General features: G+C 37.6%; 1 protein-coding gene across 4 annotated transcripts; it reads left to right on the top strand.

Annotated features, from left to right (window-relative positions):
• The first annotated feature begins 93,919 nt into the window (after positions 1-93,919).
• Positions 93,920-131,466, top strand: ADRA1A (adrenoceptor alpha 1A). Of its 4 annotated transcripts, none has more exons than XM_087969949.1 (4): positions 93,920-94,109; positions 94,194-94,280; positions 99,489-101,153; positions 128,949-131,466. In XM_087969949.1, exons 3-4 carry the CDS (start codon positions 100,271-100,273, stop codon positions 129,464-129,466), a joined length of 1,401 nt encoding a protein of 466 aa, XP_087826075.1. In that variant the 5' UTR covers positions 93,920-94,109; positions 94,194-94,280; positions 99,489-100,270; the 3' UTR covers positions 129,467-131,466. The 4 variants fall into 4 exon arrangements, with proteins under 4 accessions (XP_087826075.1, XP_087826076.1, XP_087826074.1 ...); XM_087969950.1 differs by having other exon boundaries at positions 93,925-94,109; positions 94,243-94,280; XM_087969948.1 differs by having other exon boundaries at positions 93,956-94,109; positions 94,189-94,280.
• Positions 131,467-144,179: the final 12,713 nt, after the last annotated feature.

Raw genomic sequence — 144,179 nt, 5'->3', positions numbered from 1 at the left:
TGTAAATGTTGCATTTAAGAGCCGTGGAGGTGCAGTGGTTAGAATGCAGTACTATAAGCTAATTCTGCTAACTGCTGGCTGCCAGCAATTTGGCAGTTCGCTTCTGACCAGCTCAAAGTTTACTCAGCCTTCTATCCTTCTGAGGACAGTAAAATGAGGACCCAGATTGTCGGGGGCAATATGCTGACTCTGTAACCACCTACAGAAGGCTGTAAAGCATTGTAAAGCAGCATATAAGTCTAAGTGCAATTGCTATTTAATAACTTGTAAAGTGCAATAATACTTTAACTTGTAAAGTGCAATAATTTCACAAGTTTGCTTTCCCTGCTGCCAATAGCAACAAAACCAGCAGCCACCCTGGTCTTAAAGAATTCTATAGATTTATCCTTAAATTCCTGTAAACTTTTATTTAGGCATCAGAACTCACCAGAAAAACCACAATAATACTTCTCGATCGCTCTGCAACTAAGGCATGTATAAGAATTTAGTGCCCTACCTATGAGAAGTGTATTTTTTTTTCCTTCAAAAGCAGCAGTTTCCTTATCTATCTGGGGAAGGACTCAAAAAAAGGAAAAAGCAATTTTTAGCACAGCACTGTTTTTATTTGCATTGTTACTGCATTAAAAAGATTCCCAGAGCTTTTACTTCCCTCATAGGCAAAGCATATAGTTATTATTTTGCTGCTCCTCAGGGGAAATTAGAATCTTCGGGAAAAGGGATTTCGGTGGGAAAGTTCAGCATACAAAAGAGGGAATGGGTTAAAAGTTTGTTCCTTAGCTCTGCTGTCATGTTCTGAGTTATGGTTCCAGGTGACTTTCTACAAACAGTACAAGCAAGCAGATTGAGATGAGATATATTATTTAAGCTGTCTCTTGCGGGAGTGCAGTTTGACTCTTTCGCATGTCTCAAATCAAAACAAGCTTATTAAAAAATAGTAATAAAGCTGAAAGGATATGATTAAAACCATGTTTAAATGATACCAGAACTCTGGTCCTGCTAAGGTTGGAAAGAAAATTACTTTGGACAGGAGATAAGGGTATAGGCAGACCATTGTAAACAGCAGAGAAATACAAGAGACTGAATCTATAGGTTGAATTGGTTAATAGCACAATTTCCAAGAGGTCCATTTCCCAGGAGACCCGTTTTAGTAGTATGGATGGTAGTCTAAATTTGACTAGAACATTTTATTTACTAACATTTTTCGGCCCTAGATAGAAATATAAAAATATCCTGCTTGATTAATCTCAGACCCCTGGGACCACAGTGGCTCAAATGATTAAGACGCTGAGTCAGAGGACTATTAAGATCAACAGCTCAGAAGTTCGAGGCCCGAGAATGAGAGCCACATGATGGAGTGAGCTCCCATTACTTGACCCAGCTTCCGCCCACTTAGCAGTGCATGCAAATGCAAGTAGATAAATAGATATCTCTTCAATGGCAAAAATCAGGGGCGTGAAATCAGGGGCCATCTGAAAATTGTATTCTTGGCAATCAGGTGTCCTCTGAGCATCCATGTCATCACTGGTCAGTCCTTTCAACCCAGAAGCACCTTGCTGCTTCTGACACACTTACACACAAAAATCCAAGATCCATCTTAACTCAGCATTTTGTTTCTCACAGCAATCAACCAGAATGTGTTTGAGCATCCCCTAGAGACTCACATGGCCCTATCTTGTTGCCTGTTAGAAGAGCATTGAACACATGACTCTTTCTCCATGCCTCGAATTAGGTGATGGGGGAGCCTTTTGCTTGTGGAAAAAGGGCAGAGTTGGCTGAAGCTTCCTCCAGATGACACTATTACAATAAATAAAGGAGAATATTTGTAGCTCAGGGTTGAAATAAGGGGTCCTTGGTGCTCTCTGAATTTGCTTGTTTTCTTGCAGATGTTTCATTATCCAATCTAGGTAACATCTTCAGCATTGGAACTTTTAAATTGTTTAACATTTTCAGTTGTTCAGAGATTTTGCAGTTGGGTGGCCTCATCATTTGAAATATAAGCAAAATCATAAAAGTTCATAAGAAAGAATTTGGCTCAGATCATATTTTCCCAGCAACTGGCATTTGGAGACATGCTGCCTTCAATGCAAATGTTGAAATTTCAAGATGAATGTCCTCAAGAGCCTGCATGAATTTATCTAAACCAATCTTTAAAGCTCTACAACTATCACCACCTATTTTATTAGCCAGTCGCCAAGTTTAAAGACATCTTTCTAGATTTCCACTTCAGTCACCATGAAGCTCAATAGTGAATTTCCAAACACTAAAGAAACCTTCCCAAAGCAGCAGAATGTGCCTTTTTTTTTTTTTTTTTAGTTTTAAATCTAAAAAGAAGAATTTAGCTAAAGCTAGGTGGCAGCACCTAGCTAACTTTTGCTGACTACAAAAAGGCTAAATCAAGATCAGGTCTGGTTAGTGGTCATGTAGGGCATGAGCAGAAAAAGCAAAGTCTGAAATTTACTTAATCCATCCTAGACCATGCTTTGCATAGCAGAAAAGTTGGTGGTAGGATAGGAATAAAGTTTCCATTTAACATTTTGTAGCTGGAAAAGTTTCGAATTTTGCCTAAGCCTGAAGCTGCATTCTTGTTCCCTGTCTTTGTAATGCTTCATTTTAAAAACATATATTTTCCAAAGTATTTTTTAACGAAGTGGACAAGAGCTAGCTGTCTCTTGTCAAATGTTCTAATTAATTTCTTAGAGCTTCTTTATTATCACTATTAATAATATGAATGTGACATAAATAATTGTGAATTTCATGAAGCAAAAGCATATTTTGCACTGCTTGCTCTGATCTAGCTTTCTTTCTTTCTTTCTTTCTTTTTTTCATTCATTCATTAGCTTTAAAATACTTTATAGCAAAAGCTTTTATCACAAGACACCTTGCAGAGAATATATAAGTATACAAATCATTGTTTCTTTATAAATAAATTGCTCTATACAGAATTAACATTTTAGAATCTTTATTATAAACAATATTGTTAAGGTCTTTATGAACTTTAAAAAAAATAAAATAAATTTGTGGAAGCAAAACACCAATGATATAAACAGAATGGGATTTAAATGCCAACCATGGAATGAAATTTCAGCCTAGGTAGAGTTAAATGTCAAACTGAACATTTATCAGCAACTGAATTACTTTGGTATTACTTGAGGGATATGTTTCCAAGCCTAGATCTCTCTTTCTGTGTGTATTTGTGATATAGTAAGATTTATTCCCATGTACACCGTTATATTACATTTATATTATAGGTACCTGGGTTCTCAATCCAATATAGTTTTCAAATAAGATGGAAACTCAATATGTGATTAGGTTTCTGAGTTAAGGTTTTCATGATGTTATTCTACCATCTAAATGGACTAATAAAAGCATACAAAAAGAGCAATAATATTTCTGTTGTTTTTTTTAAAGGACAAGGCACTATACAAGAATATAACTGTATCAAGGAGGGAGGGAGGGAGGGAGGGAGGGAGGAAGGAAGGAAGGAAGGAAGGAAGGAAGGAAGGAAGGAAGGAAGGAAGGAAGGAAGGAAGGAAGGAAGGAAGGAAGGAAGGAAGGAAGGAAGGAAATTTCAAGACTAAATTCTTCCTCAAAGTACAGAAGCATACAGAGCTGCAAAAGAAATTTGTTCTATAGAGCAGAGTCAAAATAATGCACTATAGTAAATATTCACAGAGATTCCCATTTTTTGGTTAAATGAGTGAGTGATCTTCATATAGACTGAAGACTTAACACACTATAAGGACTATTAGAGAGCTAGGAAGCTACCTCAGATAATTGATGGGCTGTAAAATGACATACCACTGGAATGTTTCTTTTGAAGAAAAGGATAGGAAAAAGTAGGAGGGTCAGAAAAAGAAAAAAAATACATATATTTCTACCAGGTTTCACATCAGTAATGTCTACTCACAGATGAGCCATTGTGCTGACATTTGTAGCAAGAGTATATCTAGAAGTAATTAGAAACAGGGCAGTAAGAAGTAATTTTAAGGTTATAGTATGTGTACTTTGACTTTGTACATAGACGATTGGTTTAATTTTGTGCATGTACATTTGTATGTATGTACATTTACACACAGAGCCTATAGAAATGAAATCTTGGTAATTCCTTTCCTGAGATTAAAAAAGTGAACACTCAGGAAGCAAAAATAATTGTCCAGTGAGAAAATCTAGCAGCCTGCAGCCCCAAAGTGGAATACTTTGTAAACTGCTACCAGAAATTTTCAGTCCAGACTAGATTTTTCTAAGATTGCTTTTGTCAGGCTAGTAGGCATGAGAAGTTTAAACAGTCAATGAGGATATGCCCCAAATCTGCACAGATGCTTCCATTTCTCAAATAAACATACAAAGACAAACATATTATTTGCAAAGGGTTGCATCAAACTACGGAACAGTGAAGCCACCATCAGTTCCTAGAAGTATCAGTGTCACTGGCAACAATTGTGTCTTGCATCTAGAGGTGGGTAATTGATTTCTGCAGCCATCTCATTCATGCCCTGTGGACACAGGTTCTCCACATTCAAAAAGCCTAGGAAATTAGAACTGCCAAGTAAATGGACTCATCACCGTCTCTGCATTTTGTAATTATCAGGGTTGGGGAAGTGTGACAAGGGTGGGGGAGTTGATTATTGGAAGCAATGTGTTCTAATTCTCTACTGAAATTCTGGGTTTTTTTTCTCCCTTCCCCTTTAGGGCATGAGAGAGAAGTGTTCAGCTGTTGCAAAGTAGACTAAGGAAATTCCAGCAGAGAAATGCTTTTCTACTTACATCTCCTTTATTTCTTGAGGCACTAGGACCATATTACACATCGTAACATTTTCTAGTAAAACGATTATTTCTCACTGCTGTTAATTTTAGGTTGTTTTCACAGTTCAGCAGGACAAGGTGACCGATTAGGAAATGCCTCTTAAATGTGCTTGTTTTTGCTGCAAATCAGATGGGGAATTTAAAGAGATACACACATTGTTTTATTCCACGGGTAAATTGCTTCCATGAATTAATTTCCAGATAGATATTTATGACTTTAGGACTAGTTCTTTAGGAATAATTCAAAATATCAATATCCAGCTGTTAGACCCCAACTATAAACAATGAAAAGTACAGAAGGACAATATTTAACTTTTAAATGTTGATTAATTTAGTTTTTTCAGTTCTGAGCAGTGTTTTCACTTTCCACATTTGCACACCAAAAGAACCTTCATTGCCGCATCAAAAAATTTTTTGCTTGTTTGCTTTTTATATTTTTCTAAGTTTTTATTGGTCTTCCATGTCTGAGAGCACTAATAAAATTATTGCCAAACCCCCACCCCCACTTTGCTTGTTTTAAACTATTAGTCCTTTGTTATCTGTATCTGCTAAAGATAAATAAACAGCTTATTTATTTGTTGCAATTAGATTGTGCATATCTTCCTAGGTGCTGCAACTAAAGTCACTGAGTGAACTTTTTAACCCCTCTGCCTTGTAAGGAAGGGAAATGACATCGAGTATGGAGAAGATAATACTGCAAGGAGGCATGATAGCAGTCTAAAACTTTCTGAAAGGTTGTTATGAAGATGCCAGGGCAAAGTTTCTCAATATTGTTTTAGAACAGAGGTGTCAAACTTGATTTCATCGAGGACAACATCAGGGTTGTATTTGACCTTGGGGAGCTGGGATAGGTGGGGCCAGGGTAGGCATGGCCAGCATGACATCACTTGTGTCGAGGGGCCACCTGTGGTGTCCCAAGTGCTCTGCCAGTGAAAATGGGTTCCCGGCAGTGGTGGGATTCAAAAAATGAACTACCAGTTCTGTGGGCATGGCTTAGTGGGTGTGGTGTGGCTTGGTGGGTGTGGCAGCAGGATACTGTAAAATCTTTATTCCCACCCCACTCCAGGGAAGGTTACTACAAAATCCCCATTCCCTCCCCACCCCACTAACCTGCTTTCCAGTTCCGTTCTCCTGTGCAGGGCAACAAAAGAAGACCCAGTGATCAGCTGGGACTCAGGAGGCAGATAATATATTGAGGCCGGGCCAGTCAGAGGTGGTATTTGCTGGTTCTCCGAATTACTCAAAATTTCTGCTACTGGTTCTCCAGAACTGGTCAGAACCGGCTGAATACCACCTCTGGTTCCCGGGCTCTGTTTTGGCTGTGATGGCCTCCTGCAGCCCTCTGCCAGCAAAAACAGAGCTTGAGTGGGCCATACATAGCCCTCCCGAGCTCCATTTTCACTATCAGAGGTACTATTTCCAGAGCGGCCCCGCAAACCAGATCTAAGCACCCCATGGGCAGATCTTGCCCATGGGCCTTGAGTTTGACACCCGTGTTTTAGAAGAGATATCAAAAACAGTATGTGTTAATTACAAGGAAGCAAATTTCAGTGGACATGGGGACAAAGTTATCAACAATAACATCTGTTCTCTGAGGAAACAGACCACAAGTGGCTGGTGATCCTGCATCCATGAAACATATTGTAGTTTTAACAAACTGAAATTGCTTAGGCTTAAAAATTGAATTTTATGACTTTAGATTTTTTTAAACGAAAGAGTTGAAAATGTTTCTTAACTCTCTAAACAAGTGGCTACCAGTTTCTTCCCCTCAAATGGTTAAATACATCAGGTTACGGAAATTCCAGGTACCATGGTTCTAGCAGAAGTGCTTAAACCAACTGTGCTGGTGAAGACAGCCTACTTGAATTTCTCTTCATTCATATTGATTGATCAGAAAGCTCAAACTGCCCAAGGAGCTCTGATACAATTCTACAGAGGAATTATTGAGTCTGTCATCTGAACTTCTATAACTATCTGGTTTGGTTCTGCAACCCAACAGGACAGACACAGAGGATAATTAGGACTGCAGAAAAAACAATTGCTACCAACCTGCCTTCCATCAAGGACCTGTATACTGCAGGAGTCAAAAAGAGGGCTGTGAAAATATTTACAGACTCCTCACATCCCGGACATAAACTGTTTCAACTCCTTCCCTCAAAATAACACTATAGAGCACTGCACACCAGAACAACTAGACACAAGGACAATTTTTTCCCGAATGCCATTACTCTGCTAAACAAATGATTCCCTCAACACTGTCCAACTATTTACAAAGTCTGCTATTACTATTAATCTTTTCATCACTCCTAATCACCCATCCCTTCCCACTGTAACTTTGTTGCTGTATCCTAACAGTTTTTATTGACTGTTTTCTAGTATGATTAGATTGCTTATTGTACCCTATGACTATTATTAAGTGTTGTACCTTATAATTCCTGACTCTTGACAAATGTATCTTTTCTTTTATGTACACTGAGAGCATTTGCACCAAGACAAATTCCTTGTATGTCCAATCACACTTGGCCAATAAAGAATTAAGAATTCTATTGATCAGGACTTGAGGGCAGCAACAGCAGGCCTAATAGATACAAAAGAAACAGAGCATTGCTAGCCAACTACAGACCTATCCATCTTTTGAATATAATAAATAAGCACCCAAACCAGAAACTTTTAGATTAATGGATTACTGAGGGCAGAATTAGAACAAGCTAGAGAAACATAGATCACATAGTGGTACTACATTAATATATACTGGTTCTCCATCAACATATACTGGTACTCCATCAACTTATGCTAAACATAAACATTTGCAAAATTAAAATCTTTATGGGTTCTTTCTCAACTTCAAGATTGCAGTTGACTTTATCTCATGAAGAATCCTGCAGGAAAATCTTCAATATACAAACACCCACTTTTCTAAAACTAGAAACTGTCTTCATATACACTCTCAGAGGGAGATGTGTTCCACATGGGAGGTTCTTTTGATCTACGTGGGAGGGCTATATACGAGCTCCAGAGCCCTGTTCAACCCACAAAAATCCCACAGCTTTTTGCTTAATTGCCTAAATGACCCTGACTTCTATGTTCCCAAAATTGTTGGGTGCAGAATCTCTTCCTTTAGCACAGATAATGCAACAGTCCAATGAATTCCCATTGGACTTAAAAGCCATCATTAAATTCAGGAATATGAATAAGCCAACTATAAATTGCTAAAAAATCAATACTCTTTTGATTTACAAGAAAAACAAATGGTACATTTGGATAATAAATGGAATTAAAGTTGAACAGGTCCTTACCTTTAAATATTTGAGAGTGGTGTTCCATGGTCAAGGAAGCTGGAGAGCCTACTAGGAACTCATTGCCCAAATAGCTTCAAAATCTTCCATTGCTACTAGAAGGTGCTTTTATACAAAATCAAGGGAATTAATAATTGTGGCCATTTGAGGCTAAAACCTTGCTCAACTTTTACATGGAGACCTGGCAGAGCTTTATAATAGATGAACAAATATATTCTGAAATCATTTGCAGAATAATGGGAAAATGATGAGGTCCCAACAGATGAAAGTGTATTAAAAAAAATATTGGAATATGCTGAGATGGATAGATTGACATTTAAGATAAAAGAAAAGGAAGAAACAGAATATTTTTTAACATGTGATTTATTTTACCAATGGTTAACTAATAGAAACAGAGGTTAGAAACTAAAAAGAACTTTAAAAGATAATAAAAATTTGTATTGAAAATTTTGCAAGATGAACAAATTAATTTTATTATTATTGTGTGGTTAATATTGATATGTTTATTAAGACTACTAGTATGATTATGGGTATTGTTATATCTATACTTAAAATTAATTGAGCCCTGAGAACACGCTGTTCAGATAGACATGGAATTTTTTTTATGTTTTTAAAGAAAAAAATGTACCAGTAAAACATATATTCAAAAAAAAAATATTCTGAAATCATACAATGTTTTTAAGGTCCATGTCTGGGGGTCCAAGGTGTGTCCTTAATTCAGCAATTAGGCATGTGATGGGAATGCCCAAAATGGAAGTAAGGACATGGCAATTAGTTTAACGTATTAGTTGAAGATAACATTCTTTCTTTTCTTTTTTTAAATAAACTTTATTCAGTTTTCAAGTTTTAAAAACATAAAATAAAATTATATACATCATTATGTCAACGTCAAAACATCATTTACATTTCCTTATCATGTTTCTATATATACTTTCTTATTACATTACTATTGCATATTTCTTTCCTTATTCTTATTACAAAATAATATATTTTCATCATATATTTCCATTTTCTCCACAGTAGATATATACATAATTTCCTATTCTTTACCTAATTATGATTTTAATTTCTTTTTATTCTTAAACCATTTGTACCAGGCATCCCAGACCATACAATACATCGAATCCTCTTTATCTCTTAGTTTCAAAGTCAGCCTGTCCATCTCTGCACCGTGTAATATTTTTTTATAACAACACCCTCCAGTGGTACATTTTCCTGCTTCCAAAATTGTGCGTAAGAGATCCTAGCAGCTGTTAAAATATGTAACATAATATATCTGTAAGATAACATTCTTTCTTAAAGGCCTGTTTCCAGTTCGAAAGGATACCATCTCTCAGCATGGATATTAACAATGAATCAGAGACTAAGATGCTATGAGCTCACCATAGGTTCACTTCTATCATCCAGTTTTGTTTAGGCAAAAAAGAAACCCTGAATAATATTGAATGTCAGACTGAGGCTAGTAACCTGGAAGAGCGGAGCCTTGATAATGAAAGGAAGTTGGCAACCTGCTAGCTACAGGTAGTTCTCAGCTTACAACCATTTGTTTAGGAGTGTTTTAAGTTACAGACAGTCCTTTCGTTTATGACCATAGCAGCATCCTCAAAGTCACATGATCAAGATTTGGTTGCTTGGCAACTAGCATGCATTTATGATGATTGCAGCATCTCAGGTCACATGATCACCATTTGTGACCTTTCTAGTCAACCTCTGAGAAACAAAGTCAATGGGGGAATCTGGGTTTGCTTAAGGACTTCATGATTCACTTAACAACTGTGCCAAAACTGTGCCAAAAGAGCTGTGCCATTAAATTGGGCACGGCTCCCTGAACTAATTTGCTTAGCAATTGAAATTCTGATCCAAATTGTGTTCATAAGTCAAAGACTACCTGTATTTACACACATTAATTTTCCCAAGATTAAGGAAATATTTTTATAATTAGGCACAATGTGTTTCATCAGCTTCATTACAAGGTGGATTTACCAAAAACCTGATTAAGAGATCACACTTAGGCACATAGAAACTATACAATATGTACAGCTTCATTTTTTACCAGGGTCTGCTTAGAGACTGTGCAAAATCTTGGAAAGACAGAAACATATTACACTCATCATCTTCTTTCAGACTCCAATCCTGCTTCCATCAACACTGTATCCAATGTTTTTGTGGCTGCAGTGAAAACTGACCACAGCCATTATAAATGTGACAAACCTGTTAGTTTGGACTGATCTCTGATTCAGCAGTGGAACGGCAGAGAGAGATAGAGAGAATCAGCTCACTGATCCTACTTTATTACTCTTATCTTTGGGTTTTATCTACACTTTGAGCTGCTGATCTTTACCATAAAAATTCAATTTGAACATTTGTCTGCTTGAGTTAACAGGGGTGGAATTTTGGCCTTCTTTGGATGTCTCTCCCCTCCCCTATGCATTGGATAGACCTCCTTAGCTTCCCACCCTTCCCTGGAAAATATTGGAAAATAACATTCCTTATAATTCCAGCAAGTACTTGTTTAAATTTTGGCAGTATCAAAGTTTGGGGGTGGTAAGGAAATTTGTAGCACTCACCAAAAGGGCAGAAAGCAATCATGCTTTATTTTAAATTTTGAGGTTTTATTTTAAATGTTGGAGCTAAGGGATTTGTAGCATAGCCCCTTCTCTCTTTTACTTTTGCTAACCCTCTCTCCCTACATGTCCATGGAGGTTCTCAGTTATTCAGGTTATGGTTGTCCCAAAGGTGCTTTTTCAAGAAGCAACTGGACTTCCTTTGTTTTGCTTGAAGACATTTCACTTCTTGTCCAAGAAGCTTCTTCAGTTCTGACTGATTAGGGTTCAGTCAGAACTGAAGAAGCTTCTTGGATAAGAAGCAAAACAAAAAAGGAAAAACAAGTCTTGAAAAGGGACCTTTGGGGTCTCCCTTCCTACAACATTTTACATATTAATTATACAAGCTTTATGTCAAGACAATGCAAACAGTGGAGAAGAAATTATAGAAACAGTAAGAGAGGCAACATCCAGATGTGATATAGCTTTCAAGAGGCTGAGCTAGTAACATCAGATAAGAACAGGACTAAATAAACTGATTCACGGTACTTATTGCAATCTAAGCACTTAACAAAAATCCTGCAGAGTGTAAACCAGAAGAATTCTAAACAAGCTACAACTTGGGTTTAAGAAAAGATCAATCTTAGTAAGAATGGAAAAGCAGAGATGAAAATGCAAGCATAGAGGATCAGAAGGAAAGAAACCTTGAAGTAGATTAATACTTTCACTATTGTGTCTTTTTTGTAAAGCGGAAAACAGTATGCTTCAAAAAGAAAATCTAGATGGTGGCCATAACCATGTAATCATGCAATCAAAACACCCTTTTTATGTGTGACAAATGTAGAAAGGAGCAGGGATACAATTATGCAGTTGCAGCTGTTTTCTTGGCCTTTCCTATGAATGTTCTGTTAAGTGCATTAGCTGAAAGTCCATAACCACTAAGTAGCCTCTAAGAATCTCAAGTGGGCTCCCCAAAACTTTCCTCAAAATTATAATTTTAGTGGGACAGAAGAGATTGAAGACTTGTGCTAAGGATACTTATGAGCCCTGGTGGTGCAGCAGTTAGTATGGCAGCATTGCAGACCAACTCTGCCCACAATTTGGAGTTCGATCCTCAACAGACGTAGCCTTCCATCCTTCCGAGGTTGGTAATATGAGGACCTATCCGTTGGGGGCAAGATGCTCACAGAGTAATCTGCTTAGAGAGGACTGTAAAGCACTATGAAGTGGTATATAAGTCTAAATGCTATTGCTACTTAATTTTTAATGAAGTCCAAATGCAATGAAATAGAACTTCATTTTCCTCCTGGCCTCATCCACCCAACACCTTGAAATAGGGTCTGTGGAACATCATGTCGTGAAGTCCATTTTTAAAAAATTAATTTTACTTTTTGAAAATGTTGAACACAGCTGATGTCAAGTTGAACGATTCAATGTATTGCTAAATTGGTGCCTTTCTGTGCTGTCCCTGCTCCTCTCTTGCATAAATGTTCTTCAGAAGTTTGGCAAAAGTTTCCAGCAGCTTAACATCCCTATCAAGAAGGTACACAGTGTGTAATTAGAGCAAGCATAACTATTAAGGGATTCTTATTCTAACTTGGAATCACAAAGAGCAAACAAGATTAGGAAGCTTAAAGCTGTAATTAGAGCTAGTAGATTGTTGCATTTTCAACCATGTTGAACATGGAGAATTTCAGGTGACAGGAACTGTCTTTATTTTCATAAGAAACGTGGGAAATAATTTTAGGTGACTGCAACAGAACTATGATTACAAGGATCTTCCTGTACAGTTACAAAGATTTTCTTGCCAAATTTAGCCTTTGTTAAGGCCATCCATTCCATCTGCAATATATAACTTACATTGAAACAAAAGTAGATTTGAAGGGCTTTTTTTGCCCTACCTTTTAAAGAAATGATAGCTAAGGATATGATCATATCCTGCTGGGGGAAACTAGAACTTCCTTCATCCCAATTTTTGGGTATTTGTGGATATTTTTAATATATATCCACCCATTAAATAAATAACTCATTCATCCAATAGATAGAACATTGCTCTTCTCATTTTTCTGCCACAAAAAGTTGAACTGAATGAGAAAAAAAATCACTCCATGAATATTTCAACCACTATAACAATATACATTATTTAAGTGGTGGGCATTATATTTAGCTCTGAATATTTAACATACTTGATTCCCATCCAAATGTGGACAGAAGTTTCACCAATATTACTTGAAAGGTGGCTACTGAATTTTTGTGGCACAAATCTGTGCTCCATGGACTAACCTCCCAAAAAAAGGGTGCCTGGGGGCTTCTTCTCAATCATGGGTTTTCTATGGCTAAAAAAAGTTAGGGAAAGGGTCAGTTCCACACTGGCTTATGCAGTTCTTTATGCTAAAGTTCAAAACTGGGTTGCAAGGAGATAGAGCATGAATCACACAGGAAAATGATCAAGGGAAGAAATTTTGTTTTGTTTTGATTTGATTAAATCCTATGGTAGTAACATTTTTTTAGAAAGAACATGAGAAAATAAAGAGTAGTTATCTGAGTTTTCTGTGGGATCTGTCCTTGTATCTATATTGTGTAGACTATTGTTGGATATTTTAGTCTAGGGCATAAATTTTAATATCTCAGAATTCAAGGAAGAATGTTATAGAGAATTATAATGCATTCCAATGATGCATAAAATTGAGTGAAGCCAAACTGAAAGAACATAGCATAGCAGGAATTGAGGGAAGCTTGAGATTTAAGTTGATTTTATCATTTGTTGCATTAAATAGTATCCTGTCTCTCCCTCTTGGTGAATAATAATTTAAACATAGGGTAGAAAAGCTTGCCCCAAAATTCCATGTACCTACAATTTTGCATTATACCTTAAAAACATTTCAAAGGGGAGGAAAAGTAATTTTCAATTGCGTTTCTAAACCCCCATGATTAGATATTGGGAAACAATGATACAAGCATTTTTTATTTAAAAAAAATAATCTTGACTGTAAATTACAGCTCCCAACGTCCTCTCATATTAAATCCGCATGAGAATAAGAATAACAAATATATGGGCTATAATTTACTATTCAGCAGAAAAAACTACATTAAGACTTGCTGTCTTTCCAGTAACATTTTACGAAGCTTTAAGCCATTGTACCATTTTTACAAGTCTATCAAATACAAGGCAGTTTTGCAAGCTGAAAAAGCTAGGAGAATGGGCAGATGGGGAAGCATGCAGTCATGTCACAAGAAAACTCCTTCCTTTCTTTTGGAACAGCAGTAAGAGATTTCACAAATTCCCCATTGGTTCTATATCTTATTATGGACATTCTGGTAGATATTAGATATTTCGGCTGTGGCTTCTGAGTGAAGCTAATTGTATCCTACTTTATAGGATAAGTTATGGATTTCATGGATTAGAATCGGGAAATTTTGTCTTTCCTACAATCCTGATTTTTACAATGCAGCTGATATAAAATCACTGGAAGGGCTTGTCTCCAGAATTTGTGGGTCTCCATCACTGGAGGTTTTCAAACCATTTGTCCAGAACAGTATAGGGCAGGCATGGGAAATTAATGTAGAATAATTTATTTGGTGCAGGTTAATACAAAAAGGAGCATGGATTTATTTTATTTATTTTATTTATTTGTTTTGTCAAGCAATTATAAGATATCAAGTATAAGTATAACATAGTTATGAATACATGAAATGGATATATATAAGAAAAATAAAAAGAAACAATAGGACAGGGATGGTAGGCACATTGGTGCGCTTATGCACGCCCCTACAGACCTCTTAGGAAAGGGGTGAGGAAAGGTTAAAGTTTTTGGGGTTTGGGGAAGAAACCACAGAGTCAGGTAGAGTATTCCAGACATTGACCACTCTGTTGCTGAAGCTGTATTTCCTGCAATCAAGTTTGGTTCGGTTTACTATTGTTTGCTCTTGTATTGTTATGGTTGAAACTGAAGTATTCACTGACAGGTAGGACATTGCAATATATAATTTTATATACTATACCTAGATCGGACCAAAGGCGACGTAGTTCTAGGTTTTCTAGGTCTAGAGTTTAGAATTTAGGTCTAGAATTAATATGGACATCTCAATCAATTAATCAGAATAGAATTGGAAGGGACCTTGAAGGTCTATTAACCCAATCCACCGCTCAAGCAGGAGAACCTTTCAGATAGGTGGCTGTTCCAGTTTTTTTCTTAGAAACCCGCCCGGGATGAAATTGGTTGTCCACTCTCTTCTTGAAAATCTCCAGTGATGAAGCACCAAGATGTCTGGTGGCAAGATGTTTCACTGGTTAATTGTCTTCACTGTTAGGAATTTTCTCCTTAATTTCAGGTTGCTTCTCTCCTTGATTGGTTTCCATCCATTGCTTCTTCTCCTGCTTTCTGGCATCTCTCCCTATACATCAGCTCTGCCTCTCGCTGCTCCGCTGCAGCTCCCTCCATTGCAAAGGGACATGGAGAGCAGGAGGAGGGGTCAGCTAGTCGCCAAAAGAGACACACAAAGGCCGGCAGATTCAGGATGGCCTGGAATTTACATCAAGTCAGATGATAGACAAGTCTAGCTCAGTAAACTTACACCCGAGCTGACAATGGTTCAGCAGATTTTGAAGGAGTAATTTTGGCAATTTTAGAATTCCTTCAAATTGAGACAGGATCATCATGCAAAACATGTCTTCTATTTAATCCAGACCCTCTCCTAAATTCAATTCATCCTTATCCATTACAAGAAGAAATGAGAGAAAATCTTCATTCTGTTGTTTTTCCCTGTCTGTCACTATTTTGGGAATTCCAAGTAACTAGGAGAGTTTCAATCATAAATTCTAATGCTGATGGAAGGGGGGGAGGTTGTTTGCTTGTTTTTTTGCTATAACTTTCAGCTCCTTTCATTAACTGCCCTCTAGGCCAACTAATCACCACCTCTTTATTATAGCATTCTGGCTCTCTGTAGCATGTAAAAATGCTTTCTGAATTCAGTACGTTTCTTCGGATACTTTTCAGGATCACCAGTTTATCTTAACCACAGAGATGTCTCTGAGTCTTCTCATGATTTGCCCATAAGATGCTAGTATGGGTTATAAAAGAACACATCAGTCAAATCTTTATTACTACCATAGTTCCAATAGTATGTATGTATGTATGTATGTATGTATGTATGTATGTATGTATGTATGTATGTATGTATGTATAGATGTATAGATGTAGAGGTAAAGAGAGAGAGGAGGAGGAAGAGGAAGAGGAGGGGGAGGAGGAGGTGGTGGTAGAGGTAGAAAGAGAGACAAAGATATACATACACACAAAACTCTAAAAAATAAAACATGGAGGATGTGTGTGTCAGGAATCCTACTGCGACCACAAGGGAAGAAATAACAGTGTAATATTGTAGAACAATAAATAATATAGTGTGGAGCATGCTGTACATGGATTCCAAATTTATCCCTAGGCAACTAATTAAAACAATGAGGTAGGGCAAAATATCTTTGGATTTCACCGAGGCAGTAGCTGCATGAAATTGAAAAATAGCCAAATAAAACAACAGAAAACAGCTAACATGTTGATTCCCGTTTTGGGAGCACGGCCAGCTGAATTAAATATGGAGGAGAAATTTCAATGCTGACAAATTTGACAGCACATTTCATTGCACCACTGACAATTTGTTAACCCAAGAATCTTTATTTATCACACTCTTTTGGCCTATTCTTCAACTAAAACTAAAAAGGTAAAAGTAAAGGTTGAAAAATAGGCCTCTCACTTAAATTAGCCTCACAGAGAAATAGACAGCAAAGAAATTTAACAAATAACAAATAAGAGTCCCGGGTTTAAAAAACTCGATGAATAGATGGCCCTTATCTAGGAAATACTACAAAGGGAACTGATGGATGAAACTGGGTACTTTCAGGACTGGTTGTATTCAAATTTGCACTAGGTTCATTCTCACGTCAGGTCTGTTCTTCTTGCCATTGCTTTCAGCAGGGCTGTTGCTGGCATACAAGGTGTCCTTGGAAGAATTTCAATTCTCCATTCCCATCAACAATGTTTTAATATCCAGTACCTCTTCTTTTTTCAGATAATCTGTTTTCTATGTTGCCATACCATGTGCCTCTTGATTTTTTTAAACTTGCAACTGCATCACCTACCCTCCATCTTAAGAGAATGCTTGATCTATTTCTTTTCTTCAGTTAGACAGTTAGAACAATTAACTAGTCAAATGACTTTTCAAAGTTTTCAAGAAGAGATTGGACAGCCATTTGTGCAGAAAGGTATAGGGTCTCCTGTTTGAACAGGGGGTTGACCAGAAGATGACCAAGGTCCCTTCCAACTCTCTTATTCTGGTATGCTTCTGTCTTCAGAGTAGTTGTTTGAGAAGGAAAGACCACTGTTCGAAGCTGAATGATAACAGCTCATCAAAAGTCTGCACACCTTTTTCCTCATTCCTTAAGATGGTACTTCAGAAACACTTTAGGGTTAGTGTGGGTTATCTAGGTCCCTTTTGTAAAACAATGGAACCCAGAAAACATGTCTTGTCTATTACAGTGTTTGCCCTATTGAACTCATCTTATCCCCACCCCACTTTTTCCTTGAGTTCTGTATAGCTTGATCACTTTTAGCTTTTAGGAAAAAAAGAGAGTTTTCCCTCCAGCATTGGGGCCAGGCTGTTAGTGGAGTCTAGTTTGTATGGGATTTTGGTTATGAGAGGGGTTTTTTAGAGGACTTGAGTCAAAGGTGATATTCAGTAGGTTCTGACCAGTTCTGGAGAACCGGTAGCCGAAATTTTGAGTAGTTCAGAGAACTGCCAAATACCACCTCTGACTGGCCCTGTCCCATCTCTTCTCTGCCTCCTGAGTCCCAGCTAATCAGTTGGGTCTTCTTTTGTTGCCCTACACAGGAGCACGGAGCTGGAAAGCAGGTTAGTGGGATGGGAAGGGAATGGGGATTTTGCAGTAACCTTCCCCTTGGAGTGGGGTGGGAATGGAGATTTTACAGTATTCTTCCCCTGCCACCACTGACTTGAGTACATCGGGATGTGTATTTATAATATCCTAAGTTTTCATGTGCTGTACATTGTGAGTTTCTTAGATTCACAATGTTAAGTTGATGACTATATAAATTTGACAGTGAGAGAGAGGAGGGCCACCAAGAACTGAAGTAACTTATTCCCTATAAAAGAGTTTTAGAAGGGTTCATCAGAACAGTTCTCCCAACCACAGAATGACTGAAGGAGTCTAGATTCCTTTTCCTATAACTGATAATGGTTTTTGAACCAGTCACAGTTCTCATCATGTTGACCCATGGTCACTATGTCTACATAAACTAAATTTCATTAACCTTCAGAATTTACCATTTTAACTTTCTAGACAATCATAAGCTTGGTGGTATTATGGGAAGACACAAAATTGTGTCTGGACCAAGCCTTACTTCCCTTACTTACAATGTTTTAAAAGTCACTAAAGAGTTTCCTTCTCATGAGAACTTTTCATCATCATATGCACATGATCATCTTCATAAATAATTATTCTTCTGAACCCCTCACCCATAACTATTCCCAAATCCTTTCCCCAAAGATGATACCAATTCAGAGAAGAGACAAAAAAAATCCCTCATGTGGAGTCTCAAAATATGAATCATTTTATCATCAACCTAGTTATGGTCTCACGGAAAATTAGCTCCCACAAAGCTAGGGAAGTGAAGGAAAAAAATGATCTCATGTTTTGTCCATCTATATGGACATTTGAAAAATGACTTTGGTGAACATCTAAAATCAGCACAGCACCAATAGAAGACATAAACTAGTTTTACAATTATTATTGGGAAGTCAATTTCAGCATACAGCAAAACTCATTTGGAGAAAAATACATGCACGGCATTATCCTTAAAATATTAATGGAATATCAAATGTTGAGTAAAAGGACTGAAACCACCCAACTGTTTTATTTGCTTCAAAGCACAACTTTAGTCCACTTTTAGAAAAACAAAAAGTTAGAAATAGAAATGAAATTCACCAGAGTGTGTAACCATTTGTGGGAACTCTTGTACCTCATCACTACTCTTCTGAATCACACAGCCTCTTGACACTTAACAATAATTTCCTTTTGTTGGATGACAGTTTTTGAAATGTTGATTTGTTCCAGATGCTTAGTCTCAGAAAGGAAGGAGGCCAACCAGTAAAGCTGCAACAACAACAAAAAAAAAATAGAGAGAAAACAAGTTTGCAAGGAGCAGCTGCTAGATGAAAATTGTATTCAATCCATTCTCTGAAAATATGGTCTTTTTCCCCCTCTTCCAGTTTTAGCATTCACAGTATCAAGCTGAGGTCATCATTCACAGATTAGAACTCAGATTTTTGAAATAGAAGATCCTATTTACAGCTGGAGAAACTTAGAACAAGTTAAAAAATGAGAGAGACAAAAGCAGAGACATGCCAGATGTATATTCAATGGATGCTGTTTGAGAACCATGTGGGGGGGGGGGACCTCTATTTCATGAAATGTAAAAATTTCTGGGTAAAGTATTCAAATCTAATTATCCCAAATACACTCCTATATTTCTACATCAGGAACTGGCCACCCTTAAAAGACATCTGTTGTTAATGAAGCATGAAAAGGTTAATATGGTTTTTCAACAGCCAAGCAACTCTAAAGATTTAACCATGACAACTGGACCAAACTTTGTTAAAATGAGATGTTTTGTTGCTCATCCAAGCAACTTCATCAACATTTTGTTGTTGAATGAGCAATGAAATGTCTCAGATTAACAAAGTTTGGTCCAGTTGCCATGATTCAACCTTTAGCTGGGTGATTGAGTCTTCACTGACATAACCAAGCAAGTTTAATAATCTGACTTTTAAAAATAATTAAATTTGAATGTTTTAAATAAAAATATAATAAAAATATTTCCTTGCAATAAGCATACCACAAGATCACCAGCCCAGTAACTGATATTCATTAATATATTATATCTCTCCAACTATAGCATCACAATGTAGTGTAAGCTCCAAACTAGGTTTGAAGTAGGTTTTATGGATAAAAAAACCAAACTAATAAAAACTAAATTATCTGCCCCCAAATTATGGATAATGACAAAAAAAAAAAAAACCAGTCCTGCTATGTATGTGGCATGGCCTTTGAGTTTCCAATTTTCATTTAAAAATGTTAACTGAGGTCTTCTGTCATCAAGAAGGATCTAATGAACACTTGAAACTTCATATCACTGCACTAATATACCATTTTGAGTAAACACTTTTCATTTTTACATTTATTTAGGATATTGTATATTTCTAAGTGTTTTCCCCAATCAGCTCCAACTAAGTATGGACAGCACTCCAAAAGCCAGAGGATTAAATCTGCTTTCCTCACTAGGAAACTCTATCCTGCCACAGACATCAGGGTGACAGGTGACATTATTTTCACTTAATGTGCAATTACATGCATATTACATGTTACATAATTCCAGAACAGGAATTATTAAATTCTTCTAGCATACTTCCCCCTTGTCCCACCAAAACATCTACCAATCATTCTCCTTAAGTTGGATGGCTGAGGGTTAGGCTGAGTTGGGGGAGGGGGGCATATCTTTGACCAGTGGCTAGAAAAGCAAGTTGGACCATCTACCAAACTTAGCTTGGTCTTCTCCAATATTAATTATTTCTTGGTTTGTTTCTGCAGTTTGCCCCACACCTATCCACTCTTTGCATATATTCTAAATGAACACTGAACCCGAATTTAGAAGTATCCCAAAAATATTGGAAAGATATAGGAAGAGTAGTATATCAGGATGTAAAGAGACAGATGACTTCAGAGGACTTCAATGTGCACTGTTCTGCTATGCTCAAACAGTTAGATGTTGCTGATAGCTAATTTCAGTCTCCAAACCAGAATCATTGCAGGTATGGAGGAAGGGGAAAACCAAACTGAAAGAATCAAGTTTGTCCCTGCCCAAATCAAACCATCTCTGGAAGATGGTGTTTCTCATAGGGAAACCAAGAGTTGGTCAGCTGTTCCCATCCCCTGGTTAGTCATTGACTGCACCACCAAATGAAGAATCAATTAAAAGGAGATCGTATCCATGGCAAAATTAAGCCAGGATAAAGAGGAAAATCATACTTTAATGTTAGTATAACCAAGGATGACTTCAGGCTGCCTCAGAGTAACAAAGAAGTTCATAAGGCACGTTTATGATACAGTCTATGCTACAAGGGAGGAAAGGCACATATGTGCCCGAATCAGAATAAAAGAAAGAGACTTCATATCACCATAGCAATGGCTGGATCATCCTATGTGGCTTTGTGAATTGTTTCTATGAAAAAAATGCCATAATCAAAAGATCTGAAATATAGCAATCGGAATAAAAAGAGACCTTGTATCAACATAGCAATGACTGGGTCGCCCTACAATTGCTTGCATATAAAATGTTATAATATGAACATTACAAAAATCATGAATAAGTTCAATGGTTCCGCAAAATCTGCTGTATGACTCCATCTGGAAACTTTTCCGCCCTAAATAAAAGTATGGGAGGGAAAAACAAATTCTCAAGATACAAGGCAAGATTAATTAGAAACTGCAATATATGGTAGTCTGAGAGTTGTTTAGTTTTCAACTTTAAAAATAAAACTGTGCTATTTGGCTGAATTCTTTCCAGAAACATGACTACTACACCATTTCTATGTTGTAAAGGAGAAGGAGGATATTCTTCATACCAACTGAATTTGAACAGAAAATGGTTGGTGAAAGTAAGTAAACACAGGATGACCAATCTTGTCTAATCTTTAGTAATGTATAAAATGTTGATGTGACTGAAATCCAGGCTTTTCTAAAAAAAAAAAAAAAAAACATGCACAATTGGCCTTTATAGGGGAGGGGGGAATAAGAAAGTCATGTTAATGTGTTAAAGTCCATTAAGCACTTTATCAATGGAATTCCCTTCATCTGCCATCATACTGTCCAACACATTACAGTAATATACTGTATATCCAGAGTCATTCTGGATAACAAGATGGGCAGCGTATGAATTTAATAAATATAATATAATACACACATATTAAGTATAATGTTGATCCTGGTAATATCCTCAGATAATGTACTGTAGCATATGTCCTGCCATATGCTAATAGTGGATTGGAAGTTTTGTATTATGCTAAATAAAGTCTTTTTTCACTTGCCATAAAATATGATTCCCCATTTGGGAAGCAATTAAATGTTATTGAATGAGTATTCAAACCTTTGTAAAGATCAATACAAACTAAAGTGAAGCAATGCAAGATCCTGTCATAATAAGCCAAAAAAATCAGTTAGGCAATAAATTGAGATTGGCCAAATTGAGATATCTCGCTTATAGTCACATATTTATTTTGGTGACTCAAATATGGTCTTTTTGGCCACAGCATCCTTTATTACAGAATTCTCTCAATGGGGTGAATGTCAATGAACCCATGTTTTCCAATGTTGAGCAAAAGATTTAAAAGTTCTTAGTTCAGCCGGATACCTCTGAAGTAAAATCCTCCTTTAAATAAAATATGGTACTATTACCAGTATATTTAGATTTAGATTCATTTACATTTCTTAAATGTTACTGTTTCAATTGCTTTACCCTGATAACAGTATATTTATTGTTCTGTACACTGATTTTGCCTCTTTGAAGAAGGGCTGTGTTGAAGTTATATAAGTATGCTACAAAATATTGCATCCAATTCCCAAGTCAGGGTCAGTCAAGTTGTTTCAAAGTCTAAGATGGAATAACTTGCAAGAACTATCCCTTTTCACACATGGTAAAATAATTATTTATTATAATAATGGTAAATTCCATATCTAAGAGTGCTATTTCGAAAAATATAAAATTGTTCACCCAAATATAAGGCTGGCCCTAATTTTACCTTTTTCTCTCAATTTTGATGTGTTTATATTACAATGCACTGCAATCCATTTAAATCCTCTTATTTTAATAGGAAATTGCTAGATCTTTCCATCATCTTTTAATTCCTCTCTTGTTTGCTTTTCCTGTCTCTCTCTTACATCCACACTAAATATGTAAGGACAAGTTAAGAACAAATGATAAATGTCTTTGGGGAATGTTCCTTTATCAACAAATACATTCTCATTACACATTTAATCTGTCTGCTGAATTTTGCCTGTTCTGAATTCAAACAATCCCTTAAACCACATAATAAGAAAATGGGTTTGGCCTAGAATACACACTAGGCTACAGAAAATGTAACTGACATGAATTCATTAGCATTGCCTTGTGCGTACATCTGCTATATCCTGGCCAGACCCGACTAAGCCTTTTAAACAATAGCAATAACAATAACAAAGTATCGGGACTTACACATTGAAGTTGAGCGACTTTGGAAAAAGAAATCATGTTTTATCCCAATTGTAATTGGAGCCCTTGGAGCAATACCTAAAGGGCTTCCTCGCTATTTGGAAATTCTGAATTTATCACACTTGAATACCCTAACTCTACCAAAAAAATCACCTTACTTATGTCCTCCAATGCTACCGGAACAGTTCCTAGGTCCTTGGTTAGGACTCGAGCTGTTGAGCTGTCAACCAGCCCCAGAGGCTGTGAATCTCATTAAAGATTAACTAATAATAATAATAACAACAACAGAATAACAGAATTGGAAGGAACCTTGGAGGTCTTCTAGTCCAACACCCTGCTCAAGCAGGAGACTTATACCATTCCAAACAAGTGGCTGCCCAGCCTCTACTTAAATGCCTCCAGAAATTGGAGCAGCCACAACTTCTGAAGGCAAGCTGTTCCTCTGGTTAATTGTTCTCCTATTAGAAAATTGCTCCTTAGTTCTAGGTTGCTTCTCTCCTTGATTAGTTTCCATCCATTATTTCTTGTCTTCTGGTGCTTTGGAAAGTAGACTGACTGCCTCTTCTTTGTGGCAGCCCCTCATATATTGGAACACTGCTATAATGTTGCCCCTAGTCCCAGTTTTTTCACTAGACTAGACATACCCAATTCCTGCAGCTGTTCTTCATATGGTTTAGCCTCCCTCTAATAATGTTTTTTTGCTGTTTTCTTTACTCTTTCCAGAGTCTCAACTTCTTTTTTATAATATGGCGACCCAAAACTGAATGCAATATTCCAACTGTGGTCTTATGATGGCATTATAAAGTGGTACTAACACTTATTGTGATCTTGATTCTATCCCTCTGTTAATGCAGTTTAAGATGGCATTGGGCTTTTTGGCTCCTGGTTATATTTAAATGATTGTCCACCAGGACTCCAAGATACCTCTCAGAGTTACTGCAGTTTTCACCTAATCTGTACCTGTACCAGAGGTGGTATTCAGTAGGTTCTGACCAGTTCTGGAGAACCGGTAGCCGAAATTTTGAGTAGTTCAGAGAACTGCCAAATACCACCTCTGACTGGCCCTGTCCCCCATCTATTCTCTGCCTCCTGAGTCCCAGCTAATCAGTTGGGTCTTCTTTTGTTGCCCTACACAGGAGCACGGAGCTGGAAAGCAGGTTAGTGGGATGGGAAGGGAATGGGGATTTTGCAGTAACCTTCCCCTTGGAGTGGGGTGGGAATGGAGATTTTACAGTATTCTTCCCCTGCCACCACTGACTTGAGTACATCGGGATGTGTATTTATAATATCCTAAGTTTTTATGTGCTGTACATTGTGAGTTTCTTAGATTCACAATGTTAAGTTGATGACTATATAAATTTGACAGTGAGAGAGAGGAGGGCCACCAAGAACTGAAGTAACTTATTCCCTATAAAAGAGTTTTAGAAGGGTTCATCAGAACAGTTCTCCCGACCACAGAATGACTGAAGGAGTCTAGATTCCTTTTCCTATAACTGATAATGGTTTTTGAACCAGTCACAGTTCTCATCATGTTGACCCATGGTCACTATGTCTACATAAACTAAATTTCATTAACCTTCAGAATTTACCATTTTAACTTTCTAGACAATCATAAGCTTGGTGGTATTATGGGAAGACACAAAATTGGCTGCATATTCTGATCCCTTGTGTGTGGACCAAGCCTTACTTCCCTTACTTACAATGTTTTAAAAGTCACTAAAGAGTTTCCTTCTCATGAGAACTTTTCATCATCATATGCACATGATCATCTTCATAAATAATTATTCTTCTGAACCTCTCACCCATAACTATTCCCAAATCCTTTCCCCAAAGATGATACCAATTCAGAGAAGAGAGAGAGAAAATCCCTCATGTGGAGTCTCAAAATATGAATCATTTTATCATCAACCTAGTTATGGTCTCACGGAAAATTAGCTCCCACAAAGCTAGGGAAGTGAAGGAAAAAAATGATCTCATGTTTTGTCCATCTATATGGACATTTGAAAAACGACTTTGGTGAACATCTAAAATCAGCACAGCATCAATAGAAGACATAAACTAGTTTTACAATGGGTTTTTGCAGTAACCTTCCCCCAGGAGTGTGGAGGGAATGGGGATTTTGCAGTATCCTTTCCCTGCCATGCCCACCAAGCCAAACCCACAGAACCTGTAGTAAAAAGTTTTGAATCCCACCACTGACCTATACCTTTGTCTTTTCTTGCCTAAGTGTACAACCTTACTTTTCTCTACATTGAATTTCATCTTATAAACACAGCCAATCATTATTGATATCACTAAAATTATAACTGAAGAGTTACCAAACAGAATATTGATCAGTTCTACAGAGTCACAGTAAACTTACTTCCCATTTAAGGTTTTATCAACATATATAAGTCACCTACAGCAGAAAAACTGTTTGTGAGCTAAAAACAGAGGGCCAGCTTCACATCTAAAAATCTACCATTTAAGGAGAAGGAAACACAAGAGCATCCAGACAGAAATAAAAGAACAAAAAAGAGGAATGTCATTTCAATGCTAGTTGTAAATAACATATGCATTCCCTTTGGCTATTTACAAGTTGAAATCACAGGAGATGTTATCATAATTGTAATAATATGTTTTTAATATCTCCAGCCTTCTTTTGTGCCAAAATCCATTCTCCTGGCAGCTAACAATGGAGCTAAAATATTAAAAACCAAATTCATGAAAAACATAATTAAAAATGAAATTAAAACTCCAATACAGAAACAGCAGTAGTCCAACTCAGCTGCCAAAGCCCTTTTTAAAAACCCTCTTGAACGCTACCTCTCTACCCATCCGCAAAAGGATTGCAGAAATGGGGAAAAGGTGGATTGTTCTGGTGAGAAAGAAATACTGTTTGGTGATATTAAATGACACAAAGCGACTCCACAGATATCTCTTCCTCGTCTAAATCTGACAGCCTGTCTATCACTAGGATCATATTTTTTAAATCGGTAATAAATGACTCACACAGGTGTATATTTTTTTTTTAAAAAAAGAGTCTCTTGCCAATATATTGCAGTTCTCCATTGTGTACCTCTCCAAGTAAGACAAATATGACAAAGGCAATTACAACCAAAATATTCCTGAGTTGGGTCAAATGCTAATTTTCTCAGCCCAGAATCCATACCGGCAGGCAGAAATTGATAGCTATCGGCCATGGAAATGTGCCGTTTTAATCTCCTTTAAAAATATGTTCTAACTGTTCTGAAAAGAGAAGAACTTTTTAAACAAGCCCTAATAAAGAACCTAACACATTTCTATGGACGTCAGTCTCTTGGTTTTAAAGAATTGCTTTTGGTGAGATGGAAGAGAGGAGAGGGAAAAGGAGATGGGGAGGGAGGGAGGGAGGGAGAAGCAAGGAAGGAAAGAAGGAAGGAAGGAAGGAAGGCTGGTGCTACTACTTCCTTATTACACGCTTTGCTAAAGAGAAAAGGGATATTTGCCCATTTGCAAGGATGAATTTTTATGGAGATGAGCAGAATATAAAGCACACTAGCATGAAAAGCAACCAAGGGAGTCTTCAAAGGAAGGAGTGAAGGCCGCCTTTAATTCCCCCACCTTCATCTGGCTCTGCTTATGAAGCAGCTATGATGGAGCCCAGTTGCTACAAAACATCTTTGCAAGCTGCAGGGGCCCTTGAGGATTTGTGCCAAACTAGAATCCTTTGGATGCCCTTGGGCAGAAAAGGGGGATATTTTCCAGCATGTCTAGTGTTTTAATGGGAAGAAGCATGCAGGAGTTGGCACAAACAGAGAGAACTAACAATCAAGCCCATCTGCTTGGAATCAGTTTACAAGTTTCTGCAGCCTGCTGGATAGTGTATTTGTCCCTATGAAAAGCACAGTATGGCATACAGAAAATGAGAGCAGGGCAAAATGACTGCATAAATTGGAACCCTGGAAGATTTTTTTCCCTCTCTCTAGAAGATATAGTTTCTTGGCCAGGGTCAATGTGCACCATTCAAATTGGAAAGCAAATTCAAGTTATGGCTGCAAGTCTATACACGTTTATACCAAATTTAAGACTTTGGAACATAAGAGAGCTGAGTGAATATGAAGAGAACTACAACGTAGGTATAACAACATCAGTAATTGCAGGTTTTGTCATTTTAGACAGGTATCAATTGCAAGCTTGATCGCAGCTCCCAGCTTTTTAAAACATAATAAAGAGTCATGGTGGTGCAGGGTTAGAGTGCAGTACTGCAGGCTACTTCTGCTGACTGCCAACTGCCAGTAGTTCTGCAGTTCGAGTCTCACCAGGCTCAAGGTTGACTCAGCCTTTCATACTTCTGGGGTCGGTAAAATGACATACTTCTGGGGACTCTGTAAACCATTTAGAAAGGGCCGTAAAGCACTATAAAGCGGCACATAAATGTAAGTGCTATTGCTAACTGCTATAATCATTGTGGTTTCTTCCTGAATACATGATCCTCAAGTTTTTTATTGCAAGTCAAGACACTGCACATATCAGAGGTGGTATTCAGCAGGTTCTGACCAGTTCTGGGGAATTGGTAGCGGAAATTTTGAGTAGTTCGGAATATCACCTCTGACTGGCCCCACCCCCACTCTATTCTCTGCCTCCTGAGTCCCAGCTGATCAGCTGGTCTTCTTTGGTTGCCCTGCACAGGAGAATGGAGCTAGAAAGCAGGTTAGCAGGGTGGGGAGGGAATGGGGATTTTTCAGTAACCTTCCCCAGGTGTGGGGAGGGAATGGAAATGTTACAGTACCCTTCCCCTGCCACACCCACCAATCCATGCCCACTAATCCATGCCACGCCCACCAATCCACACCCATAGTAAAAAAATTGAATCCCTCCACTGGCACGTATGATTCCAGTTTGGTATCTGACCCACATAAAAGTTAGGGGTAGCTTCAGTATAAGCTTCAGAAACCAGTATGATATTTATCATAACACCTTCAAAATATCGAAGTCTAGTCCCTCTAAGAGCATCAATCACACAAGGGTAAGATGCCTAATATAGCCAATCACCAACACCACTGTGAAGAGAAGGAAGTAGAACTATAATGTTAAAAGCAGTTTGCAAAATGAAAATCTACCATGACTGTCTAATTTTATGATTATGTGGCATCACATAACCACTCTTGGCTGACTGTTCTAAAACTAAGCAGTATCAGACAGGGAAAAACACAAGAATAGGTACCTTAGCACTGTTTCAAACTAAATTATTAGGGTATTTGTATATGAAAAATTACTTCACTGCCTAACGATTAAACTAGAGAAAATACCATGATCTTGAATATCAAGTTCCTAAGGATCAGATCTATTTGTACTGAATGGAGGTATGACATCGATCTAAAACATGCCTGCCAGGTCATAAATATATCAAATTTTAGAGAACGATCATAAAAGTTACCAAGAGCCTCAAAGATAATATATACAGGTAGGTTTTATTTTACTTTCAGCCCTAAAAAGAACACAAACTATTTCTGAAAATATTGGTAAGAAAATACAGGTAGTCCTCGACTTACGACCACATCTGAGCCCAAAATTTCTGTTGCTAAGTGAGACATTTGCCCTATCTTATGACATTTCTTGCCACAGTTGTTAAGTGAATCACTGCAGGTGTTAAGTTAGTAACATGGTTGTTAAGTGAATCTGGCTTCTCCACTGCCTTTGCTTGTCAGAAAGGTGCAAAAGGGGGTCACGTGACCTTGGGACATGGCAACCGTCATAAATATGAGTCCATTGTCAAGTTTCTGAATTTTGATCATATAACCCATGGGAATGCTGCAACAGTTGTAAGTATGAAAAACGGTCACGAGCCACTTTTTTCAGTACCATTGTAAATTTGAGCAGTCACTAAATGAACTGTTGTAAACTGAGGATTACCTGTATTCTCTTCCCATCAAGATTTCTTCATGAACATCATTTATTCATCAACATATTCAGGTTTCATCTATCCATGTAGTAGATCGATATGCTAAGTGACACATTAGAATCAGTGGTGGTATTCAATTTTTTTTACTACTGGTTCTGTGGGTGTGGCTTGGTGGGCGTCTTGTTGCTTGGTGGGCGTGGCTTAGTGGACATGGCAAGGGAAAGATACTGCAAAATCCCCATTCCCTCCCCACCCCACTAACCTGCTTTCCAGCTCCGTTCTCCTGTGCAGGGCAACCAAAGAAGACCCAGCTGATCAGCTGGGACTCGGGAGGCAGAGAATAGATGGGGGCTTGGCCAGTCAGAGGTGGGATTTGCTGGTTCTCCGAACTACTCAAAATTTCCGCTACCAGTTCTTCAGAACTGGTCAGAACCAGCTGAACACCACCTCTGATTAGAATGTACTTATTTCATTTGTGTTTTATATTCCCTTTACTGAGTTCAAGATTCCACAAAGAAGGAATAACCGACCCAGTTGTTCTAAATGCAGGTAGTCCTCGACTTACAACAGTTTGCTTAATGACCGTTCGAAGTTACAACAGCACTGAAAACAGTGGCTTGTGACCATTTTTCACACTTATAACCATTTCAGAATCCCCGTGGTCATGTGATTTGCGTTCAGATGCTTGACAACTGACTCACATTGATGACAGTTGCAGTGTCCCAGGGGTCGTGTGATCCCCTTTTGCAATTTTCTAAAAAGCCAAGTCAATGGGAAAGCCAGAGTCATTTAACAACTGTGTGACTAAAGAGGGCACAGCTTGTGTCGCGGCGGTTGGATGGGCGATCTTGATCCTCCAAGATCACCGTCGATATCTCAGCTGCTGGTCGGTCCCCACGGACCTAAACCATCCCGTAGAGACAGTGATTGACAAGGGCACGTCCTGTTGATCCCAGGGACATCACAAAGTCCCTGGTTGATCCAGGGAAAGCCCTTTTTGCCGGCGGCGGAGAGGCAGCCTTCCAAGCTGCTGAAGCTGGGACAGCTCCGGAACGGAAGAGATTGGAAAAAAGTGTGTCAGTTTGGTGAGATGAACTTTTACTTATTATTTCTTGGAGAGAACACCTTGAAAAAATCAAAGTGGACTGAAAGTGAAGAGGAAAGAGTTTAAGCGGCATGATTAATTGTCAAAGTGAAAGGTTTTTTTCTTTTTTTTCCCTTTTTATTGGAATTTTGAACTTGGCAAAGCTGTTTAACTTTAAGCTGGACTGGTACTTTTTAATCTTTTTATTTCTGTTTGTATTTCTTTCTCCTTTTTTAACAATCCTTTCAAAAATTCTTTTTTGATTAAGACTCTTCTGCTTGATTTAAGATTTATTTTTTTACCTTTAAAAAAAAGGGGGGGGAGTTTTTACTTTTTTTTTTTAGTTCCTGGCTGTAGATTGAGGAGGGGGAAGTGAAGTCTTTTTTCCCCTCTCTCTTTCTTTACAGATAAGCATTATAAGATGAGTAGAAAGACAACATCTCCAGCTTCTTCGATACCAACCCCCTCACCATCTGGAGGACAATAATCTATGCAGGCAATATTACAACAGGAAAAAGATAAAGAGAAGGGAGTGACATTACAGATGATTATGCAAGGAATCCAGAAGATTGAGCAAAAAATAGAAAAGACAGATGAGAAAATACTCAATAGATGATGATGAAATATGAAGACAGATTTTTTAAAAATGAAGATATACAAAGAGATAAGAAAATTGGAGACATTGATATTCGATTGAGCGATGTTGAGAAGGGCAGATGTGAACCATTAGGATGGGAAATAGATAAATCAGAATTTTATCTAAGATTCCAAAATATAGAAGAAGGAAAAGGTGAAAACCTTGCTGAAATAATGGCACAAATATTAGCAGAAGCACTGGAAATAACCAAAGAAAGATGATGGATGGGATGGATGAAGTGTTTCGTGTCTATACAAGATATGTAACAAGGAACAGACTACCAAGAGAAGTTCACATTAGATTTACTAAGAAGATTATTAAGATACTCCAGGTGGTGAGAGAGAAAACACTAAAATATAAAGACAAAGAAATTGTGGTGCTGAGAATAGAATATTTATTCTTGACTAAAGAGTTATTTAAAAGAGGAGTAAACTACAGATGGTTGATGCCAGAAGGCCTCTTGTTCATTTGGCAGGAACAAAGACACAGAATTGACACAGTTGAAAAAGCTGAGCTATTCTACTTAGAATGCTTTAGAGAAAAGGAGGAAGAAGAAAGAACGGAAGAGTCACTGACTGAATTTCAAGAGGAGTGTATAGCAATAATTGAAAAAGAAAAAGAAGAAAGTGCAGTAGGCGGTGAACCCAGAGAACAACGAGAATTGAGATCTACTAGAGCAATAAAACCCTCTTATAAAGCTTAACATGGATGAAAGAAAATTCATTTCGATTAACATAAATGGACTTAATTTGGCTACTAAAAGAAGGAAAGTATTTCACAAATTAGATAAATTAGAATTTGATATAATCTGCTTACAAGAGGTACGTATTAAAAAACAACATGAATATATACTAAAACAAGGAAAACCAGGGAAATTATTTACGTCGCTGGCACAATCCAAAAAAAGAGGTGTGGTATTATATATTAAAGAAACAATTTTGGCAGTACTAATCAACACAGATGATGATGGAAGGATTCTGATGGTGGAAATAATGGATAACAGCATTAAAACACTTCTAATTGCAATTTATGCCCCGAATGATAAACAAGAAGAATTCTACAGAAAATTACACACGAAAATAATTGAAATGGACTATGTTAATATTTGTATGATGGGAGATTTAAAAGAAGTTAGAAAGATACTACCAAAATCCTTCCTTCAAATAATAGAAGAATTTAACTTAAAAGATGCATGGAGAGAGAGAAATGTGGAAAGTAAGCAATATACATTTTATTCAAACAGGCATACATCCTGGTCTAGAATAGATATGATATGGATGTCAGCAGAATTATTGACTAATGTACGACAGATTGAAATAGAAACAAGCACTTGGGCAGATCATAATCCGGTGTCAGTTATTTGGAAAGGATACAAGAGGAGATCTAGATGGAATTTAAATAATATGATATTAAAAGAAAAAGATTTTAAACAGAAAATAGAGAAAGAATTTATTTTCTTCTTCAAAGAAAATAGAAAAGAGGATACATCTTTACAGAATCTCTGGGACACAATGAAGGCCTCCACAAGAGGCTTGATAATAGATTATACTAGGAGAAGAAACATAAAACAGCAAAAGACATTTAAGACATTAGAGGATGACTATAAAAGATTGGAAAAAGACTTACAGAAGTCCTCACAAAAAAAGATATTAAAAATAAAATGGATATAATTAAACATAAAATGGGACTAATGGAAAAAGAAGAATTAGCACAAAAAATTAAAAATGCCAAACAGAATTACTTTGAAGATGCAAACAAACCAGGCAGATGGCTAGCTTATAAACTGAGAAATGAAAGAGAAGCAAGAAGGATTAGTCAATTAATAAATAAAGAAGAGCAGGTTTGCTATGGAAATGAGAAGAAAAAAAATATACAAGACTACTATGGAAAATTGTATTTTCAAGAGAATATTCAAGAAGAAAAAAATAAGTAATATCTACAGAAAGCAAACCTACCTCAGATACCTAAAAATATTGAAACAATGTTAGAAGGTAATATAACAATGATGGAATTAACAGAAGCCTTAAAAAAAACAGAATGTTGGGAAAGCACCAGGTTCACATGGTTTGCCAGCAGAATTTTACAAGACTTTTCAGGAAATATTGAATCTTCATCTTTTAGAAGTTATGAAGTTATGTTGAAGAAAAGAATACCAAAAACATGGTCAGAAGCATATATTACATTTATACCGAAGGAAGGTACAGACCTGCAGCAAGTTAAAAATTATAGACCTATATCTCTATTGAACTCAGACTATAAAATATTTGCTTCAATTTTGTCAGAAAGACTAAAAAGATACTTAAATAATTTTATTCATACTGATCAAAATGGATTTCTGCCAAAGAGACAAATCAAAGACAATGTGATAATTATTTTGGATACTCTGGAATATTATGAAGCACACCCTGAGAAGCAAATGGCCTTGATGTTTCTAGATGCACAAAAAGCCTTTGACAATGTGAGTTGGCGATTTATTTTACTGCAATTGATACAAATGGGCTTTGGTAAAAAAATTATCCAAGCCATTGAAACAGTGTACCATGAACAAACTACAAAGGTGATGTTGAATGGAGAATTAACAGAATCTATAGATATAAGAAAAGGGACAAGGCAAGGCTGTCCATTGTCACCTCTGCTGTTTGTGTTAACACTGGAAGTGTTGAACAGGAATATTAGAGAAGAAAGAAAAATAAAAGGAATGAAAATTAAAAAGGAGGAATATAAATTGCTAACTTTTGCAGACTACCTGGTATTTATATTAGAAGACCCATTGGAAACAGCACCCAAATTAATAGAAAAAATAGAAGAATATGGAAAGGTAGCAGGTTTGAGAATAAATAAAGACAAAACAAAGATATTAACAAAGAATATGTTAGCAAGACAAAAGAAAGAGTTGGAAGAAGTTTTAAAAATACAGGTCACGAACAAGATTAAATATTTAGGGATATATATTACACCAAGATGTAGTACACTGAAGGAAGATAACTATGTTAAACTCAAACAGCAGATTGTGACAGATTTGATAAAATGGGGAAAACTGCAACTATCATTGATTGGGAGAATATCTACAATTAAGATGAATATATTGCCTGGAGTTTTATATTTATTCCAGACAATTCCTATTCGAGTAGGGAAAGAGTTTTTTGAAGATTTAAATAGAATTGTGTTGAAATATATTTGGTAGGGTAAAAAAGCAAGAATAAAATTAAAACTGTTACAAGATGCAAGAATAAGAGGAGGGTTTGCCTTGCCCAATTGGGAGCTATATTACCGGCATCAAGTTTGATGTGGGTAAAGGAATGCATAACACTAAGGAAGAGTAGATTACTGACTTTAGAAGGCCATGACTTGCTGTTGGGATGGCATGCCTTTCTCTGGTATAAGGGAACTAAAACACAGGGGTATTTTAGAAGACATTATATTCGAGAGGCATTGTTTTTGAACTGGGAGAAGATAAAAAGACAATATTATTAAAAAAATTCCAACATGGATATCAACTATTGAAGCTTTTTCTTATCCAATAACATATAAAAAGAAACAAACAGTTAGATATGGTAAGATATTGAATGAAAAGAGTGAACTTAAATATATGCAAGCGTTGGAAGAACAAGGTGTAAAAATGAATTGGTTTTCATATTTGCAAATACAATTCTAAGTTTGATAAAGACTCTAAAGCAGAAGGTATTTATGATAAGTTGACTGATTTAGGTAAAATTTTGATGGGTACTGATGAAAAGGTAATTTAAAAACTTTATGGACATCTATTAGAATTTAAATTGGAGGAGGAACAAGTTAAAGAAACAATGATTGCTTGGGGGGGAAATTTTAGATATGGGATTGATTTAGAAAAATGGCAAAAATCGTGGTCTCAAAATTATAAAATGACAATGTCAACTGCATATAAAGAAAATTTGCATAAAATGTTTTACAGGTGGCACCTACCCCCAACGAGACTTGTGAGTATGTTTAAGAATACATCGGATAAATGCTGGAAATGTCATCAGATACCTGGTTCATATTACCATATGTAGTGGACATGTTCGGACGCAAAGAAATATTGGACTAAAATCCACACATGGTTGGAAAAAATAATAAAACAACATATAGACTTTAAACCAGAGATCTTTTTACTAGGAGTCATACCGGACATATACAATAAAGAATTGAAATATTTGATTGTAAATGTTTTAACAGCAGCTAGAATTGTATTTGCGAAGAACTGAAAAATGACAAAATACCTATGCAGGAGGAAGTTATTAAAAAAAATTATGGACTGTGCTCAAATGAGTAAACTGACATTTGAAATTAGAGAACAAGAAGACAAGCAATTTTCTATGATATGGGGCTTGTTTTATTAATGGTTGGATAAAAAGACATGGTAAGGTAACAGAATAGATAATTTTGTTATAGAAGTTTAATAGACTGATATAAAATATAATGTAGACATATATAACCATTGGATGACAACATAATATAATATTGATGGAATAAATAGCAGGATAATTAATAATTGATAAATAGATAAGCATATGTTAGCTTGACAATGTGAGACTGATATAAATTGTGAACAATGATTATGAAAGGATCGCACAAAAGATTCTAAACCAACTGACGCACTGTATGTACAAAATGGAAGATGGTTTTATGTTTTTTTATGTATTGTCTGTGTATGTTTGTCTTAAAATTAAAAAAAATATAAAAAAACAAATGTGTGACTAATTGAACAACTACAGTGATTCACTTAACAAATGTGGCAAGAAAGTTTGTAAAATGGGGCAAGACTCGCTTAACAAATTTCTGTATCCTTATGATCTATAGTGACTGTTTCCTAGTATGGTTTGATTGCTTATTGTACCTTATGACTATCATTAAGTGTTGTACCTTAAGATTCTTGACTCTTGATCAATGTATCTTTTCTTTTATGTACATTTTGAGCATTTGCACCAAGACAAATTCCTTGTGTGTCCAATCACACTTGGCCAAATAAAGAATTCAGTTCAGTTCTTACTTAGCAACATACATTTCAGTTGCTCAATTGTGTTCATAAATTGAGGGCTACTTGTAAATCTTATTCCGTACATTATAATAGTAGTTATTCCACATTTTTTTTTTAAAAAAAAAAGCCTAGTTAAGTTTTAATCCAGCACTTAACTATAATATCCATATCCACTTAACTATATTATCCAAATCCATACAGATTTTAGGCGTTGCTTCCAAAGATATTCATGCATCTTGTATCATGCTGTATAAAATTGCCAGAACAACTAAGCCCCAAAATTGGGTAATTAAATCACAGCAGGAGTAAAAAAAGAAGATACTAAGAACTTTCTTTTTGATTCTTAAAAAAATTAACACACATATCAAGAACAGAACAATCAGTTATGTACTATTTAATTATTGTTAATGCCACCCAGAGTGATGTTTTGGGAGATGGATAGCTATACAAATTTGATTTTAAAAAATGAAATTATTAGAAGCAATTCAGAACAATTAAAGTACTTTAACAAGTTCAGAATAAAACAGTAGGTTAATACACTGATATCAAAGCACATTTCTGATCACTTTTTCACTTAGTGTCCTCAATATGGAGAAAGAGATAATGGATGGGAAAGATGACAATCAAGATTGGTACTGAAAAAAACCAAATAAGCCCAACAACCTTGTACCACAATGCGACTTACAATTCTATTGGTAATAGTCTGCCAAAACAGATCAGAACAAAAAAGTTCTCCTGAAATTGTGTCACTGCTAGTAATTGATGGGATTTTTATATGGAAGATTGCGTCTTCAAATAAAACATTTCATGTAAAAATATTTCTAGCATCTGTTGGATGTATGCAGCTGTATCACTGAAGAGCGTTCTTTCATCTAATACCCCATTACTTATGCTGCTAAAAATCTTGATCAGAAATATTTCCCATTAAATGGAAAGCCAATAGAAAATGGCCATTATTTTAAGTGGAACTTGTAACCCACAAATAGGAATTCCATCTCTCAACCATGGTCTTTTCTCATGCTACCATGATATATATGTATGGAAATGTTTGGTTCTCTGATGCAGTCCTATATTCCATAATATCTAAGGGATTTTGTACAATTGATACAACACACAAGAAGCAGAAGGGTGTTCTGCATCCTAATTCCATATAAAGATAACATTTTCTGAATGTGACTTAATGACTTAAACTTAATTAATATTAAATTCAGCACATGGCTTATAGCTGAAAATACACAAATCAACAATTTAATCCATCAACTTGGATCCAGGACATAGGCAGCAAATCTCTTTTTCAGTCTAAATGCAAACTGCAATTATTTTCTTGATTAAATTCATATCTGATCCCTTATTGTTGAACCAAAAAGGACTACGTTTTATAAAAAGCTACAGCTTAGTAATTAATTTTAGGGTTTCGTCTCTGAAAGTCACAGCTCGGGATACTAAATAGTTTCAGTTACTGGGTCTTAAACTTTAAAAAAGCAAATGTATATATCGGGGGTTGGAAAAGTGATGTAATGGAGCCACTGGTGTGTTTTTTGTGGCTTTTTTTTTGCAAATATTTAACTAATTCTTTGGGCTTATTATGTTGTGCATATGCAATTATTAGTTAGCAGTTAATTACAAAGGGTTAATTTTAGTCCATAATGACCCAAAGTTAAACATCTCATCCTACTGCTAACAGAAATGTTGAGTTATTGGAGCAACTATACAAAATTATCTTAGAAATTCCATTTTAATTTTCATTTTACTGTCAACTTGGTGATGGGCAGATCCAACTTTAATTCAGTAGCCAGAAATGAAATTATTTTGTCAGAATAACAAAGTTGGAAGGGACCTTCTAGCCCAACCCTGCTCAGGCAGGAAACCCTATGCCATTTTAGACAAAATGGTTGTCCAATCTCTTCTTCAAAACTTCCAGTGTTGGAACATCCACAACTTCTGGAGGCAATCATTCTCATTGTCAGGAAATTTCTCCTTAGTTCTAGGTTGCTTCTCTCCTTGATGAGTTTCCATCCATTGCTTCTTGTCCTGCCTTGAGGTGCTTTGGAGAATAGCTTGACTGCCTCTGCTTTGTGGCAACCCCAGAGATATTGGAACACTGCTATAATGTCACCCCTGGTCCTTCTTTTCATTAAAGTAGAAATACCCAATTCCAGCAACTGTTCTTTACATGTTTTATCCTCAAATCCCCTAATCATCTTTGTTGTTCTTCTCTGTATTCTTTCCAGAGTCTCAACATCTTTTTTACATCATGGTGACCATGATCATACTTTGTTGCCAATTGTTTGCTGTCAAACAACTCTTAGCAATTACATGGGCTGTTTTCAAGTTTACCTGTTCCCATAAAAACAGTGTTTAAATCCATCCACCTTGATGCTAATTGTTTTCTTTTTTTCCCTTCCTCTTTTCTTAGCACTATGTTCTTTCTCAGGGAAACTGGATCTTTGAATGAGTTCTAGAATATATTCAACTCTATGGAAAAAATAGGGTTTTTATTTTCAAATCAGAAGGGAAATCCAGGAAACTATGATATGCTTGAAATCATATAGTTACAAAGTGTTCAGATGCTCTGTCTTACATTGGACAAATCCTTCCTGTGATCTACAGCTTCTAATTTCCCCAAATTTATTCAATCTTCCCCTAGTTCCTAAAATGTTGTCTGCCCACAAATCAAAAAAAGCCATTTAAAAGGTCATCCATACCCTGTTCTAATTTTAATTATTTTTCAAGTGTTGTGTGCTAATAGTAAGTATTCTTCTGATAACTGATTCTTCAAAATAACTTTTATTCTGCCAGTGGTGGACTTAAGAACAGATATATCATTTGGCATTTGAAACTCAAATCCCAGTTCTGCTTTAAACTTGATCTCTTAGCCAGAAGTGGTATTCAGCAGGTCTGGACCAGTTCTGGAGAACCGGTAGCAGAAATTTTGAGTAGTTCAGAGAATCAGCAAATCCCACCTCTGACTGGCCCCGCCCCCATCTCTTCTCTGCCTCCCGAGTCTCAGCTGATTGGCTGGGTCTTCTTTGGTTGCCCTGCACAGGAGAACAGAGCTGGAAAGCAGGTTAGTGAGGTGGGGAGGGAAGGGAATGGGGATTTTGCAGTAACTTTCCCCTGCCACGCCCACCAAGCCATGCCCACCAAGCAACACCATGCCCACCAAGCCACGCCCACAGAACTGGTAGTAAAAAAATTTGAATCCCACCACTGCTCTTAGCCATGTCTTTTACCTTTACGATCTACCAGTTGTCTGCTGAAAATTGGTGTTACAGCAAAGAGCAGTGAGCTTGGTGATGCCTGTTTAAAAATCAAATTGAACCTGGTTTTCTTTAGTCTGTTCTCAGGATTTGATTATCTACAGGTGGCCCTCAACTTATAATAGTTCATTTAGTGACCGTTCAATGTTACAATGGTGCTGAGAAAAAGTGACTTATAACCCTTTTTTACACTAACAACTGTTCCAGCATCCCCATGGTTATGTGATCGAAATTCGGATGCTTGGCAATGGGTTCGTACTTATGACCATTGCTGTGTCCCAGAGTCATGTGATCCCCTTTTACAACCTTCTGACATTAATCTGACAAGCAAAATCAATAGAGAAGCCAGATTCACTTAATAACCATCTTACTAACTTAACAATTGCAGTGATTCACTTAACAACAGTGGCAAGAAAGTTCATAAAATGGGGCAAATATTCACTTAACAAATATTTTGCTTAACAATAGAAATGTTGGGCAAAATTAAGTTCAGGGGTCCAAGGCTACCTGTATTAGAATGATAACTATTGCTCTGAGCCAAAAACTAGCCATACTCCAGATGGGTTTGACTGCTGGAAATAGAATACAGGCCCATAGATACTGACAGGTTAAAATGTAATTAATTGGAAGCAAGTTGTGCAGAACTGCAATCACTGGATATTTCTTCTTTGTTTTCAGTCCTTTTTTACTCAAAAACTAGGCTGGTATTTGATTTTTTACAGATAGCATATTTTTCTTTTTCACGTGATGTTTCTGGAAATCCTGACAGCAGTTTCCATCCTAGAATTTTCTTTAAGAAGGAATTTGTAGGCAAGTTAACAGTTCTATCAACAACCTTCTCTGGAAATAAATCAGCCAGTTTGGTTTTAGATAAAATAAATGATTTCCTAAGTCTTTCTAAACACACTTTTGGTCTCTGTAACATAAAACAATCTATGCATATGCAGAAGAAGCCAAAAACTAATGAACAGCCTTTCTCTCTTCATGAAATACACCATTTTTCATCAAGCATAAACCGTCTGTTAACTTTTACCAAGGTATCATGGAATATTTCAAATTAAACTACTTAATATGTACAGGGGTTACTGCTCTGTGTGCCTCAAAATTTAATCAGCATTTGGTGTACCTACAGCCAATTTTCTTAATTTGGAAACAGATTCTTATCTTTCAATATTAATTTGAAAAAAATAGCTTTCAATAACATATAAAAAAAGCGAATGGAGGTCACAAAATGATCCTTGTTCTTAAAACTTTAAGAGATGTTCTTCTTGTTTTATACTTCTCCCCCACATCTTCATTGGGAAAAACTGGGTGTGGGTAGGATTCACATATTATATAGCCAATCAAAACTTGTCATGCATTTAGCCAAAACAGCAGAAAAACGTAACAAGATCTCTCATTTCAATTATTATTTTATCCTATTCCACATTTTTTAGTAACTCCAGTTTTGGGGGCAAATAGTAGGCAAACTATGCTCAAGGAAGAAATGCTGTGTAATGATGAATATTGAAATCTTTCCATTATATGGAAATTAAAATACAGCATCAAAAGCAATGGGAGCATTGAAGTTGGGGACCTTTGGCCCTCCCACTCCATATTATCCAGCAAAATGAGCTGGCAAACTATTCATTCATCAAAATACTATTTTTCACTGGGTTTTTTTGTCCCAACAAAACTCTTCAGGTGGATTTTATAGAGGTAAATATTTTTAAAAACCTCACCTAGAAAAAATAATAATAACCTGGACTCCAAACTATCAATTTACGAGAGAACCAAGCTAGAACTAAGGAGAAATTTCCCAACAGTTAAAACAATTAACCAGTGAAATGGGTTGCCTCCAGAAGTTGTGGCTGTTCCATCACTGAAGACTTTTAAGAAAAGATTAGACATCCCTTTGACCGAAATATTACAGGGTTTTGTGCTTGAGCAGAGGGTTGGACTTCCAAGGTCCCTTCCAACTCTGTTATTCTGTTATTATCAGGAGGTCATTATAGTAATCCCAGCGATCAACCAACAAAAGATTGTTGTTTTGTAGTTCTGAAATTGCATTTTCATAAGCAAGGCAAAAGCTTGAAAGTTTGATAAAGTAAAGCAGCTTTTAATAATTCTAGCTGAGATTACAATGGTAGCAGCTGATTTATTTTCACTGAAACAAGGCAGTAAGTGAGCACTGTATCTTGAAAAGGTCATCCATTTTTGGTCCTCTATACCAGTTCCAATCTCTTTAGTCTTCAGTCTGTGTTCCTTGATTTTTCCTTTCTCAGTGATGTTCTTACATGCAGCCTTGTCTGGAAACAACAAAAGAGAAAGCACTGGTCCCTGGGAGATGTAGTCTGATATAGAGGAAACAGCAAAAGGGATTTGGCCTGGAACCTAGAATAATTTAATGACTGATATATCTATTTCTGTAGCCATTACACTAGAAAGACAAACTTGTTTGTACTGAACATAGGGTTCAGTTGCATGACATAGCAAACATTTGGCTAATTATGTTGAGTATTTAATTCTAGAGGCTCCAAGGAGACTGAAGGCTTTCAGGTTTCCTTCCAACTTCCACAAATCTATGTTTTTATGAGGAATGTGTCATATTTTAACACCCTTCAGTGAGTGATCACAATTGATTTTTCAGTTGTAGAATATCATAGCAACAGAAATGGTCTCAGAGGACACTCTTTTGAGTCCTTGTAAATCTTTGAAGGTTCAAATCAACATCTTCTACCTGCAAGATCTCATAGACTCCTATAAGTGGCTGAATTATGGGTGATAAAATGCAATGTCAACTAAGTTAGAAATGTTATTCCAGAGTAAAAGAAAGTACAAACAAAATTGATCACAGGACATCACTAGATTATGTCAGAATGTCACCTAAGCCAACATTCAGCATCAACCAGTGTCCAATCAGATGCATTTCAGTTTCAGTCTTAAACATGATGACACATACCTTCTATCATCACTTCCTAGAAGCAAGTACATGTACTATCCACATGAAAAACATAATGTGCAGCCATTGAAAATCCAGGTCTTTATGAGTTTGTTTAGCCCTCCGTTTAATCATCTAGATTGATGATCATTAGAAATTTCAAAAGTAGCAAATTCCATCATTTTAATTATGTAAAATGAATCCTCCTATATTTCTTTTTTTTTCATATCTGCTGTTTCTCTGGATGAGCCTGACTTCTAATACTGAAAAAAATGTTAGACTAAACTTATCTGTGTATATATTTTGTACTCCACACAGAATTCTTTAAATTTCTCTCATGCCTCTCTTATCTCACTCTGCTAAAAGCTTTTAAAGGTCCATAAGTGTGTCAGTTTTTCTTCTTCAAGAAGTACTCTAAACCCATTACATCTTGCATTTTTTTAGCACTTAAAGGCTGAGCACTGGAGAAATGTGATTAACAACAGCTCTTGAAGATTTCAGTAATCCTTAAAGACCATCTGGTGATGCTGAACACTGAAACTAAGACTTTTGTCATGGCAAAGATGTGCTCTGTAAGTGATCTTTCATCAAAGTGTATATATGTAAGTTTGTGATTAAGAGGTTGTGTCTATGAATAAAAGAATAACATAGCAGATTGGAAGGGACCTTGGAGGTCTTCTAGTCCAACCCCCTGCTCAACTCAGGCAGGAAATCCTATACCATTTCAGACAAATGACTGTCTAATCTCTTTTTTAAAAACTTTGAATATTGGAGCACCCACAACTTCAGGAGTCAAGCAGGGCTGGGATCCGACAGGGTTAACTACCAGTTCGGTGATTTACAATGTGTTTCCCTGCACGTGTAAGTCAGCTTGCTGCCTGGACAGCTGAGCAGCGCTGCGTGCAGGGAAGCAGCGTTTGAAAAAGCACTTTTTTCCTGCTTTTTCAACCGCAGCTGTGCCTCGCACAACAGCTGAGGTTGAAAAAGCAGGAAATAAAGGTCAGGTAAGAGCCTGTGCGGGCGGGGGGGGCAAAACAGCAGCAGACATAGAACCGGTTCTATGTCTGCTGCTCTTCAGAGCTACCGGTTCTACAGAGCCAGGCAGAACCGGTAGAATCCCACCCCTGGGACAAGTCATTCCATTAACTAATTGTTCTGTCAGGAAATTTCTCACTAGTTCTAGGTTGCTTCTATCCTTGAGTTTCCATCAATTGCTTCTTGTTCTGCCTTCATGTGCTTTGGAAAATAAGTTGACCCCCTATTCTTTGTGACAGCCCCTCAAATATTGGAAGACTGCTATCATGTCACCCCCTAGTCCTTCTTTTCATTAAACTAGACATACCCAATTCCTGCAACTGTTCTTTATATGTTTTAACTTCCAGTCCCCAATCATCTTTGTTGCTTTTCTCTGTACTCTTTTTAGAATATCAAAGTCTTTTTTGTATCGTGGCATTCAAAACTGGATGCAATATTCCAGGTGTAGTCTTAACAAGGCATTATAAAGTGGTACTAGCACTTCACGTGATCATGTTTCTATACCTCTGTTAATACAGCCTAGGACTGCAAATGTATATGATTCCCAAGTCAATATATTTCCAATGGAATTTATTTCACAATCTCCTATCCTATTCCAATTTACTATCAGAGGATTTCACAAGTTATTATTATATTAAAGATGTGTTTCAGGAATGCATGTGGATCCAGATATGGCAGCTTTATAGCTAATAATTGTGATTCCAAGAATTTTCTGGGAAACTTCCACAACACTTTAAAATCAAGTCTGAAAAAAATAAAGAGTTCTTGGAAGAAGAAAACAACATTCTGGAGTTTTTTAGGACACAGAGTTGAAGAAAGTTAAGATTGATTGCCCAACATTAACTCTCTCCATTTCTAAAATATTGTTAGTTAAACCTTATCATCCCACAGAGCAGTGGTGATATTCGACCGGTTCTGCCCGGTTCTGGAGAGCCGGTAGGAGTGATGAGCAGTGGAGACCGAACCAGCTCTCTCCACTTCTCTGCTGGCTCTGCTGTTGGGCCCACCAAACTGGTGGCAATAATATTTGAATCCCACCACTGCCACAAAGCATTAAAATCACATTTACCCATATGCATTTTCTCTTTCATGCTTCAGGATTATATGATTTTTAATCTAACTGTGCATCATTTTTTAAAGAAAGAAAGCTTAACACTTTTTTAAACTTCGATATATTGTTTGATAGATGAAATTATCCTAATGTATGATTGATAAATGTTTCAATTTGAACAACCTCATGCAGAAGATATTTGATCATCTTGGACCTTGCTCAACAGACATACAGCTGACAGAAGAATACAGGGAATTCTCGACTTATGACCATAATTGAGTTCTAAGTCAAGGCATCATGTGACCAGATTGGAAATTACCTAGTTTTTTTTATATTGTTAAGCAAATGTCATGGTCATCAAATGAAAGCATTTTCCTCGAATGACAATTTCTTTTCCAGCAGTAAATGTAATAATAAGAAGTAATACAACCGAGAGAGTCCAGGAATATTTCACAAGAAGAGTCCTCCACTCCTCTACTCGCAACAGAATATCCTATGCCTCCAGATGTGAAATTTTAGGCTTAGATAACTTAGAACTACGCCGTTTTCAGTCTGACTTAAGCATACTACATAAAATTATCCATTACAATGTCTTACCCATCAATGACTACTTCAGCTTCAACCTCAACAATACACGAGCACCCAATAGATACAAACTCAGGGTAAACAGCAGAAAATTCGATTGCAGGAAATACAACTTCAGCAACAGTGTGGTCAATGCCTGGAATACTCTGTCTGACTCTGTGGTTTCTTCCACTAAATCCAAACCCTTTAACCTCAGACTGTTGACTTCACCCCATTCCTAAGAGGTCTATAAGGGGCCTGCATAAATGCATCAGAGTGTCTACCGTCCCTGTCTTAATGTTCCCTTTTATTTGTATCTATTTCATGTATTAATAATCATGTTTATACTTGACTAAATAAATAAATAAATAAATAAATAAATGCCAAAAACTGGCAAAAAAAAATAATAACCATTGCAGATCTCATGGGATTCTGCAAAAAGTCATACAGGGAAACCAGTTGCCAAGTACCAAAAATGCAATTACACAAAATGGGATGTGGACAGTGTAGCTCTGAAAATAGGTCATGTGTAATTCTTGGTAGGCCCATTATAACTTCAAGCAGTCGTTAAGTGACCAGTCATAAGTCAAAGACCACCTGTACTGAAAATAAAACCTTCACCTGCTTATTTGCACTCATGTCACAAGTATCGGGGCAATAGCCAATGACATCACCATTGCCCTGAGGATGCCCAGTTTGGGCAGAATGCTTTTATGTATCACTGGGCAGGAAGTTAGCAAGCCCAAGTTTGAGATCCTTTTATGTCTCTGGCAGGAGCTGAAATAAAGGATGAGAGCTCAGCCCTGCCCCACGGTAGCTCTTGGGTCTCGAACATGGGCTCGCTAACTTCTCACCCAGTGTTCTTTCCACTTGAGCCACTGTGCAAAAGTAGCTTTCTCTCTGCTGATTTTTATTCTCTTTCTTGCTGTAAATTGTTACATAAAACCATTCTTAACCTTCTAAGCAGAGAGTTAAGAATTATTAATGCATACGTGCCAATGTGGAATGGAGAAACTGTAAACATTCATCTCTTTTCCTTTCTACAAATGTCTTCTCCCATGTATCTTTATTCACAAGTAAGACTCATTACATCCAATGGGACTTTCTCTGAGGTAATTTGGCAGATTTAATGGAGTGTTCTAAAAAAAATGGCTACTCTGGTAAAGAAGCAAGTGGCAGAGGTCAGACCAAAATTGTAGAAGTAGTTAATGGGTTTTTTTTTTTCTCATCTGGATTAAGGTCATTTTCCTTGTCTAATCCAAAAGTGCAGTTCCCTATGTGATTTAATGGAGAACGTATTTCTACTTTGTATGCCTCTTGGGGGGAATTATCTGAAATGCCTCATATAGTAACACTGAAACTCTTAATAAGTCAAAATATGTTGCTATTGTGAATTTAATGAGCATTTCCTCTCCCTGATGGCATTTTTAAAGGAGAATTTGAATGCTGCTCAGGTAGGAAAGCCTATTTCTGTTGTTGTTTTTTCATGAAATAATAATGTGCAATTATTAAAGAAGAGAAAGGGTGGCCCAGAATGATTAGGGGGAAAAAAATCAACTAAACAAATAAATAGAGGAGGAAAGGGAAGAAAAAGAGACAAAAGAACAAGTCCCTACAAAGCCCAAATCTTCATGAGGATGTCACCATACTTGGCTGTAAGGACCAGGGAAAATTCATGTGTCATAGCCAAAACCTGTTGTTGTGAGATAAACAGAAGTGGTGTTTCTCTAAATTAAAGCACCTGTGTGTATTTGCATATTGGAGAAAAACCAGAAAGACTACAAGCCACAAGGAAAGGGAAGGGAAAGGAAAGGAAGATCATTTCCATCTTTCTTTTTATTAAGTAATTAGATTCTTACTCTTCCCCTCTCTTCCCCTTTAACCATTCTTATCCACAATCTATAAATTTCAGTCTTTTCCTCTTTCAGCAAAAGGTCCATATAAGATTTCCATTCTTTTTAAAACATAAGGTTTTTTTCCCAGTTTGGGACCTCACACTTCAAGAAAATCCTAACATTGGTGTCATGATTGAACTTCTCTTATATGATTTTTAAATTTTAAAAAGTGACAAAATGGTGGAAAGATGTGCAATAGAGAAGTCCAACACTAAGATCCTCTACCACTTTTTGCCAACAAAGTAACCTCAAAAACAACAGACAATTTTAAGCAGCCTAAAACTAAAAAGAAAAACAGAGCCTTCCATCATAGGGGATAAAAAAATTGAAAAATTCTAGCATGGCATCAGTTTCATCTTTGATGCATTTATACCAATGTTTTTCATTGGTACTATGCAATCAAAAGAGAACAGCATGGCTCTAACAACACAACACAGCCCAAGTTATAAAAAAATCCTGCCTATGTCAATTTTGATTGTATTCAGTCCTAAATGTATTCCATCTCTCCATGAAATTAAGAAGAAAATACAGTATGTGCATCATTTTTTCTATGAATCTATCCAAATATGCAGGGGTGGAATTCTACAAGTTCGCACCTATTCGCTAGAACTGGTTGTTAACATTCTAAGCAGTTCGGAGAACCGGCTGTTAGAAGAAATTACTGGGCTAATCCTGTAAGGAAGGCAGGAAGGAAACATTCTGGTGTTCCTTACAGAAACTGTCTCTCCGTTAACTCTTATTACATTCTTGGCAGGACTAGACTTCCTGTCTCAGGAACTTCTCTGCTGTTTTTCCCCCTCCTTTGCTACTACATTCAAAGTTACAATGGCACTGAAAAAAGTGACTAATGACCATTTTTCACACTTACGACTGTTGCAGTATCCCTACAGTCATGAGAGGACAGGCGAGGAGATGCGTGCCTCGATGTGAGTGATGTTGAGTTGGCCACGCCAAGCCAGTCACATGACCACCAAGCCACATCCACCAACTAAGCCACACCCACAGAACTGGTTGTTAAAAAAATTGAATCCCACCCCTGCAAATATGTGCAAAAGAATTTGCAACATCTCCTAATATGTCCATTTTATATTCAGTATTCAAGCTAAACACTCCTCTTCCAAGTATGAAATCTATAACTGCATGTCGTCTGCAATATTTTTTTTAAAAAATCATACTGCCACATAATTTCTCCTGTACTAAAATATTATTCCAAAACTTACCAATGACATCACTTTATAAACACCTATGTTTGCAAATGAGGAAATCCCAGTGTTTTAAGCTAGACCAGAGAAATGAATAAAAATGAAGTATCAGCCATCACTTTTGCTCAGACTACACAAACATGTTGCTATAATGAGTCACACTAAAAAAGGAATTTCCCTTTTAAGTCTGAAATTCCCAACGCTTAAAAAGTGTGATGGGAATGGGGAGAAGAATCCCATTAGTCTCCAATTAATCCATCTGAATAAATGTGTTTGGAATTGGGATGAGGATCTGATTCATGTCCATTAGAGAGCCTCCAGGGTGCATTTTGCATACAGTACCAAAAAATATAGAAGAAATGGTGTGGGAGTTCACAATCTGGAATTTGAGGTCACGATTAAAGCTGAAGTAATTATTTATCCAACTCTCAGTTAGATGATAGAATTCACAATCATCAGAGATCTTTATGGTCACCATTATAGCCACTTGGAAGAAAGGAATTTGAAAACAGTGGAGAACCAGCCAATCAGTGGTTATTAGTTTTTATGGTTCTATATTATCTTGGAATAATGGGCAGTATATCGTAAATTAGGAAGAAGGCAGAAGGAAACCACTTCTGAAAAAAAAAGTGCCAAGAAAACTGCAGGGATTTGTCTAGGCAGTCACCAGAAGTCAAAAAATGACTTGAAGGAATACAAAATTAAAAATTTTGCGTCATAAATACCATCTGCCAGGGAACTATAGTGAAAAGGAGCATGTCCATGTTTGTAGCCTTCTTGATTGACCATGGTGTGAAACAGAATGGTGGACTTGGCAGGCTATTAATTAAATCCAGATCTCTTTTGTTCTTATATTTTATAACCATCTGTATCATAATGATATACATTTCTGATTTAACACACATGCTTTTTAAAAAAAAAAATAGTACTAAGTAGGGGTTACATTGCTTTCAGTCCAATTTTTTATTTAAAAATTGGCTTGTTTTTTTCAGGAGGAGGAGGAGGAGGAGGAGGAGGAGGAAGAGGAGAAGAAGAAGAAGAAGAAGAAGAAGAAGAAGAAGAAGAAGAAGAAGAAGAAGAAGAAGAAGAAGAAGAAGAAGAAGAAGAAGAAGAAGAAGAAGAAGAAGAAGAAGAAGAAGAAGAAGAAGAAGAAGAAGAAGAAGAAGAAGAAGAAGAAGAAGAAGACGACTCAAAGGAATAGGTAGGAATATATGTATTTGTTTTCTTAATATATGTATGTATGTATATTTGTGTGTGTGTGTGTGTGTGTTTGTTTGTTTATTTAAACTGCACTAATTTATATGGATCCCTGAGCAATAACCAAACTAGCTAAGTTTATAATCTAAAATGATTAAATTTCTCTTCATCGTGTGTTTTTTAAAAAAATTCTTTTCCTGTTGGATATTTTTCAGTTAAATGTCTGAACTTTAAAATCTGTCTTATTTCTATTGAACAATAATCCACTTCCAGGTGAAGGAACAAATAACAGATAATTTTATTGACAGGGTTGATATACAGGGCAATCCCCTTGTTGAAAGAGTGAACCATAATTCCACAGAGTAATTTACCATCAGCTATCCCAGAATGCAACATCATTGATCTGCTGGCTGATTTAAATTTTGACAGTGAAGAAATAAGAAAATTAATTTTGCTGTTTCTGTCATTAAATTAAAGGATATTTTGCAAAGCACTTTTTGTGAAAAAAAGCCAATGATTCATCCAGCCACTTTCTATTGAATGAAATGTCCCATTTAAACACACACACCAGGCCTCTGCTTGGCTGAAATGCCATAATATCCCTTAACCATCCATATTTTCCACAAAGCTATTATTGGATTAGAGAGATGGATAGAAGAGAGGATATTATACCTATTCCATTATGAACATGCAGGTGGGATCTTTGATTTTTTTTTCAGTTTGGAACTGGATGGATGGAGTTTTTTCTACAAGAGGAGGAGGAGGAGGAGGAGGAGGAGGAGGAGGAGGAGAAGAAGAAGAAGAAGAAGAAGAAGAAGAAGAAGAAGAAGAAGAAGAAGAAGAAGAAGAAGAAGAAGAAGAAGAAGAAGAAGAAGAAGAAGAAGAAGAAGAAGAAGAAGAAGAAGAAGAAGAAGAATCAAAGGAGTAGGTAAGAGTTTATTTATTTATTTAAACTGCATTAATTTGTATAGATTCCCGAGAAATAACCAAATCCGCATGATTACTGATCATATTGGTGATAGATCATCAGAATCATTTTTGAGGAAGTCTTACTACAATGCTATAATAGAAATACTATTCCAACTCATCAGCAAAAAAAGCTAACATGAATCACCCAAGTGAGTTAATGAATGAACCCAAAATTCTAACATTTCATCTGCAGAGAAAATTTAAGTATGGCCAACCAACTGAATGATCAGAGCTTATCCTTTTATTAGACACAGTCATATTTTAAATGGTAGATTGAGAGGACAAGACATCAGTGGAAATCTATACCCAAGGTCTTTCAAGACACTAAAACCTGTCAAATATAATAATTCAAACATACTTATACAAGTAATCCTCAACTAACAACAGTCATTGTAAGTAGTACAACATAATTACAGTAAGTAGTACAACTTACTTACTTACAACTACTTACAGTAAATAAGTTATTGCTGTAGTATTTACCATAAAAAAACAAAAAAAAATAATAAAAAAAATAAAGGAATGAAAAGTACAAAAAAGTCCTACAGATATGACCAAAAAAAAAGATTATCTTCTCTGTCTAAAGGCAAGAAGCAAAGTTGCAATCCAAATTGTGGATAACGAACTGTCCAATAAATATGGATTATTGCAATAAATCCTGTTTCTTCATCCTATTCCTCTAATTTTCAGAAGGGGTCCAACATAGAGAGAGACTAATGCTTGGTCTAATGGCCAGAGACAAAGCAGTCTTGGAAACATTTATAGAGGGAGAAAGGGAAGAGGAAGGAACCATTATCATTATTTGGAACTATTGTAAAATATCAGGACTTAACAATTAAAATACAAGATTGTGGCATTAACTTGCACATTTTGTCCATGTAATTTTGAAGCATTATGAATGATAACAGTAGAAGTGTCAAAAAGTTGGAAAAATATAATTATTTGATCTCAACTTCTGATTTGCAAAAAAAAAAAAAAAACCTCCCAACAACACAGATTTACCACATGGGCAATTCTCAGACTTTGAGATAAAATTGAATTGACCCTAAATCAGGTTTAGCTGAGCATTCCTATGTATAATAAAGTAGAATTTGCAAGTTTAATCTCTATACCATTATGGACCCAATCCATCTCTAGGCCCTATTAAATGCTTCCCTTCAAAAATCCTAAATCAATGATGGGATTAGGCTTGTTGTAGTGCAATAATCAGGAACCCCCATTTAGCATGGCTGTTAATGGAAGGCATCATCCAGCTATGCTTAGAAAGTCAGGTTATGCACCCTTACTTCAAACAGACTGGGATCAGGGTATCTCGGGGACCATTAATGCTATATACCTTAGGTCATGGGTGTCCAATATTTTCCCTTGCTTGGGTTCAACTTACAACAGTTCATTCAGTGACCATTCAAAGTTACAATGGCACTGAAAAAAGTGACATGACCATGTTTTACACTTACGACCTTTGTAGCATCCCCATGATCGTGTGATCAAAATTCAGATGCTTGGCAACTGGTTCGTACTTGTGACCGTTGCTGTGAATGAAGGTCAAGTGATCCCCTTTTGCAACAAGCAAAATCAATGGGGAAACTGGATTCAGTTAACCATATTACTAACTATGGTGATTCACTTGACAACTGTGGCCATAAAGGTCATAAAATGGGGCAAAATTCACTTAACAAATGTTTCACTTTGGGGCTCAATTGTGGTCGTAATTCTAGGACTGCACCATGATAGTTAATGCATATAAATCATATAAAATAAGTTTACGATCTTGTTGGTCCACATTTATTAGCTGTCCAGGGCTGAATGCAGTCCATGGGCCATGAGTTGGACACACCTGCCTTAGGTCTGTATCTGTGACATTTCCCCTGTATTCCTGCTGAATGACTGGTCATCCAGTGAACTGGTCACAAAAATAAGGACATTCTTAATTATACCATGTCAACCAATTAAATATGAGCCAACAGTGTGCAATGACAGCCAAAAAAGCCAATGCAATCCTAAATTGCACTAACAGAGGGATACAATCAAGATCAAGGGAGGTAATAATACCACTCTATAAAGCCTTAGTAAGACCACACCTAGAGTATTGCATCCAGTTTTGGTCACCACACTATAAAAAAGACTCTAGAAAGTCTGCATAGAAGAACAACAAAGATGATTAGGGGACTATAGGCTAAAACATACGAAGAACAGTTACAGGAACTGGGCCTGGCTAGTCTAGTGAAGAGAAGGACCAGGGGAGGCAGGATAGCAGTCTTCCAATATTTGAGGAGCTGCCACAGAGAGGAAGGGGTCAAGCTCTTTTCCAATGCACCTGAAGGCCATTCAAGGAATAATGGATGGAAACTGAACAAGGAGAGATTCAACCTGGAAATAAGGAGGAATTTTCTGAGAGGGAGAACAATCAACCAATGGAACAGACGTTGCCCTCGGAAGTTGTGGGAACTTCATTGCTGGAAGTTTTCAAGAAGAGACTGGACTGCCATCTGTCAAAAATGGTGTAGGGTCTGCTGGTACCTACAAGGTACTTTCCAACTCTGTTAATCTGTATCTGTATCCATCTATTGAATGCCCTCCTTAAGGAATCTTTTATGCCAAGGCAGGAGATCCCTCTTCTCAAGCATTTCAAGGACTGGGCCACAGATCTTATAGATGTCACTGCTTTAGAATGATTTAAGCAACATATATAGTCAGTAAGTAATGGGAAATGATATCTCTTGACCAAATCCAATAAATTGTCTAGGCTCATAAAACTTTTTTCTTGTTCCTCTTTTAAAATGTTATATAGCACAATATTGCTGACTCGGAGACTTGAAAAGGAGTTAAAAGGAACTTGGTCGTTACTCATTCAAATGCAGCAAGAATACATGAAAAATGAGCTAGGATTTAGGAGAGAAGCAATTTAGAGACCAAAATGGGTGGTCCAAAATGACTACACAGACCCAGCTGGGAGTTGAACAGTTAGAAAAATGGCAAGATGATCCTTTATGCTGTTCATCCACACTGGATGGCAAAGTTATGAAGTTGCAAGTAAAAAAAACAATAAACTTTGCTGCTGTAGCAACATTTATTTATTTTATTTATTTATTTTGTCAATTGCTTACAAGATAATAGGTATAAGTAAAAACATAGTTATGAATACATGGATACATATAAGAAAAATAAAAAAATAAAAGAAAGAATAGGACAGGGACGGTAGGCATGTTGGTGCACTTATGCACGCCCCCTACAGACCTCTTAGGAAAGGGGTGAGGTCAATAGTAGACAGTCTACGGTTAAAGTTTTTGGAGTTTGGGGAAGAAACCACAGAGTCAGGTAGAGTATTCCAGATGTTGACCACTCTGTTGCTGAAGTCGTATTTCCTGCAATCAAGTTTGGTGCGATGAACCTTGAGTTTGATTCTATTATTTGCTCTTGTGTTGTTATGGTTGAAGCTGAAGTATTCATTGACAGGTAGGACATTGCAATATATGATTTTATATACTATACTTAGATCGGACTGAAGGCAACATAGTTCTAGGTTTTATAGGTCTAGAATTTTGAAATCTGATGGCATAAGGTATTCTGCAACGAGTAGAGGAGTGGAGAACTCTTCTTGTGAAATATTTCTGGACTTTCTCAACTGTGTTAATATCAGATACGTAATGTGGGTTCCAGACTGATGAGCTGTATTCTAGTATAGGTCTAGCAAATGTTTTGTATGCTCTAGTTATTAGTGTAATATTACCAGAGAAAAAGCTACATAAGATTAGGTTAACAACTCATAATGCCTTTTTGGCTATGTAGTTACAGTGGGCTCTAGCACTTAGGTCATTAGAGATGAGTACTCCAAGATCCTTGACAGAGTTTGGATCATCAACAAGGTCTTGACTATTCAGCCTGTATTTTATTTTCTGATTTTTTTTGCCAATATGTAGGACAGAGCATTTATTTGTTGAGATTTGAAGTTGCCATTAGTTTGACCATTCTGATACATAGTCAAGGTCTTTTTGAAAGGTAGCAGTATTGTCTGTGGTGTTGAATAGCTTTACATCATCAACAAAAAGGACACAGTTGCTCTTAATATGATCACCAAGGTCATTTATGTAGAGTATGAAGAGAATTGGTCCTAAAACACTGCCTTGGGGGACACCACTGTTGACAGGTAAAGCATTTGATAGGACGCTCCCAATTTTGACCATTTGTTGTCTGTTTGACAGGAATGCTTCTATCCACTTATGCAGGTGTCCATAAGATTTTAGTTTTAGGAGTAGTTTGTCGTGTACCACTGAATCAAAGGTTTTACAGAAGTCTATGTAGATTGCGTCTATTGCTTTGCCCTGATCGAGTTATGTAGTCCATATGTTTTTGCAGTGTAAGAGTTGCAGATTATATGATAGTTTTTTCCTGAAACCAAGTTGTTTATTAGAGAGTAGGTTGTTTGTTTCTAAGTGGAGGATGATAGATTGGTTAATAATTGATTCCATGACTTTACAGGTGACGCAGCATTAAGAGATTGGTCTGTAATTTTCAAGTAGGCTGGGGTCTCCCTTTTTGAAGATGGGGATGACCATGGCTTGTGACCATAGTTTTGGTAAGGAGCTGGTCCTGAAAGATTTTTCAAAGATTATGCTTAGAAGTTCGGCTATGGCAGTGGATAGCTTTTTTAAGAAGTATGCATATATTATGTCCAGTCCAATAGATAGAGATGGTTTTAGATTGCGTAGTGCTTTTTCAACATTGTCTTCTGTAAAATCAATATGTATTAGATCATTGTAGTTGTCTGTGCTTCGACTAGGAAATACTGGGCCTGATCCATTGCTGTTTACAAATACTGAGCCAAAGAATGTGTTAAACAGGTTGGCTTTAATAGTGTCATCGTTGCAGTCTTTACCATTAGGTCCTTTCAGGAGTGGGATGGACCTTGAGTCTTTTAGTTTGTTGTTTACAAAATTGTAGAAAGCACTGGTGGAATTGGTGCGTAGAAGGTTTTCTTCTTGTTTAATGTGATAATTGGTGCATTCAGTTTTTATCTGGTGGCATAAATTTTTGTATCGGCTTTTGAAGTCGGCAACAGATTTGACCAGATTTGTTTTTCCGCCAAAGTGATTTCTTTTTGGATTGAAGTTTCCTTATTGTTGTGGGTAATTTGTTTTTTTCTGGTTTTGGGAGTTGTTAATGGTATATATAGTTTGATGACTCTTTTGACTTCAAGTAAAAATATGTTGTAATAGTCTTCTACAGTATTGCATCCAGAGAATAGAAATTGCCAATCAAGGGATGAGAGATCGTTGTTTATAAGATCATAGTTGCCTTTTTTGATGTTATAATTGGGGATTCCGTCATTGTGATGATTTTTGTGTGGACGTATGTTGAGACAAAAGTCAATCATGTTGTGGTCACTGTTGGAAAAGAGTTCTTTAATTTGTATTCCATAAATTGAATTCAAACTATTGCTGAAGATGAGATCGAGGCATTTCTTTAGTCTAGTGTTGTTGGTTGCTAGTTGTTCTAGTCCCAGATTTGTTACTGCATTCTAGAAGGTTGCATGTGTGGGTTCAGTTGTACATTCGTTAAGGGTCCAGTTAATATGAGGTAGATTGAAGTCACCAAGAAAGATAAAAGTGTCTGGGCAGCATGCTGCTCATCTTAGTAGCGTATTTAGCTTGTTTTCATGTTCAATGTCATAATCAGGTGCTCTGTAACATAGTAAGAACCGAAATGTGATATTTAAGGACAGTTCAATGGTCTCAGGAATAGCAAGCTCCTGGGTAACTTGGATGTTTTTTAGATGTAGGGACTTTTTATAGAAGATAGCAACACCACCTCCTCTACGGATTTCACAATCTGATCGGTAAACATGATAGTCTCTTACTGTGGTAATGGAGTCAGGGAGAGATGTGTTGAGCCATGTTTCACAGACAAATATAATGTTGAATTTAGCCATATTTAGTAAGAGGAGAAATTTAGGTTTTATTTTATTTTATCTTATTTACAAGGCTTCTTGCATTGAGTAGCTTGCATTTAAGGCCAGTTGTGGTTGGAATAGAGGTAGTTAGGGGCATGAGTGCCTAGTTTTGAGTGATGTTGGATTGGATGGGGTGGGGTTGGATGTGGAGCTGTGGGTTGTGTGACTTTCTTTTGATACAATCAGCATGGTAGTCAATGTATAGGTCCTTTTCTCCATTGTCTAGACAGTTTTTGAGTTCTGTGCGGAGTTCACGGGAGTGGATTCTTTGCAGTATGGATAAGTCTGGTCTTGAGCGAAGTTTTTTGTGGTTGGGATTAGTTTTTGCAATGGCATTTATTGTATGAATGAATATGCGTTTGCTGGACTCATTTTTGCATATAACTCTACAAAATCTTGGGGCCACAGAACTGTCATTGTATTTGCACCCAGGGCCATCTCTGGTTATTTCAATGATATCTTCAGGAGAGATGTTTGTTGTATTTGAGTTGCTTATGATATCACAAACTTTGGTGATGTCATCTGATTCATTGGTGTCTTCGAGACCAAATAAGATGGCATTTGGACATTTCTGTTCATGTTCCTTGGTGTCTCTGATGAGTAAGGAGATATTATTTGTGAAATTATTTGAAGGAATAGTAATTGTTTGTGGCTGTGGTTTGGTGGCTATTTTTGGTTGTAGTTGTGATTGTAGTTGAGGTAGTGGTTGTGGTTGTTGTGGGATTTGATTTTGAGCTGATAGGTACTCACTTATCTGTGCTGTATTTTTTTTCAAGAGAGATTAGGCTTGCTTGTATAGTTGTTTCAAAACGTGTTGCTAAGTGTTCTTCTATTGAGTGAATGAGTGATTCTATGCTTTCAACTCTGTCAGGTAGGGTACTCTGTTTAGCTTAGGAGAACATGATGGACATAGATAAAAGAATGTATCTGAATTTTTAACCATATCAGCTAGGCTTTTGTTTGCATTTAAGCAGGCAGGGTGGACTAGACTGTCGCATAGGTGGCATTTGATGTAAATTTCGCTTTCATTGATGGTTTCAAGACATCTGAAACATGTGCAGGAGTCTGGGAGGTCATTGGTAGAAATATTTTTCTTTTGTTTTGGTTTGGAGTTTTTGGCTGGCATGGTCAAGGGCAATAGTACACTAATCAATTACAATAGCTAGTTAATGTGATAGGTAGAGAGTTACATAATGAATGTTGGTAATTAATAAATGTTAATTGATATGTTAGAGAACAAATCAAAAGTAAGGTTACTTATTACTAAAATCAATCAATCAATCAATTGGTTATTCAAATCATTCTAATCAAATAATTTTGCTAAGCAACAAACAGCCTAATTTATTACAGTAATTACTAAACACACTGGTCAATTAAATTAACTAAATCACTGATTTTACTAATCAGATATTCAGTAATTATACTATATTCACTAAACACTCAATCATACTAATCAATAAAACAATAAATCAATTAATCATTTGATAAAAATTAATTATTTTAAAGAAATTGATTTGGAGATATCATTATCTAATCTTTGATATAGGTCTTGAGGTAGAAAGTTATAAGTTTTGAGATAATGAAAGTAATGAAGTAGTATTGAGAGTCAGTAAGTAAAGGGTTATTGCTTTGCTTAGCTGTTGATGATATCTGAGAATAGGTTTATAACCCCTAATAAACTGGCAGGAGGTCTCTTTTCCTGGGCTGTTTGAAAACAATCAGTGAGCTCTTTCTTGTTTTATAAATTGAGTTTTTGAGATAGTGAAGATGCAAAGATGCTGAAGGGAGGGATCTCTGGCCCCTTCTTCAACAGAGATAAACAGAACAATTCACAGGGAGGCAACAGGAAACCTTTTGTTTTGTTTTCCCTTGATGAATGGGATTTCTGGCCCCCTCCTAGTTAATTTAAATACACTTTCAAAGTTTGTTGCTTTTAAGATTAAAATTTTAACATTAAAAGATAAGAATTAACCTCAAACTGACTTTTACTGAATAAGTAAATAAATAAACGATGGCTTTCATGGAAGAAAAAAAGATCTCTTGAACATCTTTAGTGTAATTATGGAACTAGATACATCATTCAGGACCAAGATGGCCCAGATGCCAACTCAACTTAGAGGAGAACAGAAATGGTCCCTTCTATCTGTTGTTTTTTTAAAAAATAATTCTTTTGATGCTGCCAAAAGGAACTTCAAGTAACAAATGGTTAGTTTGCCTGCATCCAACAAATTCAACATTCAACTTCTCTGCTTAAAGAAATAGAGAGGGGAAAGAAAAAACAGCATGGACAGTATCTTTATTTGAATTGGTGGGGTCAAGAATACCTCTCAGATTGGAGATTCATAGAAAAGTTGGGAGATTTGCTACCTTCTCCTATGGCCCTGCCTGGTCCTGCCCGGCCCTATATATTCCTCTTTTCCCTTCATCTGATCAGTCCACTAAAGATAACTATGAAAACCAATTGATTTCAATCTGAACAGTGTGTTAATGTTCTATCCCTCTCATTTATCTAATAATCTGGATAAATTGTGGTTTTCTATTTTTCACATCTCCCAAATTTTGCTTATGGAATGTATCAAATTCATAGAATATTTTTTAAGGACTACAAAGGAAGAAATGCTACCAAGAGATGGCATTGAACAGATCAAATGCAGGACCCAGAGAACTGGATGAGGCATGGTAATCTGGCTCACATACACCCAGAGAGACACTAAATATTGTTCATGTAAAACCAGCTTCTTTTTCAAAACTACTTCTGGACATTTTCTTTCCCTTTTACATTTTAAAAGTTGGCCTTCCCAGTTAATAAAAATTATGTGAGATGTGCGGATGCTAAAAAATACTGGACTAAAATCCACATGTGGTTGGAAAAAATGACAAAAAAACATATACCGTATTTGCCGGCGTATAAGACGACTGGGCGTATAAGACGACCCCCCCAACATTTCCACTCAAAATATAGAGTTTGTTATATACTCGCCGTATAAGACTACCCCCTCTTCCGCACACCTTCCACACACCAAATAAAAGGTAAAAGAACCTCAGATTTGATTTCAACATGTTAATTTATATTCAAATGCTTATGACATGCAGGCTGTATGTTATCAAACATGTACAGTAAACATAAAACAGTGCAAGTTTATTAAACGTAATTCACTAAAGACAACACACTCCTCTCCTCCTCAGCGCAAGTAACACTCCAAGTGGACCCTATGGACGGGTAGATGCTTCTCAGGAACACAGGCAGGCAGCCCACAACCCAGAGGGACTCTGGCAACACACTGTAGAAGAAAAGAAGAAAAACAGCGGGCGCCACCTCCTCGTGTAAAACCTTTTTAATAGATCCATAAATCAGAGATAAAATGATACTCACAAACATAGGAGTATGACAGGCACATCAAGAGTATAAACACTGGATCAGCAAAACTACGGGATAGGTAACATGTTTCTGGGGACACGCCCCCTTCGTCAGACCTTGCTGAGCTCCCAAAGGAATGTTCATAAATAGTGTGAGGGTGGCTAAGACCCCTCCCCATCCTGTATTATACCAGCCAATAGTAAATGCCAGGGGCTAATTCACTAAAGCTGAATGGAACAATAAACCTATGGGAGCTGCCATGCTGTTTGTTTTCTAAGCTGTTAACCAAACTGGAACTGTCAATGATAGAAGGAAGATAACAAATAGAGGGAGAGAGCAAGTGCCGGGCAAGTCCCTAGCAAGTTTGCTGGCATGACAGTTTCCCTTTAAAAGCCTTCAAACTCCTGTTCGTCATCTGATATGAAAAGTTCATCAACGACATCTTGGGATACAGTTGCAAGGCAGTCATCGTATGGATCTACCGGTAATTCCGTGTCAGATGATGTGGCCTCAGCTTCAGCTTCCTCTTCATCTTGCCACAAGTAATCGTCCTCCATACCATCTAATGAATTTGATATGCCACACTTCTTGAAAGACTTGATTACTGTTTGTGCATCAATATCATTCCAGGCTTTTATGACAAATTGGCACAAAACATCCAACTGTGGAGCACGCATGTTTCCTCCTTTTGTGTATGACTTTTCGCCGCTAACCATCCATTCATTCCACTGTTCTCGAATGCGATCTTTAAACGGCTTGTTTAGGCACACATCCAGGGGCTGTACCAATGATGTCAATCCTGCAGGAATAACTGCTGCATCTGTTTTTATTCTCGCAAGCCTTTCCTTGGTGGTGGGAGTTAAATGAGCCCTGAACATATCCCACACAAGTAGACTACGTTTTTGAAGTAGACCACCTGGTCGTCTGCTCCATACATTATCCAGCCATAGTTTCACACCCTCCTCATCCATCCAGCCTTTTTCATGCACGTGCACAAAACAACCAGCAGGGAACTTGAGTTTTGGCATTGTTTTCCTTTTAAAAATAATCATAGGTTTCAGTTTGTTGCCATCAGCTGTACATGCTAGTACCACTGTAAAACTTGACTTCTCATGTCCTGTTGTTTTTATCAAAATAGTTTTTCACCTTTTTGATGGACAGTTTTATTTCCAATCATATCAAAATTCATTGGAGTTTCATCCATATTTCCAATATTACTTAACGCATAGCCATGTTTAGTGCGCTGTTGTATTACGTATCGATGGAAACTATCCACTTTGTTATCCAGATCTGCAGGTAATTTATGGGCAATTTTTGTCTTTTGCCTTAGTACCAGATCATGCCTTGCCATGAATCTACTACACCAGGATATAGTGGCCTTAAAATTGTTGCTGTAATCTGGGTTAGATTTGGCCCACTGAAGTGCAAACAAGCGTATTGTATTTCGTGTCACCACATAACCATTTTGGCGATGCTGAGCCACCATGTCTGCTACATGTTTTTCGAGCTCTGGCCAGTGTGGGGTGCCTCTTCTTAATGCACACTTACCCCTTGGCATACTCTTTAATGCTTTTTCATTTGATTTCCAGTCCCGAACCATCTTTTCTGTTACCCCATATTGTCTTGCAGCAGCACAATTATTATGTTCCATGGCAAATTTTACAACTTTAAGTTTAAAACTTGCATCATATTTCTTTCTTTTTGCTGGTGCCATAATAGGGTTGATAGGGGTTTGACTGCTGGACATTTTCTATGCTGTACTTAAATGCTGTACAATGGTGCAGTACTGTGGTTTGCTATTGGCTGTATACAAAGCCTGATTGGATTGGTCCCTGCTCCCTGTCTGCCCTCCCTGTCTCCCTGTCTCCATGTCACTAGCAGCAGTCTGGTCCGCCCTTGAATCCATATTATGGATAGTACTAGTATTATAGTACCATACCATATATTAATACCAAGTGACATACTGTATATTATGACCTGATAAGAGATTTGAATAGGGAGTATTTATCAAGGTATGCATAAAAAGGGGAGAGGGGGCGAGGAGAGAGTTGCAAAATGTATAAAAGTGTACCCGTGTGCTATTATTGTTACCGATATTACATGAGTGCCATTAGTATTAGTATTAGTGCCATTACAGTACCTGTCATTGACACCATTGTACGGCCGCAGCGCCTCTGGCCCGCCCCTGCATCTCCCTGTGACCGGCACTAGTGCGCAAGTGCGCATGTGCGAGCTCTGCGTAGACAAGGGGCGGGCTGGAGCGCCGCTGCTTCCCGCCGAGCAAAACGGGCCAGTCACGCCGAAAAGGCTGGCACCCCTGTCTTGCTGCTGATGCTCGCCGCAGCCACGCTGATGACCCGCCGCGTCCGCGCTGGATACCGCGCGATACTGGAAAAGGAGGCAGCCTTTATTTTGTACTTGCAGATCTATTCCCCCCCCCACCCCCCCAATAGACACCAAGTATCTTTCCTGGGCTCAGATGCTGAGCAGAGTCGGGCTGCTTATGACTTGGACAGGAGACCACCAAGAGCTCTAGGGGAAGTAAGCCACATCCCAGAAAGTGGCAAAGGCAAAACCATTTCCGCATTGCTCCCAAGACAACCCTATGGACGCTGAGACAATTAAAAGGGTGACTTTAGGTGGGCTCCCTTTATTGCACTTTATTTTTACCATATACCTTCTCTTGCAATTATTTCCTGACAACACGGAGACGGGACCACGAAGTGATCCTTCCCTTCCACTCCTTATTTTTTATCATCACCATAATTTTCTGAAGTAGGCTGGGCTGGGCTGGGCTGAAAAAGCCCCGAAATAGCTACCGGATCAAGTGGGAACTCGATTCTGACCCTTCTTGGTCCTATCCCCTCGACTTCTCCGATAAAAGCCCTTGCGAGTGAGTTGGGGTTCCTTCTTGAACCGCAAAAAGAACCAGCTTTCCTTTGGAACGAGCCTTTTACAATTCAAGCAATGCCGATCTGAAGCGGATTCCCATCCCTCTTCGCGGGTAGATAAAGCAATTTAAATCAATTAAACGTCGGGGTTTCCGGGAGGGAGAACCGATCTGCCGAAAGTCGTGTCCGCCTGGCTTGGAAGCGCCGGTGAAGACGCCGCGGCGTCTAAGATGAAATGAAACCGCGCATTTCTCATTCACAGCAACCAGCGGTTCCTCGGTTGACGGGCGGAGAGATCCCGTTAGCCCTCGATCTGTCGGATCCCTGGGACTGGAGGCTGCTGCTCTAAGGAGAAACGAGAGGGAATTCGCGCCTGGAAACCAATTCATAGCCCCAAAGTGGCTGATAATGCTTTAAGAAAGTTGGTCGCAGTGACGGAGATCCAAGTCCAGTTAAGCCGGACCTGTGCCAAGCGCTCAAGCAGCCTCGGTTTTCCTCGTTTCCTTGGGAGCTGGGAGAAGGCTGGCTGCTCCTTTCGGCTTCACGGGATCCGTTTCCACGGTGCGCAAAAGTGCCTCTGCCGCGGGCAGCTGCAGCACTTCCCAATTACTATTTGCCGCCGTATAAGATGACCCGGCGTATAAGACGACCCCCCCACTTGGAGGCATGTTTTTCCGGGCAAAAAAGTCGTCTTATACGCCGGCAAATACGGTAGATTTGAAACCAGAGATATTTTTATAGGGAATTTTACCTGAAATATATAGTAAAGACTTGAAATACCTGATTGTAAATGTGTTGACAGCGGCTAGGATTGTATTTGCTAAAAACTGGAAAAATGAGAAAATACCATCACAGGAGGAAATCATTAAGAAAATATTGAATGTGCTGAAATGAGTAGATTGACATTTGAAATTAGAGAACAAGAGGATAAACAATTTTATAAAATTTGGGATCTTTTCTATCAATGGTTAGATAATAAAATACAGTAATGAAATATGTAGAATATATGTAAAATAATAAATATATAAAGATGTACTTCTTTCTTATTATATCTACAAAATGATTTTAGGATAGATTTGGGATGATAATATGAACTGTTATAAAATAAACTAAGTAAAGTATGATTATCTTGTAAAACATGAATGAATTAAAGTATAGTCAAATGATTGATTAATAATGATACTAAGGTATTTAATTTTTGATTGAAAATATGAGATTATATGCAATGCAATTGTAATTGAAGACTACAAAATGGAAGCACAAAACAATTTGTAAACCAACCGGCACACTGTATGTACACATATGGAAGATAGCTTGATGTTTTTATGTTTTGTTTGTTTATGTTTGTTTTTAAAAACCAATAAAAATTTTAAAAAAAATTATGTGAGAATTTCGAGAAGACATGGATAGCTTAGAAATGAAAAAGCATGTTACATGGGCCTCTAAACAAACCTTAGTAACACAATAATTGTTAATGAACTTTAACTTAAAGCGGTAAGGAATACTTGTTTCATAGTTGTCCCAAAGGTGCTTTTTCAAAAGGTAACTGGACTTTGTTTTTCCTAGAAGATGTTTTGCTTCTCATCCAAGAAGCTTCTTTAGTTCTGACTGAATGGTGGAGGATGGAAGGATTTATATTCCTTGCAGTTACCTGGTCATTAACACTCTTGTTGTTGAGGCCACTTGGAGGTTTATCTGTTCCCTTAGGGTCACCTGAATAGTGCAAATGGCTGTGGAACCTTTTTAGAACTGCTGAAAGGAATGTGTGGCAAAGAGGAAATAGGTGGTGTCATATCCCTCCCCCGTAGCCTCAACGACTCCCCCAAGTAGCCTCAACAACTCTCAGAAACAGTGCTAATGACCAAATGACTGCAAGAATATAAATGACGGGTATCAAACTCACCTCATCATATTTCCATCACATGATGTTTCATGATATTTTTCCCACTTGCGGAGCTGGGGTGGGCGTGGTCTCATGTGACACATCTGGCCCGCAGGCTGCCAGTTTGACACCCCTGATATAAATCCTTCCATCCTCCACCATTCTGTCAGAACTGAAGAAGCTTCTTGAATGAGAAGCAAAACATCTTCAAGGAAAAACAAAGTCCAGTTGCCTTTTGAAAAAGCACCTTTGGGACAACTATGAAACAAGTATTCCTTACCGCTTTAAGTTAAAGTTCATTAACAATTATTGTGTTACTAAGGTTTGTTTAGAGGCCCATGTAACATGCTTTTTCATTACTAAGCTATCCATGTCTTCTCGAAATTCTCACATAATTTTTTTTTAAATTTTTATTGTATAAAATAAGGTTTTATTTGACTTGTAAAATTTACAATGGAAAAAGGTTTATTACTTATTACTTATGTAATGGTTAAGGATGATTTGTTTGTCTTTAAAATTAATAAAATTTGTTTAAAAAAAAAAAAGCACTTTTGGGACAATCATGACTTGGATGACTGAGAATTTCCATTGATACTTGCTTCATAGCTTTCAGACTCCAAAAACATAAGGATAGTGTAGATCATGAAAACAATTAAAACAACACAGGATAAATATGTATGGTTGCAGAATAAAACTGTTTTGAATATCTAAGCTCACTGCTCAAAATCACATTTTCCAATGCAAAGTTAGATTACATATGATCTTAATCATAATAATCATGTCAGGAAATATGCCAAAGTTGTCTTTCATGATCAATATGGGACTAAATTTAAAAAGCATTTACCAGGAGCCCATTTGTGGTAATATATTTTATTGATCATTTTATCATTTTCTGTAAGGCCTTTGAATACTAGCAGTAAGTCTAGGGAGATGTGGGCATTCTTGGTGGGGGTAGGAGTATCTTTGCTCAGAGTGCCTCATTCTGTTTTGATTCTGCCAGTTTAGAAGGAATAGGAAAATGGGTGAAAGTTCAAGGTACAAGATACACAGTTGTGCTTTCTCATGGGACTTTCCAAACTTTCCCATGAGACTTTCCGTGGCTGAATGATCTCACCCTAGCAAGGTAACATCTGGGACTTTCCAAGATTGTGTGTTCTCATGCTGGTGAAGTAATCTCCTGTTGAGGTCATTGTTTTCTGAATATGCATACTGTATATTTTGCTTGTGTTTTTCTCAATAAATACTGCTACCTGAGTTCTCTCAGGGTTGGCATTTTTCTCAGAGACAGTTCCCTGTGTCTCATTTCAATGTCAAACCACCATAAATGGTGACCCCGACGTGATAGCTTGGAAGCTATACGTTCCCGCATCCTATACTCATCGTCATGGACGTCGACTGGGCCCTCATCTTCTTCGCTGGACGAAGATAGATTCTTTTCGTGAGTATGGGGGAGATCTCTCGAAGGCTCAGAAAGAGCACATCAGGGAATTGAGAGGGATCATTGGGAATAGTTTTGGGTTTGGAATTGGCAGTAGGGGTTGTGCTGTAGGAAAGAAAGAAATTGAGGATTTACTACAGTATGTTTGGAAAAATATTAAGTCATATCCGGAGGGAGGTAGTATTAAAGTAGAGTCCTGGAAAAAGATAGGGAAATTTTTGCACGAGGAACCCCGTGCCCCTTCTTCAATTTTGTTAACCTGGAGAGTGATTATGGATGCATTAGCTACTTATGAACAACCGCTCCTATCACCCCCGAAGAAGGTTTGCCGCTTACCATGCGGTATCGTTTGTTGCCGCCGACGGCACCTCCAGATAAATCTGGGGAACTGTCCGGCGCTAGCAATACTTTGTCAGAGGATAAGAGTTTACCTTTAAGGGTTCAGGTGGATGCAGTTACTGCAGCTATTCAAGAAGCAAAGAATAGAGGGGAACTATCAGGAGATGATTTGGTGGAGTTTGGAGTAGAAGTTCAACTTAATCCAGTGGAAATTGTCATGGATGCTGCATTAAATCCGCGGGGGAGTGGAAGCCTTTACAGCTCAGAATTTTGAGGGAAGTTAAGCAAGCAGCAAAAAGAATATGGTGTTAGAACGCCATATACTCAGGCATTGTTAGAAGCAGTTGGTTATGGAAATAAAATGATTCCGGCTGACTGGAAAGCTCTGTTGAATATGATTTTAACTCCAGCTCAATATTTGGTGTTAGATCAGAAATGGAGACAGCTGGCAGTCCAGAGGGGAACAGCAAATGTTACCCCAGATCAGCTTTACGGAGCTGGTAATTTTACAACAGTGGAACAACAGAGAGATGGTATGCCTGATGAGGGGTTCGTTCTTCTCCCACAAATAATTTTTCAAGCCATAGGGTCTCTCCCTGACGCGGCGAAGGTGGTGAGAAGACCTTTACTAACATCAAACAAGGGAACAATGAACCCTATGAAAATTTCATTAGCAGACTGAAATTGGCTATTGAAAGACAAATTGATAATCAATTCGCCCAGAAAGAGTTGCTTTTAAAGTTAGCAGTAGAACAAGCTAACACAGATTGCAAAAAGATTTTAAATCCACTGGTAGCAAGTGGGGAGCGAGAAATCGGGATTTGATTAATGCATGTAGAAAGGTAGGAAGTCAGTCTTTTAACATGGAAACTTTAGCTCTGGCTTTACAAACAGGACATGCTCAAAAGGGGAATTGTTTCAATTGTGGGAAGCCTGGACATTTTAAAGCGCAATGTCGGGCTCCTGGAGGGGGTCAAAGTCAGCAGAATAAGAGATCAATGGGACAGGGTGTTCGTCCTAAATCAGTGTGCCCAAAATGTAAGAAAGGCTACCATTGGGCATATCAGATGCTCCTACAGTTTTTACTGATGGAGGGAAAGTTTTTGGTGCTTGTGTTTGGAAAGATAAATCTGGAATTTGGCATACAAAAGTGACTTCAGAGCAGAAGTCTGCCCAGCAGGCAGAACTTGCTGCTGTAGTTTTGGCTTTTCAAAATTTTCACAATCAGGATTTTAATTTAATAGTGGATTCATTGTATGTGTATAATTTGTTACCCTTTGTAGCAGGTTCTTATTTGTCTCCTGGAATATCACCTGATATTTTAAGATTGCTTTTGTTGTTACAAGGATGTTTGGAGCAGCGTGTGAATGTGTGTTTTGTTGCTCACATTCGTAGTCATAGTAATTTGCCTGGAATTTTATCACAAGGTAATGCCAAAGCTGACAGTGCTGTAACTTCAGTCCTCACTGTCCAGCCATGGGACAGTCATAGTTATTTTCATCAAAACGCTAAAGCATTGGCACAGCAATTTAAACTTACTACTGCAGAAGCTGCTGCCATAATTCAACAATGTCCAACTTGTTCAAAGCAGGGCACGAATATCCCTATGGGAGTTAACCCCAGAGGGTTGAAACCTTCAATGATTTGGCAAATGGATGTTACTCAATATCCGCCATTTGCGCCCTGGAAATATATACATGTAACTGTGGATACTTACTCAGGATTTTTAATGGCTACCCCTCAAAGAGGTGAGATGGTTAAACATGTCATCAATCATTGCATTAAGACTTTTTCAGTTGCTGGTACACCTAAAACTTTAAAAACTGATAATGGTGCGCTTATCGGAGCACCGGTTTTGATCAGTTTTGCAAACAATGGTCCGTGGAACATAAATTTGCCACGCTCAAGACCATGTTGACTAAATTAAATAAAAAAGGAGGGAAGCTCCTGGGGCTTCCGGCGATTCAAGATCAATTAAATCTAGCTTTGTATACTTTAAATTTTTTAAATTTGTCTGGTAACCCCCTGCGGCGGCCAGCAGGCATTTTTCTTCTCCTTCTACAGATGCGGTGAGACCTCGGGTGTTGGTGCGGTTCCTTCCGGATCCGGCATGGGTTCCTGCTGAGCTGATAACGTGGGGACGTGGTTATGCAGCAGTTGAACATCTTGGTCAAATTCGTTGGGTTCCTGGTCGGTGTGTTCGGCCTGATCATTCGCAGGCACCTGTGAAGGAAGTTTCGGAGGAGCAGGATGGCGCATCTGTGGTTCCTGATCCTGTTGATTCTGCCTAATCTGTCCTGGGCTGCTCGGGTGCGGAGAGAGCAGCGACAGCATGTTCAGCGTGCCGGAGATTTGGGCGATGATTTGTGGACCGATAATAATTACATTAAAGATTTGCGCACAACTGCCAAAAACTTGAACATCACCAATTGTTGGTTGTGTATGCACCTTCCTGGGAGAGTGGGAGAAGGACTGACTCTACATGGAGTTCCATTTAATCGGTCTACTTTGCAGACCGGAAAGCATAACATTTCATATGCCATGAACTTCACGGTCAAGGTGAAGACTGCACTGCAGTCTCCAGCACATTTATGTTTCCAAAACATTACAAACTCACAATTCTTGGGGAATCATAGTGTCTGCAATTACACTATTAAGTGGACAAATGGTTCAGAGAACAACATAATTTGGGTAAATGGGAAAAATGAGTCTGACGCATTTGGCCAGTATCAATATCTAGACATGAAACAGCTGATGCAAGCAGCAAGTCAACAAGGTTATGTACAGTTGGAAGGGTTTTGGTTTTTATGTGGACTGTGGGCATATCAACAAATCCTGTAAATTGGTCAGGGACATGTACTTTGGGGTTTGTCATTCCGGTTATCTATAAGTTAGATACATTACCTCCTGAGGTTCGGATCCGAAATCGTCGGGAATTGGATTCGGGTCTAACCATGGGAGGTAATCTGTGACACAAATTTCTCGAGGTCTTATCCCGCCTTTGGGAATTGCTATGAACTATAGGGATATTCATATTTTAAATAATTTTACTGTTGCTATGTTTAATGATACTATAAAGAATATTAAGATGATTAATGTAGAAATGTCTGAAATTCATACAGTTACTTTGCAAAATCGATATGCTTTAGATATTATGTTAGCTGCCCAAGGAGGAGTTTGTGCTTTAATTCATTCGCATTGTTGTGTTTTTATACATAATTATGAGCCAAACATTACAAAAACTGTTCAGGACATGGAAGATCGTATTGCTCAGCATCAATCTGGAGCCGATGGGTTTAATGCATCATTCTGGGACAGTCTGTGGTCCTGGCTTCCTGATGGATCATGGTTTCGTTCCTTATTGCAAGGGGTTGTTATTATTATTGCTATATGTATCTTATTATGTTGTTTTATTCAATGTATTCCTAATCTATTACAAATGTGTACCTCAGTCTTCCGGCGTGTGGGATCAGGTCATGAGGGAACTGTGTACTATGCCACTAAAACACCCCCTATCTTTGAATAAATAAAAAGGAGGGAATGTGGTAATATATTTTATTGATCATTTTATCATTTTCTGTAAGGCCTTTGAATACTAGCAGTAAGTCTAGGGAGATGTGGGCATTCTTGGTGGGGGTAGGAGTATCTTTGCTCAGAGTGCCTCATTCTGTTTTGATTCTGCCAGTTTAGAAGGAATAGGAAAATGGGTGAAAGTTCAAGGTACAAGATACACAGTTGTGCTTTCTCATGGGACTTTCCAAACTTTCCCATGAGACTTTCCGTGGCTGAATGATCTCACCCTAGCAAGGTAACATCTGGGACTTTCCAAGATTGTGTGTTCTCATGCTGGTGAAGTAATCTCCTGTTGAGGTCATTGTTTTCTGAATATGCATACTGTATATTTTGCTTGTGTTTTTTCTCAATAAATACTGCTACCTGAGTTCTCTCAGGGTTGGCATTTTTCTCAGAGACAGTTCCCTGTGTCTCATTTCAATGTCAAACCACCATACCCATTATTGTATTTATTGTCTTAACTGTCCCATTTCTTGCAGGTATGCTCATAAAATATCTCTCTGATTCATCTCTATTTAGGGAGGTGCTAGGGATACATTTAAAATCTTGATTCGTGATGTACTATGGTTAATTAATTCTCCTTGCAGACTTTATGAGCTAAGTATCAATGTCCTGGAAAAGGCAAAACACTACTTAAGACAGACTTTTGTCATAATCATGCATACATTATTCAGTAGTGCACAGTATTACCTAAAAGGAGCTTTTTTATTCAGATGTAAATCTTACTTTGTTCAAGAGAACCAGCAGCACAACCTAACATATATCTTCAAATATTCTCTTTCATATTCAAAAGGTAGTTTCTAACCTTGAAATGAATCAACCAACACACTAACCAAATTAAAGCTGTTTTCAATGGACAAAAATTTCTACAGATTTGACAAATATGTAGTTTTAAAAAAAACTCATATTCATTCTTTCATTCAACATTCTCATACAATTATGAGGATTCACAGATGTCTACCGTGTTCCTGTCTCTTCAAAGTACAGTCCCTCAATTTTTTCTATGCCTTAATTTAGAATATATGTAAAGTGCAATGGCAATAAAGTAAAGCAAAGTACATTTCCTTGTTTAGGTAGAAGGCAGTAGCTGGCTGAAGTTCACTGGTTCTGAAAAGTCAAGCAGGGCAGGACCAGGTTAGTAGCCAGATGACAAACCACAAGATAATCCAAGGGATGTAAGACAAAGTTAAAATAAGCAACCTGAACAAATTTAAAAGCAAACCACTTCCATATTCTTGCCAAGAAAACTGTGGGAAGGTCTCCCTGAAGACATTTGGAGTCAAGCAGATTTCACTTACTATTAATTACCTTAATCAATATACTGTTCGGTTTGTCAGTTAAGTGTTGACAATGTCATTTATCTCTGTGGAAGGACTAAGTAATTTCCTGAGGGAACTTAGCAGATCCTTTCAGCCAGATATATTCACACATACCTTTAAACAAAAAAACAAAAAACCTTCAGCAAATCTGTTTTAGGATGAATCCACAAAGCATCAATCTTGGCCAACTGTGGCCATTTTTCCACCACAACTAACTAACCCTGCAGTGCATAAGCGCACCAACGTGCCTACCGTCCCTGTCCTATTGTTTCTCTTATTCTTCTTTTATTTTTCTTATATGTACCCATTTCATGTATTCACAACTATGTATACACTTATACTTATTATCTTGTAAACAATTGGCAAATCAAATAAATAAATAAATAAATAAATAAATAAATAAATAAATAAATAAATAAATAAATAAATAAATAAATAAATAAATATCAATGTCCTGGAAAAGGCAAACACTACTTAAGACAGACTTTTGTCATGATCACGCATGCATTATTCAGTAGTGAAACAGTATTACCTGTAAAAGGAGCATTTTACAGTATTACCTATAAAAGGAGCACGTAAATCTGTTCAAGAGAACTAGCTGTTGTGTATGATCTATGAAAAACAGTCAGCATTACAAGGTGAGCATTATATAGTGAGAAGGAGGCTGTGTGCACACACTGTGGGGACAGTGGTTTGAAAGCAGTATTGTAGGCAACTCAAGTTTGGTCCTGATCAGCTCAAGATTGATTCAGCCTTCCTTCCTTCTGAAGTCAGTAAAATGAGGACCCAGATTGCTGGGAGCAATTATGCTAACTCTGTAAACTGCTTAGAGAGGGCTGTTATTGCTATTCTCACTATTTTTTACCTTCCTGCTCTTCCAACTTGCTAGCTGATGGTTTGACTGCCTTTTCTATGTAAACTGAGGAAAGAGGGCAAAAAGAAAGAGCAATAACTATAGCTCAACATGTGGTCTTTCACAGTTTTTCATCAAATGTATGGGCAGAAAAATTGTGTCCATGCTGTCTCTCTGTTTCTCACTGGACAGTAGAAATTTTCCAAACTTTGGTAAGAATCTTCCCGTAGACAGAGGCCAAGAAAGTTCCTTGGAAAGAGCTTTCTTTGAAGTCTTCTCTCTTTAGATTTAATGAAAAAGTGGGAACCCCAGAGAGGTTGCAGATGCCTCTGGAAAGGATTGTAGGGGCATTCACACAGTTCATAACAAAATAAGTTACAAATAATCTTGCATGAGATTTTCTCCCAAATTATTTTCTCAATTTAAACCCAATTTAAATTGCAAGTATATTACAAACCGCTCTGGAAAAATTCAGTTTTGAAGAGAGACATTTTAAAAATGAAGTTAAAACAAAAGAACTGAATTACGATTCAGAAGGAAAATGCAGTAAAACGGTTAAACTTCTGAAGATTAGAAAGGTTAACATGTCCCTTTTTGGAACTATTATACAGGTTGCTAATGGTTACTTTTTAACAACAGTGGAAATTGTCATAATGGAGCTCTGACAGGTGTCAATCTCAATACACTCCAGAGGTTGTGAAATAGCAATTCTATGAGCAACTGCAAATTATTCTCTCAAGAGCTTCATGTCAGCTCAGATAGAAAATGTTGCATAAACCGAACAGTAAGGCCATAAATCTCCAATATCTCCCCTCCATCTATAACCTGATATATCATTACTTGTTGCATTTATTTCAAAAGAAAGAAAGAAAAATATTGGCTGGACTTTGATCCTTCTGGGAAATTATTGTGCAAAACCCTTGCTGAAACTAAAATAAAAACTTTCTCTCAACTAGTCTTTATTTCTCTGGATTCTGTTACAGCATTTTCAGTATTCAGGGGAGAATCTGCTCAAGTCTTTCAACCATCTTTCATGGAAAATGAAAAATGAAGAACACAAAAACCTTGCATTTCTTTCTTTCATTGATGTCAGTCCTGGGAAACTGATAGCAATGGATACATTCAGCTAAATATGATGGAAGGAACATTTTGAAATTATTTCCTCTCCCTTATCTTACTTTCCTTGAATTGGCCGAAAAATTCAGGTCAAACTTCTCAGAACTCTGCTATCTCCAGGATAATTTCTCTGTTGGAAAACACCTTCAGGGAAAAGTTAAGTGTCAACCCTGAAGCTGACCTGACAGAAACCATCTTGACAGCTTCAGGGTTGCCACACTGGAGCTGAGGGATGGGGAGTGGGGATTTTAGATAGTTGGGATTTTGTAGCCAAAACAAAATACTTTCTCTTAGGAACCAAGGTCATTCTCATATACCTGGTCAGAGTAAGGTGGAGTGATGTCACCAGGCAACCAGGCAGCACCGTGATTGGACCATGTGACTGATTGTTTTGAGAAAGTGACAAACTTTTACTTTTAATTAGGTGAAAACTGTGGGAAACTCCAGAGTTGGTTTTCCCCAGATCTGTGCCAATATGATATATCCAATAAAGCTATTCTTCGCGGAATCCACTTGCCTCAGAGTTTTGCTTGATATGGGTCTAATACTTAGAACCCTGACATTAAGTATACTCTTTTTGGTCTTTTTTAGAGATGAAATACACTTTCATAGCATTCCAAGTAGTGGAGGAGCCAAGATGACAACCAGCTAGCAGCTCCTTAAGAAACTCTTCACTTATGACCAACCTCTCCACCTTCCTGAGAGGAGGGAGAAAAAGATTCTGGATATCTCCTCATAAGGATACTGGGCCATACATTCAGTAAGTGGAGAAATATACATGATTTGATATCTATCTCAAGAGGGGAGGGGAGAGGAAGGGAGGTAAGAAGAAGGGGAAGGGGAGGAGAAGAGGAGGAGGTAGAGGAGGAGATGAGAAGGAGAGGAGGAGGAGGAGAGAAGAAGGAGAGAGAGAAGGAGAAGGAGAAGGGGAAGGAGAAGGAGAAGGGGAGAGGAGAGAAGAAGGAGAAGCAAAGGAGGAGGAGAAGGAGAAGGAGAGGAGGGGAGAGAAGAGGATTTATTAGAATAGATAAAAGTGGAAGGGACCTAGAAGTGATCTAGTCCAAATCCTTGCTCAAGCAGGAGACCCTATACCATTTCAGACAAGTGACTGTCCTGTCTCTTCTTAAAAAACTCCAGTGATGAAGCACTCACAACTTCTGAAGTCAAACTTTCCCACTGATTGAAGAAGTAAAAAGATGGTGTAAAATAGGTGGCTTCTTGGATGATTGGACCTCAGCTGTTTAGGGCTTAAAATGTCAGTGCTATTGTTGAATGTATTCATTATTAAAATATACTTAGAAGTGTAAGGAGTTAGTAAATTAGCTGTGGACTAAGTTAAGTGAAATTTGTTACCACTAAGTTAAATGAATTTAGTTACCACTAAAATCACTGAGATTTAAATATTGGCTAACTGGACAAAGTGATTTCTGTGGAGTAAGCGTAATTTACTTAGCATGGATTCAATCCAACATCCAGCCCTCCTTTATCCATGTCCTTGGCTTTCTTGTCATGAAGTTCAATTCTTGAGACAATTAAAAGTAAGCTACATTATAAATGTTCTGGCTTGTAAAGACTACATTCAGCACTCTAGCAATTGATTATAAAACACAATAAGTCATTCATTGCCTTTGCTCCCCCGCTACTGTCTTACCGATGAATTTAATTTCTAGCATAGTATATTGCAGTTTTTCAATTTCCTATAATTACTTCTAAAAGTGAATTCAGAGAAAGAAAGAAATTTAGTAAGTTAGAAGGCTGATCAGAGGAACATTCAACAAAAGGAAACCAAAACTCACTCCCTCTCTCTCTCTCCCTCCTTTTCTTTCTCTCTCCTCCTCATCGTTCACCTTAAATTATTAGGTGGTTTTGCAGATGGAAAGATATGTATAGATGAGTTGTTAACCATAATTGCTTCCAACCTTGCTTTAGCCATTCTTCCTACAGTTTGGCATTTGGCATCACTGTGAATTTACCTTCATTTTATATATGAACATGGGTGTCAAAAGGTCACTATATATGAACATGGATGTCAAAAGGTCACTTCAAGGTCACAAGGTATGAACTGGCAGAGCTAAGGTTCCACAATTCCAAACCTAGAGTATTTTTGGAAGGCAACGCTTTCACAGTTTTGTAAAACAAAACAGGATCGATGCAACCGCATCTATGTACCTCCTTCCCTGAGGCATATAGCAAATGGCACTGATACAGCTGAAAATGGAAAATGAGTCATTTTCTGAGTCACGTACTCATGCGGTGCATCCAATTCAAATAACTGTTTAAATGCAGATTTATCTACCACCTTCTCCAGAGACATTGGGCCGTTTGCAAAGCAGACAACAAAAACCAATAAATGCCCATAACAAAGCAAGTCCCATAAAAGAACCCCAAAATGTAACCTTAAAAATGTCAGCACATAAGAATGCCCCATTTCCACAAAGTCATCAGAGCAATATGATCTTCACTTTGAAAGGGTGCAAGAATGGGTCATTGCTACAAAGGAATGCCACCACTTGGTTTCACTCTTCTTGGGATTGGTATCGACAAGGAGGGATCAAACATGCCAACTACAGCAATGTGGCTGAAGCTATGCCCTTTGCAAAATGCATACACCCTTGATGGATGGGTTTTCAGTCATGTTGCTATAACTGCTGTCTTGATTTTTTTTTTTTTGACACTACTGTGGCAATGGGCATCAGAAGATCTAAATCTGGGCAGCAGATACCATCTTGGATCTGCATGTGAATGAGCCAGATAGGGCTTCATAAGCCCAAACCAGCATTTTGAATGGAGCCAGATCCCATGAGTTCCTGAAACAGCAATGAGAGTCCCAGGATTAGCTGCCGCACAACAATATAATCCCCTATATATGGATCTATAGTGGAACCATGTGGATTCATAATGATGATAAGGCCAGCAACCTTCCAGCTGTATCAAGTGGCATATAAGTACTTTTAGCATATGAAAGGAGTGCGATGGATCATGAGGTTAGAACTCTGGGATGATCAGCAGCAGCAGAGGTGGTATTCAGCAGGTTAGGACCAGTTCTAAAGAACTGGTAGCAGAAATTTTGAGTAGTTCGGAGAATCGGCAAATACCATCCCTGACTGGCTCCACCCCATCTATTCTCTGCCTCCCGAGTCCCAGCTGATTGGCTGGGTCTTCTTTTGTTGCCCTGCACAAGAGAACGAAGCTGGAAAGCAGGTTAGTGGGGTGGGGAGGGAATGGGGATTTTGCAGTAACCTTCCCCTGCCATGCCCACCAAGCCACGCCCACAGAACTGGTAATTAAAAAATTTGAATCCCACCACTGAGCAGCAGACTTCCATTTGAGACCCAGGGCAGGGTGAGCTTCTGTCACACACTCCAGCTCCTCTGACCTAGCAGTTTGAAAGCAGGCAGCCATGAGTACATGAGTGGGTACCACTTTGGTGGGCAACTTCACAGAGACATGAAAGGAGTCCCCAACTGGACATCTCCCAGGCAACGGAGATGTCACCAGCAAATTCTTTCATCATGGAAGCACTTCACATTCAGCCATATTTGTGGTTGCAACTGCAATAAGAATGAGTGGACTTTTTTTTCCTCTGCTCAAATCAACCTCTGCCACCATATAATCATATAAAACATGGCTCATCTCTACTTCCCTCATACGCAATTAAAAATTGACTGAAAGAGGAAGCAACTCGCATCTAGATATAAGCAACAAACCATATCCAGTGATCCTAACTTTCAGATTACCCTGCCAAAAATGTGTACTAAGATTTTTCTAGGGTTTTTTGTTTTTTTTTGCAGGAAGGAACAAATTGGTTGGTTGGATGTACGAACTTCATTACATGCACTGAGTTTCTGAGTTTGCACAAAGGATTGAATTACAATTATTCAAGTCAGGAACCAAGATTGACTCCACTTCCATGACAAAGATTACAGAGCATGGAGCATTTTTCTAAAAAGGTGGTGGTGGTGGGGCAAATTCAGAATAAAGAAGGAGGACTAAGATGGTAGAAAGACTAGGATGCAGAGAAAATAGAAGCTTAGAAAAGCTAAAATAGCATTACTTAATTATTAAATAAATACAACCCAAAATTACTGAATGAAATACCAAGATATTGCAATTCTGCTTTAATGTTGGCTAAACAACCCTTAAAAATGAATGGGTGGATATGTGTATGTGTGAACCTATGAATGAAAATCATTACAATTTTACTTACTATTGCAAGTGTGAGAAGTTGTACTACACAGTGAATTATATGCACCTTAGACAAATTTGACAAGGTCTATTTGTCTATTCTTAGACCAAGAACGTAGATAGCAATGACACCATTTCTCAACACTCAGAGATGGCCAAGTGAGTGAAATTTAACCTGTTAAATGACCAGGAGAAGGGGGAACAATCTAATTAGTCACTAAATCATCAACTGATCTAATTAAACATGATTTTCTATATAATTCTGATTAATATAGCTGTTTCCTCCTTTTTAGAAACCCACCTCACCCAGAAGAAAATGAGAGGCTCAAATTCCCGCCCTGGTCAGATGGTTGGATCATTTCCTATTCTCCTATTCTCAGTTGATATGACTTTACCCTGCTTCCCTCAATAATGGAGGGGTGGAGAGGGAGAGGGAGGAGGGAGAGGGAGGAGGGAGAGGGAGGGAGGAAGAGGAGGAAAAGGAAAACGGGAGGGGGAGCAGGAGGGAGGAGGGGGAGGAGAGGGAGACAGAAGACAGGGGGAACAGGGAGGGAAGGTGAGGGAGGGGGAGGAGAATTAACAGTTTAGCTATCTCCTTTATTAATGACCCATGTCCCTTGAAATTTGTGAAGGCATTTTTGGCAGCACAGGCTATTCCATTTCATCAGGCTGGTTCATCTGTCATCATATAATCAACTGATTAAACTGTTTCACTCCCATTTAAGCCTTTTTCCTGCTAAATTGCAGGACTCTTCCAAGACAAGCATCTGATGCAGTGAGCAAGGTGCTTCACTCCAACCCATCCTGGAAGGTGCCCCTAACATTTATACGGCCCACTTAAACCTCACTCCAGCTGATCTTTTTTTATTAGTTAACGCCAAATTCCCTGTATATGGGGAGGAAGGGGAAGAGAAAGAATAAAGTGCCCGAAGGGAGACAAGTTATGAAAAGGCAATTGATTACAAGTCTCCAAAACTTGTTTTTAATAGATGGAACAAAATAATACCTTAAAGTCAAATTCCATATCCATCTCCATCATAATGACTGACCACTAGATAATCTTATGTTGTAAAAAAATCTGCTTTCTAAAATTATAAAATTGTTTCTACTTCATCTTCTCCTTTTTCTACTTCTTCTTTTTCTCCTTTTCCTGTTTCTGCTATTATACTTTTTACTATTGTCATTTAACTTTTTGAGAATGGGGAGGGAGGAAGAAAGAAAGAAAAAACTCCAAATGAATGAATAGAATTTACACCCATCCTAAAATTAAATTTCTTAGATAACAATTTTCAGCGTTTCATTAGTTGGTTTGACATAACTGAATATCTTTTTTTAAAAAAAAATAAAAACCGGTTGATAAAATTCAGGTGGCATATAAATATCGATGACAATGAACAGGAACAGAATAACTCATAAAGCAAAATAACAGATTATTGAAATTTAGAATATTTAAGAGAAAGAGAATTATTTCCTTAGATTAGCTTTTTCCTTAAAGATAAATTCTATATGCACAATTCTCATAAGTAACATGTATATCTTAGCATAGGGATCCCCAAGTTCTTTGGTTAGAGCCATGGTGACGCAATGGTTCGAATGCAGTACTGCAGGCTACGTCTGCTGACTGCCAGTTGCCTACAATTTTCCAGTTCAAATCTCACCAGGCTCAAGGTTGACTCAGCCTTCCATCCTTCTGAGGTCAGTAAAATGAGGACCCAGATTATTGGGAGCAATATGCTGACTCTGTAATGTGCTTAGAGAGGCTGTAAAAGTACTGTGCAGTGGTATATAAGTCTAAGTGCTGTTGCTATTAAGCACTAAGCTTAGCCCAACAGATCAAGAGCTACACTCCAAAAGTGAATGAGTGCAGTTTATGGTTCCAATGTTGTGGTGAGCTCAGGCATTTTAAGACATGAACAGTTGATTTAAGCTTCTCTCCCTAAACTTCATCCAGCACTTGAAAATAAAATAAAAGAGTTATATTTTGCTATATAGGTAGTACTTACAACAGTTCACTTAGTGACCATTCAAAGGTACAACGGCACTGCAAAAAGTGACTTATGACCATTTTTCAAACTTATGGCTGTTGCAGCATCCCCCATGGTCATGTGATTTACATTCGGATGCTTGACAACTGACTCACATTTATGATGGTTACAGCATCCCAGGGTCAGTTGACCCTCTTTTGTGACAAGCAATGGGGAAGTCAGATTCACTTAACAACTGTGTTACTAATGTAATGGCTACAATGATTCAACTAACAAATATGTCAAGAAAAGTCATAAAATGTGACAAATGTCACTTAATAAATTTCTCACTTAGTAACATAAATTCTGGGCTCAATTATGGACTACCTATATCCATAATGGCGAACCTATGGCACAAATCTATGGCACCTGTGCCAGAAGTGGCATGTAGAGGCATCTCTGCCGGTGTGTGAGCTGTCGTCCCAGCGCAGTTTCACTACGCATGCACATGTGCCTCCCACCAGCCAGCATATGCAGGGGGGAGAGTGGGGGTCGCACATGCCTGTGTGAGGATGGGGAGAACATGGGGGTCATGCACGGGGGAGCACATGTGCGCATTGCACTTTCAGCATGTGACAATGAAAAGGTTAGCCATTGGACTTCCAGTGGTGAGGTCACAGCGGAGCAGAGCAGGAGAGTGAACTCTGCAATCCTGTATCCAAATGTTCGTGCTTGGAAGCTCTTGGAAGCTACCACCACACTTCCACATAGAAAACAGGCTCACACCCACACAGAAGATGAGACATGACCATGGACCAGAAGCCGTACCACAGCTGGATCACTACCCGCTTCAAACCCCTCCGACCCATACATGAAGCGAACTGACTCCCACCATGAAGATGTGGCACGACCACGAATGCGAAGCCAAACAACAGGATCACAGCTCACCAGCTCAAATCCACCAGCAACTAAGACTAACCTGAGCACAACCAAGCCCCCACCTGAACAGAACACACCCCCAGCCAATCAGAACACAGCCAACCCCCCAACCAACCAGAACACAGCCAAACCCCCAACCAATCAGAACATACCCCCACCCAATCAGAACACAGCCAAGCCCCCACCCAATCAAGTCACACCCCCACTAGCAGTTAAAAGGAAGAAGCAGCTACAAGCTCACATTACTCCGAGAAGCACAAAGCCAAAGAAAGACACAAGCCTGAAGATGATGAATGAGACTTCATTGAAACATCGCCTAGATACTTCCAATTTTACACGGGAGAAAACCTGAATAACCAAAGATCCACATACAAATACCCACGAAAACCTCAGAGAATATATATATATATATGTGTGTGTGTGTGTGTGTGTGTGTGTGTGTGTGTGTGTGTGTGTGTGTATCTTTGGTTATTCGGGTTTTCTGTGAGACGAACACAATACAGAAGCCTGATGATGGCAGATGAGATTCTGCCGAAACGTTGCTACAACTTTAAAAGCACAACTATAATGACGTGGGAAAATACCCGAACAAAGCTGAATACCATACATGTAAGTACCCGCGAAAACTTAAGAAAACAAATATATATATAAAATTGCTTGCAAGAAGAATTAAGTTATGTATCCTATTTCATAGATTTACATTCTTTATAACTGTTATACCCTATATATTTTTTATATTTTTCCACAATTTGATACCTTGGATAACAACTAATTAATCAATTGATGTACAACTAATTAATGGCTATATATTGATTCATAGACTTAATTGAACTATAAGAAAGTTATAAGATACAGTATATAAGAAAAGAAAACAATCAAACACATATTTGTCTATATTTATTGAATTATATATGTTTACTATATAAGTTATTATATTTAGAACTATACTTAATTAATTTATTAAAAGGATTAAATAAGATTAGAAAATTAAGAGGGTTACAGTATCATAAATTATAAACAATAACGATACTTAGTTTTACATTGTTGTAGATAGATAGATAGATAGATAGATAGATAGATAGATAGATAGATAGATAGAGTGTGCATAAAATTAAGGAGAGACATTATTAAGTATATTAGACCTTGATTTGATAAACTGAAGGGATTAGAATAAGATAAACGCATAGAAAATGCAGAAGGGAGTTGATACAACGGATTATAATATTGAAAGACTTTCTTAAGAAAATAGGTAGATTTGGGAAGCCTAAGATGTCCACCACGACAACTACCACTAAGATTGGGAAGAAAACAACATCCAACCTAACATCAACGATAACATCACCAGCAGGACAACGTTCCATAGAGGACATGCTGAATCCTGAGAAGGCAAGTCAGGTATCAAATATGCAAACAATTCAAATGGCATTAACAACAATACAAGAAATGATGGTGAGAAACCACGCAGACTTTAAAACTGAAATGGGGGAAATGAAAGGTAAAATATGGAAACTAGACAAGAAGATAAGTACAATCCAACAAACAGTAGTAAAGACAGAACATAAAATGAAAGCAGTGGAGGCAAAGGTCGAACAAACAGATAAGAAAGTAGAATCAATAGAACAGAAATTAATGGGAGAGAACAAGAAATTAGAAAAGGCAATTGCATATTTGGAAATGGAAAAGGCTGATTTCTTCCTCAGATTTCAGAATGTAACAGAAGAAAAGGGGGAGGACTTGCCCAAATTAATGGCAGATCTCATAGCAGAAGCATTACAAAAAGAGGGCCAAGAGGTTCAAAGAGAAATCGATGAGGTATATAGAATATATACCAACTATACAAGATGTTTTAGACTTCCAAGAGAGGTTTATATACGATTCTCAAAGAAACAACTGAGAGATGAGGTATAAAAAGTGACAAGAGACAAACCGTTGATATTTAAGGGAACAGAAATTGTAACGTTGAAACAAATTCCAAGAAGAATAAGGGAACATAGAAAGAAATACAGATTCCTGGCCACCCAACTGAATAAGAATAACATCCTGTTCAAATGGCTCATGCCAGAGGGAATGTTAATATCATGGCAGGATAAAAAATTTAAAATAGAAAGTATAGAAAAAGTAAGGGAATTCTTTGAACTGTATGTGGTATCAGGATAAGACCAGAACAGCAAAGAGAAAGTGGAAAGTAGGAGCCAAGTAGAAGATTGGGTGGAGGAAAGAGAAACAGAACAAGAGGAAAGAGAGCAGGAAGAAGTGGAAAGAGAAGGCATAAGAATGAGACACCAAACAAGAGCAAATAAGTTTCAACAAGAAACAACTACAGAGTAAGATGGCGGAAGAAATCAAATTGATTTCCATTAATATCATTTTAAATTCACAAATTAAGAGGAAAAAAACGATAACTAAACTACAGAAATTGAACTTAGATATTATATGCCTTCAAGAAACACATATCCAGAAACATAAAAGTAAACTGTTAGAAGCACCAAAGTTAGGAGATTTATACATATCTCTTGACCATCAAAAAAAGAGGGGGATAGCAATATATATTAGGAAACATTTACAAGCAAAACAGGTATATGCAGATGAGGAGGGTAGGATTTTGATGTTAGAAGTTTATATAAATTATAAGAAAATGTTATTGACAGTGATATATGCGCCGAACGAGAAACAAGAAAAAATTTATACCAAACTATACAGAAAATTAGTAGAACAGGAATATGAGAACATATGCCTGCCAGATGATTTCTGTTAGGTATAACATTGATACCAAATATGGTTTGGGTGAATAAATATATAAAACTTAGATATCATGGTTTAAGTGCTTATCACTTTAAGCACAATGCAGCAGGCAATTAGCCGATTAAGGGTGCGGTTAGAAGTTACAATATAAGGAAGCATTAGAAGCTGGAAAATTTACTGTCTCTGTCTGTAACTGTGTACTGTCTGGCTGTAACTGTGTGATACTGTAACCGTGTGCTGCTGCGACTAACTGTGATTACTGACTGTGAGTGCCTGTGACTGAACTGTTATTGTTTGCTACTGTTTGCTGATTACCGCGTAAGTCTACTGAATATCCAGCGTTTGTTTCTCTGGAGAGTGAAACCGGAGGAGGAGAAGATATCTTTATCGGCTGATAAAGATATTGCAAGGACTCTTAACTTGAACTATACTAGTGAGTCTTAATGGATGGAAATACTGTGAATGACTTAATGGACTGAATGACAATGCTTAAACTCTAACTGGATTAAAACTATTTAAACTACAAACAGTGTTTGTGTTCAGTGTGTGTATACTCTGGGGCCCTTCCACTCGTTTGGCTTCCTGGCTTGACTACTGCTACAATACTCTGCTAGGGTTAATCCTCAAATCCTAACATTGGTTATGGGCCCAGCAGCATAGTCTAACTAACCAGGATATAGCAGAGAGTTGGTGTGAGTTGCACATTACTGTAAAAACAAACTGTTTTAATTAGTTTAAAATAGTCAAAATATCTGAAGAGTAATGGCACAAGTAAATTTGTCACAACTGTCCATGATATCCAGGATGGATGGAACAAACTATGTTTCATGGTCAATGAAATGTAGTTTACTTCTACGCAGAGAAGGTTTGTGGGACATTATAGCAAACCCACCAGATGTGAGTAGCTGGGATCCTGCTAATGATGATGATAACGAAAAGTTACAAGACTTTAAACTGAAGAATGAGCAGGCTTTATGCATCATAGGACTGACTCTCTGTGATCAGCAGCTTGTCCATATTCGTGGAGAAGAAAATGCTGCAAACTGCTGGGAGAACCTCAGGAAGATTTATGTTCGGGACAGTGTAGGAGCACATATAAATCTTACACGGAAGCTTTTTCAACGCATCTTCAGAGGAATGGAGATATGTTAGTTCATTTAAACTGTATGAAGAGCATTTTTCAAGATTTGCAAGAAAAAGAGCTTATATTTAATGAACTGCAACAAGTCTACATAATATTATCTTCATTAGATCAAAGCTATGATGACTATGTGACTTCGTTGGAAGTATTGCCAAAAGAAAGCCTCTCATTAACCGAGATTACAGGCAGGCTACTAGAAGAAGCCAGAAGAAGGCGTGAGCGTGACGAGCTGAGAGAAGATAAGAAAGAAGAGAAATTATCTTCAAAGTTTGAAAGAAACCAGCAAAGCAAAGTAAAGCACCCGGAAGAAGAGAATTTATCTTCAACAGCATACACAATTAAAAAGTGTTTTAATTGTGGAGGCAGAGGACATTTGGCAAGATTCTGCAAAAAGAGAAAAAGCCAGAATGTAAAAAAGCCAAAGAAAGCATTTGAACTAGCCACGTTTAGCAACTCTGATGTGAAGAATAATTTATGGGTGGTTGACAGTGGCGCATCCCACTGCATCACAAGAGATAAGACAAAATTTATAAAAATGTCTACAAGTTCTCAACATATATCACTTGCAAATGGCTGGAACCTGAAAGCGAAAGGTCAAGGTTTTGCACGTTGTCCGTACATAAACCAGGATATAAAAATGCTGTATGTACCGCAACTAAAGTTTAATTTGCTTTCAGTAAGGGTATTAGATAAATTAGGTTATGTAATTACTTTTAAGGATAATAATTGCATAATTGAAAAAGATAACAAAAGGGTAACTGCAGCTTTAAATGGAACATTATATGTCTTAGATAATAGTAAGAAAGGGAGGCTCAGACTGTATTTAATAATATAAAGCCTCATGAAGAATGTATCCATTTATTGCATAGGCGTTTGGGGCATGTAAATTTTAAAATGCTAAAACGTACAGTTGAGTTATCTGAAGGAATAAGGTTAAAACCTTGTGATAAATATTTGCGTTGTAATGTTTGCTGTGAAGATAAGAGCAAAGTATTGCCTGCAAATAGGCTAAATGGTTTCAAAACAAAAGAACCTTTAGAAGTAGTATTTGCAGACATAATAGGTCCAAAGAAACCCAGTATGGGGGTGCTAGATATATACTGAGCATTATGGATCATTATTCTAGATATGGGTTTTGCTATTTAATGAAAAGCAAAACTGAAACATATCAACATTTTTTCAATTGGCTTAGGTTTGCTGAAAGAAAGTCTAAACGACAACTGATAACCCTGGTGACAGATAATGGTACGAATTTATTAATAACAAATTCCAGAACAGACTTAAGGTAGCTGGAATAGAGCATAAGAAGTCTGCTCCATACAGGCCAGAACATAATGCTTTTATTGAAAGAAGAGGCCAAACACTACAGGCAATGGTTAGAACAATGTTAAATGATTCTGGGTTACCTGATTCTTTGTGGGGGGAGGCTACAATGTGTGCTAATAACATATTGAACAACGTTGTTAATACAACGACAGGTGAAATTCCATTCACCAGATGGCATGGCAGGAAACCTGACCTAAGTTACCTGCACACATTTGGTGCACCAGCATGGGTGCATATTCCTGCACAACTCAGAAAAAAAGGGCAACATAGAGCTAAAAGATTTTTCTTCGTTGGTTATCAGGCAAACCATAGGGCATATAGATTTTGGGAGAAAGGCACATCTAAAGTGTTATGTAGTGCTAGTGCCCAATTTCTAGAACATGAAGGATGGGAGAAATTAGAACAGGATGCCAATAAAGATGTAATTATTGAATCCTATAGAAATCCCATTAGTTATCCCTGTAACTTTAAAAAATAAAGTAAAGAGACAAATACAGGATGAAATAGTGCCCATAGAGGAAGAAACAGATTCAATAGCTGAACAGGATGAGGAAGATGAACAGGTAGTAGTTCAACAAAGTCCTCCTGTAAGCCCTGTAATTCCCAGAAGAACTACACGTGTATCTAGACCGCCTGATAGGTACCAGGCTAACACAGTGTGCCAGATTAATCAAGTTCCTAATTCTGTAGAAGAAATTAAAAGTATCCTAATAAGGAAAAAGAAAGATGGTATGCAGCAATGAATAAGGAACTGAATTCATTAAGTGATATGAAGGTGTATGAAAATGCCAAATTACCTGTAGGAAAGAAATCCATTGGCTGCAAATGGATATTTAAGGTAAAAATAGATAAGGATGGTAATTTAATCCATAAGGCAAGGTTAGTAGCCCAAGGTTTTAGGCAGAATGCTAATGACTATGATGAGGTGTTTGCACCTAGTCTTAAGGCAGCAACCTTGAGAGCAGCTTTAGTGTGGGCAGCTAGTAAAAACTATATAGTTAACCATCTAGATGTGGAAACTGTTTACTTGCACGCCCCATTAAAACATATTATTTATATGAAAAACCTGTTGGTATTAAAAGTGAAAATAAGGATAATAATGATTGTTGGTTGTTAAAGAAAAGTCTCTATGGTCTTAAACAATCAGGCTATGAATGGAACCAGTATATTGTAAAGGAACTAGACAATATAGGATTTAAAGCTGGTTTAGCGATCCATGTCTGTTTAAGAGGGAGACAAATGGGAAAGTATCATTATTATTACTATTCACAGATGATATTGCTTTGATAACTGAAACTAATGATGAAGCAAATAAAATAATAGCATCATTAGGAAAGAGAATAAAGATCAAGCAATTAGGGGAGATAAAGAAGTATCTCGGTTTGAATATAAAGAAAACACGGAAAGGTTTTAAGATATCTCAGGAAGATAAGATAAGCAAATTGCTAAAAGATTACAAGATGGAGCTTTGTAAGCCAGCTAAGACTCCAATGAGTCAGGAGTTTAGCAACACTGATGTACAAAGCCCTGAGTTTGATAAGGTGATTTATCAATCTTTAATTGGTAGTTTGAGTTATATTAGTAATTGGTCTAGACCAGATATATCGCACTGCGTGAATCAGTTGGCTAGATTCAATTCTGCACCATGTGAAAGACACTGGATTGCAGCTAAGAGGATATTAAGATATCTTAAAAAGACAATGAATTATTCATTGTATTTAGAACCAAAAGGTGATTTAATTCTGTGTGCTTATGCAGATGCTAGCTTTGCATCAGAAAGAGACACTAGAAAGTCGACTTCAGGAACAGCCATAATGCTAGGTAAGACATTAATAGGCTGGAAGTCAATAAGACAACAGCATATAAGTTTGTCTACTATGGAGGCAGAATTCTCCTGTTTATCATTGTTATGTACAGAGTTAATAATGTATAAACAAATGTTAATTGATATAGGTATAACTGTAGATTATCCTATAATTATACATGAAGATAATCAGGCAGCAATTCAAATGGCCACAAATATTGGAGTAAAAACAAGGAGCAAGCATACAGATCTAAGATACCTAAACGTGAGACAATCTGTAAGAAGTGAGATGATTCAGCTAGAGTACTGTATGTCGGAGGACAATTTAGCTGATAATTTTACTAAAGCCCAAGGTGCCAGTAAGCACCAGGAGAGTTGTGAAAAATATGGGATAAGATTGTAAAGGTATTATATATTTATTTCACCCAAAAGGGAGTATGTTAGGTATAACATTGATACCAAATATGGTTTGGGTGAATAAATATATAAAACTTAGATATCATGGTTTAAGTGCTTATCACTTTAAGCACAATGCAGCAGGCAATTAGCCGATTAAGGGTGCGGTTAGAAGTTACAATATAAGGAAGCATTAGAAGCTGGAAAATTTACTGTCTCTGTCTGTAACTGTGTACTGTCTGGCTGTAACTGTGTGATACTGTAACTGTGTGCTGCTGCGACTAACTGTGATTACTGACTGTGAGTGCCTGTGACTGAACTGTTATTGTTTGCTACTGTTTGCTGATTACTGCGTAAGTCTACTGAATATCCAGCGTTTGTTTCTCTGGAGAGTGAAACCGGAGGAGGAGAAGATATCTTTATCGGCTGATAAAGATATTGCAAGGACTCTTAACTTGAACTATACTAGTGAGTCTTAATGGATGGAAATACTGTGAATGACTTAATGGACTGAATGACAATGCTTAAACTCTAACTGGATTAAAAACTATTTAAACTACAAACAGTGTTTGTGTTCAGTGTGTGTATACTCTGGGGCCCTTCCACTCTCGTTTGGCTTCCTGGCTTGACTACTGCTACAATACTCTGCTAGGGGTTAATCCTCAAATCCTAACAATTTCAATGCAATAGCAAATTTAGGAAAAGACTACAATAACAAAAATCTAGGGGGGAAAAGGAAAAGGAAAACATTACCAAAAGTATTTTATCAAATGGCGGAAGAATTAGGATTAAAAGATATATGGAGAGAAAGAAATCCAGACAAAAAACAGTATAATTACTATTCAGCACCACACACATCATAGTCAAGATTGGATATGTTATGGACAAATGGGGAAATGGAACATAATATAAAAGAAATAGAAATTGAATCTAACACATGGGCAGATCATAATCCCATTAAAATAATCTGGAAAGGATTGAAAAAAAACAGAAGATGGATGCTAAACAAGGAGATCCTAAAAGAAAAAGAATGTGTCAAGATGATGGAAAAAGAATTGGAGTTCTTTCTGAAGAAAAACAACAAACAACAAACATCAATCCCAAACATATGGGACACGACTAAAGCATATATTAGGGGCCTAGCAATTTCATATAATACATGTAGATATAAGGGGGAAAAAAGGAGAATAATCTAAACTACTAGATACTCTTAAGGAGTTAGAAAAAACACTACAAAAACACCACATAATAAGACAGCAAATACGGAGAGGATAATCATTAGACATAAATTGAACATGTTAGCACAAGATAAATGGTTACAGGACATGAAAAAGATAAAACAGAAGTATTTCGAACATGTGAATAAGCCGGGAAGGTGGCTAGCCTATAGACTTAAGAAAGAAAAAGAAAAAAGAGCAATCCAACAATTGAAGGACGCTGATGGTACACTACAACATCAAACTGAAAAGAAAAAACATATTGTTAAAAGTTTCTTTGAGGAACTATATAGTAGGGAAGATGTACCAGAGGGAAATATCCAACATTACTTAGAAGGAAAAGGGCTACCTGAGATCCCGGAAGAGGATAAAGAAGAGATAAACAGGGATATAACATTAAGAGAACTGCAAGAGGCAATCCTGAAACAGAAAAACAGTAAGACACCGGGACCGGATGGTTTCCCTGGAGAACTGTATAAAACGCTCCAAGGAAAATTAGAAATGCAATTATTAGAACTCTGTAATGAGGTACTGATGACAGCAAAATTACCTAAGTCATGGGGGGAGATATACATAACATTGATCCCAAAAGAAGATTCGGACCATCAATTAATTCAAAATTACAGGCCCATATCCCTTTTAAATGTTGATTATAAAATATTTATATCCATAATGGCAGAAAGATTGAAAAAATCCCTTAATCAGATCATTCATAGCAACCAAAACGGATTCTTACTGAATAGACAAATTAAAAATAATACCAGAATGGTATTGAATATAATAGAATATTATGAAGCAAACCCAGGAAAACAATTGGCAATGGTCTTCCTCAATGCACAAAAGGCATTTGACAATGTTAATTGGCAGTTCATAATACAACAATTAAAAAGCATGCAATTTGGCAATACATTTATTAAATTGATTTCAACATTTATATGACACAGACGGCCAGTGTAATAATGAATGGTGACAGAACGGAAACATTCAAGATCAACAAGGGAGTAAGGCAGGGATGCTCACTGTCACCCCTTCTCTTTATTTTTACCTTAGAAAACTTATTGGAAAACGTTAGGAAAAATGTAGAAATCAAAGGGGCTTTAATTAAAAAGGAGCATTATAAGGTACAGGCATTTGCCGATGATAAATGTAGAAATCCAGAGGATATGGGAGTAAAATTAATAAAGGAAATAGAGGAATTTGGCAAGGTCGCAGGCCTTAAGATTAATAAAAACAAAATAAAATTATTGACTAAAAGTTTAAAAGATAAGCAAAAAAAAGAATTAGAAGGAAAATTGGGAATGCAAAGTGTGAAAAAGGTAAAATATTTAGGCATTTGGTTAAGACCAAGATGTTCTTCAATTAAAAAAGATAACTATGATAAATTAATAATACAAATAAAAAAAGAATTGGAAACGTGGGGGAAATTACAGCTATCACTACTGGGGAAAATTGCGCAATTAAAATGTCTACCCTACCAAAAATACTATATCTTTTTCAAACTGTACCAAAAAGATTGGATAAAACCTTTTTTAGAGAATTAGATCAAATAATAAGTAAATTTGTTTGGGATGGGAAAAAAGCTAGGATAAAAATGAAATTGTTACAGGACAAAAGAGAAAGGGGTGGCTTTGGACTCCCTGACTGGGAAATATATTATCAGGCTGCGGCTATGGTATGGATTAAAGATTGGATCAACCTGGAAAATAGAAGAGTATTGTCGATAGAGGGTCACGACTTGCAGAGAGGGTGGCATAGTTTCCTATGGGATGGGAAATGTAAACAGCATGCACATGATTAGAGATTCATTAATTCAGACATGGAACAAGATTAAAAAGAATCATTATACTAAAATACCAAACTGGGTGTCAACAATGGAAGTACAAATATACCCAAACGCAATGGATCTGGGGAAAAAGAGGAGTTATAAAAACCTATTAGACCCACAAGGAAGATTAAAAATGAGACAAGAATTACAGCAACAAAATATAAAGATAGATTGGTGGTCATATATGCAAATTCAGGCAAGATATCAGAAGAACAAAGAACAATTTAGTTTCTGCATGGAAAAGCATCAATTGGATAAAATTCTACAAGAAATGGAAAAGAAAATGATTTCAAGAATATATAACTTTCTACTAGATTTTAAAATGGAAGAGGGGGTGGTCAAAGAGACGATGGTGGTATGGGCGAAAAATGTTGGCCATAATATAGACCTGGAAAATTGGGAGAGAATGTGGGGATCAAATTACAAACTAATTACATCCACAGCATTCAAGGAAAATCCCCAGCATACAATATAAAATGTTCTACAGATGGCATCTTCCTCCCGCTAGATTGGCAAAAATGTTTAATTCAGACCCAAATTGTTGGAAATGTGGAAAAGAAAAAGGCACTTATTTTCATACCTGGTGTACATGCCAGGAAGTGAAAAAATATTGGAATACAATTAGACAATGGATAGAAGAAATCACGAATCAGAAAATTGAATTTAATCCGGAAACTTTTTTATTGGGTACACAAAAATGCAACAGATAGATATATTATGTTACATATATTAACAGCTGCAAGGATTTCATACGCACAACTCTGGAAGGAAAAAAGGGTTCCACCAGAAGGCATAGTTATTAAAAAAAATAAAATAGATTGTATAGAGATGGACAGGCTAACGATGAAAATAAAAGACAGAGAAGATTCTATTTATTATAGGGCCTGGGATGCCTGGTATGAGTGGTTTAGAAATAAAAAAAAAAAATGGCAATTAGGAAAAGAAGGAGGGAATATGTAAATATGTAAATATACCATGGAGAAGATTGAGATGTAAAGATAAAAGATATTGATTTATAGTAAGAGTAAGATATAATGGAAAAGGAATAAGTAAATACATATACTGAAAAATGTGAGGAAATGCAAAAGATGTCTTGATGTTGATAACAATGTATAAAGTTTTGTTTTATGTTTTTTAAAATTTGGAATAATAAAAATTTATTAACAAAAGAAAAAGAAAAGGTTAGCCATCATTGACCTTGAATGCAGTAGGAATTCCTTCTGAGTGCAAATGAATGCAATTAATGGTAAGTTTTATAAGCATCAGAAATACAATGGAATTCACTTATAGTTTTCTTTTTTAAAAAATTCATTTAAGTCTATAATGACTGCTTTATCTTCAACCTGCTTGAAGCATTCTGCCCCACTTACAGTCTTGTTCAAATGGGAGAAATACTTAAGTATCTGTACTGAATGAGCAGACTGTTTTTTTTTCCAAGCCACAACAGGAAATATTGAGTGGGCATAATTGACAGAATCAGATGGAAGATACAGGGAGCGCTTTCACTTTTGGGGAACACCAGCTGCTACCATGCTGCTTTTAAATGAAAAATAAAATGATTCAGAGCAAGATTCCTTTAAATGTCAAAATGTTTAAAAACTGTCATTTTATATAAATAAATGTTTATATTATGTATTCTTTCCTGGAATTCTTTGATACACAATGTATTTTGAATTTATTTTGCCCACAGTGACCAGTTATGGAATTTTAGACTCCATATTTAAAGGATTTATTCCCAGGTATTATCAGTGACCTAGCCAATCTAGCAGTTCGAAAGCATGTAAAAATGCAAGTAGAAAAAACTTTGGTGGGAAGGTAACAGCATTCCATGCGTGGTATCATGCCAGCCACATGACCATGGAGATGGCTTCGGACAGCGCTGGCTCTTCGGCTTTGGAATGGAGATGGGCACCGCCCCCTAGAGCCGGAAACAACTAGCACGTATGTGCAAGTCGTTTACCTTATTCTCAGTGAAGAACTGTCTTCTGATGGGTTCTAATAAATATAGTATATACCTTATGGAACTACTTTCTCCTAGGAATACAGATGGCCCTGGGATCTGTTTTATTCTTCCACCAGGCACTGTTAAGGGACCTCTGCTTTGGGTGTGAATAATAAGATTTTTATAGGGGCTTCAGCTTGGGATTTGAGGGAACAGTTCACTTAATTGATTGAATGTGTGTGTGTGTGTGTGTAGATAGATAGATAGATAAATAATAGATAGATAGATATGTTTTCTTAAGTTTTCGCGGTATTATATGTATGGATTCAGTTGTTAGATAGATCATGTAGTTCTGCTTTAGAGTTGATGCCGTTGGCAGAATCTCATCTGTACAGAAGCCTGATGATGGCAGATGAGATTCTGCCAAACGTACAACTTTAAAAGCAGAACTACAATGACGTGGGAAAATACCGAACAAAGCTGAATGCCATACACACACACACACACACACACACACACACACATATTATAAAATTTCAAAAGATGGAGAGTTCCATGGTTAGCCGTTGTTAATATAGGTGGCTATGTGGGCCCAGTGTCCTCCACGCAAGGCTACACAGCCATATTTTGAATTCTTTGATGAAGTCCAAGGTATTGGTTGGATTTCCTCAGCTCTGAGGGCAAGATGTTCCTCAGTGCAGGGGCAGAAGCAGAGAAGGCCGTCTTCCTGGACTCTGCCCATCAAAATTATTTGACTCATGGGGTCTTCTATCATGCCTTCCCTGCCTGAACAATGTGATGGGGGAGAAGCTCCATTTGCCACAGAGTTATATAGGTGGCCGGTATAAAGACAATAAATCATAAACCATCAAAAAGAGGAGGAAAGAATCGTCCTTGGGGTTTTTATTTTGACACACTGAAAAAAGGCAAATTTTAAAGAACAGGTGAAACTTTGCACTTTCTCTTTTCAACGCTTCTGTAGGTTTCCAACTTTGCAGAGTAAGAGTACTTAGACACCACACTTTGCAATATAACCCTACCCATTCTGGATTTTTTTTCCAGTGCTGATTTCAAACTGTTTTGTGATCTTCCATGCCAACTGCTTCATAAGTGTTTGAAAAAGAGCAACGTGTGTATCTTTTTAAATAATCACATAACAGCTGATCAAAAATGTAACAATCACATTAAAGGAAGCCATAAAAGTCTGTCTCTTGGTAAAAGAGATGTCTGACCAAGATAACTAAAGATTTGGCTAGAGAGACTCAGAGAGAGGGGTGCATATTCGTAGGATGGTGCTTTATCCCATTCTTTGACAAGTTATCACAGAAAAGGTGCCCCTAGCTTCTCTAGTATGTCCTCTCTTAGCCCAAGGAGGTCTCATTCTGGACACAAGGCTTGGACAGAAGGTTCTGATAGGTAGGAGATGGATGCAGGTTTCAAACAACCTTGGTTCTCTGCCAAAATAAAGCATCTGGTCTGCTTGCTGCTCTCTGGGATTGGTTGTTTTGCTTTGCAAACATTTCAGTACCTGAGTACTTAACATGACCCGTGCTCCAATGATGTTACCTAGTCAATCATAAATCACCTTCAAGCAAACAACCATTCTCAGAGACCACCAAGGACTTCATCGTTCAACCCTGAGCTACATATATTCTCTTCTAAGATAAAGCATGTTGCTCTTTCAACAATTGGGTTCCCTTTTGGTATGAATCTTGCTGTCAAAGACCATGGCAATTGATATTCTACAAATACACACCTACCCACATAGTCACAATCTTGTTACTCCTTTCTCCCCCCTCACCCTTAACAAACCGTATTTATCTATAATTCAGAATGTGCAAACATCCAACATAAATACGATAGCTGGTATGTAAATGCTAACTAGCTTCTCACCACTTAGTTCTTTTTTCCCCTTCTTTAAAGCAGATTGAGTAACCAATAATTGCTCACAGCTGACAAGCAGACTCACACAGAAAGAGGGAGGGAGGGAGGGAGAGAAAGGGAGGGAGGGGGAAAAAAAGAAAGAGGAGTCAACAGAAAAAAATGTTGACAACTGTCAGAAGTGCCCTTTCTTGTGCTGAAATACGGTAACCAGCAAGAGATTACGGTAAATCACAACGGGGGACCGTAGTGCTGCCTGCATCAGCTCCTACAGCACAGTAAAGTTACTGCTTCTCCTTGACAGTCAAGCAGGGGAGCATTATTCACCCAGGAAGAGGGAGGTATCATAAAACCAGCACTCAGCCACCCTTAGCCATTGGGACAGACGGGATTCATGCAATTGTGAGTCATCAAAAGATACCAGGGGGGAAGAATGCTGATTTATTTTTGATTTATTTATTTCATTATTGTTATTTGCAAGTAAAGTGTCCCACTGTGCCATTCGGATGACTGCCTATGATTCGTCCCCTTTCAGCTAGCCTGCAACAGGAGGGTTTCAGGAGCTTCAAGGAGGTAAGTGAAGGGAGATCTTGGATATCTATGCAAAAGAAGTCCTTAGCTAAAGATGATATAACTGCCTATTTTCCTTCCTTTTTCTTTTCTTCCTTCCTTCCTTCCCTCTTTTCTTTTCCCTTCTTTCCTTCCTTCCTTCCCTTCTTCCTTCCTTCTTCCTTCCAAGTAAGGTTGACAAGGTTGACAATATTTTTTATTCCCTGTTTGGGATATGCCTCCATCCTACATTTTGTGGACTTCTCATATTTATTTAATTCCCCAAGTCCACAACAATCAACAGGGAAGAAGTAATGAAGGGAAAATTGACTAGAAATGTATTGTGATGTTTTTATTTGCATGTCTGCTTACTAATATTCACTGGCTCCTAACATTTTTATACTGGGTCCATTCCCCCAAGACCTATTTTTGGTGATGTTGGGGCCACATTTATTGTTTCAATTACCAATTGACTATGAAATGTTCTCCCATTAAAGGTATGTCTGGATTTTCACCTATTTTCTCCATTGCAATATAACCATCGTCAGCTTTTTAAAGAAAGAATACCTTTTTTTAAAAAAAAAAAAAAGGAAAGAAAAATGGCTGGATGAAGTTTTTTGTTTAAAAAAAATACACATTTAAAATCAAATGATCTTCTATTAATTATTAGTTCAATTATCATTTATTATCTTGGGGCTATCCAGCAAAGTTTCTATTTGCAGGAAGAGGTTGCTTTTTTTTACTGCATGGAGTATTTATGAGATGGATAGATTGTTGTCCTTAGCTGACCAAGCTTCTGCCCACAAACATGGATAACAGTTGTAAACAGTGGGTCCAAAAGGCCAGAAAATGCAAGGCACCCAATAATCTGTACTCTATACTATTTGTATGCAAAATCCACTTGCATCCAGAGAGATAAGTGCAATGACCCTTCAAGTTAGAAACAATTGGCAATAACACAATGTTCTGAGCTTTGCTGTTAGTTTGACCCATGCTGTAGGAAAGAAACCCCCAAGCCCTAAAGGAACAAAATCTAAGTTTAAAATATAATTTTTAAAACAGCACCACTGTGACTTGTGTGTATGCATGTTGTCATAAGAAAATTCCATCAGGAAACAGACAACACAAGCAATAATTCTTACTTTAAGATCAGAGGTTTATTGTTTCTAATAATTTGAAACATAAGAAATGAATAGATATAAAAGATATAATACCAGTAATACACTTACATAAATAAGCCACTGCAATGGGGTCTAATGACATATATCAGGTCCTGCAAGGACTGCCGAGCTGATCTCTAACCCTATCCTTTATACTTTTCTTCTGACCACATACATGCTTCACAACTTCACTGTCACTTTCTGTAAACACCTATGTATATTACTTTCAGTTCCTCATTTCCAACAGTTTCATTCTTCTTGTTTTAAACGTATCCATCCAAGTTCATACTTTGCAAAAATATGTTCCACAGTTAGCAACGGCTCAGCGGGATTACAAATAGTTCTGATACATTTTGAAAACCATCCTAGCTGGAAACTTTCTTCTGGGGCCTGCTATCATCCATAGGACGTACTGAATCTAATAGATCAATAAGCTGTTTTTTTGATTCCCACAGTGTGTATTTGTACTTTACTTGAGGGAGACATGTTTAAACCCATGCACAATTTCATTCCGCCCCCCCTCCCCCGCTTTTATTAATCTTATAGAAAATAATCCCTATAAGAGTTGTATGATGTTCTTGTATTTGCTATTCTTAATTGGAAACAGCCCTTTGGAGAAATAGTAGATCGGGAATACAAAACATGTTTTGTGTCCTGGATGCAGTTTTTGGACTGTCCAGATGTAGCTGGAAGGACACTTGCTGTTGTTCTGGCTGCCAATGCCATGCTAATAATCCAGGGTCTAGAATAGTCCTATGCCTTTTGCTTTTCTAGAACACACTTATTCAGCCTCCTTTGCATTGCCAATTGTTTTTGTTCTCTGCCTAATAAATTTGGGGTTGACACCTTCTTGTTGATGGACTCATCGGTGGACCTTAAACTTTTTGTAGCTTCTGGAATTTCCCCAGATTACTGCACTGAAATTTGGCAGCAAACCAATTCAATTACCTTGGTATGATTTCCAACTGTGTTCTTTTTTTTCTGGGAAATAAAAATAAATCCATAATAAGCTTAACACACCTATTAAGAATTAACTCCCCAAAATCACAACCCATAAACCAGAGTTTCAAAATGTCAGTCCTGATGTCTCTGATGGTATCAGCTTCAGACTCCAGAAGACTCGACAGCCAAAAAAATAATATAATAAACTATCATGTAACAAATTTAATCTAATGATAAGAATGTTATTTCCTCCCATCAGCCAAAACATGGTTGCCCGCCTCTAAAATAAAAGTTAGAGAAAGAACCTAGTGACTTCCAGGAGCTCTTAATCTATAATTCCCAACACCTCTAACCATTCTGACTAGCCTTAATGGAACTTGGAATCCAACAAAATCTGGAATCCCAAAGAAAGATTAGCCAAACCCAAGATAAAGAAACTGAGACTAAGAAAAACTCTGAGAATCTGTGAAGGAAAGGGATATTTCATGGTTACACAATGGGATGAGTGCTTGGGCTTAGCATGGTGGGAAGGGAGGGAAATTTTAAAATCTATGGAAACCAAATGAGTAAATTATGCAACTAACTCCTGTGCTTACTTATTTGGAGCACCCAAAACTGAGTCTGTGGAGACATATGATCTGTCCTCTGTAGAGAGAAATGCATGTACTGATTTCATCAAGGATACATTTCCTATTGTGGTCTAATGTACAAGCCTAATTGGGACACCAGGAATGACATGCTGTTGCTTGCTTGAAAACAAGAAATTTCTATCCTATCCTATCCTATCCTATCTTATCCTATTCTATTCCATTCTATTCCATTCTATTCTATTCTATGAATGCCCAGCATTCTAATCTTGAAACATGAGAAGCTTGATGTTGTCAAATCAGACATACAATCCAATAGTGTTTCTTCTTCACTTTCAGAAGTTTTAGCTAAGCAACTGGTCTTTATAGTCATTGTTACTTGTGCCTTTTAATTAGAGATTCCCAAATCTGGCCCTGTGATCTCCTGCATGTGTATTACAATAGACATCATCTATGCTGAAGGTATTTTTTAACTGAGCCCAGAGCTAAATTCAGGTAATTTCAAATGGATCATTCCCTGATACCAATCAATCTGTTTTGATCAGACCAAATAAAAACTAGGCTGCAAGGAGAATTCCATAGATAGTATGCATCAAAACTTCAGCCATGCATCTCAGAGCGCAAGCAGAGCTTTCTCGGTTATTCTTTCAAGTTAACGTAAGGCTCATTTGTAATGTACAGCAGGAAGAAGAAGAGAAACCACAGTTCTTTTATGTTGCAAACTACCGTGAGGCCAGCATGGAAATGTCCACGATTTCTTCTTAACACAAAGCTGCAGACTGTTTTGTTTGCACCAGAGTTAACTGAGAAGACACGCATAGACCTGCTTGCTCTAAAACAGGGGTCCTCAACCACCGGGCTGCGGACCGGTACCGGTCCGTGGAGCACTCTGTACCGGGCCGCAAAGAAAAAAAATGGCGGCTTTCTTCGCCTTCGGTGAATGCTGCTGGGATCGGGGATCAAGGACACAAATGAAAGAAGGGGAGGGAGGAAGCAACCGAAGCCTGTCCTGCTCTCTGGCTCAGCAGCTTCGATTTCCTCCCGCCTCGTTCCTCTCTCAGTCGCTCTCTCGCTGCTCCACCAGCCCAGGAAGAAACTGCTTCAAAGAAGCCGGGGTGGCTTTTCCTGTCGCCGCAGCTCCTCCGAAGCGCCCGTTTACCCCACCCGCCCGCCCGCGCACGCTTCAATTCAGTGCTCCGTTCTGCCTGCCTGCCTGTCTGGTTGTTTGGGAGCAGCTTCGGCTGAGAATAATAACTATTCGCCTCTTTTTATCAGCCGAAGCTGCTCAAATGAAGGCAGGCAGGCAGAACGGAGCACTGGGTTGAACCGCTCGTGGGCGGGCGGGGTGGGGGTAAACGGGCGCTCGGAGGAGCTGCAGCGACAGGAAAAGCCACCACCCCCGGCTTCTTTGAAGCAGTTTCTTCCTGGGCTGGTGGAGCAGCGAGAGAGCGACTGAGAGAGGAACGAGGCAGACACCTGAGGGAGGGAGGGAGACACCTGAGGGAGGGAGGGAGACACCTGAGGGATGGGGCTGAGGGAGGCAGGGCCAAGGCGCTCCCTGAACTTGGTGGTTTGCTGGCAGACGTTTTATTACCCGACTAGGTAACAACATCAGATGTTACCTAGTCAGGTAATGAAACGTCTGCAAGCAAACCACCAAACTCGGATTCTTCCCCCCCCCCCCCATCCTTGAAAAAGTGTTTGTGCTTGAAACTGGTCCCTGGTACAAAAAAGGTTGGGGACCACTGCTCTAAAAGACCCAATGTTATCTTTTTTTCCCTGGGGGAGGCTGCAGGGTAATCAATGGCCAATTTGTCAGAGAGCAACATATTTATTGCCCAGGATTCAGAGTTGTGGTTTGGTTAAAAAAAACATAAGAAGCAATCAGATTGAGGAGCATCAACTGATGAGCAAGCAGTGTTGCAGTCAACAACAGTCTGTATGCAGGGGTGAGATTCTACCAGTTCGCACCTATTCTCTAGAACAGGTTTGTTAACATTCTAAGCAGTTCAGAGAACCGGTTGTTAGAAGAAATTACTGGCCTAATCCTGTAAGGAAGGCAGGAAGGAAACATTCTGGTGTTGCTTACAGAAACTGCCTCTCCGTTAACCCTTATTACATTCTTGGCAGGACTAGACTTCCTGTCTCAGGAACTTCTCTGGAGTTTTTTCCCCCTCCTTTGCTGGTACTTTGCTTGTGTGGAGTGACCATTCAAAGTTACAATGGCACTGAAAAAAGTAACTTATGACCGTTTTTCACACTTACGACTGTTGCAGCATCCCCACAGTCACGAGAGGCCAGGCGAGGAGATGCATGCCTCAATGTGAGTGATATTACGCCCAGCCAGTCACATGACCACCAAGCCATGCCCACCAACTAAGCCATGCCCACAGAACCAGTTGTTAAAAAATTTGAATCCCACCCCGTCTGTATGCGATGATAAAAACTCAGTAAGGTTTGATTCCTAATTTTGGGGAAATGTTGCCATTGGATAACAATAAGCCTGGCATTTGAAATGTGTTTTCTCCTTTTGACTTCTTTAGGAAACAGCTCATCTGTCAAGCAGAAGAGTACAGATAGCCATCTCCTCCGCATTCCTAGCAGGCCCATAAGCATTGTTTGTTAAAAGGATTATATGCTGGGTCAAGGTGTCCCACCTTTACAATTATTACAGCTTCTTCGGCAACTTGGAATCATAAAGTTAGTCATGGATGAAAAGGCTAAACATTGAGAAGTGTCAGCCAGAGTGACAGACAGCAATCTTCTTTCACGTGGGAAGATTTTTCAAAGTCAAATATGAAGAGGACATAACAAAGAGCAAAGAATACTCTGCTGTTATTTGTGCTGCATCTTTCCGTGAAGAACTTTTAAAGAGTCTGGAAGTTGATGGCCTTTCTACCGCTGCAATTTTCCTTGTTTCGTAACAAAAAGCATCTGGCTCTATGGGTATTATTTTAAAAACTAAACAGCAACTAAGAAAGAGGTCTTTAGCTCAGTCTTTAATATGGTTTCAAACACCCAGCAAGGTATGGTAAACTTCAAAGAGACTTCCATTATAATTGCTTTGGAATTATTTATGGGACAAGAAAGGCCTATGTTTTTCTTCAGAGCAAATGCAAAAGAAGAAATGCAGATTTTCAAATATGTTCATTCGTCTAGGGTTTTGCTTTCTCCTCTGCATTTATAAAGCCAGACTAATATTTCCAATTAGTTTCTATATCTACAATGTGGAAATAAACACTATCAAATATTTGCTCTTGGCTCTTTCAAAGAAAGGGCAAGGAGAATCACAAGCACACTGGATGAACATTAACCAGCTTTGATAATGGGACTGACCTCTGAGAACATCTCTGACTGCTTCAACTGCACCCAGACTGTGGAGCAAGTAAATATTTCCAAGGCCATATTATTAGGAATCATCTTTGGAGGGCTGATTGTTTTTGGGGTCCTGGGCAACATTGTGGTGATCCTTTCAGTAGCTTGTCACAAACATCTGCAAAGTGTAACCCATTACTACATTATCAACTTGGCTGTGGCTGATCTCCTCTTGACTTCTACTGTTCTCCCCTTTTCTGCTATTTTGGACATCCTGGGCTACTGGGCTTTTGGAAGGATCTTCTGCAACATCTGGGCAGCTGTTGATGTTCTGTGCTGCACAGCTTCCATCATGAGCCTTTGTGTCATCTCTATAGACCGATATATTGGAGTGAGCTACCCACTGAGATACCCAGCCATAGTGACCGAAAAAAGAGGCCTCTTGGCTCTGTTGTGTGTGTGGACATTATCACTTGTGATATCCATAGCTCCCCTCTTTGGCTGGAGACAACCAGCTCCAGAAGATGAAAAAACCTGCCAGATCAACACTGACCCAAGTTACGTCTTATTTTCTTCTCTTGGGTCCTTTTATCTCCCCCTGGTCATCATACTGGTGATGTATTGCCGGGTATACGTGGTAGCCAGAAGGGAAAGTAAAGGATTGTCATGTGGTCTGAAGACTGAGAAGTCCCATTCAGAAGAAGTGACTCTCCGCATCCACCGCAAGAACAACACTGAAGCTGCAGGAGCTACCCCTACCACCAAGCAGAAGTCCAATTTTTCTGTAAGGCTTCTAAAGTTCTCTCGGGAGAAGAAAGCAGCCAAAAGCTTGGGAATAGTTGTGGGATGTTTCATCCTGTGTTGGCTTCCTTTCTTTTTAATCATGCCAATTGGTAAGTAAAATATAAATATACTGGTCAATGAGAATGTGGGGTTGTGAGATGTGGATACTTCTCTGAATAACTGAGATTCTAGATGGGTTCTTCATCTGATGTAAATGACGAATGTCTCTCTGGCTTGAGTCATATATACCCGGTAGTGATCAAATAATTTATGGGATATGAGTGATGTTATTTTTATACTCCTGTGTCCTTTTTCTCTACCGCTGAGGATGTACATATACAGAGTTAAGCAACTAGGTGATGACTGGTACTGGCTAAAAGAAGATGGGATTTTTGCACTGGCCATAGGGATCTAGATAAGGCAAAGGATGATTCTTGTTTTTGATAAGAAATTCAGATGTCACGTCCTGTTGGCGTCATAATGAAAACAGGAGATGATCAAACAAATTTGGCTCACTGGGCATCATTCAGTGAAATCTTCATATTTGTGGGATTTACTTTTTAAAATTAGGATATTGAGCCCAATCATTTAGAACCTGTAAGGATATATATGGTCTTAATTAAAAACAGAATGCCTCTGAGAACATAATCAGGCTAGGAATTTGTGATCCCTACACCAGAGCCAAGCTCACAATTCCTTTTATCCAAAACATCTCCCCTTACTTCTCCTCAAACATTTTTTATTATTTTCAGCAACATAGTTTATAGACAATGATCAAAAAAATCATCTGTTTTGATGGTTAAATAAGTGGCAAGAGTTTTTGACTTCTAGTCTTCTGCAGGTCACCCAAACTTCTATCTCCACAACTATCTCCACATCTGTTTGGGGTTAATCTTTCACAAAGTCCAGATTACATTTGGGTAAACAGACACAGAACCAACATTCAAAAGATTAATTCTCAAAACAGAGCTTTGGATTGCATTGAACCTGTCTTACTGTCATTTGTAAGAAATTATCTTTTCTGTGATTTTCAAAATGTGTATCTTTCTATCAAATGTATGAAACCTATTTATGAGGGTTTATTATAATTATTTTAGCACCTGTTGCTGGAGGAAATTGTATCCAATCCAACACAACACTAGCTAAGGGGAGACATCTATTCTTCTCTTATGTATGTTGGGATATATACAGTATATATACTGTATATATGAAATTGAGCAAAATGATCTGGAAACAGTTCAAGTCCTGCTTTCAATCAATGTCATTCCCAACTTAGAAGAAAGAATGTTGGTATTTGTTTTAAATGCTGGATATGATAATATTGAGGTGTCCTACTTGATCTGCAAACAGCTCAAGTGCCTTCCATAAATTAGAGTAGGGGACATCAAACTTGGTAGCTTTAAGACTCGTGGATGTCAACTCTCAGAATTTCTCAGCCATTCATGCTGGGTGGGGAATTCTGGGAATTGAGTCCACAAGTTTTAAAGTTGACAAGTTTTAAGTTTGGAGACCCCTGACTTAGACATTTCAATGGCAATCATACCTCTTCCTCAAAGAAAAAATATATTCCAGTTGCCTTTTGAACAAAAAAGCACTTTTGAGCTAACACTTGTGTTTTAATTTTTCCTAATCAAAACTCTGAAAATTATTATTTTTCTCTTTTAATCACTTATTATACAGACCTATAAAATATAGATTTCTACAAAGCAAAACAAATGGCCAAGAACTGCATACAACAATTCTTCCTATTTTGGAAATACTTTGAATGAAACATCTTTTACAAATTTTGGATATTGAATTAGTTCTAGTTCAAATTAGTTTAGAGCTTTAAAATTGCCAGCATGTTAAATCCTGAGGTGTGGTCAAGCATGCCCAGAAGGGGTGAATGGATTAAGCAGTTTTTAAATGCTGGCATCTTATCTGGGAAGTACAAATGCCAAGAGTGATTTAACGAAGTTCATCAGATGCAGACTGATTCAATTAATTTAAAAGAGAGGTTAATCTACTTTTGCTTAACTTTATTAAAAACATTGTACCTAGTTTGGGGTTGAAATACGAGAGAGTAGACAGTAATAACTGAAGGGAATACTTTTAGGAAGGATTAGCTGGAATGGCAGGATTTCATTTAATACAAACAGTGAGTTTTGTAATCCATTTTATTGTTTTATTACAGATAGCAAACTTGGTTTGGAAAAAATTAGGCTTTGGTAAAAATGCTACATTCTCTTTCATCTATCCTTCATTTATTTCAAGGATTTGTGTTCAACAAAGTTCACTATCTTAGTAATTAAAATGTTATTTAACTTCAGGTATGTCCTTCAATTATTAATTCCATTTATTCTTTTCAAGGGACAAAATGAATTTTCAGGATCATTCTTTTTTTAATTAATATTTAATTGTTCAGCAACCTCAGGAAATGCCTTTTTGTAGATTATCTGTTCACCAGTGGTTTTTGTATCAATGTTTTACTTAAACACTTTTGAAAAGCCTGTAAATGTATTTTTACAATTGTATTTTTTGTATTTTTTTTCTTCCTACAAAATCAATTAACTTATCTTAAAAATCTTCCTTTATGTCCACATCATCAAACAGTGAAATTATTAAACCCAAAGAGTGGCAGTTTAATAATCACAATTTGGGATTGTGTGAACAGCTGGTAGAAATAAATGTTATGATTAGTATGTGTATTAGAAACAATTGTGTGCTCGGTTTATTTATTTTCTTCTTTTAAAATGATTGTTTATCCATCATAAAAGGCAAATAACAAATAAAAGTTAATGATTAAGAAATACTGCCAGTGAACCTGTTACTCTAAAAATAAAAACATAGTAACATGGAAAGTTTGTTCTTTAAAGCGATAGCAATAGCACTTAGACTTATATACTGCTTCATAGTGCTTTACAGCCCTCTCTAAGCGGTTTACAGAGTCAGCATATTGCCCCCAACAATTTGGGTCCTCATTTTTCCCACCTTGGAAGGATGGAAGGCTGAGTCAACCTTGAGCCTGGTGAGATTTGAACTGCCAGATTGCAGTCAGTCAGCAGAAGTAGCCTGCAGTACTGCATTATAACCACTGTGACAGCACGGCTCACGTTTAAATTATTATTATTTAATTAAATTGATTTGATGCCCATCTCATTAAAAGATGACTCTTATGTTCTTATGTTTAATAAAATGTGCTTGCTAGTAAATTTACAATTGTTGTGTTAGCAGCCCTCTTACACATTTACTTCTAAAAAGTAATTGCATTATTTATAGTTACTAAATTGATAGGAATCCACTGTTAATGTATTTATTGATGACTTTTCGATTTGGCTGAAGTCTTAAAGATGTTGACTAAACCTGCTTTCATGTTCTGCTTTTGAATTTGGCATCACATATATATCTACCCCATAGTTTGTTATTAAACAAATTGTGTTGAAGTAAACCATCACTATGTCCAGCCTTGGAGTTCATTTCAGTGGTGCTTATGTTAGAGATGTTTAATCAAGAAGTGAACAATACCCAAATCAAAGAACTGCCTAGTAAAACCACCCTATCACATCAAAACCACTTCCACCAACACTAACAGAACAAGCCAATAAAATATAAACAGAGAGCAAAGCCCACTCCCATAGTAGCACTAGTGATATTACATAGGTTGTGTAATGAAATATTTGCAAGAAAAAAAGCAAGCTCAGAGAGCATCAAGGAACACTCATGTTCCTGAGCTATGAATATTCTCCTTTATTGAGATGTTTCTATATATAGATAGTCCTTCACTTACAACCATTTGTTTAGCAATTGCTTAACGGTACAACAGCACTGGGGGGGGGTGACTAACAACAGGTTCTTGCACTTACACCATTCCCATGGTCACATAATCAAAATTCAGGCAACTGGCAACCAACATATATTTATGAAGGTTGCAACATCCTGGAATCATGTGATCACCATTTGTGGCCTTCGCAGCCGGCTTCCGACAAGCAAGGTTAATGGGAAAAGCTGTATTTGCTTAACAACCATGTGATTCCCTTAACCACTGAGGTGATTTGCTTAACAAGCATGGCACAAAGGTTGTAAAATCAGATGTGACTCACATCACAATGCTCCCAATTTTGATCATAAGTCAAAGACTGCCTGTAGTTTCTTTCCAGTGACCCAGGTTAACTAACTGGAAAGGTTGATGAGCCACGATGGCACAGTGGTTAGAAAACAGTACTGCAGGCTATATCTGCTGACTGCCAGCTGACTGCAATTTGGCAGTTCAAATCCCACCAGGTTGACTCAGCCTTCCATCTTCTGAGGTGGGTAAAATGAGGACCCAGATTGTTGGGGGCAAGAGGCTGACTCTGTAAACCACTTAGACTTATATGCCACTTCACAGGGCTTTATAGTTCTCTCTAAGTGCTATTGCTATTGAATAAAATAAGTAGAAGATAACCATAAGGTTATCCAGAGTTTTCCATAACTTAATCTTGACATGGGACTCTCTTTTCTTTTGGTAAGAAAGCTAGCCTTCAATTTGGATTTTTTTCTTTCTTTCAAATTCTAGGAAGCTTCCAGAGAGACTACATATAAACCATGCAGTTCAAGAGCCATAATCAAATTTCACTCTCCCTTTAGAGCAATCAGTGAAGTCTGGCAAATGTCCTGAGGGTAACATAGCTAAGTTCCAACAAAGGGAAGTCATCACACAGCTAATTCTGTGGGCCCTAGCTGGCATAATATTGGAATGTGGTTGCCAAGAAATCATAAGCATATGCAAAAAAAAAAAAAGATTAGAGACATAGTGTTCCTTTCCCCCCCTCTGTGAATAGGGCACCTGAGTAAAATTCTTGCTGTTCAAGTTCTTAAGTGAAATGCTTCTCATTTTGAAATTTAAACCCTCATAACTAGGAGCCCTTATAAGGACAGTTGCCTACAGAATTTCCATCCTTGCATCATCCACATTACTTTAGAATCACATTGTTTGTCTTTCTTCTCAAATCGGGCCCTTAACAAAGGCAATGGAGAAAGTGTCTCTCATTAGAAACTACAGCTGATCTGATTGAGACACAAACTACAGTAATTGCAAGATTCCTGTAAGGAGATCTGGTAGGCTTCTCAGTAAGTAAAATTCAAAGTTATTTACAAGGGAGATAAAAATGAACTGCATTCCTCCAGATCCCTACTTGGAAATATATCGACCAACTTTGAGATCTGTCCGTGGTGGTGTGCAAGGTTATTATTTAAATGAGAGCCACATAAGCTCTGGAGTAGAATACCAGGGGTTTTTCCTTCCAAAATGTAAAAGTATTGGCCAGTAATTGGATAGAGTTAAGGCTTAGCTCCATCTCAAAAAAGAGATGGTTAAGAAATATGAAATATAAACAAATAAATAAAAATCCAAGTCAGTTATTGGAGGAGGAGGAGGCAGAACCTGGGTGTGGAGTCAAGAGAGGAATTGGTCTGGCATCATTATGTTGCCACAAGCGATCCAAGTCCAGCCTCCCTTGAATTCTGTTGATTCTTATTTAGGGACAATTTAGTATTGACCATTGATTGACTAGATTCTTGTGTATAGGCTTGAGCAATAGATCTTTTGAAATAAAACTTAACATGTGGTCTTGATTCCTTGCACCTGGCAGTTACAGATCTAACAGTTCATATAACATGGTAATCTTGGTGGTTTTTTTTTTGTTTTTTTTTGTGGCTTAGCATGAAATGGTTATGATGCAGAGTATTGTGCAACTCAGAATATTAGTTAATTCAGTAGCCAGTTTAAGCATTTTATATGATTGCATCCATTATTGGCTTTAATTGTATTTACAGTTAAAATTAAATTAATAAATAAATATAGGGAATATAGACATTTCCCATGTCTTAAAGCATTTTCCCTACTCAGTTACTTTAAAAAAAAAGACAGTTCCTGACCAATTTTGGTAGGGCTAGGAATCGGTTTCCAATATTTTTCCTTGGGAAAATGTACAATTTGGGGACAACAGTCAGATTTTTCATGGCATACTCTAGTACACTGGATCCTATTTGTTTCCCTCCTTTTTTTAACAGCTCTTTGTCTGAGATCAGGATATTTCATTACACAATCCCAAATACATTGTATATACCAGTAGAGCCATATCAATATGACTGCAACTTTTTAAATCAAGGAATACTTAGCACAGAAAGAATATTTGTTCCTTCCTGGCTTCTTAGTAGGTGTTAATTCAAAATTCTACTTTCTATTAAAGAAGACTAAGGTTGGCCAAAGCTAAATACATAGATGACTCGGTTCCATAGCTCCTACTGTATTTGCTCTGGCTTTCACAAATGAATCATTAGCATATTCATTTTTTAACCTCTGGCGTCATTGGGATGTGAATTGCCTTCTGAGTTATGAATGGAAATGAAGCATAAGAGGAGGGGCAGAACAGGGAAATAGAAATGCAAGCAATGGAGAATCAGCTTTGTCCAACCATTAGGATGAAGGTTTCTCAGCCAAACTGATCTTGCAGATTGTTATAATAGCAATAGCACTTAGACTTATATACCGCTTCACAGTGCTTTACATCCCTAAGTGGTTTACAGAGTCAGCATACTGTCCCCAACAATTTGGGTCCTCATTTTATCCACCTCAGAAGGATGGAAGGCTGAGCCAACCTTGAGCCTAGTGAGATTTGAACTGTCAAATTGAAATACCTGCAGTACTGCAGTCTAACCACTGTGCCACCGTGGCTCATAATGATAAAGCTGGAGTGACCAGATGATGGGAAGAGCCCTACCCATAACTTTGGAGGAAAGGTGAGCTATAAATAATGTCCATGTGCCATCATGTCATTGCCAACTTAGCAATTACATAGATATTGACATGACAAACTGGTCTCCAACCTACTTTTTTTGGTTTTCCAATGATGTATCCAATGCCATTGTAACTTACTCTACCTTGCTGCTGATATGCTATACCTGGTATGGCTGCTGGTTCTTCAGCTTGTCCCGCTGCCCAATCATTCTCAGCTGAATCCAGGGTGGCAGCTTGGGTTCTCTCATTTTCTGGTTCCCTCGCTCTCCTGCATTGGCGTCCTGGTACATCCCTCACCTCAAGGTTCTCCAGGGCTTCCCTCACGAGGCGATTTATGTACCGTCTCAGTCAGTCATCGGCTGGTGGCTCCTCGCCCCATCCTTCCTGATCCGATAGGGCCTCCAGCTCCAATTTCCATCCGGGTTTACGATTACCCTGGGTGAGGGTTACTCCCCTGTTCTTCCATCCCAGCTGTCTCTCTTTCCGATGCCTATAGACCATCGGGGCTTTGTGGAGGTTTCGTAGGCAGCTTCGCTATCTTCGATGGGGTGCACCAAGTCAGTATCTGGCTGGGTCGACACTTCTCCCCAGCATTCAGTTTCCCCTTGGTCCTTGCTGTACTCAGACATTTTCCTTTCTTGCAGGGTCCTCTCGGTAGAGTGAAGGGATTTTTTTTAAAAAAAAAAATCCTCTCCGGGCTGACCTCTATTGCAGACGCTGCTTTATGTCAGGCTACAGAACTTTTTCCCATTCAATTAACAAGAATGAACTTCTGAAAACCAAATGTATCAAAAGGAATCCTTTATTAAGATGAGACAATTCCTGTAGGAGTTCAAAGCAGCCTCTGAGGTCCCTCAGGCATACAGGGATAGATAACGGAGTTTAGAACCCCTCCCCTTATCTTGATGTGTATTTAGTGAAACAAAAGCCAGTATGTTAATTCCCCCCCACCCCTTCTGTAGAAACGATCTTTTTCACAGTTTCCCAGTGCATACCTAATTTCCCCCACCCACTTTTTAGAATGAACTTTTCCAGAGATTCCCAGGACACATCTCACTGTGGAATTTTTATGATCTTCTCATCTCCTGGCTGTGCCTCTCGGAGGTGATAGGTTCTGGCCATCTGGGTTTTCTCCCTCCATTGTATCATGTGTGGGTTATACAAATTCGATATAAGATTAAATATATTCAGGTTACATTAAGAAAGGATTTCTTTATCAGTCTCCCCCCCCACCTTTTCTTCTTCCACTGAAGAAATGACAGATACATGGATCTGTCAATCCTCTTCTTCCCTTTCCCTCCACATTTCCCAGCACTGTAGCCTAATTTATAAAATAATAAGGCATTAAGCTTATTGTCAAAGCTTTGACTAGTTTAGGAGTAGAACATTCAAATGAAGATACCAACATTCACAGAGATTCCTGCAGAGATACTTTCTTCTCACTGCTTACCATGTCAATTTCCCCCCTACATTGCCTTTTATTCAACATTCAATATATTCAATATATAATGGGTGAATATATAATTCAATATGTAATGGATGAAATTCAAACTTCTGAAATAATTATTGCATTCAACTTGAATTCATTTGTTTCACTACCTTGAATGAGAGAAAGTGATCTATTTTATCACTCCAAGCACTAAACCATATTTGGGGTCTGTGGGTTCTTCAGACCATTCTTTCACCTGTAAAAATAGAAATACTAATGTATTTGTTCATCTGTTTATTGATTTATATCCAGTAGCTTTCATCCTACCTTTCCCCTAGGAGATGAAAATAATATGCACAGGATAATGTACTTTTTTCTCTTCACATAGCAGTATTTTGGGAGAGACAAAGCCAAGGAAAAGTAATTGGCTCAGAGTCACCTGAGGTTAGATTTGACCCTGAATGTCCTGCATCCTAGTCGGTTGGCTTAAGCGGTTGGCTTAACCATCACAGAACAGTGGCAATCACAACCCTCTATAAGGATTTTCCCATGAAGACTTTGGATCAATCCCATCAGGCACATTCATTAAGAGATCTATGCAAAGGTTCAAATTTAAAGGTAATCTGGTTGAATCATCCTTTCCAATTCCATCATCAAGGCCATTTAGTTCAGAGATCTGAGGGGGCTGCTGAGCACAAGCCTCCGTGCTTTTATCATGTCTTCAAACCTTTTTGACTCAAGGGCACAAATTGTAAACTTGAAGTAGCTTGATTCTTTGTATCAATTCAAAATGAATTGTACTCTCCTAATAATTGCATTCTTCCACTGGATTCAACAGGAAAGTGAGAGATTCCAAAGTATAAATAGCCTATGTTTTTAAAGGCCCAGAAACCTTTGTCTCTGCCAGTATTATCCGGTGCTTCTAAAGAACTTGCATTCTCTCACTTCTTCTATCTAGATCAGGACTTAAGAAACTGAGTTATCTTCCCTTTATCCCACTTAGGATTTTTCTGCCAACTTTTAGAGTTTCCCAAGATTTCATGGGGGGGAGTAATGACAGGGAGTTCTTGGTATGTAGCTTCATCGTGCTTCTCAAGACGCTGTCTCTGGAATCCTCTACTTCTGCAGACATGCTTGGCAGCATCTGGATTCTAATCATTCTTCCATCCAGTTTCATGAAGTTTTATGGCAAGGTTCATTTGCAAAAATAAATTGAAATGAAATAAAAAATAGAGGAACTGCTCCACAAGAGTGAAGACATCTTGCTTTGGAAGCAGATTTAATCCACCTTTCTTATAGCAAAACCCAAAACAGTTTGTGGGGGAAAGGGGTGGAATGGGATACCATAAATCTGAACAAGATTCATAGTAATCTAATGCTTTGGGTTTGGTTTGGTTTGGTTTTATTTCTGAGAGCCATTGCAACCAATGTGTGCTGTCTGGATCTTTTTAACCTCCAGACCAAAAACAAGGACTATTTGCTACATACTATTCTAGGCAGAAATTCACATATTCCAGATGGTACATCATGTTTAAATGCTATACATCAGTGGGGTGATCATTCAGTTGCACTCTTTCTTTTTGCTTATTCTTGCCAACTTTGGATACATCATAAACTTGAATGCCATCAGCATCTTGACTATTGTTGAGTACAGTGGACCAAAAAGGGCCAGAACAGGATAGAAAAAAGAAATGGCATTACAATTTTAGGGAATACCATAATAGCCTTCCAGCTTTGTTAATATTTCCTGAGGTTGAGATTTTAATAAATTGAACTAAAATGCAATATGCAAACACATGCATTGTTTATAATGTAGCATTATTTTTCTTTTAGATCATCTTGTAATATAGGTACTATATTTGTGTAATATATTTCCATTTGTGCCTGATTTTTGGGGGTGGTGCTCATCTCCGTTTCTTAGTCAAGGAAGCCAGCATTTTCCCAAAGAGACTTCTGTGGTCATGTGGCCAGCATGACTATATGCTGAGGTCATGGAATGCGGTTACCTTCACACCTAGGTGATACTTACCAGTATTTATCTATTCATATTTGCATGTTTTCAAACTGCTAGGTGGGCAGAAGCTGAGGCAGGTAATGGGAGCTCACTCTGTTGTGGCACTTGGGTTTTGAACTTGGGCTATCAGCTTTCCAACTGACAAGCTCAGTGTCTTTAACCACTGAGCCATTGTGCACCCTGCCCTGGATCTTAAAAATATAACATTTTGCAGTGGTTCTGAGCTCCTTTGCGGGGTAGTAGAGAATGCTGTGCTCAGTTTTGTTTGCTTTTAATTTTTGTGTGTGAATTGCCTTGTCCCTGATCTGAAAAAAAACTTCACAGATGAGTCCCACCAGGACTGAAATGAGATGCAGGAAGTCAGGAAGAATATTTGAATGTACCTACATATCAGCTATGCAGAAAACTGTCTTTACTTATTAATAGAAGAAGAAAATGGAAACCACTTGACTTTCCGTTACAGAATTCCAAATCCTATAAGTAGCCACTGAGAAGGTCCACTCTCATGTTTCCACCACATTGATGTCTGGCAATTGTGTGGAAGCAAGGGAACATCTTATGATGCAGACCTTGTTCTTTAGAGAGATTGAAAAGACTCCAGACTAATGGGAAATGTTGCTATGTGATCGGAATGTTCTATCTATAATGCCTGATTCACACATGAAAGTTCCCATTTCTTGCTACAATTACCACATAAACAGTGCTATTTTAAGAAGCCAGGAATCTATTACAGCAGTTGTTTCATCAAAGGATATGAGACAACTGCTAAGGAGCTGTCCGGCTTCGTGAATACGATTGTGCAGTGGTTCATTTTATACCATGAACATCTTGCTGGTTTGACTAATTACATCGTTTATCTAAACTCTATTAGGGAAGGCAATTTTTAGTAAGCAGTGAGCTAAGAGAAGATTTAGGAGAAGAAATTAGTGAAGCAGCCATTGAACATGGCTTAAGGGAGGGGAAATGCCAAGATACATTCTGTACAGCTTGCGTCAGAACTGAAGGAATACGGAATAACAGACACAAAATTTCTATACTATTGCAAATTATTAATAATTGCGAATTTGACTTTGTTTCTATAAAAGAAGGACTGCAATATGATTCTGGCGGCAATATACCTTGCAGCCAGAATATGCCCTTTCATTGGTCTTGCCAACCACACACAGATTATCATCTTTAGGATGTAATGATATATTCCCCATCTTCACTCGAATGTTACCTCTTTTTACCTCAGTAGATCTTCATTATCCTCTCTTAGCACTGTGATTGCTTATCTTATTATAAAGGAGGAAGAGGAGTCTGGCAGAAACAGCCTTTCAGTGCTGCTGCCATTTCCTTTCAATCGATCAGCCAGAATAGAGCTGGAAAGGGACCTTGTAGGTTCTAGTTCAAACCCCTGCTGAAGCAGGATACCCTATACCATTTCAGACATCTGACTGTTCAGACTCTTCTTAAAAACCTCCAATGATGAAGCACCCACAACATCTGAAGGCAAGCTGTTCAACTGGTTAATTGTCCTCACTGTTAGGAAATTTCTCCTTAATTACAGGTTGCTTCTCTCTTGATTAGTTTCCATCCATTGTTTCATGCCTTGCCTTCTGGTGCTTTGGAAAATAAATTGACCTTCTCCTATTTGTGGCAGCCACTCAAATGCTGGAATACTGCTATCATGTGACTCCTAGTCCTTCTTTTCTTTAGACTAACCATACCCAGTTCCTTCAATTGTTCTTCATGTGTTTTAGTTCACAGTGAAGAGATTGTGCTACTTTAATTGCAACACCCAAATCATCAGAGAAGACAAAACACAAGATTACTCAGCATTTTTCTTTCTAAATTTCAATCCAAACTTATTGCATTCCTCAAGTTGTTAAATCTCATCCTGCTCATAAAAGAGAGTTATAAATGCTAATATAAGCTCTTGCCAAGTCCAAATCAAATGACCTGGCATATCTTCACTAACCCAATATATTTTCTTCCTCCCCCAAACATTTCCCAGCCTGGAGACAATCAACTTGTATAACCTGATTATGCAGCACATAATTCAACTTTGGGGTTTTCTGTGGTGTTGGCTACCAGCTTTTCTGACTTCAAAATAGGGTTGGATCAAGTCACGGGAGATCAATGTTGGCTTTGATTGCCTCTGAAGGTCATCAGCTGGAAAACTAGTGGGCTTCTAAGTTAATTGGCCTCAAGGAGAATAGGCTGCTGGGGCAGGGATCTGATGCACAAGGCACTATGTATGTTTTCATCTGTTTCCCTTGCAAGATGTTAAACATGTGAGGGGAAAAAATGTCAACCTAATTCAACCAATCAGATGGATTTCAGCTAAGGATATAACTGAATGATATAAGGATAGATGAACCTGGACTCTCTTCCCAAGGTTGATTTAGCACCTTTCCCCACTGGTATCTAATCATGGTACGAGCATGTCCTGGTTATGTATATTTTTCACCATTGCACAACATTGCCTTTATCTTGTCCAAAACTCATGGGTGTGGTGGATCATCTTCATTTGTACCAAAGTTAAAGCAGCATTTTCTCATTATTCTAGCACCATCTAAGGAGAGTCTTGGAGTGTACAAAATTCTCCAGGCATCTTAATCATTACCTTGGAGGGAAATCGTGGGACTTCAGTAGTTTGAAGCAGAAGCATTAGAGAAAGGGTAAGAATCATCCACAAGGGCAGCAGATTTCAGACAAATGCAAATTTAGTATAGCTCAGTGGGATGATAGGTTACAGCTGTGGGGAAAGGCTTTTAAAGAGCTCTGGGAGATTCCAAATCCAAGCAGGAATCCTCCCTAAATCCTCCTCCTGATCTCGTATATCCCTGCAGGATCCAATCTGGGTTAGTCACTGGGACAGAGGTTTAGCCTTCCAAAGTTTTCAGACTTTTTCTGGAGCACATCCTCAGAGAACTTCTCTGTGGCAGAAGATTAGAGAGAAGCTCCCTCAGGATGGGCTCCAGCACGAGCCTGAAAGCTCAGAAGATCAAACCTCTGATCCCAGGGACCGACCCAGATTGGATCCTGCAACATTATCCTAGGACACGTATCTTTGCCTTCCTTCGTGTATCCCTTTTAACCAGTGGTGGTATTCAGCCGAACCAGTTGTTAAATTACCCATCCACCCCCTCAAAGTGGATCCTGGGCACTGCACTGTGCTGTGATGGAGAAACGGGCAACAAAGCAGCCGGTGTGAGGAAAGGAGAAAGCCGCTTTCCCTCTTTCTTCTCCCTGCTCCTCCTCCTCCTTCCCTCATGCCGGTCCCTCCATTGCTCTTTTCTCCATTGCAGCACAAGCACCCAGGATCCACTTTGATTTGGGAGGGGGGAGGTAATTTAACAACTGGTTTGCCCCAGGTCAGGTTACCTGTCACTGGAGGCTCATCCCACATAGGTGTGGAGCTGGAGGGCAGGAATGGGCCATGATACTCCATGATAGAGCAGTTGGCATTAGCTAGTCTTCATTTTGCTTCATCCCTGTGGAACCAGCCAAAGGATAAAGCCACAGGGCAGACCAGCTGTGCATGAAGTTAAATCAGCATATGCAGTTCAGACACGGTTCTTTTAATCTGGCATTCAGTGACAACTACTTACAGTAACCCATAGAAGGTCTTGGCACAATGTCATTATTTTCCTGAACTGTATTTTCCTTTCAGATATGTAGCCTGATTCTCAGATTTCAAATAGGCATGGGAATAAATTATGTTACTGCTAAAAATGTCTGTTTGTTTGGAGATAGGATGACTTGCAATGGTGTGTGTCCATGTTGGGCTCACCTGGCCACCAGTCTTTGGGACGTTTGTATGATCTCAGTCACACAGTTACTTGTTAGATTGGCACAGTGTTCAAAAATAATATTTTATATATATATAAAAAAGAAAGAGTGAGAGAGTAATTAACAAACTTTCAACAAAGTTTTCATCTGGGCCTTACAAACGCAAACAATTTCAGAATGATCTCTAGGATCATTGTTTGAAAATAACCGGATGATTTTTATAAGAATTGCACTCTTTTTGGTAGATGAGACTTTTATGGGGGCGGGTTGCCCTATACAATTTTCTTTGTTTAGAAAAAGCTGGGGAATTGTTGTTTCATTTTGGAAGAGCTAATACTTAACAGATCATTGCAACAGCAATCAAATAAATGGTGGGGGGGTTGAGGGGGGCTTTTAAAGAAGAAAGTCAGGAAATCATGCCACTAAATTTCATAATAATAAGAATTGAATTAAAAATAACAAGAATTGAATTAAAGTTGCCATCTTGAATTAAGGTTATTACTAGCTCATCAACATAATAAAAGTGTGTTACCTTACAGGTAGTCATTTGTTTGAAGTTACGATGGTGCTGAAAAAGGAGACTTACGATTGGTCCTTGAAGTTGTGGCCATCGTAGCACCTTTGCAGCCACGTGATCGTGATCTGAGCACTTGGCAATCAGCTTGCACTTAAGATGGTTGCCTGGTCACATGATAGCTATTGGCAAACCTTCCTTCCGGTTTCCCATGGCACAACCTGCCTTGCCTGCCTGCTGTTCTGCTTTTAAGCCACCTGGGGCTTACTTAACGACGCATGAGCTGCTCTTAAACAATGTCAAATGGGCATGCCAGGATCACTGTCGCTAAGCAATGTGGTCACATGACATTGTGCTTTACAAAAGCATTGCTTAGCAACAGAAATTCTGGCCCCCAATTACCTTTCTTAACCAAGGACTACCTGTATTCTATTTCAGACCAAATTAGCAATGTTACTTAATGGGAGAATTCCTGGCTTAATGAAGCAATTGTGATGTTAAAGTAAGAGTGGTAGAAGCCCCGTGTGTCCGGGGGAAAAGATATGTATTTGTATGTAACATTTTCTTACTAAGAAATTAGCTTTGAAAGTGGGATTGCAATGTGCTCAAAGCTCATTAACTGGAATAACAATGTTTTATTATATGACAGAAATGTGTTTTGCTTGCAGAAAGATTTGGGAACAAACCTATGTTTTCCAGATAAAATGGATCAGAAAACATGTCATGATAAATATTTCTTTGACCCTGTAGCTCAAGGCAGCCAGCTTTTCTGCATCCAAGGATGCACTTGATTATTAATATAATCGCTCCTGAGGGAGCAATAAAAACTCCTTTAAGTATTATGACAAAGATATCAACAAGCTGAATCAGGCTGAATGTTTTCAGCCCTGTCGGGAATAAAAGATGGAAATTGATGTGTTGTGCTTCAGAGAGGCACCCATTTCTATCCTGGTTTTGCTTAAAAGTAGCAAGTATAATACACCTGAAAATATTGTTGCTGCTGAATCTCAAGATGCTTTACCACAGGTGCACTACGCTGTTTTCCTTTATTCTAAGAATTGGGGTGACCAGTGGGGCTCAAGAAAGTCAGGATAGAAGTAGCAACTGTGTGATCAAAGACCAACCCTTTTTAAAATGTGTTGAATGTAAAACAAAAAACAAAAACAAGGACAGGGATTCAATTGCACAGATGCAAATGAGCCATGGTGGTGCAACAGTTATGCAGTATTGCAGGCAAACTTTGCCCACAGCCTGGAGTTCGATTCTGATGGGGCTCAAGGTTGACTCATCCTTCCAAGTTCGATAAAATGAGGAGCCAGCTTGTTTGGGGCAATTTGCTGCCATTGTAAACCACCCACGGAGTGTTACAAAGCACTATGAAGTGGTATATACAGTAAGTCTAAGTGCTATTGTTATTGCTATTGCCATTTTTACTTTTGTGATTGCCTCCCACATATGCTGGATTATTTCCTCTCTAATGCATATATAGAGATATGCCCATTTCTCCAAACTTACATTCTCAAATACTACCATTTTTACTACATTGTTTTTTGCAAATCATCTTCCCAAAGCATATTTTTACTGTAATGGATATGCACAATTTATAAGGATACTTCATACAGATGTATAATACAGACTTCACTGCAAAATCCACTGATGTGCAAATTTCAAAAGAATGCTAAATTTCCATGTATGTTGGTTGAAAAATATAAAATTACGTACATTAATTCAAGTGCAATTTTTCCCATCTCTGTTTACCCCCCCCTTCTCTCTTTCCTCCTTCGAGCAGTCAACAAAACTGACATCAGAAGCAAAAAATGCTAATAGCATTTCATCAGACAAGTAACAGATGATCAGGGAACATGTGTTTGTTAACACACATTAAAACATCCCATGAAGGAAGCAAAATCTTTGAGGTTACAAAACTCTACTATTTGTAGTCTTTTTATTTCTTCCTTCCTATCAAAATCAGAGGATTAGAAAGAAAGAAAGAAAAGGAGAACTATATCATTGGCAAAGGAGACAGGGATTAATACAATGACAAAACTACTCCTAAAAATAATGGAGACAAACTTTTCATTTTTATCTAATAGTCTTCAAAGTAGGTTGATGCCATATTGTTGATATCAGTTGAGATATTCCCTCTTTCATTAAAATATGGACAAAATTACTGCATTTTTTTGCAAAAAAATGTAGATTGTTGCTAGTGGTTTTGGAGAAATGCAATCCAAAATACAAATTCACAAAAATGAAGAGAAATAAACCAAATCAAGCAGAATTCCTGCCACCAAATTGGCAGACCAAACCCAAAAGTATGCACCTCAAAATTCAATATTCAGTGAACAGCACAAGGCCTTATACTGTTATGCAAGCATTTGAAACTTCCTTTCACTATAGTACCCATAGAGTGGGAAACATGCCATCACTATTTTTAACAAACTTGGCATTATCTCAGGATTCCACTTAAAGATTGCCAAAAGTTGCAGCAAAGTTCAATTACTGGGGAAATTTTCTCCCACAGCTAACTCTGAATGATTTAATAAATCATTTTCCGTGTTGCCTCTTGTTTACCTCAGATGCAAGACAGTTGAAGAAGTAAAGCTAAGAGGAAAATATTTGAACTTTGTTGTTACAGAGAATTAATCCTGATGTGTTAAAATCTTTTTTTTTTTAGTACTGGCCCCATCTAGTTCTCCATTTCTTCTATTGTTTTTCCATCAACATCATCATTCTAGTTATCTTAACCTTTGATTCGCACCAAACACAAATGCTGTATGGGATTGATATATCGTTTTAGTCATTACTATTTTTGTTAGCTTAGGTCCCATTAGTCATGTTTCAACTAGAACTATTTTAATCAGCAGGAGTTAGATTGCTGCTGCTCTACTGCAGTCAAAAGTAAAGATAGCCTCTCTCAAGTTGAAACACTATGTAATTCTAGTGAAGTCTTATCGTGAAGAAAGAGAAGGAATCAAAGAACTATACAGTTATGCAATGACCATCAAAACCTCCTGTACAATAAAAAGTTAGCAATGAAAGTAATCCCATTGAATTGATTGAATGTAATGGATTCTCAATGTAGACAATGATATATATTGATCTGCACCCAGTCTACACATATAAGACCATTGGATTCAGAATTACAGTGTGTCAACGAGTGCAATCCTTTTGCTTGCTATTTCCCACACACACATACACAAATATGGTCAAGTCAACATAGATATTTGTTTGTTTGTTTTATTTGTAAAATTTATTGGCTGTCCATCTTACCAGAGGGTAACTCTGGGCGAGCTACAATCTTAAAATTAAAATGACACTAGTAATCAGTAATTTAAGCAAAGTATGTAGGATCATAGATCTTAAACTAAAATTACTCCTATCAAACTATAGCAACATATTCTATATTACTAACAAGAGATTAATACAAAATCCCATACTATAAAGTGAGATAATCCCTAACTATTCTGCTTTTAAATAGTTAGACTATGTTTTTAGGGTAGCTATCCATTAACTAATTTCATTATTTCATAATCAAGAGAAAAATGTTTTTCCTTGGTGAATTCGGTTCATGAAGAATGAATCATTTCTATCACACAGATAAAGAACTGAAAGCAATAATAGGCAAATCTATCTGGACTTAGCCACAAATGCAAAATCTACAGCCAAACAGATTTGGTCAAGTTACTCTGAAATCTTTAATCTATAAACCATAGGCATGGTGGAAATAAACCATATCACTTACATACACAACTCTTTTATTGGTGGTGAACATTTTTTTTAAAGGACATTTAAGAATCTGTGCAAATTTTCATCTGGGCTTTATAAATTGATGGGAAATTAGAACAAAGGAATATGCAATCAACAACAACAACCAACCAAAGTAAAATTGACAGTTTGCCAATGTATGATAGCAACCTTAGAAGAAAATGTCTAACAATATTTGATAACAAACCTGCAATAAAAAGCCTGAAATAAATTTTTCATTATCACTGAAACCTAGTAACTGTATTTCCTATATTGAAAATGGATTCCCTGAATCTGTTAAAGGTAACAACATCTGTAAATGTTGTTATTTGTAAAGGCAAATATCCAAAGTCAGCTACCCTGAGTACTGAAGATAAATTATCAGTCAAAGGCTTAGGATCTGGCTGAGCTTTTTATAGACCAAACAGCTGTCCCCAGAATTCACTGGGATATTAAAATCTTTGAACACCAATTATATCAGCCATCTCTCTTCTTACTAGATTACAACGTGACAAAAACAAGAAAAACAAGTTCACTGCTGAATCCTTGCCAAATCTTCGTTCCCTACTTTGCATTTAAGTCAGTTTAGTAAATATATTTCAGTATAAGGAGAAGTGTTGACAGGTTTTTTTCCACTTAGAAAACAAAATAACATGGAAATTACTCCAGCTGTTTTATAACAAATATGGTCACTTGTTGAAAGGTATAACAAGAATGGGGGAGTTTATGGCCTTCCAGATAATACTGGAATTACCACCTAGCTAACAACTTTTGCCAACATGGGCAATGGATAATATCAACCCTTCCTTGCTAGGAAACAGGTTTCACAATATTATCAGGATTATTAAATTAGAACACAATCTTGAAAGCTTGGCTGTGTCTTCCCTACCCTCCCTCTTATATACCAGGGTATTAGGATGAGACAATCTGAGCCTTTTTCTAGTACTTTCTCTGTTTCCTGCTTTTAAAACATGCTTCTGTTTTGTAACCATTTCTCAATGATTTCTCCAAGGTCATCTCCATGGCCCAATCTCTACAAGTAGGAATGTGAAAAAGATTGCTTGAAATCTAGAAAGACTTTTAATGAAAAGAAGGACGAGGGGGTGACATGATAGTAGTGTTCCAATATCTCAAGGGTTGTCAGAAAGAAGAGGGAGTCAAGCTATTCTCCAAAGCACCTGAGGACAGGACAAGAAGCAATGGATGGAAACTAATCAAGGAGAGAAGCAACCTAGAAGTAAGGATAAATTACCTTGACAGCTAGAACAATTACCTCCAGAGGTTGTGAATGCTCCAACACTGGAAGTTTTTAAGAAGAGACTGGAAAACCATTTGTCTGAAATGGTACAGAGTTTCCTGCCTGGGCAGGTGGTTGGACTAGAAGACCTCCAAGGTCCCTTCCAACTCTGTTATTCTGTTATTCTGACTTAGTTTCCCCGGGCATTACTTAATAAATTTGCTGGGATAGGTTGGTTCACCTCGTAGCTCTAAGAGTAAAGTATGAAGTGGAAAATGAAGCTTGGACATAATAGAACAGGGTGTCACCAAGCATCATTATAAAACTTTCTCCAGCCTAATGCATTTCACATAGGTTAAATTTAACTGCTCTGGTTTCTTATGATCTTAGCCAATGAGCATGCTTATTCAGAGATTGTGGAAACAGAATATATCTGGTAGCCATAAGGTTAGTAAAGGTTATTACAACTTCATTTCACTTTGCGAAGTCAGGAAGCATTGACTTTTTAATGCCTAATTACTGCTTTGAAGTTGATACCTGCTCACCAACTGATCCCTTGGGCCAGATCCAACTGTTTGAAGAATATAATTTTTCAGAGGTCAGAATGCCTGCATATTGGCTCATTACAAGAGGGATAAAGGGCGTCAGTTCCTGGGAGACAAAATATCTGGCAAGGTGTCATTGTATTAAAGAAGTCAGGCCATCTGTTGGCCCACCAACAGGGAAAATGAACATGATATTATGTTTCCTCAAAGCAGATTCTGCCAACTCATAGAAATCCCATTAGGATATGCCCCAAATGATTTGTGTCATTTATTCTACATTGTGTTTTTAAAATTCACATTCATCTGTCTTTTCTGACCAAGGATTTTCTGTACTCTGAAGGACAGAATTAGTTCATCCTTCCCCCTTTCTGGGTTTACAAATTACACAATCCACAGAATTACATAATTCTGTGTGCAAATTATACTATCCACAGAAATCAAATTGTAAACTTTCTCAGGATTATTTCATTCCTAAACTGCAGATTGTGGGGCAGAAGCAATTAACATCCTAAAATGTTCTCCCTGGGAAAATCCAAAATACTTCTGCACATAGAAAAGTAGTACCTATTTCTGTCTTTGATTATCTATTGGTTTTCATTATTCTTTTTAAGTAATCCATAAGGACAGCATTTGTTGTTGAGTGAGGCTACCTTCTTGCTTTCCATGTGTAAGGAGTTGTTCATTTGTTTTTGTGGAAACATCTATAGTTCGGAGCCTTCCCTCCATCCGTTTAGTGAAAAGTTAAATTTTATTTTGTAGGTTTCTGCTAGAAATAAGAACATTGATGTCTATGGAGATTCTCAGTCATCCAGGTCATAACTGTCTCAAATATGCTTTTTCAAAAGGCAACTGGACTTTCTTTGGTTTTCCTTGAAGACATTTCACTTCTCATCTAAGAAGGTTCATTGGTTCTGGTAGGATGGTGGGTGAGATGGAAGGTTTAGTACTGACAGGTATTCTGTGAGACAAGACATTGATCTAACTATTGAAAGCAGGGGTGTCAAGTCTTTCTGAATATATTAGAGGCATGACAAAAATTATCCCCTAGGATAAAATGATTAACTGATTCACAAAATAGTTACTGTGGTAAGCATTACTAGTCACAGTAGACCCATTTTTAAGAAGACAATTCATTGAGTTTCCTCCCAACCACTTTCTGTATCCTGTTTTTCCAAAATTCCTCAACTCTCCAATTTTATCTTGCGTTTTTTAGGGGGTAATGCTAATCAAATAGCATATACCCACCCATGGTTTTATTTTCTAAGGATGCTCCATGTGACATCTAACCATTTTTCTAAAAGGAAGACAACATTAGGGGTTTGTGGTTCATTTTTTGATATGCCTGTTTCTCCCATTTTATATATAAAGTGTCAATTTTAAAAAGAGAAGCAGAACAACAATCTCAACTGAATATTCTTGGTAACAATGCAACAACTTTTGGAAAGGGTTTGATTTTATGCATGGATTTGGCATATTAATCTGATGTTCAGAAGTTCTTTTCGTATTGAACAATATGAGTTTTTGAAAACAGGACTACCTTGTGCTATTTCAGTTAAATAACATCTAACCCTTACATTTCCACATACTCAATATTCTGTCTAAATGGCAGGCTTAGACTTATTTGCAAAATCTATCTAGCAATCAGAGTACACAATGCTGAAAAAAATAACAAATAACTTAACACTGGCACATAGGCATAACCTAGTTTAGTTTAATTCAATGAATATAATATTAAGTAATACCTGTTGAAGGATACACTAGAATTATGTAAATACACAATCCTGAGATTCAATCTCAAAATGAAGTTGATTCAAAATGTTGAATCAAATATTTTTACATTGAATTAGACAATTTGGATGAGAGTCTACGTGTACAGAAATATCTGTTCCCAAAATATTTTGGAAAGATAAAGCTATTCAATTGGAATGTCCAAATGAAATTGAGTTAATGTTCTGAATTGGTTTCAATCAGACATCTTTGGCGTGATGATTATTCACACAGGACTTCTGACTAAAAGATTATAATCTTAGTTTATAGTTCGGAATAAGAGAAACCATCTGACCAATTAATAAAAATGTATCAGGAAAAAGCCAAGAGAGAAACAGAAGAATTGTCCAAAGTGTAACTGGTGTAGCAACTAAACAGATCGTTATAAAGGACAATATTGATTGGATGAAATTTCTCAAATATAATCCAATTACAATACTTAAACAGCTGATCATCTGAAATAAGCATTTTCCCTAATGTTTGTAACCTCCAGGTTACAATAATCACTCTCTCTTATTGATGGTGGTGAAAATGGCTTCTGGAACAAACCTTAATGATATCAAATGTTGCCTCAAGATGAGATGAGTGGCATATAAATCTAATAAATAAAATAACACATGTGTGCTGACTTCATAATCACCATAATCCTGCATGTGCATATATGACACAGGTATGCAAGTCATGGCATTTATGTGATAGTATTATGTCACTACTGACATATACTTAATATACTTATTATATATTAATATACTTAGACATAAGACATACTGTTTATTTACCCGTGTAGTATGCCTGTATTATTTTATTTATTTATTTATTTATTTTGTCAAACAATTATTAGATAACAGGTATAAGTATAAACATGGTTATAAATACATGAAATGGATATGAATAAGAAAAAGAAAGAAACAATAGGACATGGATGCTAGGTACGTTTTGGTGCGCTTATGCACGTCCCCTAACCTTAATTAATTACTGTTACCCTTCTCATCTTTTCTACTACTATTACTGGTATCACCGTTATGATTACTATTACTTTGTCATTTTGTATGCATAGTGCATCGGAGACAAATTCCTTGTGTGTCTAATCACACCTGGCCAAATAAAGCATTCTCTTCTACAGTACTTGTCTCTGCCTTGCTGAAGACGTTCAAGGATGGTGAGAGTTTTAGTCCATAGCGCATAAATGATGCCACTTTGGAGAATGCTGCATTAATCTTGTTTTATAAGATGCAAATCATCCAAAGTGCTCTCCTTGTTTTTCAAAGATGTAATCAAAATGTTTGATACACCTGTCAGCTTAGTCTTTACTTACAGGAAAGTAGCATGGCACTGTTATTAAGGGAAGGGATTGCAGCTTGCTAATCTTGCATTAAGAACAAAAACCATTTTGTTCAAAAACCGAAACCATTTTTTTCTGATCAAAGTTACTTTACCTCTAGCTATCTTCCCTACCCACCCACCCACCCATCCCTGCTAGAGAATCTGAAAGACTGCCTTGGCTCTGTGCCGTTTTGCTTTCCACATTATAATTACTTCCACAAGAGAATGCCTTCCTCTTCTTTCAGTGCTGGAGTTAGAAGCTGCCCTTGAGCACTCAATGCAAAAATCCAGGCAGAAACTAAGATAATATAACAGCATTTTAAAAGGGTTTTTTTGGTGCGGGGAGGGATCTGGCACATAGAAGACCATACTTTGCTCAGGTGAAAACCCAAGTTTTGCTCCTACGATTCAGGGTAAAAATTTCCAGATTGCATGGCTAATAAACATCTAATATCTTGGTGTTGACCATCATGCAACATGCTAGTTAAATATAAAACTATTTTCTATTGTGGAAGCCACCAACTTTTTGGGTATCAGGGACCACTTCCATGGAGAGAGGTTTTTCCGCAGAATGGGGAGGGTGTTTCACATGCTGCCTGCATCCCACAGATGGGGCTTCGCTTGTTTGCGTGGCCTGGTTTCTGGCATGCCATGGCCCAGTCCATGGTTCTATTGCATTTCAAGTTTCTAATACTGCATATCTGCATATATTTCTCTTTCTGTGATATACCCACACTTGTCACATATGCCACTGAGTACATAATTTCATGTAAACTTTTAATTGTTAGAGATGACTGTTTGCGCCAAGGGAGGGGGTCAAATGATCATAAGTCTTGAGTCCTTTCACACCTGAAAGAGATCTATGTCCTGGCCACCTTGAATGGCTTTATTCCCACTCATTTCTCTTGACCGTTAGTAAGTCAGATTTTTGTAGAGAGCTTAAGCTTGCATTAAATCTTTAAACTCATTTGAACTGCCTGGGTCTCTTGATTTCCCTGATGTTTGACAATAATATGTTTTGGAATTAGTCCTCCTCGTACATAAACCATGCTTTGTGACAAATTGCTGGATTAATGCAATATACTTAACTTGGTTACTGAATTAATACATTTTTTCTGCCTTTACGAACATAAAATCATGAATTAACTAAACACTTTGGGCTCACACACCATACTAAGCCTCAAAAAAACTTGCCAAGCCTAAATGCAGTCACTAGGATTTTGACCAATTTAAGCATATCATTAAACCATGAATGGTCACGGTGAACCACCTCTTTTATGATTCTGCTATTTTACAATAGTATTTTTCTGTTCTAGTCTTGTTTTAACAGAGTTATTAAAGAGATTGCCTGAAGGCTTTTGCATAAAGCTGGGTAAGAAATCTTGGACAGATACATAACAAAATAAATAAGTAGTGGGATTTGAAAAAATGTTTAAAACTTACTCTGATGCAAAAGGTAACATCCAGTTGATGACTCCAAGACAGCAGGGGATCTGTTCTCCAAACTGTCTTCATTGATTTCCCATCTGTTTCTGGACCCTATTAAGAATGATAATTTTACTCATTAAATCCCTAATTCAGCCACCTGAGTTTTTCCAGACGTTGCTGAACAGCAACTCCTTAAATTCCACTGTCTCTTACCAAGTTCTTGAAATATTACTTCTTGGCTGTTTAGTAAGGGAAAGCAATCCAGCATTTTAAGACCTAGATGAAATTAATACACCATTTTTCTGTTTATTTTGGCAAGCTACCAGGAACCAATTTCCATGAGTTTCATAGAAAGAAACTGATTAAGAAGTCCGGTTTGTAAAGCATAGAATGGAAAGAGGAAAATGGGTTTGAGTAACTGCAGATGTTCCTTAGAATCTTTTTAAAAGGGGAAGTGAAATTAGGAAGGATTATTAAATTCCATTAGCAGCTCTCTAAAGTCTCCTATATGCTGATTTAAACTTGAAGCAAAGAGGCTTTGGGAATATCATCGTACAATGCTGAATTTTACCATTAATGTTCAAACTGAATAGTCAATTAACCTGCATGGGGGGAGGACCCTTTAAAAGCTGCATTACAGAAGGCCTCTTAACTTTGCATTTAGTTTAATTATTATAATGTTAACCGCTTTTCTTGAAGAAACCAATGTAAGTAGGTATTATCTCAGTTTCTGAATCCTGAAGTTGCTTTCCACCTTTAACAACTTCAGACCAGCTGACCTATCTAAACCCCGGTCATTCTGTTTTTCCCCTCCCCCTTTTTATTCACTTTAAACTAGTAAAAAGTCTAATAATTCAGCTACTGATTTCAATATCAGCCCTGTGTATTTGTGATACGAAGAGCCTTTAAAGCTCCGCGTTGAGCAAAATCATTACCATGCTAGATCTATATGGCATCTTCTGCTGTGCTCTGCAAGTATATTGCTGTGCTTGTAATATAATAATGTTTGATCAATATTATTCTAAGTCCACAATGTAGGACACATCTGTGAATGATCCAGAAGGCCATTTTAATATCTTTTTCTCCAGTCTGATGGGCTGCTACGGGTACGTCCGCGTTCAGGTGGACCCATAGCTTACATTATGGCTGGCTGGGAAAACTGCAAAATCCATCCGAGATGGCTCCGCCTACCACACCCCACCCCACCCCGCCCCTCCCAGGAGTCTCCACACTTTTTTTTTTTGGATGCGAGGTAAGTGCAGTGCCCACACAGAGCCTCAGGGAGGGGGGGGAAATGGGCCTCTCAGAAGTTTCAGAAGTCCAGAAACGGGTCCGTTTCCAGCCTCTGGAGGGCCTCCGAAGCCCAGGGAGGCAGTTTTCACCCTCCCAGAACCTCGGGAATGCAAAAACAGCCCCGCCATGGTGCAGGAGCAAACTCGGCTACGCCCACCATGGCCTCACCCACCCAGCAACCAGCAGAGAACCCAATGCTGAAATTTTTGAACCCCACCCATGAGGAGGAAGAGGCATGAGAGTCAGGATCAGCATTAAGGCAACCTGAGAGTTCCGAGGGGGAAGAGGGAATGGAGCTGGGACAAAGAAAGACAGAGGCAGAGTCTGGGCCATCCATCAGCCCTCAGATGGAGAATCAACAGCCCTCAGGTCTGGAGGTTAATGAAGAAGAGGAATAGCTGGGTCCAGTGCCTGACGCATGGATGCACAGAAAGCAGAGGGGAGGACAGAGCAGTGGAAATCTATGGGCTGATCCTTGGGATGGAAGAGCCACTGCCACTAGCGAAGCCCCACCCTAGCTCTGGGGATAAAAGGCAGGGGGCAGAGATGAATAACGTGGCAGACAACTATTCATCTTCCGGCCAGATGGCCTTGTTAGCCTGCGTCGAGAGAGAAACTTTTTGCCAGGGCTGCCAGCACTCCTAATAAAGGAATCTTTTGAGTTCACATCAGAGGGTTTTGTCGTGTTTGGGGAGATGGGTCAGAACAGTACCAATCATTTATTGCAGGACAAGACCTGGGAATTAGTGGCCATGTTTCTCCTCACACCAGTGTCTCAACATAAGCAATCTTAGCCAGGTTGATTAGTGCCATACTGCTTCATATTCTCCCTTCCACCAGCAGCCCAATGGGTCACCTACAAAGTGATCTTCCATCACCGCCATCCCCATTTCACAGATCAGATATTGCAGATGATTCATGCAATCGGGCAGGAGCTCAGAAAAAGCACAACCTGCCTGTGATGGGTAGGAAGAAGATAAGCAGGACGTATACCATATACTTGATCTAAAATTATCTCCAGCCAATTCAGCTTCTTTTGAACTCATGTTTTCCTTCTCTTGGCTGTTCTGCTGATAGATGTGTTGATTCATTGCACAGGGAAGGCTGCACATTGGGTGGATTTTAAAGGGAAATAATCCTCCGAAATAAGGGTTGTATCTACAACACAATATCATGTGGGTTTGCTCATAAATGATTCCCATATATTCAAGGGCTTATTATCAGGTAGTGCTTTTTAGTATTGTTGCCTAAGACTTCTAAAGGATGCCTTGACTACTAAAGTAGAATGATGTTTGCTTTGTAATACTGGTACGTGTAGTGTACAATGAGCATGAGTGAGGCATGACAGGCTCTGCAGCCAAAGTTTGCAATGAGGATGGTTTCTACTTCACTTGGATCAAGCTTAATTATGGGCAACCAAGGCATAATGATTATCTATACCTAGTTCCCTGATCCTAGGTAATCTCATTAAATAAGGCTATGTGCATTTTGCTTTTATGCATGGGCCACTATATGAATAATTGGCACCGCATCTAAACAAATAAAAATAAAACAGAATAAAATTCAGACTGAATTTCAGCCTTTCAGAATTCTATGGATTTTCGCATTTCAACCTCTCCCGGCAAAATAAATAGGGACTTAAAACATTTAGCTGGGCTTTTTCTTATATTATGTTCTGAAATAGTTTTTCAGTTCCAATAGAAGAGAATATCTGTAACTCATGGTTGAACCATGGAGTCCTTGGTGGTCTCTGAGCTTAGTTATTTTCTGGCAGATGTTTCATTACCCAACTAAATAACAACATCACTGTACACTACACAACTAGATAAGACACAGTGCACGCTGATGATGTTACATAATCAGGTAATTAAATGTTTGCAACCAAACGACCAAGTGCAGAGAGCACCAAGGATTCCACATACATTTTCTTGCCCAGAGATTATCTCAATTACGATGATTCATAATTAAAATTTTTGAAAAAAGTATTCCCTTCCTTTGATTTCTTACCCCTTGATCCTCTGAAGTTGCTTTTTTATAAATCCACTAAAATTCTGTTTTGCTTTTGTTTCCATTTCAGGTTCTTTCTTTCCTGACAGCAAGCCCTCTGAAACCATTTTTAAAATTGCCTTTTGGCTTGGGTATCTAAACAGCTGCATCAACCCCATCATTTACCCTTGTTCGAGTCAAGAGTTTAAAAAAGCATTCCAAAATGTCCTAAGAGCCCAGTGTCTCCGCAAGAGGTATTCCTCCAACAAATACTCCCTGAGCTTCACCCTCAATCACCCAAGCAACCATGTTGCTGAAGCTTCCAAAGATATTGTCCGTATACCTGTTGGCTCTGGAGAACACTTCTATAAGATTTCCAAATCAGATGGTGTGTGTGAATGGAAACTTTTTTCAGCCATGCAAAGCATGTCAACCAAGAGCAACGCTCTGAAAGAAAGGTCCAGCTGTTCTACGGCCAAAGTGAAGAGTAAAGGTTTCCTGAGAGAGTGCTGCTGTGCAAACACATCAGGAGAAAACCCAAAGGACCAGCAAATACCCACCATTAAAATACATACTGTCTCCATCAGTGAAAATGGAGAAGATGTTTAAAGACCTTCCATCATTTTGATGGGAGTTCTACAGGTTTACAGTGTGTTTTCATGGTTTTCTGTGCTGGCGGGTTGAACACAAAAGCTCTGCATCTTCAATGGGTCACAACAGGAGAGCAAATGAAGTTCAGATCAGGTCAACCTCTGTAGAGATGGAAACCATGAGAAGGCTTCCATCCATGCTATCCCATTGGATTCTATGGGAAGTAGAATGGGGGTCCCTGTGGGGCTGGATGCCTTCGAATTATTCAGATTTCATTTCTTATTCTTTTAAAGGTTTCATTGTATCCTGTTATTTTAATTCAAATTATCTAGCATTTCTTTTTATAATTATCAGCGGCGTAAAAACATTCTTGTAATATATCCTACAATAGAGAACCATTAATATATGTTCTAGCTTTCATTGCAAGTGCTTTTTTTTTTTTAGTTGTCAGCTTTTTTATTGTGGAATAACTCTGTATTGTGAAGATAAATTTGACAAGGCTGCAGTGTAAGCTAATAGAGAAATTTGAGAGGGAGGGATATGACATGAAGGTTCTTAACTTGACCCTTACCTTTTTATTAATGGAATGATTGTGGTCCTGTGAAATTGTGAGTACCATAAAGACTCAATTGATGCAATGGGAGCTTATATCTAAGCCACGACTCCAATTTTTACTTTTTAATATTTGAAGGTAACTGTCTTTCCCCAATAGGATTAGCTATACTGCTGAGTTGTATTGACTTAATGCCAATTTAATTTATGCCTTCCCATCACGAATGCTGAGAATTATAATACATTTTGAGTGTTCAAATTTTTCTTTTTCTAGTCTATTTCTTAGACTCGATAAAGTAACTTTGGGAAAAGAGGATTGCTATTAAATTTGTTAATATTTGTAGTATAGCTAGGGCACAGGGCTTTCTTTCAATTGACTTTAGCTAAATTAAATTGCTTTTCTTGAGATTACCAAACCATAAATCAATCCTCTACAAATTGGATGAAAACATTCATCTGTCAGTTACTTATTTTCAATGAGATATTTTCTTCATGAGTATAGGAATGTTTCTTTCTCGTTAATCCAGATTATTTGAATTTAGCTATAGTTCTAAACCAACCAGGAAATTATGGCAATGCAAAGTTCTGAATGTTTTCAGTTTATGAATGGACCCCAGTACAATAAAACCTCATTGTCTTCTACTCATTTCAGCATTGGAAAATTATCCTCATACATAAAGAGTTATGTATAATATTCCTCAACACTCAGATTAATGAGAAATCCTCAATTTATGTGAAACTCTTGGCAGGCTCATGTATTTATATTTCACACATTGTCTCCTGGCAAATCAAGTGATGAGTGAACAGGTAATGGGACCATTAGTAACTAAAACAGAGTGAATTGGATCTAGGCAAATTTAATAACAGACTACATTCAGATACTACATTAAGCCATGCAGTGGGGTGTTTTGGCTTCAACTTAAGGTGTTGCTTAAACCCAGACATGGCTTAGGGAATTATATGAGCCTAGACATATACATACATAAAAAGGGGGATTTATTTTAACCATTACTAACTTGGGAGCAACATGTTTTGATGGGAAGAAACAAAAAATAACACAGCAATTCTTACCAGCAGTCTAAAACAATAATATATAGTTCAGAATAACAGAGTTTGAAGGACATGAGAGGTCTTCTAGTCCAACCCCCTACTCAAGCAAGAGATCCAATATCCTTCCAGACAAGTGACTGTCCAGACTCTTCTTAAAAGCTTCCAACTTCTAAAGGCAAGCATTTCCACTAGATATAGTAATTGTTCCCATTGTTAGGTAGTTTCTCCTTGTTCTAAGTTGGTTCTCTCCTTGATTAGGATATTTCTGGATTCTTAGAACTTTAGGACAATATAACAAATGACACAGGATTGCAAAATGCAATCCAAATTAATCTAAATCCAGCCAAACTATTTTTAATGAAATTATTCAGACTGCCACGATTATTCAAGGAAAAATAAAGCATAGATGAATTGTCCTATGTGTGTTATCTGTGTACATGCAAGATTGAGGCTGTTGTGTCCTATTATTTGGGATTGCTAAATCATTATTTTGTGTGTGTGGTGACATCAATTTATTATCGATTAATGTTAATCCAAGATCCAAGGAAGTCAAAGAATGTTCTCATTTCTCAGCAATTTTCTATTGCTGTAGTGTCAAAGGATTTCACAGAATGACTTACCCAAAATAATCACAAGTGTAATAGGAATTAGCTTGCTGTCCTTTCTGCTACAGCCTCATGCTCCAGTTCTGCTCTAGGTTATACACCAACTCTCAAGAGGAGACAAAATGGTACAATTTTTTTTAAAAAGGAGACATCCTGTCCACCAGAAGTATCAACTAAAAAGGAAGTTCATGTCTTTAAGTGTCTCTCAGGAAGTAGCTATTGTAAAAAATTCCCAGGACAAACTGGAATTGACTGAGTGGTAATGTTCACATGGGATATTTACTCATGGAATATTACATTCCTTTTTTTAATCTATTTTTTATTATTATTTAATTTTTCTGCACGGTTCTTCTGTTTATACTGATCTCCTGCAAACCAAGCAGAAAATACTTTGAAAGTAGATTTCTAAGTAGAAAACTGCTGCTTTCTTCTGGATCCTAGATTTTCCATTTTATTTTTTTATTATTTTTGCTTCATTTTTTTCCACTCAAGTCATTATCTGATGCTACTATTTTCATGCTGGAAAGATTTAGTATAGAATCTTCTTACACATCTTTCTTGCTTGCCTGCAATGCTAATTTGTTAGCAAGTGGGATGGAAATGCTTCTAGACTTTATAAGACAGCAGAGCAAAATGTTGACTGTAGGTATGGCTGTAACCTATGTACCTGACCTCTATTTGCAAACATTTAGTAAAAAAAAGAGTCACTAATTGCTGCCAATTATAGGGGCTGGTATTCATTTCAATTTCAAGGACATTGAGCCAGCGCTGTCCAAAGACATTTCTGTGGCCAGCGTGACATGGAGCATTGTAACCTTCCCACCAAAATGGTACCTATTTATGTATTTGCATGCTTTGGAATTTCTAGGTTGGCAGGAGCTGAGGATAGGAGTGTGGCCCTCAGGTCTCAAACCTAGGCTGCCAGCTGTCCAGCCAACAAGCCCAGCATCTTAACTGATAATTTAAAATGCTGATTTCTTTCCAGAATCTAACTTGGGAACCAGAGTCTATCATTCTTGTTTTTAAAATGTCCTCTGGCTGTGTATGTAATACTTAGTGCATTGGAAATAGAAATGGATCTCTATTCAAAATGCTGCAATACAAGTTAAACAATTGTATTATTATTTTTCCTGGTTGGCATTTTCATGATGGAAACTACTATGTTGTGGGCACAGTAAAAAAAAATTGTGAGAAATCTCAGTGCATGACTAAGAACTATTTATTTTGGAGGAGTCGTGATGTAATGATAGAGTACATTTTTTCATGGAGAAATTCCTTGCTTTAAGCCTCATATGTAAGATTGGAAAGAAAACATGGACTGGTTGAGCTAATGCTATGTTAGATGGACTAGTGATCTGGTGCAGTATAAACTTATTTCATGCACCATCATTTAAAGATGGAATATACATTACCGTACTTAACAGATATCTTGAAATAATTCATTAGTCATTATGATAGAGTTCAATGGGATCTGAAGACGAAATAACCAGAGGACAATGAGAAGATATATCTTGCTATCACATCTATGTGAGAAAAAGTCTAGTTGATGATGGTCTAATGTGATTTTTCAGTGTGTGATTTTTCAGTATCTCTGTATAGCTGTCTAGTGGTCATCCAGATTTTTGCAATGTAGGGATCATAGCCCTAACGTATGTTATTCCCTCAGATTAAATCAGGGGTGGAAAAAAACCCATAGTCTCAGAATGTTACTGGATGTCAATTCTTTGTGACGATTGTTGAAGACTACTCTTAGCTGTAGCTTCACTATATCTGGAAAGATACATTACCAAATCAAAGAAAATCACTTATCAAAAAAATCTCAAAACTTTGGGAATCCTCAAAAAGAAGAAAATAGTTCATTTAGGTAGACCTTTTCATGACAGCATAACTGTAGTGAACAGAGAGGCAGCTATGAGCTTAATGCATGCCTGAAACTGCATGAAAAGGGGGTTAAAATTTCACCTTTGGCATCTCCAAATTCCAAGTCTGAAAATTTTTCTACCAGAAATCCCAAAGAGCTACTGCCTGCCAGCATAGTCCAGTGGCAGACTGGGTATGGGTCCATTTCCTGTGCCTTTCCCATGTATAAACCAGTTTATTTATTTTTATACCATGGAATCTCTTGCAGCCCTCTGGCTTTATTTAGCATCTCTACAATATTTTTAGTGTTCAGAAACACCATCATGCTGATCTTGTTTGACCTTACACAAACTGTTTTTCATTAGGGACTGAAAGGCAGTGAGGTTCAAGGTCAACTACTCATGTGGAATATCCATTTCCAATGGTCTAAGGTCCATACGATTAAATATTGAAATTAAATTAAACAAAACTGCAAGAATAACACCATCAGGGTGAGGGTGGGGTGGAAGATCAAAATCGCCACTTGCCACTAGAACTCGCTTCTCCTAAAGATGGATTATTTCTAAAAGCAAAAATAAAGAACGAATTAGTTTCTCTTCAAGTCCTTTCAAACTACGCCCAGGACAATGTGGAGCTGGGAATTTTAACGATGCATTCTGAGATCAAAGCAGTTGCTTCTGTATGCAGGAATTCCTCGACTTATAACCAGTTGTTTAATGATTGTTCAAAGTTACAAAGCTACAACAGCACTGAAAAAAACTGATCCTCGCATTAAAGAGCATGGTCACATGATCAAAATTCAGGTGCTTGGCAATTGGCATGTGTTTATAATTATTGCAACATCTTGGAGTCACATGATCACTGTTTGCAATTTTCCCAGCTGTATTCTGAAGCCCAAGTCAATGGGGGATGCCTGATTTGCTTAACAACTATCTGATTTAATTAACAACTGCAGTGATTCACTTAACAACCACAGCAAAAAAGGTCATAAAATTGGGTGCGACTCATTTAATAACTGCCTTGTTTAACAATCAAAATTCTGACTGTATTTATTCAGTAATCAGATTCACATAGCTACCCATCTCACCAAAAATCTCACCTTTTCCACCAATCAGGTGACTACTGAGAAGAAAAGAAAACTGGATACAAATCCAATGTCCCACACTGGATCTCAGCATATTAATCTGTTTGAACAACCCATAAAAGTAATATGCATTCATGCAATCCATGTGAACAATATACCCGCAAATCTGCATTAACCACATAGTTTGGTGCAGAAAATCTAAAAAAGTTGCTAAGATTGTGGATGAGAAAAACAAGCTCCTAATGTTGTTTGCAAAAACTGTTTCTAGATGATTAAAACATAAGTTCCTAAAAAAATTATATAATATTATTGTAGCATACTAGGCAAAAAAAATAATCTTAAACTGAAGCACAGAGATGCTGGATTAAAAAAAAAAATATATCTAAGTAGCAGAGAGTAGTTCTGGATGAAAAGATAATATATAACTTGGAGGTTCAGGATGCGGCAGCTTCATATGTCTTTCTGGGAGAGGCAGCCCCAGGAGTAGAGATTGCAGTTCTCTTGTCACAGCCAAGAAATTGCAGATAAATGGAAGAGCTTGTAGCAATCAGCCTTGCTACTCTGCTCAGTAGACAAGCACTTAGGTAAAAACCTTGGATACCTATATTTTCACTTAAGGGCGCCCCCGGCACTCTCCATCTGCAGCTCAGCTGTAACGTGAGATGAGAAAAAGTATAAAATAGCTCAGGCATCATCACATTACAATACAGAGGCTCTCGAGTTCAACTCATGGTGATTACATGGATATGTTTGTACAGGTTTCTTGGCAGTCTTATGGAAAAGTTTTGCTGTTGCCTTCTACCACTGTATTTTCCCCACTCTCAATCCACTTACAGCCCACAGATTCCTTGATAGTCTCTTATCCAAGCTTTACCAGACCTGTTCCTGATGCCACCACTCATAGGACTTCGCTCTATTAACTGAATTAATTAATTTGACTCAGTTGTAATTAGGTTTTCATTTACAACTAGATTTTCATTCAAAAGCCATGGCGGTGCAGTGGTTAGAATGCAGTACTACAGGCTACTTCTGCTAATTTCTGGCTGCATGCAGTTCTGAGTTCGATGCTCACCAGGCTCAAGGTTGACTCGGCCTTTCATCCTTCCTGGGGCAATAGGCTGACTCTGTAAACCACTTAGAGGGGACTGTAAAGCACTGTGAAGCAGTATATAAGTGCTATTGCTACATTAAATGAAATTAAATTACTTTTTTTAGTCTAAAGGTAAAGGTTTCCTGTCCAGTCATGTCCAACTCTTGGAGGCAGTGTCATCTCCATTTTCCAGCTGAGGTAGTCAGCATTATACGAAGACAATTGCACATTGGTCATGTGGCCAGCATGACCATAGGGTAAGGTGCATGGAATGCTGTTACCTTACTGAACCTATTTATCTACTTGCATTTAATGTTTACGAACTGCTAAGTTAGTATGGGGAGCTTACCCCATCCTGCGATCCTTAGGTCTTGAAATGTCAACATTTCGGTCGACAAGCCCAGCATCTTAAACATTCGGTAACTGTACCTCACCTCCCCTGCTGCTGCTTTTTTCTATCCTATACTACCCAATTTTCAGATTATAACTTAAAAAACCACTGTACACTTAAGTTGAATTTTTGCAAGAGGCATAGGATAAATGCTGGCAATTCAGAAAAGACAATGATAAAACTGATGCCTAATGACCTCAGCAGTTGATTGATTTTTAGATTCACTTTGGACAGCAATAACTATTCCACCATGCTCCCAGAAAAACCTGGCTACAGGCAAGCTGTTAAGTTAGTTCTCTGCAAAGAGATATGATGATAGATCAATATAAAAGCATGCTTTGCATACAGAAGTCCTCAAATCCCCATGTTTAGGTAGAATTTTAGAGCTGCTGTCAAGCAGAATAAGAAAAAAGATGAGAACGTTCATTTAGGAGGCAACAATCCTCACAATTAGTTAAGCAAACAACATATAAACATCTGCTTCTCAAGTTATTTTGATTGATGATTATGTGCCTGCAAGTTAATGTCAACTCTTAGCCATAACATTGATCGATTTTCTCCAGGAGGATCTGTCCTCAACCTAGTCCAGCAGGAGGCATCTAATGGCAAGCTTTGGCAATTAACCATTTGCATTCATACCTGCAAAACGTGCTCCTTGTTTCAGTCTCCCAGTAGGGAGGAACAGCCTGTAAATGGCTCTGTTCCTTGGCTTTGTGCAATGAACAAAGCATGCTAATCAAATTGATAGACATCTGGATCAATGTTTACACAGAGCTATTTCAGGGATTTTGTGAGGGTAAGAAGAAAAAACTCCAAATTGCTGGGTTGTCTATAAAATTAAAGAGCCTCCTCTCATCCTGTTCTTTAAAGTTACTATCTGATTGAAGAATAAAAAACAGCTCTGTATATTTTCAATTTACCAGAAGTAAAATGGGGAGGGGTAATTATTTATAATAAGAAGAGATCCCAGAAAGCAGCAATGCCAAACTCCTTCCACACTACTGCCAAGATATCTACATAGATGTCTTCATATAGTCTTCAGGAGTTATGTTCAAGGCAAGGAAAGCTTTGTTTTCACTATAAACAGGAACCATTGCGCAGATGATGATAATTAAAACACTAAAATGGGAGAAAAGACACATACCTTCCTGGATAATCCAGTAAGAAAGAGAAACTTTACAAATTGATAGAACATTGAATAGTAGAATTGGAAAGGGTCCAACTTCTAGTCCAACAGCTGCTTAAGCAGGAGACTCTATACCATTTCAGATAAATGATTGTCCAGTCTCTTTTTGAAAGCCTCCAGTGATGGAACACCCACAACTTCTGAAGGCAAGTTATTCCATTGGTTGATTGCTCTCAACGTTAGGAAATTTCTCCTTTGTTCTAGGTTGCTTCTCTCCTTGATTCATTTCCATCCATTGTTTCTCATCTTGCCTTTTGGTGCTTTGGAAAATAGTTTGGCTCCCTTGTCTTTGGAAAGAGCTCCTCAACTATTGGAACAGTGCTATCATGTCACCCCCTATTCCTTCTTTTCACTAGACTAGCCATATTCAATTCCTGCAACCAATCTTCATGTGTTTTAGCCCCCTAAACATTGTTCTTGCTCTTCTCTGCACTCTTTCCAGAGTCTTAATATTGTTTTATGTCGTGGTGACCAAAACTGGATGCAGTTTTCCAAGAGTGGTCTTACTAAGTCTTTGTAAAGCCTTAGAAAGATGATCACGATCAGTTTCATGATCCTGTGGTTCATTCCTTTCAAGAAGCATGTAAATTAATGTGCTAAAATTTCCCTCCAATTTCTCAGAATTTTTTTTCAGGAAGCTTGAGAATTAATTTTAACTTTTGAGGTTTGGAGCTTTTGAATTGACTTCATTGTTGGAGATGGAATAATGGTTTCTTCCTCTAAATCTTTCTCTACCTCTTGCCTATGTATACTTTTCCAGCCTGGAAAAACTTTCTAGAGGAATTCTCCAGTGAAGTTTTCTTTTGGACTTAATGAAAGCATAGGATGTCAGAAAGATTGTACAATGAAATGGGCCACATAAATAAATGCAAGAATGCCACATTCCAAGAATTAGTTTACCAATGCATTGTCCTCAACGTACCCCAAAGTGATTTTCTTTCTCTGAAATGGATGCATTTATGTTTTTTAAAGAAATATGGGATGACACACCATTCCTCTAAGAAGCTATGTTAAGAATCTATATCTGTAAGTTTTGCTTTAGAGCCAAAAGGAACAAAGTTCATCTCCATTTCCTGCCCAAATCTTTTCATAAGAACCAACAAGAAGTTCTTAGAGAAGGACAACATAGCTTCCATTTGAGATTTCTGATAATCTTCTGTGACCCAATCATCAGTTTTAGCAAATAAACAGAAGAATAATCTTGCCCTTTCAAACTCTCCAAACAAGTTTTATGAGTTGAGTATCTTTAGGATAAGCACTCTATAAATTCAACTTAACAATCTATCCTTAAGAAAGATCATCTCTAATTTCAGAGCAATGTTTATAAATGTTTGCAGTTTGTAAAAATACTAAAAGCTTTTTTCTCTCCAGGAATATGGTTTCAAGAGAGTCTTTTGGATGCCTTACAAATAATACCACATCATTATAACTTGCAATATGATCAATTCATCAATTATGAAATAGGGGAGAAGCAATCTTCCCCACTGTAATCAATTTAATTTCAGTTGAAGAGTAAATCAACAAAAGAGCAATTGCGTTCTCTTCGCTGATGATGTAAAGCTGTTCAATACCACAGACAATACTGCTACCCTACAAAAAGATCTTGACTATGTATCAGAATGGTCAAACAAATGGCAACTTCAAATCTCAACAAATAAATGCTCTGTCTTACATATTGGCAAAAAAAATCAGAAAATAAAATACAAGCTGAATAGTCAAGATCTTGTTGATGACCCAAGCTCTGTAAAGGACCTTGGAATACTCACCTCTAATGATCTAAGTGCTAGAGCCCACTGCAACTACATAGCCAAAAAGGCATTAAGAGTTGTTAACCTAATCCTACGTAGCTTTTTCTCTGGTAATATCACACTACTAACCAGAGCATACAAAACATTTGCTAGACCAATACTCGAATACAGTTCATCAGTCTGGAACCCACATTACGTATCTGATATTAGCACAATTGAGAAAGTCCAGAAATATTTCACAAGAAGAGTTCTCCACTCCTCTACTCGTTGTAGAATACCTTATGCCACCAGACTTGAAATTCTAGAACTAGAAAACCTTGAATTACGCCGTCTTCGGTCTGACTTAAGCATGGTATATAAAATCATATATTGCAATGTCCTACCTGTCAATGAATACTTCAGCTTCAACCATAACAACACAAGAGCACACAATAGATACAAACTCAAAGTAAACCGCACCAAACTTGATTGCAGGAAATACGACTTCAGCAATAGAGTGGTCAATGTCTGGAATACTCTACCCGACTCTGTAGTTTCTTCCCCAAACCCCAAAAACTTTAACCTTAGACTGTCTACTATTGACCTCACCCCTTTCCTAAGAGGCCTGTAGGGGGCGTGCATAAGCGCACCAACGTGCCTACCGTCCCTGTCCTATTGTTTCTCTTATTCTTTTATTTTTCTTATATGTACCCATTTCATGTATTCACAACTATGTATACATTTATACTTATTATCTTGTAAACAATTGGCAAATCAAATAAATAAATAAATAAATAAATAAATAAAAAGATTCATCCTTATCCTATCCTGCCCTAATTTGCTTTCTTGCAACTTCTGTACTCTGGTTTCTGGCATGCACTCCAAAGCCCATATGGTCCTTGGACTGAAAAGCAGTTCTTCATTCTGCCTTAAACAAGGAACTTCAGTCATGTAAGCCACGTGCCATTTTTATCTATTATCACCTGTATTTTTCCATTGGTCCACTAAATTACTAAGCCTTTTGATAAGATAGGTCCCTTGGTTCAGTCTGACCTACCTCACTATTTCCCTCTTCTCTTCCCATGGGATACAAATACCTCTTCTTGCTTTGTGTAAGCTATGATCTGATCCAATCCTCCAAAAATAGCTTATACACACAAACCAAGACCAAAAATGGGAATCTGAGTGTTGTTTCCAACCTACCATGGCTGAAGTGCAATTTCCTGCAATGACTGAAAGGGCAAATTGACTTTTTTATCTCAAGCCAGGGAGAAAAGAAATTAAAAATAATGGTTTAGGAGCAGACTCATTCCAAGGTGTTTAAATTGTCAAACTACAGTATTATACCATACCTGAAGCAGTCTACTTCAAAAATAATATAGGCCCAGATATATTTCCTTGCATTTTCAATAAATACTAAATTCCAAGATAAATGAAGTACCAACAAGGAAATTAGTGATTTCCAACTCTCCCCCGCCTGACTCCCACAAAAAGAAAGTCAACCTCCTATTAATGCAATATAGAACAATCTAGTATGGAACCATTAAACCAGACCCCAAAAAAGGTGTTCACCATGTGTCAAAATGGCAGAGGGAATACTTGCTTCCAACTAATACTGGATCTGGAAAGAAGCATGTGTCCTTTGATAATGGTTTGTCTCCCCCCCCCACATGTTCTTAAATACATCTAACAGGAATATCCATGCTTTTATCTGTTAAATGCTGCAGCAAGTGAAACCCAGGTTTTCTGACTGCAAATGCAAAGGGATTTGCTCATTTGGCTCAGAGTTTTCCACAACAGTGGCATCTAGAGCTGAATGTCAAAATGTTCTGCTATTGATCCAGTGGTAGATTTAGATACGGCTATTAAATTTCACCAAGGAGCCATCTGTGTTATGTTCACAAATCCAACCAGCAAGTTTTTGCTTTTCTGGGACTAATTCAGTTGATTCCAAGCAATCATCAACTGTTAAGCATGTCTCTGGTTTTCATCCCAAGTCAATAAACCTATGGCCCTGGATATGCTGCATTTTGTTAAAAATGAACACAAGCAGACATCCATTCTTACTTTCTTTTTTTAAAATTTTTATTGGTTTTTAAAAACAAACGTAAACAAACAAAACATAAAAACATCAAGCCATCTTCCATATGTGTACATACAGTGTGCCGGTTGGTTTACAAATTGTTTTGTGCTTCCATTTCGTAGTCTTCAATTACAATTACATTGCATATAATCTCGTATTTTCAATCAAAAATTAAATACCTTAGTATCATTATTGATCAATCATTTGACTATACTTTTATTCATTCATGTTTTACAAGATAATCATAATTTACTTAGTTTGTTTTATATTATCATCCCAAATCTATTTTGTAGATATAATAAGAAAAAAGTACATCTTTATATATTTATTATTTTCTAAAAGTCTACATATTTCATTACTGTATTTTATTGTCTAACCATTGATAGAAAAGGTCTCAAATTTTATAAAATTGTTTATCCTCTTGTTCTCTAATTTCAAATGTCAATCTACTCATTTCAGCACATTCCAATATTTTCTTAATGATTTCCTCCTGTGATGTTTTCTCATTTTTCCAGTTTTTAGCAAATACAATCCTAGCCACTGTTAATACATTTACAATCAGGTATTTCAAGTCTTTACTATATATTTCAGGTAAAATTCCCAATAAAAATATCTCTGGTTTCAAGTCTATATGTTTTTTTGTCATTTTTTCCAACCACATGTGGATTTTAGTCCAGTATTTTTTAGCATCCACACAAGTCCACCACATATGGTAATATGAGCCAGGTGTCTGATGACATTTCCAACATTTTTCGGATTTATTCTTGAACATTCTTGCTATTCTTGTCAGGGGGAAATGCCACCTGTAAAACATCTTATACAAATTTTCTTTATATGCTGTTGACATTGTCATTTTATAATTTTGAGACCACAATTTTTGCCATTTCTCTAAATCGATCCCATATTCAAAATTCTTTCCCCAAGCAATCATAGTTTCTTTAACTTGTTCTTCTTCTAATTTAATTCTAGTAAATATGCATACAATTTTTTAATCATCTTTTTATCAGTACCTGTCAAAATCTTATCTAAATCAGTCAATTTATCATAGAAACCTTCCATTTTAGAATCTTTATCATACCTTGAATGTATTTGCGCATATGAAAACCAATTCATCTTTATACCTTGTTCCTCTAATTTTTTTATAGATTTGAGTTTACCCTTTTCATTCAATATTTCACCATATCTAACTGTTTGTTCCTTTTTGTATATTATAGGATAAGAAAATGCTTCAATAGTCGATAGCCAGGCTGGGATTTTCAAATAACATTGTCTTTTAATCTTCTCCCAGTTTAACCACAAAGACTCCCGTATATAATGTCTTCTAAAATACCCCTATGTTTTAGTTCCTTTATACCATAAAAAAGCATGCCACCCCAACAACAAATCATGTCCTTCTAATGTCAACAATCTAGTATTTCTTAGTGTTATCCATTCCTTAACCCACATCAGATTTGTAGCTTGATAGTACAACTCCCAATTAGGCAAACCAAATCCTCCTCTAATTCTAGCATCTTGCAAGAGTTTTAACTTTATTCTCGCTTTCTTACCTTGCCATATATATTTCAACACAATTTTGCTTAAATCTTCAAAGTAATCTTTTCCAAGCCTAATTGGAATTATTTGAAACAAATATAAAATTCTGGGTAATATATTCATCTTGATTGTTGAAATTCTCCCTATTAGTGACAGTTGTAAATTTTCCCATTTCGCCAGATCTAGCGCTATCTGCTGTTTAAGTTTGATATAATTATTCTCTTTTAATGTACTACATCTTGCTGTCAAATATGTCCCCAAGTACTTGATCTTATTCGTGACCTGAATTTTCAATAGGTCTGCCAGTTCTTCCTTTTGTCTTAATAGCATATTCTTTGTCAAGATCTTTGTCTTATCTTTATTTTCAAACCAGCCACCTTTCCATATGTCTCTATCTTTTCTATCAATTTTGGTGCTGTTTCTAGAGGGTCTTCTAAGATGAAAACCAGATCATCTGCAAATGCTTGCAGCTTAAATTCTTCCTTTTTGATTTTCATTCCTTTTATATTCTTTTCATCTCTAATATTTCTGTTTAGCACTTCCAAAGTTAACACAAAGAACAAAGGTGATGGTGGGCACCCTTGTCTTGTTCCTTTTCTTATATTAATAGAATCTGTCAGTTCTCCCTCTACCTTTGCCGTTTGCTTATAGTACCTTTGCCGTTTGCTTATAGTATATAGCTTCTATTGCTTGAATAAATTTTCTAGCAAAACCCATCTGTTCCAACAGTAATAACATGAATCGCCAATTCACATTATCGAAAGCCATTTGTTTTTCAGGATGTGCCTCGTAGTATTCCTAGGTGTCCAAGATTACTCTCATATTATCTTTAATTTGTCTCTTTGGCAGAAAGCCATTTTGATCAGGCTGAATAAAATTATTTAGATATTTTTTAAGTCTTTCTGCCAATATCGAAGCAAAGATTTTATAATGTGCATTTAGTAGAGAAATGGGTCTATAGTTCTTAATTTGTAATGGATCGGCCTCCTCTTTTGGAATAAGTGTAATATAGGCTTCTGACCATGATTTAGGTATCTTTTTCTTTAACATAACTTCATTCATAACTTCTAGCAATGGAAGATTCAACGATTCTTGTAATGTTTTATAAAATTCTGCCGGAAGTCCATCTGGGCCTGGTGCCTTTCCATTATTTTGCTTCTTAAGTGCTTCAGTTAACTCCATCATCGTTATATTGCTTTCTAACATTGTTTCAATCTCTTTAGGTATCTGAGGTAAATTAGCATTCTGTAAGTACTGTTTAACTCTTTCCTCATCAATATTCTCTTGCATATATAATTTCCCATAGAAGTCTCAAATGATTTCCTTCTTCTCTTTACTACCATAGCAAATTTGGCCTTGGTCATCTATTAATTGCAATATTTTCCTTGATTCTTTCTCCTTTCTCAGTTTGTATGCTAACCATCTACCTGGTTTGTTTGCATCTTCAAAGTAGTTCTGTTTAGCACCTCTAATTTTCTGTGCTAGTTCTTCTTTTTATATTTGACCCATTTTATGTTTAACTATATCCATTTTTAGCTTAATGTCCTTTTTCTGTGGCATTTTCTGTAGC

This window comes from Notechis scutatus, chromosome 7 (genome assembly GCF_049901735.1).
Source record: "Notechis scutatus isolate UNSWTSFEM ecotype Mainland chromosome 7, rNotScu1.2, whole genome shotgun sequence".
Lineage (NCBI taxonomy): Eukaryota > Metazoa > Chordata > Lepidosauria > Squamata > Elapidae > Notechis > Notechis scutatus.
The sequence above is the reverse complement of the archived record's forward strand: the minus strand, read 5'-3'. Positions and strand labels throughout refer to the sequence as shown.

What these genes read in the sequence shown, in the direction of transcription:
- ADRA1A (XM_087969949.1), top strand. Translation starts at nt 100,271, where the DNA reads ATGGGACTGACCTCTGAGAACATCTCTGACTGCTTCAACTGCACCCAG. An exon ending in CTTTTTAATCATGCCAATTG is followed by an intron (nt 101,154 to 128,948) that starts GTAAGTAAAATA and finishes TTTCCATTTCAG; the next exon opens with GTTCTTTCTTTCCTGACAGC.